Consider the following 136,953-nt stretch of genomic DNA (forward strand, 5'->3'; position numbering starts at 1 on the left):
TTTCTGTCGCTCGTATGGTTCTTGCGGAGTATGTTGCAAATGCATCACTTGATGACGGCGCAATGTATTGTAGAGGAGGGTTCATTGTTCGGCCCCGGTTGCGAGGCATGTCGCAAGTGAGGCGTCGAGTATAGAAAGGTGCAAATTTGTGCGCAGAAGGTGCGCAATCTCCCACGATTCTAGCCCCTGCCTTCATAAAGGAGCACTCAACCGACAGATGCGTCTTGCTTGTGTGCAGCTATCACGAGGACTAACAATGTTACAAACATTTCTGTGTCTGACCTTGCTATTTCGATAGGACAACTTTGCCAAAATTTTTGAAAAAGTAAACTGGGTGGGTAGCATTAAATTGGTGGTAATTAAGGCACATGGCTGCATCGATGACGTGGTTTGAGCCTTAGCCTTTGTCGTCGATAAACCGTGATGAGAATGCACCTTCATGATAACCCCTATGTCATAAGAACTCACCGGGTTTTAAATAGATACAACCATCAGCGGCTTATATACGTGCTGCTATAGTGAACAGTCCCTTGAAATTTGTCTCTGACTGGACATAAGCCGATCCTACAAGTCAATAGAACGGTCTTTTGCCAATATCAACTTTTTCCGCTAAATTCAGGTCAGTACAACAAGAACACCTGCGTAGACAACACTAGTACCATATTATGCCCTAACTTTAGTATTGACACAATGCTATTTTCTCTGTGCCTCATTCATCTTCGGGAATGCACTAAAACTATAGCCATCCCGCTTTCGAAGATTACATGCATGTAAGACATTGTGAGGGTTTGCAAGTTCGCTTGCTTCAATAAATCGTTCATAGAAGTTTCTGGGTTGCTCTTTCGTCGCAGCTTAAAGTAGGGGTTCCAGGCATTCAGGCACAAATGTGACGTCATTACCTGAAATTATTTTGGGGGCCTTTTAAGGTTTACTTTTTTCAAGGCAATTCAATAATATAGAAGTGTAGCGCTACATATTTCGTTATGATGAGGAAACCTACACATTCTTAGCACTAGCGCTCTTGTGCGCTAGAGGGGTACATCTGTCAATAACGTTTTCTCTGTAAAACGATTCGGTGGAGTGGGAAGCCTAGCCTCCTTCAAATTTTGTGCATATTAATGGAAAGAGAAGGAAAGAAGTGAGCGCGGTCGCCTCTTCTGTACACTCTATCACTTGATCAAAGCAGTGTTTTTCGCACGTTTGATTGCACTACATAATTACACTGTCTCGTTTTTTTTTTTTTTGTAATTGAAGCATATTCTCACTGTACGTGACTAAATGTTCCCAGAAATGACCACACCGGCAGTGCACCTTGAAAAGATGTCCTCAAAAACTATCGCTAATTGTTGTGAAACTAGTGTTGATACGTCAAGTGTTACTGCCACTTTTATTGTGTTATGACCTATATTCACAAATAAAACTGCTGTTCCGTACCTTACCAGCTGAATGTTCATGCAAGGCAGGCGCAAGATATGAATCTTGATATTACCTGCAAAAGATAAGTGCTTGCACAGTAGCGGGATGAAATGTACACGTGTTATGGAAGCAAAAAACTCAACGTTGAACTCACGATGAAAATCTAGCAAAACACGAATAAAGGATGGTATCAGGGCGCAAAAATCTGGCATATATGAAATTTTCATATATGGAAGTCGAATTGCTATGGATAACAAAGCAAACTCAAGCAGTGCACTTCAGGAGGGCGTTGTTGCGTGAAGCATAGAGGCCGTGGAGCCCTGACCGCTGTGCCAGAAATTCTGGGGCCATAATTCAGTAATAACCACACCACAGCGCAAGCCGCCACTACGGTATGGTTACAAGACAGAGATATGCGGCGCTGGTGAAAATTGTTGTTATTCTAGGTGCATCAAAAACGATAGGTTTAAGAAGTCTGTCCAGAGAGACGGCTATACCTTGATTAGCGGACTGTAGGCGAAGCTTGGTAGCTGCGTCTTCAGCAGGGCTTGCTGCTGCCAGCGATAGCTCGAAGCGTCAGGCATTGCCTGGCGGAATTGAGCAGAGGGCAAGCGTGAAGCAGTGGCGGCGGGGGAAGGTGTGCACGTCGCCAGTTTACTGCGCGTCGTCGGGCGCAAGAATGGCCAAGGTATCAGTTCGGAGTTCACAGCTGACGTATTGGTAGAGCGAGAGCTGGCCGGACAAATTGTTGCTGTAGAATTAAAGTCCAGTATGCTAACAGGAGAAGATGCTTGGAGCTGAAGGGGTGGTAGGTTTTTGTAGCCGGGGAATTCGGCCGGAAGAAAAAGGCCGCGGCAGGAAGCGAATGACTCGCTGTCTCTACGTGAAGGCTCCTACACACTATCTGTGAACAGCAGGGTGTCAGAATGTGTTGGAGCTGCAAGGGCAAAGACCAGAAAGTGTGCAGAGAGTCCAGTTGCATGCAGAAACCGCGGACGCTACCGATGCTTACAAAACCCACTTCTTAAGACTCCTTCAGAGGATGTGCTCTGGTATTTCGTACAGTTGAGACCCTCGCGCTGCAACAGTAACTCCATAAAAAGAAACTTTCAATGCTCTCTGTTTCACGAACCAAGTAACCCGAACAATGTTACCTCTCACAAACAACTCAGGCTACTATATACACATAGTTTCCCTCGCCCCGGTTCTACATTGCAATGTACTGCACGCAGATGCAAAAATTATTCCAGAAGCAAACTGAGGCAACGGAACGGAGGCGAAAAGCAAAACGCCTGCGTGCTTTGCGATGTAAATGCACGTTAAAGTACCCAGGCGGTCAAAATTTCCATAGCCCTCCACTACGCCGTCTGCTATACTCGTAGTCGCGTTGGTACGTTAAACACATAAACCGAAACCGAGAAGCGATTACGCGGAGAATCGATTGCATTTGAATGCTCTAGTCCTGCAGGACCCAACTGTACTCAGAACATTGAAAAAGGTGCCACATGAGGATAAATGGTTTGGTTTGTGGGGATTAACGTCCCAAAGCGACTCAGGCTATGAGAGATGCCGTAGTGGAGGACTCCAGAAATTTCGACCACCTTGGGTTCTTTAACGTGCACTGACAATGCACTGCACACAAGCGCCTTGCTTTTCGCCTCTATCGAAAAGCGGCTGCCGAGGCCGGGATTCGATCCGGGGTCCATGGGCACAGTAGTCGAGCGCCGTAACCACTGCATCACCCCGGCGCGACACGACGATAAATGAAGATGTGTTCATTTGCTGAAAAGGTATTTTATGAAATAATAATTTTCGTAAAACTCATCACCATCCTCAGCCTGACTGTACCCACTGCAGGACGAAGGCCTTTCCTATAGTCCTCCAATTCACCCGGTCCTGTGCGATCTGCATCCGCTTGACACCTGCGAACTTCTTAACCTCATCCGCCCGCCTAATTTTCTGCCGCCCCCTGCTACGCTTTCCTTCCCTTGGAATCCAGTTCGTTACCCTAAGCGACCATCGGTTATCTTTCTTCGCGCTACATGTTCTGACCGTGCCCATTTCTTCTTGATTTCCACTAGAATGCCAGTGACTTGAGTTATTTCTCTGACCCACTCTGCACGTTTCCTATCTCTTTCCATAGCCCTCTGCGATGTCCTCAACTTAAGTACAACCCTCTTTGTTAGCTTCCTTGTTTCAGCCCTATAGGTAAGTACAGCTAAGATGCAACTGTTGTATACTTTCTTCTTGACTGATACCGCTAAGCTGCTAGTCATAATCTGGGAGTGCTTGCCAAATGCGCTCCATCCTAGTCTTATTCTCCTTATTATTTCCCTTTCATGGTCCGGATCTGCGTAAGAACCAACCGTAATGAATTAAACTGTGCAGTAGATCTCGTCATTTTGAGAGGCCTGACGGATGAACGGCATAAGAAATCGTCTCATTATGTGATAAGTACCTTGCAAGCAATCCAAGCTGCATCAGAGACTGGTCTAAGGATATTGGAATCGAATTTCATTCTCCGTATCCACTCCGGTGCTGGCGTACGCGGCTCGCAGGTACAACCTCTGTTTTCGATCAGAGCCATGCAGCCGCTCTAACGTCGTATAAAAGCCATCCTTCATACTTTCATTCGCAATAATGATTCTGCTGTTAGAAACATTTGGTGCTGAAAGAGTCATTTCAGAAATAGTGGCAAAGGCTAGTACTAGGCAGCAAAATATTTACATGGGTTAAGAAAATAACAGAAGCATGCTGCGCGAACATGGCGTGCGCACCTAGCGGATTTTCTGTAGCGGCTTTTATTGCTACCACTCGAATATTTTTTTGAAGCAGCGCGTTTTGCATGCCATAGACACACCAAACCTTTGTGAAACATGTTTACTGATAGGTCGGCCCTACCGTCCGCATTTAATACTCTCTAGCGTAAGACATCGACACTTAACGCAGACCTGGTGCAAAGTTTAGGAGTGAACAGATAACGGTTGGCGCTTGATTCTCCAACCGTGTGCTTTGTCCAGTCAAATCCGATGTAGAATTCAGCCCATCAGTGCCCTAAATTTTATTCTAAAACAATTTGACCCTAAGGTATACTGAGAGTTATCAGCCTAGTATCATCTTATCGACGAATTGTCATGCGTGAGATCGTGTACTATAATGCTTAGCCAGATTAGGTGAACTGGACACACACGTATTAGGCTGTGAGGCTCATTCAAATTTACAATATTCTATCTCATAAGTGAAGAAGCTGCTGCCAAGATGGCTGCTTGGCCTAGTCAAGCTGTGTTAGCAGCTTTTTGCCTGTTAAGCCATTAGCATTGTACTATCTTTAAGAATAAACTTGATTTGATTTGGTAACAAGCGCCTTACAAAATACATGTTATCGAAGCACTATATTTGCAGTGTTTGAAGACTACAGGTGGTTCATTGCATATGTCGACGCTTACGAAAAAGGTTTGCTCTTAAGAGAAAGAAGCACTTGCAAGTTGTTTGGTTCTTCATTCTATCAGCCCCTTTTATCTCATCTTCCAAATGCAAATAAAGAATTATTGCACGAGGTTCAAAATCCATTTATATTGAACATGGTGATATCGAACGATGGAAATGCTTTTTATTTTGAATCGCAAAAGGAGGCCGTCAATGAGCAGGAGCCTGACTTCACAAACATGAAAATAAACTACGCTCAACAAATAGTCTTACGTTGTGCAGAGCGATGATGTCATGCTGCGGTTGAACTATCAGTCTTGAAAGGAGGAGGGAGGAAGGCTAAGAGATTATTAATGCAAGCACTCAGCACTCCTTCTCAGCGCCCACTCTGAGAATGGCACGTGTTCCGTAGATAGCTCATTGGGTAGAGCGATGGGCATTAGAGGTTCACACACTCTGGACATACGTAGGTCGCTGATTCGAATCCGGCACGATGAATATCGTGATTGGTAATTGTGCATCGAGCTAAGACAGAATGAAGCGGGATATTCACTCTTAATTGTGCCCTCATTTGTGCGTGCTTTACAAACTACATTTTAGGCCACGAAAAACCCAAGCAAATTCATCCACTTATTCTAAGCATTTCTAATAAATATACTGAGAATTTTCCATCATAAGAGTTCATCAGAGCCTCCCCTTTCTCCACACACACACAAAGAAAGAACAAATGGCGTGGAATGTTGCTTGAATCTAATGCCGCAGCTGTGCATAATCATCTCAGAAGCGGTGAATGTAGCTTCGCAGATTGCCAGGTTTACTTTAAATCTCACTAGCGGGCCTGACCCAAAACGATAAAATATGACAGTGGCGAAAAGAGTTAACTGAAAGCGTTTTTCGTTATTTGAAAACAAATAACACGATGAAGGTTACTCGATGCTGTGAGCTTCCTTGCTCAGCATGTAACCTATTGCAGCCTGTTACAAGAATCTGTGTGCGAGCATGACAGCTGCACACCAAAAGATGCCAGAAAGCTGGGTTCTCCACCATGGCTAAGCATTAGACACCTATCGCAGCATATATTCTGAAGACACCAGGCTTCGCTCTGTTCTGCACTGCCTTATGAAATGCTCAGCATTGCAAACATAGCTAGTACATCATCAAATGAGTCAATTTTTTAACCGGATTTAAGTACATCTGTCTTCATAGGTCTCCACACTTTTACACCAGGTAAAATCATTAACCTAATTTGGTGGATATGAACACAAATCAAAACACACACTGTAGTTTAGATCTATGTGTTGGGGAAGAAAAACTGGAGAGAACAATTTATACCACGTTTTAGCCACAAGCACGGTAGCGTTATTCTTTAGAAATGAATATTGAAGTTGTGTATAGCCGATTTTATGTTTTTTGCAGCGGTATTCTTTATCTTATGTACTTATTATTACGTGAATTCTACCTCGGTCAAAGCTATTCTTTTTTCTTTCCACAAACCTGCGTTGCTGGCAGGCTAGGTGTCGTTGGTCAAGGGCCATGTGGTATAAGGTTTAGCAGCATGAATTCAACAGAACATTCGTCTGCAGATGAGAACGGTTACGTAACGTAATGTGTTATTATTCCTTTTCTAAAAATAGTTTTTCTATGGCACTGCTTCACAATGTATTCTAACAATGTCTCTACAGTTTAACTGCACCATTGATTACTTGACGCGGCTATTGTCATCCAAGCATGTGAAACACATGAACACGTGAGCTGTGCGATGCTAGCGCCAAGGTTGTGGATTGCCAGGAGTAAGTATTTTTAATTATTATTTATATTTCCACTACTCCACCGGTCACAGATCGTACCTAACTTCTGGAAATTAGCATACACACAATTGTCGACTATACCATATCCTTCTTACCAAAAGCTCGACTTGCAGTGTCAGTACATGACATTTACCGGTGACTCAATAAAGGATCATACAATTCCATTGAAACGCCAACACTTTGTTCAGGTTTATGCGGTTTCCGCAGTTACAATTAGAAATTTCCGGTGTCCCGGCTCTTGGCTTGGGGGCGTTAACCACATGACTGTGTCTGAGGATGTCGGTCGGTTGTTATACATGCGCGAATTTTAAGGAATCACGCAGCCCGAGGTAAGGCTGGCGGTGATTTTTAACCAATGTTCTGTGTTCGTCACGTATGATTTCTGTTTGCAAAATGAGGTTTTAAATTTGGAAATCTAGAGTAAAAATAGATGTGGCTCGGATGGTAAAGCGCTCGCTTAGCGTGCGACAGGTACCCCGACTTCGCTCTGAACCTGCACACCACATTATTTTTTGTTCATGTTCGCGTGACATTAAAGACTTACGAATTCATCATATATCGTGATTTCTACCGCCGTTAAGGAACAAAACCCTTTTCGCGTTTTTTCTGTGTAAAATGCCATGGCTATACTGCCAACGCACGTAGAGCCATGTGCTCTCTTTCCCCTCAAAGTCATTTGTAATGACAGTAGGGTCATTTACGCTGTGGCCGGCAGCTCTGTGCTCTGATGACCGCTGTACTCATCCCACCACAGCTCAAAACACCTCATTTGATATTAGGTGTAGTTCGGAACACGGTGTTACATCAAGTGTGCTCTCTGTGGTTATACAAGCACTGCACATAAATTCCAACTGTGGCAGATTATCTCCCTGCTATAGTAAGTTCCTTGACACTCTATCGTGAAGCTATGAAAGCGACACGCTCGCCTTGATATTGGAATTTAACACTCGCGCATTACAGGAATAATGCGCGTTGCGCATTTTGAGTGCCTCGTATTCATGCACTATAAATTACACAGCGCTATTCTGAGTTGCCAGAAACATTTTTATGATCTCTTCATTCCTGCCGGCCATAGAACTCAAGGTTGCAAGCCTCATTTACTCCATAGTTTTAAAGAGCCTATTCCAATTATCAGGAATATTGTGCTCAAATCAATTGCCTGCTAATTGACGTGCCTATATAATATGTTGTAATAATTTGGTTTACTCAGTTATGCTTGGTTTACTAATGAAGACAGAGGCTTAGTTTCAGCGCGCACAGCTAACAAGAGCTAAACTATAAAAGATGGCTGTGGTTTACCTCTGGTTTAGCTAACCCTTACGAAAATGCCATATCTGGACTTATAAAAAAATCCAGATCAGGTATATCAGGAATTGGGCAGATATGGTATATTAAAACAGATCTGGGCCAGATAAGGCATATCTGCCCAATTCCTGATTTCGAGTACCAGATAAGGCATATCTGGTCAGATATGCCTTATCTACCCAATTCCTGATTTAAATATCTAGCCCGCATGGCAGGTAGGTTTTGAACTATAGATCTATATAACTGCATATCAACATAACACTTTATTGCAACACACACAAAACAATTTCAGTATTCCAGCTAAACGCACGCTCAATCAAGTTTGCCAAGGGAAACCTGAATTTCCCCTTTTATTTCAAACCTCGCAGGAAAATAGCTTTGAAACCACAGGTTTTCTTTTTTCCCTGCCTATATGGAATTGCTCAAAATCGGTCCTGAATTACGTGTGTATACCGAGGGTAAAAGACATGCTCATCTGTTAGTAAATATTGAGATTCTTCTCATTTATGCGCGATACTATAACAAACTAACGAGATATCTGAACAGAATAATGTCTACACGAGAAGCTAAAGTGAAATACATTAACCTAGTAAATTATATATTACATTTTTATTCTGCTCTTTTACACGCAGAACTTTAACCAGTAAATGCTTTTAGTTTGAGCTGGTTTACTTGCGAAGCTAAATAAAATAAACGGCTATTAATCGAACTAGACTATTAAAATGAACTTTAAAGGTTTGTCGACACCCGGAAAAGGTACCGCTAAACCGTAGGGCGATAAAACACACACTGCTGGGACTGCTGACGATACCTAAACCTTAGCAAAGTACATATAGGCTGTCAGGAAGTACTGGTGTTACCTTAAGCAGAGACTGCAGTGCAAAATGAACGAACGCGCCTAACTCGTGGTTGCTTTTCAAATTAGGAGAGAAAACAAAAAAAAGCATGTCCGATGGCATTTGTCATGACAGCGACAACTCTGCCCCTAAACCAAATCAAGCATGAAGCTACTTAGGTAGTGCAAACAATAATAATAAACAACGAAGGACCCTATCCCCTCACTGAAATTTGTCAAAATTGCTAGAGCGAAGGAAAAATTAGCAACGAAATGTAGGGAAAAATATCACATACTGGCAATTACCATCCAATTTACTGATTGGAAAATTAATTTTCCATCAAAATAATCAAGTGAACAATATCCTGAGGCCGGCAAGTGCTAGTTCCCGACAAGAAGTCTCACGCTCATGGTTTTGGTGATCGGGCGTGAAGATGAGGCGGCACGATGAGGGTGCGATCCGACACAATGGTGAAGATTTGGCCGGGCCACCCAGCGCAGAATCCCCGAAAAGCTCAATCGACCATCAGGTTCGCTGCCAAGGCTGGGGAGGCAGCTTCCATCCGCAGTGGGACACAGTAATTTCCTCCGTGCCGACGGTCAGACTGAAGCTCTTGTAGGTTTGCTGTCGCATTTTTGTTACATGCACACAGCTAATAGCGAACAGGCGCTGGCACACGCACACACACCAGCATACACAACATGCAGCACGCCCGCCAGCCGCACCGAACTCCGATGTCTGCCACCGAAAATGAACGAGATACCAAGTGCTTAGGCGCACGGAGTTGAAAGGAGGAGGGGAAAGAAGCAAGCACAAACAAAACGGAGAGCGCGAGGCCTACGCGGTATAGAGCGTGGCAGCGAGGAGGAGAGATGAAATGCGAGCCAGCGACGCAGGGGCCGCCGCTGTCTGAGAGGGAAGAGGGGAACGCGGGAGATGAGGAGTCAATGTCTAGCCACTGCGGCCCTCGACGAAGCAACCGCCAGCTGTCTCTGAGGGTGAGTCACTGTCTGACAGCGCGGAGGGGGCCGTATACTGAACTTGCATCATTTTCTTGATATTTTGAATCGCTCAACTTAACCGACCATGCTTTTGTGCAGCGGACTGCGGCCGCATTTTAGATGAAAATGCCAGTTAGTAGGCGGAAAGAGGAGCATGTAGCTATAACCCAGCGCCCTCCTGGATTAAGGAACACATGGTGTAATAATTATAGTGCAGCGAAATCTGCAGAATATTTGAAATATAAGTCGTAGCTATTTTCTAAATTGGATACAATTAACACGCAGGCCATGCTGAGTGTAGAAAAATTGAAGCTCGACCACATGATGCCAATATTGGATATTTGCAGAAGGTAGGCGAAGGCCATATATTGCTAATCTACAATAACTATGGCGCTACATAATTAAGGCTACGATGAGGTTATATAAAGTCCTGTTGATGCCAGGCATATGGCCCTAGTCTGTCTATATAAGGTCATGACGATGCCATATATGCCCTTTATCAGGGCACATAAGGTCGCGAGGATAGCATATATGCCCCTGATCAAGCCATATAAGGTCCCGTTAGCCGTTCAGATATGGATTATATGTTGCATGATATGGCCAAATCTGAGCCATATAAGGGCAACATTTTGCACATATATGACCTTATCTGGCCCAGATAAGGACTTATTTGCTGCCTTATATATTTGTATCTGGCAGCATATGTTCCATATCTGAAGCAGATATGGGATTTCCGTAAAGGCCTGAGAAAGCAATACTATGGGCGGATCTTCCTTGGTTTAGCTCGGTTATGTTTGGTTTACCAATGAATACAGAGGCTTAATTTCAGCACGCCTAGCTGCTTCAGTGACTCTTCGTTTCTGTAACAATGCTTCTCGTTCTTCTTCTGTTTCATTGGCCATAGGTTGTCGACTCGTTTGCCTAGGCGCGTCCGGGACCATTAGACCTCGAGCTACTGGCTTCAGAGTCGCTTAGTATAGGCTCCTAATCGGCAGAATTGGTGGTGTGACGGATCAGTGTACACGTAGCGCACCGATATATAGTCCCCCTCCCCCATCGCGAAACCACCTCGGAGCGAGCGCAAGGGTGAGATAGGAGAGAGCTAGCGAACGTCATCGCGTTGCTATGGCAACCGCGTTGCCATGGTGACGGCGCGCCATCTGTTGAGCGTGGCGGTGGCTCAAGGTAAAGCGGCGTGTGGCACCACGGACCAAGGGCTACCCTGAAGAACGGTTCCACATAGCGTAGTATTGCTTTCGCAATAAAAACGCGGTGCATCGCAGCGTGGCGAAAAAAAATCGATTCCTGCCATGAGGTGCATCTTTCTGCTTTTCAGTCATTGCATATAACTAGTTCGTTAGCTTGGATAAACATGCAAAATATTTACTTTTACCTTAAGAGTCTAGAGTTTTTCTACGAACAGTATACGACGTTGATGTTTGCGCAGTTTTGCCCAAGAACGTTTTTTAATTTTCTGTCTTTCATATTTGCTCAAATAAGGCGTACTTTGCGTACGATGCACTTGTTTTACTGTATTATGCACGACACTGTATTGACTTCCGAATGCATTTGTCTGTTTTTTTGCATACGTGCATTCAAACATCTTGTGGCCAGGTTGTTCTTAGTGGGGAAAGTTGATAGCAGCCTCTGCAAAGGCGGCCAATAGCGATCCATCTCAATGCTTTTTCTTTATTTTCTTCAAGACTTCAAGTCACCTTTCCATATTCTTAGTCATTTTCGATTGGAGGCCGTGGTATTTTGTTGACTTCACTTCAGCACCTTTTCGCACGCAACATCTTTTGGCATCAATTGCTTCAGTAACTTTTCATTGTTTTTGTACATATATCCATATTGTATGACAGAAACGTTGAAACTTTTCAGAATTTCTTGTGAGCGAAATTGGAAATTTGAATTCGACAGTGCTCTAATGTTCCAAGAGAATGTTTTTCTACCGTTGTCATTGCTTGAGCGAAACATGTGACATTTTCATCATGCAGTTATACATTGTTTTTTATGCACACTGCGAGAGCACGCAGAACTTCGATTATATCTCCATATTTCTAGCACTCAGAGGCATTACAAGAAACCGTAAATTGCTCCTTTTTATGCTATGCACTATGGCTGTGCAGAAAACAAGGATGTTGCCTGAAAAAAAAAACATTAATACACCTTAGGACATAAGTGCGGGTGTTTCCTCAATAGCATGCCAGTACTTCAATGCGGATATGCAACGACAAAAAGAGGCCTTCGCTCGTACAGTGTTTAAACTCAGAGGTTTATCTCGTGTTACGCAGAGCACAGCGCCGAAGTCTACATTCCCGCAATGATATCCACCTTTCGTTTCATGACTTATATTCTGTTGCTTGCATTGGCACTGCGATGTAGGGTGCAGTACTACGTATTCTGGACAGGTACCTCCCCTAATGCTCGATGTCATGGTTGCTACGAGGCTGTTTTCCGCCAGGCCAGTATTCGTTTATTCTACATCAGACACTCTTGATCTCGGTGCAATGATTCAAAACTGGCCGGTTCCGCTGAAATTTGTTAGAGCATCCCCAAGTCAATCAATACTTTGCGAGTTCCAGATGGCGCAGTTTTCACACCTTTACAGACATTGCGGTGTATCCGCGGATGACGTAAACATGTTTAATGACCAAGCAAGAATTGTTTTCGTGCACAAGTTCTTCAATAGGACAAGAAAAGAGAAATTTTTATTGAGATTACTAATTAAACGTTTGGAAAGGATCCGCTGGTTCATCTTCGTAAGGTCACATCAAAACACTCTGCAACATTTCAGAAACGTGCTTTGCGATTTAGTTACCGTCTCCGAAGTTGATATCAATGCGCCCACAGACACGTATCGGAGATGTGTCGAAAGGCAAATAATTACGCATGCCACGCTGTTAGCTCACGACGAAAGCCCTGACCGTAGCTTTCCCAAGCATGGACAATATGTTGCCATAACGTCCTTTAAAGACGCTCATACTAAAGGCGTGCTGTCGAAGCCGCATGCATTGGCTCTCATCAACGCATACACTGCCTTGAATAACACACTCATCATTTCAAACAGTACAGGCTTGAAAGAGTTTTTTCACAAACGTGTGGACATAGTCCTTGATCCTGTGGGTAACCGTTTCCTGCGGCAGGATGATATTTTTTTGCACGCTCAATATCCACCGGCATCGTTATGTATTTTTGTCCCCACAAAACGGTCAGCCCAGTTTACCTTCATTGACTCAAGCAATTCGACGTTCTGGTTCATGGTGCTTCTCGCGTCCACAGCACTTCTGGTTTCGATATTTTCGGTCGTGAATTCCCACTTCAGTTTGTCGTTCAAAAGGGAGCGTTATCATGTTTCTACTCTAGTCTTCTTCCTTTTCGCCACACTCTTGGGCAGATGTCCTCCCCTTCCTGAAGGCAGTGCCATGGCATGTCGGAACCTTGCCACAGCGTTCTGGGCAATGTGCATGCTATCGCTCGGAATTTACGTTCAATCAAGTGTCACAGCCATTAGAAGTGTGACGACCGCCACTGCTGGGCTCAGGTCATTCATGGACTTGGAGCCTTATTTCGAAAGGCTCGAACTGTGTCCGTGCTTGAACGAGGACTGGGCGCTTTTTCTTGAAACGGCTAAAGACCGAAATATTTTTCCACTTAATATGATACTTCGCACCTTCTTGAGAGATCGAGAAAGATACTGCGTCTTTGAAATTGGGTCAAACTGCTACGAAAGAACGCAGCGAGGGACACACATCGCTTTTTCGACATGCACCAAAGAAGAGGAATCGGAAGCATCGCGTTGGCGGCTTGTTCCGGGCGACCGATTCTCCCTCATGTTGCAGATATCAGCCGTGCACATCCGGAACCCACTCAGGTGCGTAGATATGTTGAAGACGTTTATGATTCAAGTGATCTATCAATACGATACTGTTATTGCCTATTTTGCGAATGGGGTGAAATTGTGAGGGCTTTATTTAATCGTGTGATGGTCATGAAATCTGATGAAAGTAATGTAACTCTTTAACAACGAGCTATTATTAGCAGCGCTAAGCAAAGAAAATATCCAGCGTCCGATACTTGCCGCTCTCGCAGCGCTGTCTTATATTTTTCAGATTCGATGATGTGCTGATTTTCCTTATTACGCCGAAGCATGGCCTTCATTATTTACAGATGCTCCTTTTTTTCTGATTCAGTTACCACATGCAGAATGCGAGACAAAAAGTTTTGAAGCTAATTTGTGTTCAATGTTGTAGATATGTCCTGTATGTAGTAACATAAGACCAAAATATCTCCAAGTGATGAAAAAATGTATTTTTAAGGAATTACATTTGTAAGTTGCAAAATATTTGTAAATTTGCTATGTAGATATATGTGTGCAATGTAAATGTAAAATGCGAATATTAAGTGTTCATTTGTAAAATATCTGTAAATGTTTAATTTAAAATATATGTGAAATTTAATTTGATTGTGTGTTCTGCCCTGTCCATCATGTCGCACAAGTGTGTGAACAGAGTTCGTTTAATGCGCCTTTAGTTTGCCGCTAGAAACGAAGCGCTCAAAATACTGCAGGTTATAAATTGAACATGTAATAAAAACCATTTTAAATGTCTTAAGCTAGGTACTGGAAAGGATCAACAAAATCTGTACACGATGTCACGGGTCAGATTTTTAATTAGTTATAATTCTTTCCGGCAGGAATTATGCAATTTAAAGAACAGCACATTTGGTAACAAGGAGAAACTAATTATATGCATGAAGAATTGATCATTCGTAAATTTATGTGCATTTAAAAACATTGTGCATCGCAGAGAAATAATGCATTAAAACTGCGTTTTTGACGAGTTGGTGCATTTTTAATCTGGGAAACGTTTCAGCACAAAGACATCCAACCGCAAGGTCACAAGAGAACACGACGTGACATCAGCTCTGACGTTCTGCGAAAAGTCAGTTTTTGTGTCCCGTTGTGTTCTCCTGCGTTCTTGCGTTCTCCCGCTTTTGCGTTGATACGTTTACTAGGAAAATGCTAGCATGCTGGAAGGAAGTCAAATATTTTGAACCCGTAATCTCAGCGTTAACCATAATATTTTATAGAAATAACCGCGCCCGTTGGCCGCAATCCTTTAAGCGCTCTTTTGCGTACAAGCTACGAGGTTAACTACTCATCCTTTATTATGAGTCCCTATAACTTCAAAGGCATGTATTGCTATGTATTCGTAAGTTGCCGCACAATAGGCCATCAGAGAGAGAAACAAGGCTCCTCTTTACCCCAACCGTATGATCGTGCCTGCGTGGCCTTGGGGGAATGTTTCTAACTCGAGATCAAAAGCTCCCAGAATGCGCGATTGCAATCTCACCCCCATATTCATTCAAAGCCCCAACCGCGCTGGCAGCGCCTGCCAATTCCTCTAAGCCATACGCCCACTACCAATTCGTGAATGTCCAATTAGTGCCACACAAAGCCGGCACCTGATTTTCTGGAGAAATTGGTATTTAAAGTAGACGCCCTAAATGCCGAACACCCTCTTATGCTGCCCTTCGCATGTTCCTCTGCATAAATTTGGCCTGATGTAAGAAAAGATAAGATGTTTATTGTTATTAGCGGGCAAGTAGGAATTCGTTCCATACGTATCATTTTAAAATCCTAATTTCAGCCTATCAGTTTTGCTTATAGTAAAAGCACGATCACTTTTTCTCATTAAAAGCTTAGCACCATTAAATTTGCGCGTTTCGCGATTCAGGGAAAGATATTCTTGCAGTTGATCTAAGAAAAGGTATAGGCGCTTCCAGAAAGTTTGGTTCTGGAGGGGAGGTGAGGTGAGGGGACTGAAAATAATGGCATTTTGGAACATAATGGGCCTCCTCGCTGTGTAGCCCAGGGTAGTGGAAGTTGAATGCATGTATTGATGTATTCTAGATAAAGGACGCTTGAGCCAGGGTGAGCAGAACAGTAACAGGAGTAACAGGAGTCTAATGTGCGAAGTAGGTAGAGAAGGACAGATATTTGAGAACGTTGGTGTGGGTCATAAAGAACCACCAGCTATAAGATAGGCTTGTGAGGGAGTTAAAACATGCGCTGGATCTGCAATGAAGTACATTTGCCTGAAGAGGGGACGAATACATTGGTCAAGCAACCTTGCAATTTATATAATCCCCCCATCTATACAGCATGTAGTGAGTCGTTGATTACGCTTAACACTCTCCCGATATACTGCGGTTTCTCCACCAACACATGACCGCACACCACAAGACACAGCGAATGAAAGATCATACCGACCCTAGATGCCGGCCAGACGAACCACCGACCCCATACAACGACACACGTGAGGACATCGCTCCTTCCCGCCCCGTTTGATGCATTCCGGGGACTCAGCCGTCAAATACTTGTGACCTGTGCAGCGAAAGTTTACGTCATCGGTCATCATTGCGTCAAGCCGTTACCTTCCTTCTCTTCTTTCTTCCCCCATCCGCACACAATTAGCATCAAGCCATAAATCTGATCAACTTCGACTTCGCGCGGGACGATCGCTCGGTGGTCCCGGGCATTGTTACGGATGAGGAAAAAGGAGCCAGCACTGGCCTGGGCAGGCGCTCTCGCGCTAGGCCCGACAACATTTATTAGGCGTCATCTAGATTTTTTTTTTTTGTACGCAAACTTGCCATAAGGCATATTATATAAACTCATGTAAATGGTTTTCCGTGAGGAACCGGAGCAGGCTCCCGCTCTTAGCGTTGTCGGTGAGCCATTTAGAAAAGTCATCTTCCCTTGTTGTGGTTAGACCCACTTCGCGCAGAATCTTTGTCCTTGATTCCCTTGTCCCTGCACAAGTCCATAGCAGGTGGCGAACATCCACTTCTGCAGCTGGTGTGGAACACTTTGGGCATGTGGTTGGTACGATTTCAGCTTGCGATTCCCATCGGCATTTTACCGAAGGGGTAAGGGCCGCCCCAGCTCTTATCCTTCTAAGGGAAACCTCCTCCAATCTCGTTAAGTTACGAGGGAGTGGGAATGTGCACGGGGGAATGAGGGCACGTGTACTTTTCCTTAAAGAGGATGCTAAAACGGAAACAGCGGAACGGGCATCGAAAGGGAGCCTGGTGGGGGGCGCATTAGTGTGTGGAACTTCGTGTGTGAGGTGGTCAACTTTTCTCTGCTCAGCGTTCTCAGCATTGTCTTGTGTCCAATGTATCTGGATGCTTATCTTTGTTTTTTTATTGAGTGCGTGGATTTCCTGGGTAACAAATAGCGTCTTCGTCACTTTCTTTAGTTGTTTTATGGCGGCTAAGGAGTCTGTATAGATGTGGGCTTCTGTTATCGAATCTATTTTATTCATGGCCTCCATAGCATCGCGGATTGCATAGAGTTCCATCACAAGCGGGTCCGGATATTCTAAAAGATATTCTTTATGTGCCTTTAGTTCGCTGTGTGTTGGACTAGTAGCTGCTGTTCGACCGCCATTTTCTATAATTGATGCGTCCGTATATGCAATTAAGGTACCTTGAAGTGCATCAACCAGAGTTCGAGATGCCAGCGTTTCTTTGCGACGAAGCCGAGTGGTCTTGTTTGTCGTGATAGTAGTGAATTCCCAAGGAGGGGGGTCAGCCATTGGTGGTGTTCGAACTGCCACTTCGTTGTACAAGGATGCTATGGGCGTAACGTACTTTCGCTTCATATCCCTTGTTGCCTCTCGTTGTTCAATTAATTCTGTCAACGTATTTATCTGTGCAAACTCTTGGAGAATAGGGATAGGGGTAAGTTTTGGTAAGGCCGTGATAGTGCGCATTGCGTTTCTATTTATTGTTTCCAATTTTGCCCATTGCCGCCTCGTGAGTCTTTGGAATTGGGCCTGGTATAGTATCCTCGGCTGTAACACTGATTGTACAAGACGTCTTGCCATGTCCGCTCGAGCTCCTCCTCCCCTAGACGAAATGCGTTTTATCAAGTTTAAGGAAGTCGCAGCTACTTTTTTCACCTTATGAAGCCATTGTGTTCCTTTGCCGGATTTGTGAATTTCTAGGCCAAGAACTCTCAACTCGTCCACCTCTTCCAGTGCCTGATTTCCAATCTTTAGGGAGACTCTTTGCGTTGCCAATTGTTTTCTTCCATTCTTGTTGGCAACATGAATGTAACTGGACTTTTGAGGTGATAATTTCAGGCCTGCACTTTGCACGTACTCATCTATGGTATTTAAAGCCTCTTGCAGATGCCGATTCTGTCTGTCAATTTGTTTATGAACAGACCTTTTTTATGAACAGTATCCTTTCTTTATCGGCTCGTAACAAGATGATTGCCTTCATTCTAAACATAGATTATGGCCAACAAGTAGGAAGCCTCATTTGAGCTCGTTTGAGCTAGGTGGAAAATAAGCGTTTTCCCTGTAATACGGGTTTATAAATATATTGCCACGTGCCTAGCGCCGCGCGACAGCCGTGTTTGGTGCCGACGACAACGAAGCGGTGGTTGGCACGAGCGGCGCGCTGGTGCTGGACTCTGTGACTCTGTGTTCGGAACTACAAGCCGACCTTATTCTCGGATCCTCGGCTACGTGTACTTTCACGGCTTCCTCTGACTTCAGTCGTGACAATATAGTCCTGAAGTCCAGGCAAGGGTATCGGGATTACAGTCGAGTACACCTGTTGTATTTATACAGCGTCTTTATTACTGTTCGGCAATGAATACTTCGGGCATTTTTTTAATAATTGATTTCAACAACTTGTCTGTGATTCTACGAAAACCTTGGGATGGTGGTGGCTTGTAATGATTTTTCTTAGTCATACACAGTCAAGCGAAGGAGCTCAAAGTCCGGCCCTCATGAATTATCTCCAGCGGAAAGGTGTGAAATTTATTAATTTGGAGCATACCTTATACATTCCCCAGCTATCAGAATGAGCCTGATGACGCTGAATGTGAAATCCACAACAATATCTTTCAATGTTCACTGCACTCCTTAAATTTCCCTGGGCGTTCCCAAATTATTACTGCAAGAGCCCGATAAATTCTGTTTTTTTTTTTTTTAGTTTTAAATGAGGCTGAATCAGCAATGCTGATCGTAGTGTATGGAGAGAATGTTGGCCAAAACTTATGTTTTTTTATAGTTTCAATGTTTAGAGCATCGCGGTCTTGTTACGCTCAGATCATAGTTCCTGCTGGCGCTAGAGACTAGGCTGGTAACCAATCACTGCTTGGCGGTGAACACTGCCAACTATGATGATGACGCGAAACTGAAGAACACAGGTTAGTAACTAGAGCTCTGAAACTAAGTTGATAGCATGACTATAGACGATATAAAGGTTGCAAAGGACGCGTGTGACCAAAGAGAAACGGGCATGAAACTATTGGATATTTACAAACTTCATCGGGGCAGCCTGCGCAACATTAGAACGCAACGCTGTGTGTGATCCCGTCCGTGAACAATCTTATTTGCGCTTGTTTAGCACGGTGCCGTTATTGACATTTTCCTGGAACCAGATGCTCAATGCTTATTGCAGGTATCAACACCATCGTGTACTACAGGCCATCGCTGAGCATGGATTGGAGGTACCCCACCGAAAACCAGTGGCTCCTGGAAGCATGTACTACGCCGGAGAAACAGAACCGATTCATTTGTACTTTGCAGTGTTACTCATTGGTTATGGCGCATCAAGTGTGGCACTGGGGGGTGAAATCTTTGCACGTTCGCGCTTCCGGATACTGCTTCACTCGAAGTTTAGGTCACTCACACGGTTCTCGTGGAGTATACGGTAAAAGCAGCAGCTGAAGAAGAGGCCGTGTAATTAAGGAGATGGTTAAGTGTTCAGCAGCGCTTGCCAGCCATGGCCGCAATTTTGGCGGCAGTTAGAGAAAAGCGTAAAATCTTGCGGATGAGGTACACAACCTCTCGCGCATCCAGCCACGCCATTTGTAAAAAAGTATTCTACCAACATATTTCCTTCCTATGTGTCCAAATACTATAGACACTAACAATAATACCAATATCACGACTAAGAGTAAAATTTCGGTATTTGACCCCGCTATTCAATAGGATAACTTTGCCTACAAGTTCTGAAAAAGTAAACTAGGTGGATAGTTTTAAATCGGTGGTAATTAAGGCACTTGGCTGCATCGACGGTGTCGTGATGTGAGCCTTAGCTGGGCTTCGAGGGTTCACCGCTACGTCAATAAAATTCACCGGGTTTGAAATAAATACAACCCTCACCGGCTTGTATATGTGCTGCTACCGTGAACAGTCTCTTGAGATTGGTCTCTGACTGGACAAAAGTCGATTCTACATGTCATTCGAACTGTCCTTCGCCAATCTCAAATTTGTCCGCTGAATTCAGCTAGTACATTAAGAACACCTTCGGAGACGACACTTGTATCATGCCATGCTCTAACTTCAGTAATAACCCAATTCTATTATCTCTGCGCCTCATTCGTCTTCAGGAATGCACTAAAACTAGTAACTGACCGTTTTAGAGGTAATAGGCACGTAAGACATTGTGAAGTTTCTAAAGTTGGCTTGCTTAAAGAAATTGTTCCTAGAAATAAAGTTCTTGATTGCTTTTTCGTACACAGCTTGATGTACGGGCTCCAGGTATTGATGCAGAAATGTCACGTCATATACTACAATTCTGTTAGGAGCCTGTTAATGTTTCACTTGTTTCAAGGTGTTTCAGTCATGTAGAAGAGTTGCGCTACATATTTAAATATGATGAGGATACCTTCGTATTCTTCGCAATAGCGCCCTCTTGCGCTAGAGGGGTGCATCTGTGAATAACATTTTCTGTGTTAGAAGATTTGGTATATTGGGAGACCTAGCCTAAGTATAATCCCGCGCATAAAAACCGAAATAGAAAGAGAAAAGTTTGCACGGTCGCCTCTTCTGTCACTCTATCGCTTGGTCAAAGCAGCATTTTTCGCACGTTTGCTTGCGCTACATAATTGCACTGTATTGTACTGTAATTCAAGCATTCTACAAGAAGAACACCGTTGGTCACTAAATGTTCCCAGGCACGACTACACCGGCAGTGCACCTTGAAAAGATGTCTTCAAAACTATCGCTAACTTCTGTGTAACATAGTGTTGATATGCGAACGTGTTGGCGCAGCTTGTATCATGCAATGAGCTATATTGACAAATAAAATTGCTGTTACTTGGATGCAAGGCAGGAGCAAGATACGAATCATGATATCGGCTGCGAAAAATGATTGCTCGCACAGTAGCGGGATGAAGTGTACACATGCTGTTGAAGTTAAAAAACGCAACGTTTAACTCACGATTCGCGAAACACGAATAGAGCACGGTTCTAGGGCAGAAACACCCGGCATCACGGTGGCACTCTATTTGATTTGTGCTTGTAGGTCGCGAGAAACTCGATATTTGCACTGGTAACGTTCCAGAGTCGCGATCGAATGAGTGGCTTTCGTTAGTCATGGACTGCGGAGAATTGCTACTGGGAGGAAGAGAGGCTGAAACCGCTGCCCCTTTCAGCGTAGCAGCGTAGGACTACTGTGGTGATTGTGGAGAGATGTCAGGTTTAACAGGGAAGCTTGGGATGGGCTGCGTGGTCTTGAACAAAGCATAGCGACGGAGATACGTGGCTTTGGCATACGCGTTTTCCTTAAGAATAAGGGTTCACCTGGCAATGAATACACTGCGACGATGGTGGGTGGCTTGGCTTGTGAGGGTGGCAGTGGAAAAAGACGCGTTTAAAATATGCCTAGTGAGGAATGACTGTGCCAGCGAAGGTAAAGATCACGAACTCAGTGGTACCCATCTTGCGAACAGCGAGAATATCCTTCGCGAATGATTCAAAATCTGCATGAATTGAATGGGTGTGAAGTGGCCGCGTAAGATAGAGGTTTGTGGTGAGAGGTAATTAGTTTTCAGGAATATGGTGCTCTGGGGCTGGCTTGGCCTGAATGATGATATTTGCACTTGTCTTAGGTAAGAGTTGGGTGGCGGAGATGATGGCAGGGAGCAAGTCGTACGCACTAAACACAAACTATACTCGAGCCGGGAGAACTGAATGCAGCCACCCGCTTATTACATCTGTGCCATGGGAACAAACGCCAGTTAAAACGGATCACGGAGTTCTGAATCCATAATTCTAACGGTGGAATAAAAGTAACGTATGACACTTGAGATGGAAAAAGGCCGAAGTGGCACTTTTTTCCATGAGCACACACCAGTAGAAAGTATGCTTCACTGCTTATTGGTTTTGTCACTTTCGCATTCGAAGCGGCAAGTTTTGTTTTCGGCAAGAGATACACCCAACAGCAGACGGTGCGAGTAGAGTTACCATAAAGGCTTTGCCAGAGTGGCGCGTATAGGTGCCGCATAAGCAACCAAGTTGTGCAACGAAGCCATACGATTCGAGCATCCATACTTGAAAGAAGTCGAGAAGGAATTACTTTGACTGTCCTAACCGAAAGAAGGAAGTAGACATCGCTACAGCTCTCCCACAGTGCGGCACGCCGCACCGATTACGGATGATGCAATGCAGTCGGGGTGCCCGTCGGTTTGTCTTCACGGTGCTACACGGTTGCTTGGCGGCGAAAGAAACTCTGGCAAAGCCTATATTGTAACTCTAGCTGCGAAGATCGTGTTGCCTCAGCTTGGCGGACTCTGCAACGTTCCGTAGAGGCGTGATTCTGTTTTCTCATGGTAGGGTCCTGCGATCAGTGTCACCTGGAAACAAATAGCGGAACTATTGTCAAAACGAATAGAGCTGATTAAAATTCTTTCACTCCCGTCGTTTCTATGGCCCAATAGATTATCATTACTTAGCACAGAAGCATGTGTTCGCATCCTGTCAGTACAATTTTTCTCTTATTGATTTTTTACAATTTACAACATTCAAATAAATTACTAGCATATTTTCCACCGATGTGTTCCCGTTTGGTTGCATTATGTATTTTTTTATTCTTGATAGCAGCAAACCAGCCATGAACAGAGCCAGGAGGTGACGGTATGGCAATGGTTACACTAGGCAGTTACCTCCACCGTAATCAATTCCTGCATGTTACCTTTAGATTTCGTTCTGAGACACCCCTCAGCAACAATCACTATTTAACTCACTGAAAAACAACCAGTGAGGAGAAATAGGTTGCGCACCCAACCGTTGAGAGAATGGAGTTACGCTCCGTAAAGGTAGGCCTAACCACCCTGACGTTTCGAATAGCGCCGCTGAACGGAGCCCAGCCGGCTAAATGGTTTCACTGCGGCCTCTGTTGAAACGGCAATCATGGCCTGCGCCTTCGCGCTTTCCTGCAGTGAGTTAGATGTGCGACTGGGAGTGCAAAGGCGCCTGCGCTACTGACGCTAAGGATTGTGTTGCACCGATCGAAGCGGACGCTGCGTAAAAGTAGGCCTATCGTTCTCGAATTGCGGCTGCATGGCGAGCTCAAGTAACCATACGGATTCCGTGCAGCCTCTGTTGAAATGGACACGTGAGTGGCACTTTCGCGCCGGCCTCCAACGTTTTTCAAGTGCGACTGGGAATGAAAAGACGTGTGCACCGATACAAGTTATTATGCTTGTTTTGCCGCTCCCCTGACGTACAGAAAATTTCTGCCTTGATATGGCAGCCCTCAAGGATATGCTTGAAAGTCAATCTTGTGTCTGTCTAGGTGGAAAATGTCATCATAAGAGTTGTGCCTTCTGTCTGTGTGGGGGGAAAATGTCATGGTAAATATCTTTCTCTTCTGCGTCATAATAGCGTCAAGCCAGCAATCAAGAGCGTTTTAATGTGCTACAGAACAAAGTGACATATTAAAGCTGGTATACTGTCTTAAATACACGTCGCTCTTTTCATCTGTCATACTGAGGAAAAACCGGCTGAAGTGGGGAGTAACGTCCACTTTGGTCCTCAAATCGGGCGGTTACTCCACAAGAGTAGCAGCTGCGGCGAGAAGCGTGCCGTGTGCAAACTTGGAGGACTAATGTTTAGTCCTGGCCCGAAAAATACTTATTGTAGGAGGGACAGGAAGACTAACTGTTCACGTGATCCCTGGCTCCCTTCCCGCCTCTCTCGTCGCGCGTTTCGGGTGGGGAAACGTGTTTTTGGCTCGATGGACAAAACGTGCATACTGTGTTTGCAGCACGGGAAAGGCAGGGAAGCCCTGGCCTTTTCATGATAACGCACAGTAAAATAGATAATTGGGCTCTGTCGCACCCCTCAACCCGCAAATTGGTGGGGGGGGGGGGGGGGGGACGTACAAGTGCCTATTATTGTACCCTGTGGCGAGAGGTGCACAGGAGCACGATTACGCATTGTATAGTGCGTATCCCTGCATTTGGCAGTGCTGCAAGTCGACTAGGCGCAAGAAAGGCGACAGGGTGGGGGGGGGGGGGGTGCTTTTCACCAGAGATGCTTGTTCAGAGGCGAAAGTGGCTGGTTTTGCCCATCGGAAAAGGACTCGACTGGGCATCCGCGGGATGAGCGGGCGTGAAACCGCTACAGTCCGCTCGCTGCTGGTTGGAATGGTCACATCCCTGCTGCCTTGCTTGCGAAGAAGTTTTAACAGCTGTTCCTTAGCCATTTTGGCACCTTTTTCAGTCGGAGGTTCGCTTATTTGTGTAGCCGCGCTATTTTGTTTAGCGCGTTGGAGAGACGATCTCGAGGCTCGACGCGTCATGGAGCTGCAGCGACTTGAGTTTCGAATCATGCCTACTTGGTATACTTGGTGAGAACTTTCTATGGCCATGTGTTGTGTTATTCAAGCGCATGAGGCGTGCATTGCTTCAAGTGGACGCTCCAACATGTGCGAAGCATTTAACTGTGAAGTGGCTGGCGTGCACTCGTAACGTTAACCACACGGCTGCATAAAGTTTTTTTTTCTGAGATGCGTTCGCGCAATGATGTAGGCACGAAGTTCTGGAATAGAGAACGTGGATGATTTCAGTTGTGTTTCTTTGCAGAGGGATTCAGCCAACACAACTTGTGCGCATGGCGCAAAGACTGCGTGGCTTGTGGCTTGCAAGCAAAAACTGTCACGCACAACGGTGGTCAGCATTTCAATTAGCTTTTTATTCACCATAGCTTGAAGTTGACTCTTTCCTGTGGCAACTTAATTTCTTGAATTACACTTCACTGTAATGAGTGAAAATCACGAATGTCTTTATTTTCTGTCGAACATAATTGCATGTTTATGGCCATACCCCTTCTTCACGCACTTCTAGTTTTCGTGTTGACTAATTGTTTTGGGCCGTTAGGCATTGTTTATTCGCTCTGAAATGCAAGTCAGTCACGGCATAACATTTGGAGAAAAAGATTTAGTTATCGAACAGTTGTTATGACTTACCAAAAGAAAATCACCAAACACTTCATACATTTGTTACCTCATGCCGCTAGTGCATTTGCGCATGAAACTAAGGGACCGTCATATTTTCAGTACGGATTGTGTAACAAAGTTTAGAATGTCATAACATGAGGACTAAAATTTTCGCCACACCTTTTCATGTTTGCGTGTGTTTTCGATCTCTTTTCACTTGAGTTTCTCCATTCTAGTTATTTTACTGTTGTCTGTGCTTTGTACTAAAGATGGTCTGCTTTGAATGGGAGTCAAATGTATCTTTCTGTGCCCAGAAACTTCATGCCGACCACAGACCTGTGATTATTTTTTGCGGTAATCTTTCTTCTACACTTTTTAGGATGGCGTGTTTAAATAAAAGCGCTTTTTAGATGGCTTCCAAGCTACTTCCTCTGTTCATGGTATGGTTTGTGTAGTTTTTTAAAGCCGCGCAGCACACACAGTAGAGAGGGGAAAAATGTTAATATGGAAGGATTTGATGACAGCCATTGCCACTGCTGTTAAGTTTGACAGAATTTCGTAATAACAAACAGTACACTGCTGCCATGAGTGTCGTTTCGTTTCCGCTAAATACTGAGATACGCTGCGCTTGGCAGCAACGTCGTGGGCGTGTTGCATCTAATGTAGCAAAGCCGGCATTCAGAAGCAAGTAAAGGCAGCGATCCAACGCACTTTTCTTTGAGGCTTCTCCCTGTTATTTACAGCACAATTTCTGAAATGTGCAGGTAGAGTATTCGAAGCTGATAGATGAGACCTTGCAAGTTCTTTTGCACTTACACTGCCACCAAATAGCAGTTCCGCCTATATTTGTTACTCGGAGCGAGAACACCAAGAATAAAGGACATTTAACCGCTGCTTTTACCTCTTTCAGAACGTCCATGGGGCGAGATCGTGGTACCGTGCACGTACACGACGCCGCTACCGTGCACAACGTAGCATCAGGAGCACCTTACTCGGCAGCGACAAACCATTACACCTGGCGGCTGTGTGCGCTGTGTAATAGCGAAATTGAATCGAACCTAATAGCCTTGTAAAAGCCGCGGTGAAAACGCCTCATATTAACCGCAAATGGACATATTTTTGAACTGAGCACCTGCTCCCTATATCAACCGTAAATGTTTCATACATTTCAGAGTAAAACTTTACCCTATATCAGCTCTCACTGCATACCGTAGCTACTACGTATTTTCAGACTGAAAATCTACCCCAAGTGAACTCTAGCTGCCACGCGCATATTCACTGCTTTTGTTAGGTTAAAATTTTACCCCTGATATAGCGTTCTAAATCAAACCTTGTTTAAGGAAGGCGCTATAGAGGACAAACCGTTCGCTCCAATTTGGATGGATTCGTGTTAAGTGTGTATAAAGGCAGCTTGGTAGTGAGGGTACCCGGGGTAAGTTTCATGCCAACGGTGATCATCTCAGTGTGGGTTCAGGCGGCCGAAGCAGGTTTACAGCTGGCATCGAAGGGGCTCTAGCCGTTCTGGTCTTCCTCCAGTTATGACATAAGTCGATATCCGCGGATGCAGCGGGAGGAGCATGAGGATCCTGGGTGGTCACATATTTCACAATGGGTAGCATGGTAGAGGCAGATGCTGTAGCAGAAGCTGAGACAAGCGCGGTCAACTGCGATGGGGACGTCGGCCTGTCTGTCGCTGCGTCGCTAGAAGCGGTCAGTGTGGTTGCAGAGGCGCGGCCGTACAAGCGGCGGTGATAAACTCAGCCGGTTGCAATGTGGATAGGTCCGGAACTCATGGCTGCCCTTACTGGTTCAGTACGCTGGGGCGGGAGTTTGCGGCGCCTGTGACGGAGACGAGCGCATTTGGCTGCTCCAGGTTGTCTGAGGCAGTGACGACCGTGAAAGACAGTGTGCATCAACGTGCTAGCGACAACTTCACTAATAATAAAATTTATTAAAAAATTCCCTAGCACGCAAGGTTGTGGTGCGGTCGTTGGAGCTTGATACGCGAAGACAGAAAACGATGTCTGGTAAACATGCCACAAGTCGGCCGGCCGTGTAGGTAGCGGCGATACCGCTGAACGGCCAGAACCACTCTTGCTAAGTAATGGTAGAATTCCGCTAAGGTCTGCTCAAGAAGGGACAGACGTAAGCAATAAAGTGTTTCTTCTCGTTATGAGGACTCAATCATAGAGCACCAGTGATAAAATAATTGTCGTCGGTACCCACCTGCATTGGAGCAGAGGGCTGCAAATTCTCGACATTTGGCCCGATGTAAGGAGGTCGTGCAACTGTCGACAACGAGGAGAGATGGGAGGGCTCGAAAAAAAATTCAGGCAATTTTGCAGAAATATTTCCTTTTTTTTTTTTACCGAGGTGCAGCAAGCAAAGGAAAACATACTGTATGGCGCAGTTACATGTACATGAAAATTTGCGCTAATCAACGAAAATAATTGATGGCTGCTTTTTGATAGGAAACAAGACCGAGCGGATTGGAGAAAGTTATTTTTATTTGCTGGTAATTGGTTCTTGTTGCATAAATTCGATTTAGTTAGGATTTGGTGTAAAGGCTGAAACTACTGAAGCACTTCAGTATGCGGAAATTTTGATTTTACTTTTCTCTCACGCGTTTCATGCCACGCGCGAGACAAAGACAACTTTGTTTTTCTCTGTTTTGTTTTGCACATCAGGAAATGGTGGTACGTAACATTTTATCAGCAAGTTTTAAGTCTGCTGTACATCTCATCACTCTCTAATAGCACAATGCCTTTTATATATGAAAAAAAAAATAATTTCAAAAGAGAACGGAAAGCTTAGGTGCATTTTTAGCATATGGCAAAAATAAATTTTTTTTTGTTTCCTTACAGAAAGACTGCGGCGGCATCAATTACAGACATCCTCTTTTCGCAAAAACTTTCCTTCAGTGTTTGAAAATAATTTATGTGACATCTTTTACGGGAATCTCTGTGAAAGAAGAGTACGGTAAAGAAATATCCAAAGCACGCTCTAGATTTTCGTATGTGTACATGCGAATAGGATAAATATTGTTTTTTTCAGTGACGAATCTTTAAGAAACAGCATCATAAGTATTGAGTGCATACAAAAAGAATAGGAATAAAAAAAAACAAATTTACCATTTACAGACTAAAACAATCTAGAGAAGAAGCAAACACAAGAACATTGCCATGATCCGTGCCGCGTCATTGATTTAGTGGAAAATACGATCAACTTCAAAGTGTTTAATGAATTTCAGAAAAAATGAGCACTACTGACAGTTCCCATGTATTGGCCAGCACGAGCTAAGAATGGGAACATACAATAAAAGGGCCAGCATCTTTTTCTTGCATTGCTTACTTAAGAAAAAAAGCGATAAACTTAAATACCCAACATTTCACAAGAAAAAAAGGAACTGCTGACATCTAAAGATTAGAATATCGCTGAAAGAGGAGAAACATGTGCTCTACTTATTTTAGCCCGCCTGACGTAAAGAGAAACATTGTAACATTTGAACTCCACATTAAAGAAAGCACAAGTAAAAGTATGCGTAGATAAAAACACAAACGGAACATGCGGAAATGTTGCGTGTACTTTTGGTAAAGAAAAAAAGTGCGATAAGCCTCAATTAGTACAACAGCACAAACTGGAATATAAATATTGGATTAACTGCAAAAATATGGCATAGATTGTATTGCACATAAAATTATCTCAGTAAAAAAAATCCCGCTACTGAAAAATATAGGAGACAAAAAAAAAACGCTAAAGAGAGGAGTAGGCCCAACAACAAGGCCACAACTTTGTTCACTCGAACTACTCCGAATCGTTGCTGCTGCGTAGCTTTGGAGCTGCTCATAAAACTTTAATCTTCCAGCTTGACGAATAACTACTCACGTTTCTGTACTCTGTGGTCCTTGAGTCTATTCCTGCTCTTTTTGTATACAACGCAAAATATTGACCAGTTTTGTTCGCACTGGTAAAAACAGATAGCTTCAATGTGGATGCCACCATTTGCAAACATTGCTTTCAGTCCAGCAAGACCTAACGGTTTGAACCGTGAAAGCTGTCATTTATGACGCAGCGCCCCATATATGCGCGAGCAGAACCAGATATTAAAAAAAAAAAATAACGGCTGAATGGAGCTATGCATCTGGAATAATAAACATAATTGTTATTTTTCAAAATTTTCCTAAACTTCCGTGAAAAGCTTGCTTTGTTTTCGTTTCCGTTGTTCTTTTTTCAATTTTCAAAATTTCTGGAAACTTTACGTCCCTAAAAACGAGTGTATTGTTCATGTTTACTTCTTCTGGAGACTTAGCGGAGAAAGCGTATAATCCGCTGAGTGATCTTAGCGAAACGCCTAATAAAGCGGCAATATTGCTTGCATATGCCGTCGAATCTTCGAAGTTTCCTTTACGTTGTGAGTGTTGGAAGAGCTTAAGCAGCCGCCGTCTTCCCGGGGGAAGGCCGGAAACCTTAAAGGTCGACGAAGCAAACTCTGACATGGAGGAAGGAAACAACTTAGGAGAGTCCCTTGCCATTCCCAATGCATTGGAGAAAGTGTGGTGGAAGTGACGTCAAAATTTAGGGTTAGCCAAGTCGGGCCATTAGTAACGGCGATGTTGTTGCTATGAAAACTCGGGCCACTAGCAACAGCGTTGCTAAGGGCCCTAGGTACGTGAGCGTCGCGGAGAAAGAGAATGCGGAGGGTAAAGGAGGAGGATAGACGTTGCAGCGTCCGGTCGCCGCGCGGCCGCGCCGGCTTCAAAAAAAATGACGTCAGGGCCTCTCGTAAGTTCTTTCCATCCTCCATGATCTCTGACGTTCACCGAAGCGACATTTCTTTGTACACAGTTGGAAAATGGCATTTTTCACGCAGTTTAATTTGACAATAAGGCGTTCGCCAAGCCTAGAAGTTTACTTGTCAGCGTTGGAATCAGACAGATGAAAATAACGAGGTTGAGGCCAAGCAATGCTTGGCGTCATCAATCCGGGGAAAGATATTCACGTCTTTCGTTTTTAGAGAATTCAAGCGGTAATCACATCCGTGAAAGCAGCATCAATCATATTTGTTCTCGGCGAAAGTACCAGGAGTGGCCAAAGAACGGTATGACTATTGAACCCCGCCCTTTTGTGTCACTTTGTTAATTTTCTACGATGACCTTTTTTCCTTCTTTTGGCGGCACAGTGTACGGTTTTTGTCGAATTGGGTGCGAAAAGCCTGTACCTGTACGACACCGGGTAGATGCCACGAGAATGTAACGTGAGCTACTAGTCTCCGTAAAGTTAAGCACAGACGAGCACTTGGCTAGCAAGGCCTGTTGGGCAAGTGCTGAGTGCTTTACAGACCATCGAATGCAATTGTGACTCAGCTTCAGCGGCAGCAACTTAAGCCGCCACCACATGACCATCTCTGATAACACGTGGCAGTTTTATTCTTGGCTGATATAATCACAAGTTGTAGGAAGAACTGATTACCCTCAATCGTGATCAGTGCTGAAGCACCGACGCCAGACAACTTGGGGTCCAAAATATTCTCTTTTCGCCATTATAATAGATGCTACCATAGCACCGAAGATATTGAAAACACGAGGACAGTTCGAAACTGATAGGCATACCCGGCAGATCGGAGGAACACTGGTACTGTGGCATATGCTTAACAAAATGTCCCTCGCTGCCGGCTTCCGTGTAAGACTCCCAATGGAAGAAAGGACAGAGTTTCTTCATGGTATTGTTGGCAGTAGCACTACGCATTCGCACCAGTCAATACTAAGAGTAATTTCATGCGTATAGCACCGAAGAACTGAACCTTTCACTGTTAATACTCTCCCACCGCGGAGTTGCGTCGAAAATTGTGCCTAAGCTACAACATTTGCTTCCACATATTATCAGCTGGTGGGGGCTAGATGGTTCTTTGAAGCGAAGCTCACTTTTTGAATTGCAGTTGAAATTAATTTTGACATTGTTTTCATTAGGAGTAAAACTCATACAAAAATCTCAGCATACCTAACACGATGCTGCAATTACCTCATATATAATTCTAGAATAAGTTTATAACAATTCAAACTCTACCGCTAAATTCATGTTGACGCAAGGTAAATGCAACTTTAAAACCTAGAGATGTCCGCGAGCTTTTTTTGCAGCTTGAATTGTGCTAAAAGAACAAATTGAAGCTCTCGGTGTTTTGAAAATTTGGCGGTCGTTGCGACAGAATGGTTCAACGCGAGTGTGGCCTCAATGGAGAAAAAATGCGGGTAATCAGATTGACCACTGCACGATGGTAGCTGTCTCAGTGTATAGGTGTCGTGTGCCCTTCACGGGGCTCATTATAACTGAAGGTGTGCACTTCATCGGACGCTAAACTTGGTTTAGATGCATCTTTTTCAAAAAACAAAAACATTTTCGCTGCCCGACATTCAACACAAGAGCTGCAGTATGCGCTGTCTCTTTTTCTGCCTACACTTACATCCGCTGCGCTGTGTTCAGCGCCACAGAGGAGAACGCGAGAAGTCTGCTTTAAAAACTAAACAATCAAAATGATCCTCTCTATTCTTTCGGAGGCTAAGCGATCAGTTTTACCTATTTATTGGCAACAACCACTTAATTATCTACCATTCCCGTTTAACTAAACCAGTTCTGGGTTCGATCATCTGTTCTTTTACTATTGTCGAGGATTTTAGACGCTTTAAAGCGTCTTTCGAGTTGAATAATATTCAGGCTGTACCGATGACAAATTTGTTGAGAATTTGAAATGATTAAAATTCAAATGCAGGGCAAGACTGTGGCACAGTTAGAACTCTTTGCAACAAAGCTCGTCGGGATTCCGCATTTTTAATAGCCATTTCTTCGCTGTGTATATACGTGACCTTGGTTATATCTGCTGCATGCCAACGAGCATACCTCTGTACAAAGGCAGGGCAATATGTTATAGTGCGCGCGAATATGCATTGCGGCCGTCTTCAACACGAGCTAAGTGGAACCAGAATGCTGCCATGCTAAAACAGCCGTACCAACGCGCGCATGTTTATCCGCTGGCAGGCATGACCTTCAGCACTTAGGAAACTGTTCAGAAATCACGGTAGTAGCCAGCATCGTTCTTCCTCTGTGGTTTACATATATATTTAAATATCAGCGCCATTCCTCGAATTGTTTCCATACTGCTAGTGAGATGTAGTTAATGGCAAAACTGGTGCTGCTTGAACGATGTGTGGCGCACAGAAAAGGAGATTGGTCTCGTTGGGAATTGTTGTAAGTTAACAGCGCGAGGAACGTAACGTGAACACTAGACAAGAGATAAGCACACATCTATATAAAATAATAATAGACCAGCGTAGCATGCAGACGGCTCGCGCCTACAGCACAGCTCATTCGCCTTTCGTAGGTTGAAGGAGAGGCACGAGTTGGCAGCAAGAGCTGCCAACTCGTGCCTCTCCTTTCACTAGGGGGGTGATATAAGAATCAGCCTGCCAAGACCCTTACATTCACGTTATCCCTAGGCCACGCAGGTACGTTCATATGGCACGGTTAAAGCGGAGCTTTATATGTTGGCTGGTAGCTTACGCTATCGCGTCATCGCGAAAGTGGGAGTGAAAACAGAGTGAAAGAGGTACCGTAGTGCAGGGCTCCGCACCACCACGCGATAAAAGAATTCGCCTCATCGCAATCTAGTGATCAAAAGTGTCTCCTAAATGTTTTTCGTCGATCTTAAGCTTAGAAACAAACGTTACTCTTCATGCTAACTTACAAATTACCGTTATGGGAGTCTTCGTTCCTCAGGATGCCATTCCATAAATTATATATTTGTGTACTTATATAGTTCCAATTATTTCCCTCATTTCCCCGTCCAATGAAGTCTACTTTTGTTGTGATGATGATGATGATGATGATGATGATGATAATGATCACCGTGGCTCTACACTTGTTTAGCCGGGAGATGGTGGCGTGCAAATCGTTGTCGAACAAAAAATTAAAATGAAATTGCTGTACCCAAAGTATCAGGCTAAGAAAGTTTCAGAAAGAGTAACATGAGGTTAAACGAGAGGAAGCATCTGCAACGAAGTCCTACTCCGCCGATGTCAGGAGATGGCATTTCATCGATTCATGCGCCTCTGTCCATCTAGAATATCTTCAAAGCCATTCGTAGCTGAAAGAATGTCCGTGCCGACACAAAGTAGAATTGCACCGCGGCCTAACACCAAAAACTATAGTATATTTCCTCTTCGCCGCAAATGCGGTCATTTGTCGTTTGGTTCCCAAAGCAGACCCGGCAAAGTTTTGTCCATAGAGCCCCACAGCGTTCATCCACCAGCACCCCACGTCTTGTTTTGTTTTCGTAGTGGTCTGATTTCGCAATATCTGCTTCCACCTCGCGTACAAAGTGAGGGTGAGGTTTCTCTGGCACCTCTGTCCATTAGGAAGACTCTACTTGCCGCAGGGTTCCCAAAATTTCATGTTTGACGGCTCTTGTGCGCACTGGCACGGCCCTGGTGTGCAAACTGTTGTGATGCCATACCAGTCGCTTAGTATCCTTTCACGCCTATTCTAGTGTGGCCCCGCTCGTGGAGAAGACTCGAAGGTCGAGACTCAAATAGGTACTTTGCCACAGCATCCCGCTCTACGAAGCAGGATCAAACAAATCACCTCCTAAGCCGGCCACCACTGCGTCCTTGGGAAGCCCAGCTCCATGGAGTCAGCGGAAGCGAAACGCGGGCGTGCGAGTGCCGGAGGCCGAATGTAACGGGGATGTGGGAAATGGTTTCACCATCAACACCCTTTACACGGCTGGCGTGACTTCGCAGCATTTGAGTGATCGCAACATGTGGTGGCACAGTAGTGCCTTCCACAGGATTGCCTTCTCTGAGGTGCTTTTATTGTTCGGACAAATAGTTATATCCCCGGCTGATGTTCACACCTAAGTGCGTCTTTCTATCCACTGACCATATGCGTGCATTTTGGCATGCAAAAAGTGATGCCTCAGAAGTTCCGCCTGTTATGACCACTAATTTCTGCTTAAAGAAAAGAGACGGCATGATCGCATGGTCTTGCTACTTATGCCCAATAGGCTTTTCCTCCACTATGTCTCCAAGAGAACAAAATTATCAGCTTACAGTATGGCAGGGATTTCTCGCACAACAGGCTGTTCATCATAATGCTGTAGGGTACAGACAGTCTCATGCGGCTACCAGCGTCTGCGTCATTCATATTACAGCATGTATAGCAGGGGCGACATGTGAACTACCTTGCCATACGTGACAATACATTCTAACTGGCGCCATTGTGTACCACCTCCTTCCTCCGTCCCCGCTACCAGTGCTGCAGTGTCTGAGCGCAGTGCATTGAGTCGGCCGAGTTGATCTTAATGTCTACGTCTGTAGGGATGTTCCACAACTGATAGCACAGTCATAGGCCTTCGAGCTGTTAGGAAGGCCGCATAAAGCGGCGTCCAAAACTGTTCGCGATCACTATTCACTGCGTCAGTACGAACAGGCTGCACTCAATTATGCGTCCGACAAGAGATTCCGTCGGCAGCTGCCCAGGACTGCTTTTCTCAGCCCATCGTTGTACCCAGCCTAGCACCGCTTGAGTAGCCAACTGGAAGAGCTGCAGCGATGAGATCTGACTGTAAATACAGATATCCCTCTCATTTCCTTGTATAAGGGTGCCGCGCTGCTGAGCTTCAACTCTTTTCGTATCATTGTCTCTGCTATCCCATTGCTGATGCACCATCCTGAACTTTGCGCGTGCAAATGAAACAAAATTATTATTTGGGGCTATGGGATTGTCATCACATCTTGGTTGTCTTTCGGCGGCTACTCAATGACGTGGGGTGTACACCAGGCGTGCTTAAGAAAGAACGTACTGTGCAATAAAACGCGAAATATGTTCCGGGGCTTGATAGCGTCGTCCCAGGCGTTGAAGCTAGCCATTCGCTCATTCTCATTCAGGCTGCATATTCTACGGGGGTCCCATTAAAATTTGGGCAGATTTCTGGCTATCGGTCACGTAGATGCTTCTTTCAGAGGTCGAGAGGAGGCAGGTAGCGGCCGGTTTTCAGGTTTAAAGTCTTGATGTAAACGACCTTTCAAATCGCTATTTAGAACCTTACACTGCAATTTAAAAGTTCATTAAAGAACATGAACACACATTTGTAGACAGAAAAGGAAAACGAGACATCAAAGTTCATATATGGCAAATACGGAGGTATTTTCCAAATACGGCTGAGAAAAACAGATAAAACGTCAACGATTTTCTATATTAATGCGATACCAAGCGCTAAAACATCAACTTCACACGGGCACAGCTTTGTGTTTCGGCCTGTGGAAGAAAAAAAAAAACATATTTTAACATTTTGGCCAAATGTCAGCGTGCATATGTGTTTCATTGAAATAACCACGACTGTGCTTAATTTGTTTTCAAAGAATAATGATTGGCCAGAACCACACTCGCGAGGAAGGATCCACTCCCCCTGCTGTGCAAACGTGAGCGCTTATATGAGGAGCGTTGTGTTCTTCTCGTATTGTGTTCACAGATGTTTCAAGGCGCTGATAAATTTGCCGAATCCGTTAGGTTTCCAGGCACTGCAAGTGACGGGACAATTATGATGTGCGCCTGACTTGAGACATTAAGGAAGTGGTGGTTCATCTTGAATGTTAGTCGTGCGGACACATATGGTGGCGTTTTGTTTGGAATTTATCGGTGAGAATATTTGAGAACAAGGAAGCACCTTCACCTGCATTTCAGGAACATGAGTCCAGCTTTGGTGATAGCAACCTGGCTTCGAGCGCTTTTTTTCCTGACTCCATTCGTGATAACAAGTTCGTCAGCATCTGATGTTTACGAAGACGCTATACTGGACCCGGTATGTTCATATACACTCGCCATCTCTATTTCATCTAAATTTATTGGTCTTTTCTTTAGTGGTTTTAACGCATGCATGGATAAATCTGTCGTTTTAGATCCTGCAAGACTGATGTCAGAAATGTGTTGCAACCTTATCTTACGCCTTGCAGAGGGAGGGTGACTTAGGCGCAGAACTAGGTTTCGAATATTGGTGAAGCAACCAAATGTTGAAGCGAGGAAAATAAAAACGATGATCTGAGGTTATGCATGCCGCCGACCTGAAGAAGTGTCAATCTCATAAAAACGCCTGACTTACCCAGATGGCTTTGCTTCCGATGGAGGGGTAGGGGGGGGGGATGTCAATGATCCACTGTTACGGACCAGTCTGATGATAAAGATGGGGGATACAGTATAAAAGGACAAAGTCTGAGGGTGTTGAGATGCCGCCTGGCTCTTGTGCGCCATTCCATAGTGTCAGTAAAGTTACGTTATGTGGTCAAGTCAAGAGGGCTATAATATCATGATGACCATGGTGTAGATAGGATTTGGTTTTATGGATGCATAACCACTACTGTTACAAGCTTCCTGTTTTCAGCACATTCGATGCTTTTTATGTACTATCGTGCTCAGTATGATTCGAAACCGGCGAGTGTCTGGACGCAGCGCTTTCCGGACGCACGGTGGTGCCGAGAAGAGGCGCGGTTGAAAAAGAAATGGAAACGATTACGCTGCTCCAGAAGACACCTGCGTACCTCCCCCATTGTCTGTTCAACGCAGGTGGAAAGCGTATGGCCTTGACCACTTGGAGCGTTTTTTGCATTTCGAAATTACACTGCATGCGAAACGCAAGTTAGCGTTTCTAAACTTCCTTCACCACAGGTGCTAGATGCGGGCGTGATACATATTGAAGATAGTATGCAGGATCAATTGCGCACACGCACCTTGCGTTGTCATACAGACATCGTCACGCAGACGCCGGAAAGCCAGATAATGTTTGCACTACACGGAACACGTTACTGCTAAGAGCAGACGACATAGTGGAGAATGCTGAAATCTGGAGGTAGCGAAATCATTTTCTATTCGTTTTCAAGCAGTCTGCTTGCGCACGAAGCTTCCAGGAAGCGCGGCGGCCATGCTGCTGGGCGTTGCAAGTGATATTGTGCGTGATAGTTCTTTAGATGGTTAGTTTTTACTGCACTGGAAATTGCCTGCTCTTTACGGTCACATAGTTACGTAATAGAGAAGATGTGATTACACCTTACGTGTGGCAATTTCATCGCCATTTTCTATGAATTGGACTTCGAAATTTTCCCCGTAAGTGATACACACCGCAGGAAACAACGTGCTAGACAAAACAGAAGTTTAAAAAATGTATAGAAAGGAAGCGTCCAACCCCTGTACTTTAATTCTTTTTGAGCAATATGGTGTACAGGAGAACTTGCTTTTGCCAGAGGATATGTGAGAAAAATAAAATAACTTGCAATCAGAGGTGAAACGAGGCGCATAAAGCTTTTCATATCATTGCCTTCAACCCAATAAATCTCATGAGAGGAAGCTTTCTTGTGAACCTAAATGCACCCTGTTATTCTTTATAGAAGTTTAGCATATAACTAGGTTTTTTAAAGATTATGAAAGGGAGTAGAAGGAGAGGGAATCATTTTGAAGAAGGCTAAGAATACATATAAAAGGGGTCGTACATGCTACCATTTACCAGTTAATTTCATGTTTACGCGACACTTTATGATGTGGTTGACAGTTTAGGCGTGTCGCAGAATACTCGCAGCTGCCGCTAACAAAAATGTCATATTTAACTGCCTCTTACCACTCCCGATCATATCTGGTACTAGAATGATATGGCATACGCAAACATCACTCAGCGGCACTAAAAGGTATGGCTTCCAACCGAGACACTCATGCCAATTTTGTGGATCCAAATAGAAACGGGATAAAGAAGATGACTTACACGGTATGAATGAACACTGAACAAAGGTAGAGGGGGGAAGCTTCAGTTCGCTGGTCGAGCCAACGTTTCGACAAGTGGACTTGTCAATGAAACTGAGGCTTCCCCCCCCCCCCCCCCTTTATCCTTGTTCAGTGTTCTTTCATACAAATTGGGTGTTCTTTATTATTGACTTGGAAAAAGGAATCGACTCGGTTGCTGCAAAAAAGCAAAGGAACAAATAATTTTGAGTTGCTTTCTACCGACAAGAATTATCTTTTTCAACACAATTGTTTTTATTGTTTCGAATATCAACAGCTAAAAAAGGCTGTATCTCGTCGTCGATGCTCAATGTAAGGATGAAAGGCATTGAAGATATTGCTCGGACTATTCTCCAACAATTCGTAAATGGTCGCTGGTACATTTAAGCGTTGAGGCGCCTCTGTCATCAGCCGTTTTTCGCAGCTGGCATTGGGTTGGAAGCAGCAGCAGTGTTGGTCTCCGCGGTGGTACAGTTCATGCAGGCGGTTGCACTTCGTTTGCAGTATATGCTCTTTGGTGGTCACGTAATCACTACAAGGGCTGTAAGCAGTGCAGCATCACCAGCTCTCTCTTTTACTACTGGGAATTGCAAAGGAAGGTCTCTCGGCGCGTTCTTAAGGTGGCTTAGCCTGTCTGAACGCCACAAACTCATCCCATTTTGGCAGCTTTAGAAAATATGTATGGAGACAACGATATCGAGTGCACAACATATCAGGCTACCAGTTCAGCACCCAGCACGAGATGCTGTTATGCTGCCGGAGCGCGATTACTCAAGTGTCAAGCGAAGCGGGGCCTCAGTGGTACCCTTCACCAATGTAGCACAAAATGGGCTGACAAGAGGGGGCTGAGATGGGTCTAATGTGAGCAGCTCTGATGAGACCCGGTTCGGCCAGTGCAGGTTTTCCAACGGGACCGATGTATGCCTGAAGTAGGCTGGCGATAAACAACTCTATGAATCCTAATTTTCAGATATAGACAGCGCATATGGACCTGACCACATTCCTGCCGCACAGCCAACTGGGGGCATCCAGCCAATTTCCTCCAATAATCGCACTTTAGATAGACATTTGGTTGTTTGCGGGGTTTGACGTCCCAAACCGACCCAGGCTATGAGACGTCATAGTGCAGAGCTCTGGACATTTCGACAGCCCGGATTTCTTCAACATGCACTCGTATATTGCACAGCACATGGGTGCTTTTCGTTTCTCCTGCATGTAAAAGCGGCCGTCACGGCAGGTATTTGCTCCCGCATCCTTTGGCAGAGTAGGCGAGTGTCCTAACCACAGCTCCACTGTGACGGGGTCTAGAAAGATGTGGGCAGCCACTCAAGATGAAGGTTTCGGTTAAGCCGCCCATAAATACATTGACCGGTGCAAGTTATACAGAGGCTAGCCAGATTCGGACTTGCCTACACGTTTTTCATAACAAGCAGAAGTTTATATTTAATCACCAAGCTTCTTTCGAGTTCCCCACTGAAACACTGTGGGCCAACATTATGCACGTATGGTTTACACACCCGTTCTTTCAAATCAGACCATGAATTTTTATAATGATTCTGATATGCTCAATGCGGTCTTGTTAACCATAATACCGGCAAAAACATTAGTTTCCATCGTACAGTTTCTTCCAGATTCAGTGGTCTTAGTCGACGTAAGAGAAGATAAACCGATATTACGCACCGCAGCATTTCACATGATACATGAACGTCAAAATGGCGGCAAGTTGCGGCTTAAGTTATTGAGTTTATGCATACCTAAGCTGTACGCTTCGTGTGTTACAGTATACGCGCATAGATGCTCTAAGACCGAATATCTGGTGCTCGTCCTAAGCTTGTCAAGAAATATTTTAGGAAGCCTTTAACGAAGCTCTGCAACACTATAAACTGTAGTGCATTTAAGCAATTTTATGCTACTGTACGATTTATCAATAGCACTTGCGTATAGAATTCATTTGCGTGGCGGGGGGCAAACCACTAGTTAATCACATTCTTCTGCAGAGAACTAGTTCAAATATAGTGAATTCTAATGGCTCAGATATATAGCACTACCAGAAGATGACGCCGGAGTGTCTTGCTTAGTACTGCAGATTTTTTGTTGCCTTGCTGTGGTGAAGTATGATAGCCATGAGTTTTATTACTGCTGTGGCCGACAAAGACCTCAGCCTCTATTGTAGGAATTAAGTTTCGGCAATGTACCGCTCAATCAAAATTATTTGCAGGATAGTGTCCGTTCAGATATTATTTTACTCCATAAGCGCCTACAATGAAAGTTTACTTTTTCGTTCACTTGAGCCATTCCTTTTTTTTAGTTAAACTTAAAATGGGATGGAACATCCGTATTTTGAGTATTGTCATGTACGTTATCTACGGTACGGTTTATGAACACCACATTTGTTAATTGCAGAAATGAGTATAGCATCAGAAACAGTTGAGTGATAGCGTAACAGCATGCGACAAAAATACTGAGGCTTTATTATTTTTAGGGAAACTGAGTAATGAAACAAAAGCTACGTAACAAAAGAGAATGAATGAATTAAAACGCAATGTTTCGGGCTAGAAACGGATAAATGGTATATTTTATACTACAAAAATCAAGGGAAGTGAAAACAAATTATAACATTTCCAAGCAATCATGTAGGCATAAGTGTCGGGCCACAGGCTCGGTGCTATAGCTGTATAATCACATGGGACATTTAAGTCGCGTGTAGAACTATATAAGCGCCACATGAAGTAGGATCAAAATGTCAAAGCAAGCACTGAGAAAAGGAGTGCTTTTTATAGTCTTCCTCTATAAAACAAAACCACTACTCGGATGATTCATGCATCATTTTTCAATTGAACGTCATGTACAGTAGCAACACGTTAAGCAGATTCCTTTTCCACAGGCTGGTCTAATGCGTAAATTTGGTTACACTGTCGAAGTACACAACGTCACCACTGAGGACGGTTACATCTTGGAAGTGGATCGAATACGTCCGCAAGCACCTGCAAATGACTCCACTAAAAAGAGGACACCGATTCTGCTCGTTCATGGGCTATTCTGCAACGCCGCCACGTGGGTGGCCAATCAACCTTCGCAGAGCCCAGGTAAGTCTTACTTACATCTACAGCTGAAGAACGACGCGGAATTAACAACTGCTCCTGTAGCAGCAGCGCCGACCGACTGGAATAATGCCGTGATGTGTACCTGCTAGCGTGTATCGTCTGGAGTACATACAAGATGACTTATCGCAGATTATTTGCAATAAAAACGATGCAGTACAAGCTGACGACATCATTATTTAGAAAGCCTCAAATGAATGGAATTTCAATACATCTACTTTCTGAGCAGCGTCATACTGCTCGCTGGGATGTTTTTTGCACCACCCGCTTCTAGTCCTCCGCGTAAGATGCATGTGCTCACAACGGGATCTTGGGGGGATCTCGGGCGAAATGCAGCCCAGCAAGAAGCATGTTGGCACCTAGGCATTAAGGATGTTGACAACCATAAGCAATTACAACGTATTTCGCTGCTATTACGGGTGGTAAACCCCTTTCAAGTTAAATTGTTACGAGCGATGAACGCCTTTCAAATTAAATTGTATCCCACTTTTGGTCAAGTACTACATACGCTTTTGTACAGAGGCAAGTGCAACGAAAAAAATTTAACTCCGAGAAACTCTTGATCACTAATAATTAAATTCCGGCATATTGAAGGCGCGTAGGCGTAAAAGGGATAATATATAGCAGATACATTTTGAAAGGATTGGAGTGTAACTATTTCAGAAGTGTGAGCAAAGAAAAAGGTTCGTAATGATGATATATGCATGCTGTAGATGAATAGCAAAAGTTCAACGCTGTACATGCTAGCGCAGTATTACAGCAGTTGTAAAATAAAGGTGAACATAGAGCAGCTTTAGTACATTTATTAGAGCTCTTTTGCTAGGTATCGCCAAGGTTACCAGATAGATCAATTTCACATTGAAGCCAAGATCTTTCAGCTTGGCTTGGCTTGAAATAGGTCGCTTAAAAGTATGTTGACCGATTACCCAAGCGACCTTGGCATTTGATCTGTGGCCTTGCATTTCACCTTCGTCACTGCGTTCACCAGTTACTCAAAAACCTTGAGCTTAGTCTTTTGAGATAGCAACCTAAGCACAGCTAATCAAAACAGAACTCTAGCTCTTTATCTACGTTTAGAAGAGTGAAGCCTTCATAAATTTTTTTTTCTGCGGCATCAAGATGTATAAGGCGTTAAGGCATCTGGGTATGAATCGCCACATAAACGGTCAAAATATTTTACATTTAACTTAATTTCTAATCGATTAAGCCTTCTTGTTCAAAGGTCGAACAATGACTGCAGCATCCGGGCTCCGAATAGCTCGCATTACGACGAAGATATCACTGTATAATAATTGCTTCTGCATTTATGCTTATTCTGGCTATTCAGGTAGCGTCGAATGTTGCGCTGAATTATAACTCATGAAGCAGGTTTGTACAGTGGCAAAATGTTTGATGACAACAGGTTTTCTCACTGCAGTTATGTCCCGTATGAGTCAAAAACTAGCACTAGCAGTTTCTCACGTTTAGTGAGTAAAATGCCTTTTAGGTTGTCTAATTTTGAACCGTTGCCTGAACCATGTGCTGATTCAGGAATACAGCCAATGTTTTTCAGAAACCTGCTACAAAAGTAGAAGTGTCATCTAGTAAACACATGCCCTTTTGAAAACGACGATATGGCAAAGTTTGACCATGTGGTTTTTGTTATTATTTTGAATTGCTGTATAGGTGGCTTGGAAAAGCTTTCGAGGACGTAGAAGATACACAACCAGCAAACATGTTTTATGTGAAGGAATAAAAGATTGTTGAATGCGGGAGCGCTTTACCGCTTTTGAGCTCAGAAACTGGTCACATGTTAGGATTAATTCTATGTCGAAAAAGTACAAGTGATTTCCTCAGGAACGCAATATTTTCGAACGATTACAGTAGCCGAACGTGTTTGCGACGTGAACGATTTTCAACTGTGAATTGTCTCTGTGCACAGAGATGAAAGTTCTATTCAGAATTGGCGCGACTTCCTGCCCTCTTAGACACCGCTTGTTTTGCGCGGCAAGCTTTAAGAAATTCTTTTGTGTACGCGCGCAAGATTTCCGCAAATATCTTCACTGGCAACTAATGGGAATAGCACTTAGTCCTCTTTGTCATTTGCGGTCATTTGTACTTGGGAATAATCTAACAAATGCCAATAGACTAGAAAGTTATTTGAATTCACACTCAATGCTGAAAAGTATTTGGGCTTTTGAAACCGCAAAAGAAAGAATTCAATTTTCAATTTGCTTAGTTTGTCATTACGAACAACTACTAAAGCATGGTTGCCCTGCCCATGCTACCGCCTGATTTGTTGGAACTGATTGTGGAAACTTACTCTATACATGCACGTAGGGTTGCACACGTAGATGTGACGAGAATAAACTGATGGGTGAGATCTACGAGAGAAACGCGCACTTAAATATACCTAAACGTTTCTTCCGTCCTGTTATGGCTGCATGGCACTGATGAAGGTTACTGGAATGCTGGCTAGTCTTTCGAGATCCAGCAGAAAAGGATCTTAGAGCGTTATAGAATTCAATCAGACGCTACAAGACTATATGGATCTGCAAGGGTGGCACTTGAACTGAACTGTCAAACTCGACAAATAACCGTCTCCTAATAAAAGGATTATCACAATGCCCGAAATGTATTTCGTGGAACCTGATAAATAAAGTTTCGAATTAGGGAAGCCGTGTAGTAGACAGCTACGGAATCATTGAGATGATCTCAAGTCATTTTAAGCACCCTGATATCACGCAGCACACAATAGTTTTCTTTCCTGCTTCATATAAAAAAGCGCGCGGTTTGAAGCATCGGTGTCGGTTATGTCTCAAAGTAAATATCGAACCTGACTCTCCTTTCAGGATTTCTCCTTGCGGACGCCGGATTCGATGTCTGGTTAATCAACAGCAGGGGTGTACCGCAATCCAACCGTCACGTGAACCTGTCGACAAATGACCCGAAATTCTGGGCATGGAGGCAAGTTTATTTCTTTGAGTTTCTTTTTTTTTCTTTATAGAGTTGATGTGGTTCAGAAGCCTCGCACCTTCCCCAATATCAATTTAGTTCGTGCCATGGTGTAATGAGTAGTCTACAGTGAAACGTACATGTATTGAAAGTGACCTGAATGTGGTTTTCGCAATTAACTGAGAGCAACCGCCAACTCTTTATAGTTTTGCATTGGCGAGCAAATGTATTTGATGTCGAAGAGTTAAACTTTAATGAATACAAGCACACTGAGCAACCCAAACGAAAGAAATGGCAGGGGGATCATGTTGAGATAGGAAGAAGGCAGAATGGGCCAATGAAGAGTTCTGAGTTGAATACTTCTAAGGGCATACCAAGAAGAACTTGGCGTGTACATACATGGCATTTTATGTAATGGCAAAATAATGGATGGGGTTTATGGTAACGGAATGGATTACTGGTAGGGACAAGAACAGGAGCAAGCAGAAAGGCTGGTGAGCAGATCAGAATAGAAACTTTTCGGATTATACTAGAAGCAGTTAGAAGAGGGCTGCACTAAATGGTGCGATAGCAAAAATACCTTTGCTCTTTACTATAAGGAGTAGTGAAGGTGATGACGGCGTCTCGCTGAAATTATCGGTCCGTAGAGTGTAGCAACAATTGCAATTGCACACCGCAATTGCGAAATGATACGCTGATAGGAAATGCATCTAAAGATCTTCTAATAGGTGAATGTCTAAGAAGCAGAAAAAGAGAAGTTTAAAAACATGGCGGAGCTTGAAGCGTCAAGACATGGATCCTATAGTTGACCTTAAATTTGTATTACTTTGCGGCAATCGTCTTAGATCGATAATATACCGCTAGGAAGAGAATATGTGTGACGGAATTATGCGCGTCTAAATTGAGAAATCAAAATTCATTGCAATATTTCGATCGAGTGAGTCTTTCTTATGATCAGACTAGTATCAATCATCGGTACTTATTTATGGTATTGTAAGTTAGATTTTAACCCAATAGAAACAAGTTGAAGCTTATATGGTGTGATGCTTCCTCAGCAGAATGAAAAATAGAGGGCACTGATGTCATTTAAAATGCTCAATAGGAATAAATCACACACACACACACAAAAAGAAGATATTTGTTCACCTTAACTCCCGCAGTAGTACTCAAATAAAGGAAAGTAAGAAAATCCGGGGCCTAATAATAGCTACCACACGTGAAACAGAAAATAACTGCTTTATGTTAAGAAATACCGCAGGTAATCTCCTAGTTAATATGATGACAGAATTGAAATGATCATTCAAGTTGTATCTCAGACAAGCAGAATTAGTCGAGAATTTCAAGAAAACATAGGAACTCCGGAAAATTTTTACACATGCTTGTTTCATTATAAAGGCTGCAGTCAGAAGTCTGGTAAAGAAGGTAGACAGCTCATTATTTGGCCCATGTGAGCCAGGGACATGCTACAAGCGGCGACACACCTCTGGCCTTTACATTTCTTTTATGAGCTCGGAATGCAACTTACCCGCGAGGAGTGAATGCATGCAACATAATTCGGACTCCCAAGCAACTGATACAGGGATACTCTGATATACTGATACTCCGCAGGGGAGACTATTTTGAAGTAACAGCAAATAGACCTCATGATTAAATAAATGCTTCTGTTTCAGACATTAGAGTTTCTGGTGATAGCTGATTAACAGGAATTGAAAGTCATTAATTTAGGGATGGTTTTCTATAGACGAAGAAATACATAGATTTGCCTGTCAAAGCTCACCAATCATTAACATGCTAACCAAATTGTAGATGACATTGTTAACGAAGAGACCATCACATTTTAACCGTGCAGATAAGCAACCTATTGTTAAGGAAAGAAGGCAATTCATTCAAAAGCTTGCGCCTGGAAGAACGGACACTTGTGGAGAAGTTTGCATTCATATAGTTTCTAAAATGTTTCAATTTTGAGGCATTTTTAGCACCCCTGCTTTCTTTTAAGAGAAACAAACACAGTTCTACTGCATTCGTTGTGGCTTAATTCCGGCAGGTTTCTGGCAAAGTTCATTTAAAGCGCATGCCATTGGTATCTCTAAATGTTTGTGAGATATTAGCTAGCCACCAGCCGCACTTCATTCTTGTCAGATTGCCTAGGTAGAAAAAGACTGTTGCACTGCAGTCCGGCTTTTAAGGGGATGGTTTAAATCTGCTGTTTTCTCTTGAATGGCACGAGGGAGTCTTCTCTTATACACTCATCGTTGTTTTTTTTCTCATTTCGGTACGTAAAACTGACACCGGAAAAGCAATGTTTACTCTTTCAATACACGACGCTGCTAGGATACAGCCTGACCATGCTTGCACCATTAACAGGTTCGTCATTGGCTCAAGCTGCAGTTTTTATTTTCACCTCTCCCCTTATAAATTTATTTATGCTCGCATTTTAGTTTTATTATTTCTCCCCTCGAAAATGAATGCTTCCTTTTTAATTTCGTTGACTCCATCATTTCTGGCAGTAATTTCAGCCATCGATTTCATCGCTGTGGGCCAATACACCTTCCCTGTTTTCAAATATAGACCATTTCTCGTGGCACAACAGCCTATAATGTTAGCTCCAGCTTAGCGCATTACTTAGGTATCCTACCCGTCTCTAAAGGTAAATGACTCTACGTTGTTGATCTCCAAGTTTCTGATCAACAGAAGATGAGGGGATTTACGTTAAGAGCTTTGCTGCGCATACACTGCAAGCTCGGAATTAGTGTGTGAGTAAATACGCTTTCAATGTTTTCTTGCGCAGTTTCGATGAAATCGGCCGGTTCGATCTGCCAGCAGTAGTCGACAAAATGTTGAATGTGACGGGCTCGCCTAATGTGAGCATCCTGGCGACCTCGCGTGGCACCGCGTCATCGCTTGTCTTCTTGTCTTTGCGTCCTGAGTACAACAAAAAGGCAAGTGTCACACTCACAAATAAGTTTAAAAGATGCAAGGAGATATGAGTCTCGCTAATGACTGAGCATTTTCTGTCTGCTTGCTATAATTTTTTTAGTCATCGATGCATCCCTTACTGAAAAAATTGTATGAGGCAATAACCTCACATTTTCTCACACAATCTCACTCAATTCGGATAAGAAGTCACATACAAATCGCATATAATTGCATTATATCTCATAGTTTCTTGTACATTATCATAAATTATGCGAAATATTTTATGATAATTATGCCCACCGTATGAGAGTCTATGCGATTTGGTGAGATTTTGTAAGGTTATTGCTTGGTAGAACTTTTGGTTTTTCAGTAGGGTCATCATCGTAAAATTAAGATTTCCGCGAGTGAAGCGTTGAACATAAAAAAAAAAAATGATTGCCAAACAAAATGTAGCTGCTTTCGCGCCTACTATGTATTAGGCACTCAATAACTCATGAAAAAGTATGTGCTTTTACTTTCGTCAGTTACTTCAGAGAAGAAAAAAGGTTTTGCATTGTTTTAAATTTTTTGTACTTTAGGTTTCCCAAGAAAGGTGAATAATTTGATAGTGCCAACACACTGTCACAGTCAGACCAGTTACCGCCGATGGTTCTGGTTACTCAAGCCCCCCCCCCCCCCCCCCCCCCCACTCCTAGCGGCAAGATTCCCCGGCCAAGGCTCGGAGAGAGACCCCAGCATGGTCACGCTCACTGCGCAAGCGCGAAAGGAAGCCCTCTAATACCGAAACAAGAAGCCACGCTCACGCCTGCCGCTCCTAGCTTCGCAACGTTCACCCCATGGTGGAAGTTGTCTCGTGACAACACCACTTCAGACGACAAGCAGGACATTAAACGCAACCTGTTGGTCCGTTACAGAGTAGTGGAGTGCGGAGAGTATCTCGATTGAGTTTATCGTTTAGTGTATACACCAAAATGACACTCCTCAAACTGTTCTGTCTCCTCGGCCCGGGATTGCAAGTGTTGTAGCTCAATATTCTTCATCAAATCACTCAAACGCCGCCTGTGTTAGCGTCAGTGATAGGTGTATAGCGGGGCTTTAAGTGCGAGGGCTTTTTGTCTGCGATCGGACAGAGGATCCACTGTGAGGAAATGTTGTCTCATGTTTATGCACCTGCTTCAGTCACTGCAACAGGAACTAATGATGCTCCGCATCAAAGTTGCGCAACCTTTATACGTGACACGCACGTCCCGTATGTTTAATGGAGGTCATATACGAAAAGCTTTACGACCAAAGTATGCGACTCAACCCTTCATAGCGGAAGGTCTATTGGTGCTTAGAGTTTCCAGGAATAAGCGAATACTTTGTTGATCTCCCTGCCGTCCCTCCTCCGTCTCCATTTGCTAAGAGCAATGTTTTGTGCATAAAGTAACATTGAAAGTTCACTATATATTCGTATACTGGAGTGATTAAGCAACTGTCTGTCCCCCTTTATATACACACACAAACAAATATATATATATATATATATATATATATATATATATATATATATATATATATATATATATATATATATATATATATAATGAGGTAAGGGCGCACAAACGAAAACGACGAAAACAAGCGGCCGATGTAGCTCAGTTGGAAGAGCACCGGACGCGATATTCGGAGGTCGTGGGTTCGGTTCCCACCATCGGCACGTTGTTTTTTCTTCTACTTTGTGTTTAATTGTCTTTCCCCTAAACAGATTACATTACTAATTTCTGTGATTATACAAGTAAACATTAAAAAAATACATAAAGTACAATCCCCAACGCTTTCCTTGGCCTCGCCGACTGTTGGCTTCTTTCCTTCATGTATTATAACGAGCACCCTCATTTCCTCTTAATTGATCTGTATATATATATATCAGTGGCTTCAGGCGCGTTGTGATCTGCGTGCACATTCGAGGCAAAGCACGGCGTCCCATGGCGAGTGTTGGCGGCGTAATTTAAGGCCTTTTCCGGCGCTTCAATATACTCCCTGCGAGCGCGCTTCTGAAGGTACTGTACCATTTTCCAATGCGTTTATAAACATGTGGTTTATGCCTTCTGCCCCAGTGTGCTTTATACACAGTGTATGCGCCTACGACACGTAACATATGACGACAAGGGATGAGAATCGACAACGCCGTCTGCTGAACAACCCAGCGGACGTTCATGACAGCGCCTAGACTTCTGAAAGGCTATCACATAACTCAGCACGTGAACTACCTCGTGGGCAGACATATGCCATGTACAAGCTATGAAGACGTATACGCAATTTCTAAGATAAAAAACTGGCAGCTTTTGGAGAACTTCCCAGATTTTTTCGAGAGAATGGCAAATTGAACGCCGAAGAAGAGCGCTTCTAATTTTCGTCACTGCAAACAAGATTGCAAAGCGATGAAACAAAAAGGTGTTTCTAAACCTTATCACAGATGCAACGTTAATACCCTAGCGAAAAAACGCTATGAATCAAAATAACCTCATACAGATTTCTCATACTAAACGCATACTAAACTCTTACAAATCTCATATAATCTCACACAAATATCATTCAGCGTATAAGATATATTTGTACCATGTACAGATTTGGAACCAGATCCGCTTCAAACTCTGTTTCCAAAGAAGCCTAAGGAAGCAACCTGTGAATAAATTATTAATACTCTTCGATGGGACAACGCTCCCAAGGTAGGACAATAATAGAACGATAAAAGGTCTGCAAACGAAAAGCGAAACTCTCAGTGTCTTTTTCGTTGAGCTGAAGACGTTGGCTGCTATTTGCAAATTCGTCACGTTTTTGGAAGATTCGCTTCGTCACTGTGTTATAGTGGGATTGTACGACGACGCCATGCATTGCAGACTGCTTGCGATGGTAGATGAGAAGGAGTAGACCTTCGACCAGGCATACACTTTAAGATTTGGAATTTAAGCTGTGCACGACCGAAGCAAGGAATTGCAGCATGTAAACAAACCAGCAGCGACCCCCATCGTCCAGGGAGACGCCAACTGGCAACTACACAGGGCAGAGCGACAAGGTTACACTTACCTTTGCAGCTAGAACTCGAAGAGCGTGCGCAAGAAGTTGTGTGTGTAAACATGCGCACTGGGCTGTTTGGTTTCCGGCGACTTCCATATGGAGTGATAAGTGCGCCTGCGTTGTTCCCGTCCGTGATAGACCAGATACCGCAAAACGTTTCAACAAACCTTTGTTACCTAGGCTACGTGCTGATCAAAGGGAGAAACCGAGAGATGCGAGCTGAAAATACTGCGCAAGTTTCAGAGCGCCTGCGACAGAAAGGAATTCGGGTTAGTAAGGATAACTGCAAGTTCTTCCACACCCTCGGCGGTGCTTGGGATCAAGATAAGAAGTAGAGTGAAGCAGGAAAAAACGAACGCGGTCCTAAGAATTAAAAGGAACTAAGGCCGTACCTCACGTCATGAAAGTTTTGCGCAACGTTTTACCGTGCTTAGTACCCACGCTGAACGCAATGCACCGATCGATTCTTTAGAAAAGAGCGAAGTGGGACTGGGCGCCAGAGTGGAAAGCTTTAATGGCGGAAGACTTTTCGGCTCATGAGTGTGCGTCCGCGTGATCTGCCCACACCTGCTGGCGCTTGAACAGATAAAGACAGGAGAGAAAGAATGATTGTATGCAATAGAGCAGGAAGCAATTAACCAAGCAGATAGATATGATGACTATACACTAATTAATTAAATAATTAGAGCCACGAATGTCAAATGTGCGTCAAAATAGCGCTTGACGTCGATATATTCAGGGGACAGAAAAACAGCTTGACGGCGACACAGTGAAAAAACGTCAAAATTTTGTATTAAACGCCTTGTTTCGTATTCAATTAGAATAAGAAGTGTTTTTAAGTATATTTATTACTTAACATCACCGGAGAGCCTGTAATTCGGGTAAAAAATGAGAAAACATGGTTGATAACGTCACATCAGGCGGAAAGACGTCAAGGCAGTATGAGAACAAAGGAGGCATTCATCATGAGGCAGAATGAGCTACCTTTGAACGGACTATCTATTGCGGAATAGTCCTGCCGTTATTCCAGTGTCCTGAAAAACTAGATGTAAGACATTTTGCACAAAGAACATCCCGGCATTAACACGATGTAAATGTTAACTCGTGGAGTGGTTTGGCTCCCGAACAATGACAAATACCTCGACCTGTTTGTAAAGCGACTCGATATTTGCGGCAGCGTGCGGACGTCTGTATCTGTCACGTCGGTACCAATAGTAGGCAGCGTGTGCACAAAGGCTTTGCTTTGAAGGATCGCAAGATATTCCTTGCTCTAGTGGATTCGCATTTCAAGTGGATCGAATTCCAAAACAACCGCACAATAACGGTAGAAGCCGCCCGCTCACTCTTTGCATCATATCAATCGCCGGCCGATGTGTTTACGGATAATGCCCCCGTTTCCTTATCACGAGGTTCAAGATTTCCTTCTAAGTATTACAGTAAAGCATAGGCTAACACCTCCATACCACTCGTAACCAAATTGGGCCTCTTAACATGATGTTCAGTTGTGAGAAATGCCCTTTGGAAACCTTTGACTGCGGAAAAAGCAAGTTTCAGTCGAAGCATGCAACAAAAAATCGATCATTTTCTGTTTCATATCGCATTGCACCACGTTCATTTGCTCATTTGTCAAGAAGAAGCCTAGCGATCTTTTTCTGGAGACGAATCTGTGAACGCACTTCCCTTTTTTAAAAGCGAACAGATCTTGAACAATAGAAACCAAAATGAAGAGTACACAACACAGTTCTGTTGAGTACCGTGGCATGCTCGCCAGTTATTTATAAGAGAATTTGTGACAGGCGAGAAGATCAAGTAGGTTCGGGGAAGAGTGATCAATGTGGAGTCAAATGTTACTTTTTTTTTGGCATGTAAAAGAGCCAATTAGACTTGCTCATAGATGTCACTCAAGACCTTTTGGCTCTGTATAAGAGCATGTGCAGAAATCAGGTGTTGGGCTATAGTCCGGCAAATGCCGCCTGAACAACTGCAGTCTAAAGATAGACAATCCGAACTGAGAGGTGGTATGTGACAGCCAAATGACAAATTTGAAATAATTTTCTTTATTAAGCTTATGTCGTGCTTAGCAATTAAGGAAAGCTTAGAAAGAGAATTATTAGTTTCGAGAAATATTTTTTTTTGTAATTTGAAATTCTTTGAACACTTCCTGCAGGTTTTGATAAGTGGCAGCGGTAAGCACTTAAAAAGACTGAAAGTTCAAAAAATAATTTCTCGCTGGCAAAAAATAAAACCTTTTCAAAACGTTATTTCTTTAGCGTAGCCTATGATATTTAGAGTTGATCATTTCACATTTTCTTTTGAGTCAACAAGGCAGGTTCTGCTGCTCAAATCTGACGTGTTGACTGCAGGAAACACTCAAAAAGATGAAAATTTTCAAAAATATATTCTGCGACTTAAATAACATTATTTCAAAACCTTTCTTCATTTCTAAGCCGGACTTAAGGTTTCTAAAAGGTATTTATTTCACACTTTTGACTAGGACAGAAAGGGCAGTTCGTAGCTGGCAACTGACATATGTCGCTGTCCAAAGTACCTAAAGGACTAAAATTTCAAAAAATATCATCTCACAAATAGAAATCAACAGCTTTTCGAAACTTTTGTTACGTGTTAACAGGGTCTAAAGATCTTAGAGTAATTAATTTATATATTTTGATTTGCCTACAAAGCATAATGTTTTACTGCTCAGATCAGACGTTTTTACTTAAAGGGGCGATGACAGGGCAATCCATTGCCTTTCCATGCTTCTGTGAATAATATATAAATATGTGATCCTACTCGCAAAGATTTAGTGCCTAGCGCGACACATATTACAAAAAACGGGATAAAAATCGGAATCGGGAAACTGCTCCTACCGAGAGCGACCGCCATATTTAAATGCTCGTGTAATGTCACAAGAGAATAGGTGGCGGAGCGTCTTCTTGCAATGCAGCCTGCAATATCGAAGCACAAGTCTCTTTTCTTTTGTGGACGATTGACAAAGTGGTCGTACCTCTTGGAGAAAAGCTTGATGAAAACATTACTGCACAAAAGTGATTAGAGTAAGGTATGTGTTCTTTAGCATAAGGCGGGCTCAGTCAGTGGACTGCGCGGTTAGTTTACTTAGCTTATAAATGCATTGATCTAGCGCATTACACCGGGGGTGAATACAGCACGACTAACGGTCGCCTATCGCCGTAGTGTGAGGTTTTCGGAGGTTTCCGGACCTCTTAAGTATAACTGGTGAAGTCTAGTGTAGTTTGGCACAGAGTTTGCGCTCTGCGGGGCGGCCATACACTTCAGGAAAATTGTGCTTAAGTGCAGACCGAGATGGCACGTCCGTCTTATGGTTGCAAAACTAGAAGTTCGCCACGTCCATGAGAGAAGATAGCATTGCTTATCATGAATGAGTCGTCCCGCTTCTGATAGCTGTTGACGCGCTAATTTGCCTACAGGCAAGGCGTGGAGCACGCGCCCGTCGATTGCCGTGGTCCTCTCACAAGCGCTCCTGCGCTTCTGCGGGCACGAGAATGTAATCTGTATTAATGAATGGTAATAAAATCATGTATGTATGTATGTATGTATGTATGTATGTATGTATGTATGTATGTATGTATGTATGTATGTATGTATGTATGTATGTATGTATGTATGTATGTATGTATGTATGTATGTATGTATGTATGTATGTATGTATGTATGTATGTATGTATGTATGTATGTATGTATGTATGTATGTATGTATGTATGTATGTATGTATGTATGTATGTATGTATGTATGTATGTATGTATGTATGTACGTACGTACGTATGTATGTATGTATGTATGTATGTATGTATGTATGTATGTATGTATGTATGTATGTATGTATGTATGTATGTATGTATGTATGTATGTATGTATGTATGTATGTATGTATGTAACAATATTTTAGGCGCACGCATCGCGCATTGTGTTGCGTGTGCAGTAAATAGAGGAAACATGAGACAACATCTTTAGTGCATCGTACACCGTCTTATTGTTTAGTTTATCGTGGCGCCGGTCGTGTGATTGTGTGCATGCCGCCAAGTACCGTAGAAGCGTGTCCGACAGACATTTAGCATACCGGTATCCTGTTATCCTGTTACGTACTGGAATTGTTAGCAGCACATATATGCCTTGATGTTTTGCAAAAGGCGGCGATGTCGCTGGCGGCACATTTTTAAAGCAAGCCTGGATACCCGGTTAGAGGGAAAGTTATGGGGTATACTTAAGCTCCGGCTTATTTATTTCATTTATTTCAAGATACTGCAGACCAGTATTCTGGTCCTAGCAGGAGTGGCATACATATATACAGCGCACAAGAGACGCAATAAATCACACGAAGCACCCACAAAACTAACAAACAGAGGCAATGTAATGACATGAAATGTGTTGACCAACAGCCGGAGAGACAAAAAAAAAAAAGGGAAAACATGAAAAACCTTTGTGCGACATCAAAGTAACAATACATGTCCTAAAAAACTCCGACCCTACTGTCAACCAAACAGATGTTGCTGTAGAGCCTGGTCAAAGTCTGGAGACTGAATTAATTCTTTCTGGGAGAGTGTTCCATTCAGAAATTGTCCTTGGATAAAAACTATGCATAAAGGATTTAGATTTTGCATACATTGGCTGCAGTGAGTGACTATGGTGATGACGTGTCCGCCTAGTGTTGGGAACTTTCACACACGGTGGAGGACTGAGGTTTATTTGGTTTAAAATTTTATACAAAAAGAGTAAACGAGTCATTTTCCTGCGAGTTTCTAGGAGCGGAATGTTGTTGGCGGTCATGAAGTTAGTAGGAGAGTCCGTTCTTTGATATTTATTAAAAATGAACCTCACCGCTTTTCTCTGTATTTGTTCAATTCGATAAATGTCGTTTTTAGTGTGAGGGTCCCAGATGATCGAAGCATACTCAAGTTTAGACCTGACGTATGTGGTGTAAGCCAGCAGTTTAAGATTGGATGGAGCATATTTGAGTTTACGTCTTCAAAGCTATGACGCCACAGCGTTGGCTACATCCGACATATACAAGCTCTGTTTGAACCTACCCGTATGAACAGGTCTGCATGGCCTTATGGGTAACGTGTCCGACTCAAAATGTAATGGACATGACAGGATGATTCTGATATATGCCCCCCGTATGAAAGGAGAGGCCACTAGTTGGCAGTTCCCAGGGGCCGAGCGTAACACGAGGCAACACTATGTTCAATCAGTGCGAGGGCACGCCAACTGCCAGCTACTGCCTGCAGCGCCTTACACGTAAGTTTTCCCTCACAACACCGACGCCGGGTTTTCTGGTCAACAGGGCATTTGACGCTATCTCGTTGAAAGAGATCGGATGGTCGTTTTTCTCTATTTGTGCGAAACTAGTACTCCACGATGTAACTCTGAAAAGCAGGAGGTATGCCTTAACTATCAAAATGGCAGGCATTGCCAACTCGAGCATGGCCAGTGACATGGGCGGAAGATCTGAATCCAGCTATCAAGGAGTTTTGGATCCTTGAGGAATAAGGAATGAATGAAAGGAAGGGGTGCATTTATTTACCTGATACGCTGCTCTAATGCACGTTCGCACGGAATTGCTATATAAGTTTCTCCTGTCAACTTGGGCAGCCCCCATCACGGTCTTCCTCGTGGGTCGGCCTCTGGAAGCAGGTAATAGTTACGTGGATGGGCAGCGATTAAGTCAATTGTTCCTGTTACGTCACTTGTCTTAAATTAATTTTGTTCTGCTTTTATTTTCACCACATTTTCACCATAGATTTCGGAAAGGCTTCTTTAGGGTCACCGCACTCACACCCGTACATCAAATATTGCTCGGGCGTTAGACAATTCCGGGCAAATAGACGTCACTATTCTAGATTCTCAGAATGCCTTTGGCATTCTCCGCAGAGTAAACTTATTCATAAAATAGAAACTATTGGTTCCCTTCTTTCATTATTATTAATAAGTGGTCTTCTGCCTATTTAACTAACTAATTTGATGTATGTATTGATGCTTCCTGTTCCAAGAAGCTTCCAGTCAATTCCGTTGCCCCTCAAGACAGTATCTTTGGGCTACTACTATGTCTTATCTATATAATCGGATTACCCACATTGTTACACACCCTGATTAAACTTGGTTCTTTTTCGGTGGTTGTATTTTGTATATTGAAATTTTTGTTCTAGTTGACCAGGTTTTACTAAATTACAACGTACTTAATAATAATGAAGGATATAAAGTGGTATGATTCTAAATGCTCACAAGATGGTATTTATCCTGAAAACGCACAAAAAATACATACAAAAAATTTTTTTCACACAATATTCTCACCCAGCATCTTTCACCAGTCAAATACAAATACTTCGGACCAACATTAACGAATAACCATTGATTGGATAACTATGTGCATACCGCACACCATTCTTCCTTTCGCAGCTCTGGTTTCTGGGATTTAGGTTAACGCAAGCTCCTTATAACGTTAAACAATTGGCGTATATCGCCATGATTGAACCTAAGCATGACTATGTGGGTTCTGTGTGGGATCTCCACACAAAGACTAGCACAAAACGCTAGAAAAAAAAAATGAAACATGCATTCAGCGTCAGCAGTGAGGCATATGTGGATCACGTGGTTTACCCCTATAAAATCGCTTGATTACCATGGCGAATTCTGTCTGCTTAGAAATGGGTAGCAGGCCTGGTCCTTCGCCGCAGGTGTCGGAGGCTAAAATTCACTTTCGCGGAGTGACGGGAACAGCGGGCGAGAAGATAGCGATAACTCCGTCTACATAAGCTATCTATCACGATACACTGCACAAAGTAGTGTTTTGAGGCGTCATACTAGGTTTAGTCATGTTAAAAATCTCTTAGGTGTGCGTTGTGACCTAGATTTTTCATAGCGAAATCATCAACTGCCGCAGTATTCTGCCGCCGCCACGCAAGTGTGGACGCGCAACGTGGTCCTGACATGGCAGGCAAGTCCGCGCCAGGTCGACACCTGGAACAGGAAAAATGCTGGACACGTTTAACCTGAACAGATCTGCGCCAGTTATTCGTGGATCGAACTTCCGCACTGCAAATCTATTTATTGCGCATGCAAAGGACCCTGGTGAATATAACAGCATCTCTTCTATTGAGGCTGGTTGTATGCTAACATTGCATCTATTCTTATCCCGTAGTTTATTGCGTTATCGAAAGAAAAAAAAAATATCTTTAAAGAACAGACGTTGCCAATTCCTGCAGTCATAGAGACTGGGCGATGTGCACGCCAGACGTTGCTGGAACAAAGGTTCATTGCTTTCGTTCTCGCAGTAAATATAGTGTATTTAAAAATATCCATTTAGAAGGCGGTCTAGACACAGGCTAAAAATGGCTGCCATACGCTAAATCTCGTATTACCTTTCAAAGTTTCGTATATGCATCAGCGTGCTGTCTCCTCGCATTGCTGTTTCAGGTGAGCATTCTCGTTAACTATGCTCCTGTAGCAAACGTCACGCACATTACTTCACCGATCAGGCGGCTAATTCCAGTCGCCGAGAAGTTAAAGGTAAGCACCGACTTACGAATGATGTACATTTTATCCGAATCGAGATAATAAAGAAAAATATACAAACAAAAATAAAGAATAAATTCATAATAACCATTGTATTTACCTGATCTAAATATCCACCATATAGTAGTCAACGTGCAATTAACACAGTGACCTAACAAATGTTACCAATTCCACACTGCGCGCAATGTAACTAAATATCTTCGTCAGTCCACCATCAAATAGTTTTCTCTTGAAGTGTATGCTAATTTATGCTGACATGTGCGGAAGCATTAACACCAGCCCATTGAGAAAGAATAATTGCTTAAGTTGCAACAGACGTCTCTCTTACACAGTTCTGGCGTTTACAGCATTGCTCGAGGATATGAAATACAGTTATTATAGCACATGGTTTGAGAATCCTCGCAAAAATGCTACACTTTATATTCCTATGGCATTTTTTACAGGCTAATAAGTTTTGTTTGATTTGAGTTTATATATAGCTACAGCATTGAGGCATGTCGTTGATTGGTTCACATGATGCGTAATACAACCGTGAGGCCACGTTATAGTTATTCAGATATCCAAGATGCAACTAAGAGCCGCAAGGAGGGGGACCCTGGGAGAAATGTGACCTCAACATGCAATGTGTTTTCATTCCATGCATGGCTTCAATTCGTGCAGACTATAAATGATCTCTTCACCCACGGAGGATTTATGGTTCAAAGTCAAGCAAAGAGAAGACGCACTGCCAGAGTGTGCGACAGCCTGCTTCGTAGGGGTTGCTACTTGCCAGTGTCCACCCTGTATGGAATAAACTGGAAACAACACAACAGTGTAAGGATTTTCCGCCAACTTTTTTTTATGTACATTGAGTGCCAAGGGTAGCTGAAGTCGGATAGATTTCATGCCACAAAATCGACCTTATGCATTGCCGCAAAGAAGGTCAGTTAGAGCAGAGCTGTTTGAGTATGTTAATTTACCATTAGAAAGCGGTGGCCGCAGCTTTCGCCTGGAAAAGCTGGCGCAATTTCTTTCTTTTGAATGCCGGGGCAAAGCGTTTTAAGCAGTAGTCGCCAGACTGGGGTAAACGACCGTGTTATGATAAGAAATGGTTCCAATGATATAACTTTGTCGTTCCCTAGAGCCCACAAAAGTTGATTTGTGGGCTCTATAAAACATTTTTCTTTGTCCATGTATTTGAGGTTCCATATTTCCGCAATACATTAAACTGAAAGTCGTTAAACTTGTTTTAAAATTAGGAGCGTGATTAAGCTGTTTCATGTTTTCTCATTAAATTTTATTGGCAAAATTAACTTTCTCCCAAAATAAAATAAAAAAAAACATTGTGAATATATCTTGTCCACAGCAACAAGTGTGACAGATACTGCGCCTTTCTCTTCCTCTGAACCAATTATATTATATATATAAAGAAGGATCCGACCAAATTGTAGGTATATAATGTAAAAGATGTGTCTCATTAAGAGGAAATCGTCATAAAAATGAATGTGAAATACTAAAATCGCAGAAATATTTCATACATGTCGGGAGGTTGCCAGGTCACCACGTGCCAGTTTTGCGAGGATTTTGTTATTTCAGTGTGGGTTGCCAAGACATTTTATTCACGAATATATTGTAGCATTGTGATTAAAGTGACTGAATTTCTCTCCCAGATTTTTTACCACCTTGTTTGTCAACAAAGCGGCAGACCTGGCATAATCACTGTTGTTTGTGGAATGTTTTAACTCACCGAAGTCATACATGATGCTGGGGTTGACCAAAAACCTGAAGTAGTTGTCTTATGCAGAGGTAGATACTTCATCTGTAGTAATGCTTAACTTCTGCTAAACCGCGCAAACATTTCAACTTGTATTCCAGCTAGTACTACGTCCACTCCCGCCTTTTTCACTTATGTATTATGGGCCAAGAGTTGTTGCTTGTGGTTTTTATTTGTAATGAAAAAGGATACGGAATGGACTAGTCTTCACCGAAAGTAACTTTATAAAGCTTGTTCAATTCAAACTTTAGAAAACAAGCTGAAACTTTATTCTTCTATTTGAATGAACCTTCCCAACCCTGCAACCGCCCGAAAGGGGAAAAAGTATTGGAAATAAAGTAACACGTGTTTTCTTCTTCCCTCATCTCAGACCAGGATTCCCGTTTACCTCACAAACTTGCTCGTGGGTTCTTCGAGCCAGGACGTCGTTCATTTCGCTCAGGTAAAGTTGACATTGCCAAAACAAGTATCTAACGAGCACATGCTGGCATATGCGAATGTTTGCCATTTCTAAAATATAATCTTCGGCTTGTATAGAGGGATCAAAATTTTCATTTAATTTATAATGCATATTTTGACAATGGCGGGTAAGAGGTCCTTGAGAATGGTTAATACTAGAGCAGGTTAGAACAAAAGAAGGCGGACACAAGAGAGGAAGACAGGAATCTGTGATGAATTTTATGTGTCGGTTTTGTTTTTCATCGCTAACCAGTTTTTCATCGAAAATGCACCAACTGGCCCAGCGACAAGTTTTACACCAGAACGGCTGATACACACACAAACTTTATTTTAAATTTTGTTTTATACGAAAATTTAAAATAAGAATGGGTGAATGGGTATCGATACATGGTTGATGCCTGAAAGTGCGTTGTGAGCGGTCATGGATGTTTGCATATAATCAATCGCGGAAGGGTAATGTAGTGGTTGTGAACATCTCTGCAAATTATAGGTGATGTGCTCGGTTCGAGAAGCAGCTGAAAGTTTGTATTCCAAAGTGCGTTTGCTCTCCATTTGCAATCGCGAAATGATGCACGAATTATCATCTTAATTGAGGCAATTACGTCCGCAGCAGAACGAAAGCATTTGTTATATCGCGCCATCTAGTTTGGCCCTCCGATGGATAACTTCCACCTAGAGCGATTTAAGTGTTTTTATTGGCTCATCTACCAGACTAGCGGGGAGCATACGCCCTGCTGGACCTCGTTGCTTCACTAGCATGTTGTTTTCACGCTCTTTCACATCACTGGGGAAGTGCGAAGAGTGTGGATTGCTTATACAAGTGGCGCGTACCGGGGCAGTTATTTGTAGGCAGGAGCCTCAGGATAAACCACCGTTTTGTGGATTGTCGGTGTTGTCAGCCATTCTCGCGAAAAATCACATCCCTAGATCTGGCAGGTGAAAGTTGGCAGAGGACACGGGCTGGCACTGATTTAAGGGGAGGTTGTGCAAAATCCAGAGACGATATGGCACGACAGGAGCTTACAACGCGATACTTTGCTTTCAGATGAGCGGTTCATGATACAAATGGAATCTCGTAGTATCCTTTCATTTTTAGACCTGTTATCCCGAGGCCAGCTGGCACGTTCATTTGCCATGGTTAAAGACGGGCTTTGTAGATATCTAATTGGTGGGGCTTTCGCATAACTCTGTATCTAACGAATAAATGTCAATGAACATGAGCGAGATTAATAATGCAGGTCCAAATTCAAGGATGAGAAGTTAAATGAGCAAGAACGTTCATATAATCTGGTGGAGCTCGGCTGAAATGGCTGCTAGGCAACGGCTGTTCAATGCCATTCGTGCCCACCGGCCACCGGCTACGCGACGAGGCGAAACCTGGCGTAATGTTGCTTTCGCAACAAAATTCACAAAATGCCAGAAAGTACACGCGCGAAGACGTTCCACAGAATTCTCTTTATCGCTCGGCCTGACGCATCACCAAGCCGCTTCACCCTTATGCGTCCTTGGTCACGGCCATAAGTTCTCTCTCCAACACTCAGGACAATAGAAATAAAAAATGAATATAAGATCGTCAAAGCACTACAGATCAAGATCTTAGGCTGCGCGCGTGGTCAGAGCACCATAAACTGTTTCCGAATCTGGACTCATAACTAACATCGTGGTATGAATGATGGTCAGACGCACTCTTTACTCAGACTCTGATCTTATCGCGAGTTTTGATTAAGATCAGCACTCAGAACATCACTCCCGCTGAATTGCACTGAGCTAAAGCTTCTGCCTTCATTAATTCACCACATCCGTGCGTATTTATTTGTACGTGAATTCCTTCATTTCTTTCCTTATTGGTACTACGTTCAAGCTTTCATTATTTCGCTCGGTCCCTCCCTCTATCTCTTGTGGCTTTCTTCCTTCCATATCTGCTTTCCTGCTTGTTCGTGCTATTTACTATCAACTTCTATCGTTACTGCATTTGTTTCGTCGTGCCTTACTTTCATGATAATCTTTCCTTCTTCCTTTAGTTTTGCATTCGTTCCTTCCTTCCTTCCTTATAATTTTGTATTTTTTTCAGATGTTCAGACGAAAAAACTTCGTTCGATACGACTACGGCGAAGATGAAAACAGGAACAGGTATAACCAGGTACGTACTACCTCGCCAAGTGTTAGGTAGATAAGACATTCCAGTACAAATCAGGGTATTTTTTTTAGAAGCGAACTTGAGATGTAGCGAACTATGAAGTGAAAACGCAAAATAATGACCACGCCGAAGCATCATATTTCGCGGGCGCGGAGGAGGCAGACCGACGCCGCCGTCTTTGGGAGACTGCTTGTGTCAAAGAAGGAGCGCTACAGGGCGGTTCACGAAAACTGCAAGCAGCGTTATTAAACAATCCTTCTAGTAGTTGTCGTGCGTGAAACGCTTGAAAGTATTGAATCACCAAAGTCTCGCCAACCTTTCACTCCAGATAATGCATACCATTTCCACACCAAAGACACAATAAAGCCACTAATCAGATGTCAATAGACCAAACCTTTCCATGTCCCACTTTCTTTGTGATGAGTTTATGTTGAGCGAGCTATTTTCTTATTTCTTAACTGATTTATTTTTAGTTTGTAATTGCAGGAATACAGTATCAGCAACTCTAGACTAAAATGCCTTTCCTAACGCTGGAGAATTGGGGAATAAGGAGGCTCTAAAGACCGAGAATATACATATTTCAGCCGATCCGAGTACTCTATTCCAATCTTTCTATTGAGATTTTTCTTCGCATCAGATACGAAAACACACACAAAATGGCTTCGAAACATTAACGCGTACGAAATCCCATACATTCGACACTATCGCTGGTATAGCTGAGTTCTTGATTCCAAATGTAAAACGCGCAAGACACAAACTGTTGGATCATAGTTTTGCAGTCGGTATGAAGCTCGTTCCCAACATGCTTGTTTTGATAAGAGCTCTGATTACTAGCTCAGTCCCATAATGGCTATATTGCACTTAGTGACCCTGTTTATTGTAAGTATGCGTGGGCTGTCTTTACTGTTTTGTAAGATTGGCAGTGATGTGGAGTCTATTTTCGTTGTTTTTCAAAAGCGTCCATTGATTGAACACCGCAGCGCAGCTTGTCCGGGGAAGCCGTTCTAATAAGTAATTCATAAGAACGGGGAAGATAGCAACGCGATGACTAATAAATCCAAACTTGAAAACCAGAAATCGAAATTGGTTTCAAAACGATAGCGATAAACCCCCGAAAAATCAGGTTCGTTGTGTTCTTTGTCCTTCAGCACCTCGACGTTTTGATAGTCGAAGTGTAAATCACACACAGAGAGAAGAAGCATGCTGGTCTTTAGGCAGGAGACTAAAAGAAAAAAGTTATTTACACAGGCACACGATAAAGACTACGCTTCATTTCATTTATTTATTTTTCCCTTAAAGGCCCGAGGGCATTACATAAGCAGAGAGACTGATTGAAAATAAAGCGCAGCCCTGCGAGTTGGAACGAAATGATACTTGAGCTCACTGCACTTTACTACTTGAAGCCTGACGTACAGCCAGAAGTGGTGGCGTGGCGCCCTCTCAAATAACCCTGACCGAAACTTACAGAACGGGGAAGGGAGGAAGACAGGGAGAGCAAACAGCAGCATTCGCGAAGCTGTGCTGCTCTCCTAAGACATGCTGGAGGGGGTCGAATTCTGCTGAAGCCATGCACGCGTCATGATCTCAAGGATACGGTGAAAGAGAGGGGGAGGGGGGGGGGAAGAGGGGGCGGGGCGCTCATGGGAGGAGATGCAGAGGGGAGTTCATTTCTTCTCCACCGTACTGGAATGTTCTCGCGGCTCCCGCTGTGATCTCCAGACAGCTTCCCTGTCGTGCCGGCCACATCTTGGTCCTTCCTTCTCTCCGCTTTCTCTAATGATCATGCAGTAAAATTTGTAAAAGGACCACTGCGGCCTTACATCCCGGTTCTGAATAAGCAACTGCCGAAAAATCACAGGCATGGCTCCGGCAGGTGGTGACGGGACCGAAAACTATTCCTCGGTGGTATGTTCAAGTTCAAAAGACCACATGATATTGCAATATTGGGAGGAACTGCGCCAACAGGGTACTCTTTTATGACTAGAGGGGAAAGGAATCAAGCTTTTAGTGCTACTGCGTATCGGGTTAGGCATGTTCCTACCAGCTGTTCAAAGCGAGCAGGGCATCATATATATATATATATATATATATATATATATATATATATATATATATATATATATATATATATATATATTTCATAAAAGTCTTCCAGGATCCAGCAATATGTATAAGATGAGGTAGAGGCGCACAAACGAAAACAAAGGTTTATTTCCGACGTTTCGGCCGGGATGAAATATATATATATATTGGGTCATCGCCTATAATCGGTAGCTGGAGGACGTGGTAGCGCAGGAGTCTAAGCTAATAATTATTAGAGCGTGTGCTATACTAGAACACATTACAGGCCTGTTGTCTAAGCCAACGGAGGCTACGTGTAAACTTCGAGGCGAGCCGTAGGCAGGAAAAGTTTACTGTGTTAGTAAATTTTTTTTGTCTTTTGTTGATTTACGCAAATAATAGCATCTCTCAACTTTAGACCGGAATTGTTCAAAGAAAGACAGCGCAGATCTTTTTTTTGTTTAAAATAAAGAAGCTAAACAGAGTCTTTTTCAGACAACGCCACCGGCTTACCCGCTGGAGAACATTTCTGTCCCAGTCGCACTCTATCAAGGTTGTGCTGACTATCTTGCGGATCCTCTAGACGTCGAAGACTTGTACAAACGACTTCCACGTGTGGTACATAAGTATGTGGTCCCGGATCCCAACTTCGGTCACCTGGACTTCATATTTGGCTACAACGCCACAGAGATTCTCCACAAGAACATGATTGAGCTTGTCTCAAACTACACGAGAGAGGAGGTCAGAATGTGACAAAGTTTAGTTTTATTTCGTCTTTGTAACTACAAGTATTCGAGCTACAGGCTGGAATAAAAATACTTTATGAATATTTATAGGCTTGAATTTCCGAATTACGTGCATCCATAATTCCTTCATTACAGGTCGTTACTGGTAGATCTGATATTACATAGGAAGGGCGCCTATATAAACAAACACAAAATAGGAGTATAGATGCTTTTTTGTGTCTTGATCAATGCGAAATGATAACGTATTCGTGTTTATACCATATCACCAAGAAGACCAACAAATAAACAACCACATCTGCCAGTAACATCTGAACCCGGGACCCCCGCATTTCAGGTCCGGTGCTCTAACGAATCAGCCACGGTGACGGTTTTTGTTCCTTTATTGCATGGGAAAACTTTCGCGGAAGAGAGACTAGAACAGCTCATGTCTCAGATCACCGGGTGGCATAATGCAAACCCGATGTAATCCAGTAATTCTGCACCATAACACATGTGAAAATTCGGGGAGGTAAACGCAAGCATCGAGATGCGGTAGCCAACTAGGCGGCTCTGCCAGGGGTGCACGTACACTCCCCGGACCAAAGCGCACTGCTCTCGAAATAAAGACTTCGATGATTGTACCGGTTCAGCATGACCGTTCATCATTCGCCTTTTTCATAAACAAAACAGACACACCAACATTAACAAATTCTAAGGCACATCACTGTCCTTCCCACCAGGCAAAAAAAAAAAAAAAAAAAAAAAAAAAAAAAACGAACGCTATAGACTTGAATTCTTGCTGGTGAAGTTTTGTTTTTTGTAGCTGGAAATAAGTTACAGAAGACAATACTGAACGAGGTCCCAAAGTGAGGGAGTTTTGACCGGACCCTCCGCAAAGACCATTGAAAAGAGATATGCGATGAGCAGTTGCAAAAATTGCACAGTAATTATCATCAGTGGGTTGCGAAGAGAGAAACACGAAAAATTATTGCAATCATCTTTGTTTAAATGAAAACCAAACTACATCAAATCACACACAAATAACACAAGAACAAATCATAAATTAAATACAAAAATAACACAGTAACAGTGTACCTTGAAAAAGGCTTTTAGGGGGATAATAAAAACTGAAGAATAGTGGATTTAGAGGCGTAAATATTTATTTATATTTAATGAATATTTAACAGTAAGTGGTAACGAATTCCAAAGAGTGGTACCGCAAACTCGAGCTGTTTCTTTTTCGTAGTTAGTGTTTGCCTTAGGCAGTAAGAAATTATTGTTGCGAAATCAGTGATTAGGGAAAGTGAAAGTAGCTCGTTAAAAGATTTACAAATTAGAGCACACAGACTATAGCAGAGTAATTTGAGCGCAGAAAGAATATTCTGGGAGAAGAAAAGACGAAGGGCATTTTCAGCGCGGTGACTTAAAGTAATAATGCGCACAGCTTGATTTCGGATAATTTGAAGGGAAGATAGCTGCGAAGGGTATGTGTTCCCTAAGAGGAGAGGTAATACAGTATGTGGATGTGGATGAACGAGTAATAAAGAGAAATGAGTGTGGGAATATCAAAAAACGGGCAAACTATAATTAGAACTCAAAGTGCATAAGCCATTTTGCGCGAAGTTGAAGTAATGTGAGTCCGAAACTTAGGATGTTTATCAAGTTCCACATTAAGAAAGGATACATGGTCAAAATCAAAGATTGAGTTTGAGGCAATGCTAACAGACAGAGTTTAGCAAATGAATTTGAGTTCAGCTGAAAACTCTAAAAGTGGATTTGGAAACATTAATGGACAGCAAATTATTCCGACACCAGTTCAATACATTCTCTGCATTTAAATTCACTTTTTCTACTAGCTTGATTATATCTGAGCACGAGGCCAAGATGATAGTGTCGTCTGCATAAAGGAAACAGTTGCAATTAATAAACTACGTAGGAAGGTCATTATTATATAATAAAGAATAGAGTGCTAAGGAGAGAACCTTGTGCAACTCTGGTATTTGTAGTCTTTAATTGTGAATATGCCTTTGATATTTTCACGTGGTGGTGACAAGGCCGTAGACATCCAAAGAAGACGCAGGCTTGATGGTACTGAAATAACTTTTTATTGGGCTGACTTGCGCCCACAAAAAAACTAAGCAACTAGGCGGCGGCGATAGCAACAAACGTGCTCGTCGATTGTCGAACAAAGAATGCCCGTCACACTCGTCAACGCTCAATTTAAAGGCTACTGAGAACAATCTAGATAACGTCGCAAACTGCTACTTGTACAACCAGGAACATTGTAGAAAGATACGCAAGTGATCAGAATCTTCGATACAGATTTCGGCGCATCGTTCGCGACAAAGAAAATGATAACGCGTCGTATGGCGACACGAGCACGAACAAACACGGGATACAAAACTGGTACGGGATCCAGAATCAGAGTGACAAGGCCGCATGCTGGCGGCTGTCAAAAAACAACAAACACAGTTTTGAAGGTTTCGCAGCATTATGAATACAGCTTGTTTTCTATCGAATAAATAGTTTTGATTAGTTTACGTTCAGGTGCAGATATTCTGATAAAATTAAGCTTGTTGAATAAATTAACATGATTTACTGAATCAAATGCTTTGGAGAGGTCCGTGAATACAGCACCCCGCATCAATGAGCGATTAAATTTGATCAGTGAGAGCGACCACAGCTAACTGAGTTGAGAATCTCAATCTAAACCCAAACTGGTTTAGAGGTCTCATCAGGAGACATTGGAAGAAGAAAAACGCTGTTGGAGCATCATTGTAATGCTTGACTAGTTGTGGTAATCGTATTACGCGAAGGTAAATCAAATGAAGCAATAAATGCGTCAGCATTGTTATCAAGGTTTATTGTATCCCAAATAGGACGACGTAAGCTATAATGTGGGGGCCCGCGCTGGGCCCAAGTGGGTAGCTCATATTTGCAACTCCTGCTCAGATGGGCCCCGCGTGGGTGGTAAAATTTTGCCATAATCGTTCCCGATTCGTACCCACGTGGGCAGCCCAATAGCGCTGCCCGCATTCGACCGAGATGCCAAATGTGGGCAGCATACCAAAATCCCTAATGGGCCGTACTCTTGTACAGGCGGGTGCCGTTCCATTGATAAAGGTTTTAACAAGGTTGACGACTGGGCAAGTTGGTAAGGGTTCATATTTAACCAGCCAAAGGACAAGACACAGGAAAAAAGAGGACAGGACAAGGCTGGACTAGCAACTGAATGTTTATTGAACGGAAGAAAACAACGAAGACTCCTTCCGAAAAGCACGCGCACAACCCAACCGGTGGAATGGCAGGAAATTAAGAAGAAGATGAAGAAGGAAATTCAAAGCCAATTCAAAGTCAAGGCCTAATTAACGACTTTTCTAATAGAGAAAATTCCTTACAATAAAGGTTAACCGATGCCTTAGCCACACACTTGTCCTCAGCTTTAGCAATGCAATATGCTTCAACCAACTCTACAGAATTGATTACCATTGCTGTAAACTACACCCGTATTACTGAAATCAGGCGCACAAAGGGACGGGTCACGCTCCGACTTACAATCTCGGGATTGCACATGTAGCTCCAGATTAGAACTCGCCTTCCCTCCCAGAGAATAGAGTGCTCCGTCAGGCGCACATCCGCCTGTCTGCCCGTAGTAGCACCGGTCACAATTGAGCGGAATGCGATAAACCACATTCTTTCTGCAGGTGGTGAACCTTTTCTTATGTGACACTGGCGGCAAGGTACGACGTTCATGTTGTATTTACAGCGAGAAACAAGATAGGAGGCTTGTGCACCAGAGTTAGAAAAACGCTCGACCATGTAGCTCGTGATAGTTTTCGTTGTGCAGTGTCACATAAGAAAAGGTTCACTACCTGCAGAAAGAATGTGGTTTATCGCATTCCGCTCAATTGTGGCCGGTGCTACTACGGGCAGACAGGCATATGCCTAAATGTGCGCCTGACGGAGCACTCTAATTCTCTGGGAGGGAAGGCGAGTTCTAATCTGGCGCTACATGTGCAATCCCGAGAGTGTAAGTTGGAGCGTGACCAGTCTCTTTGTGCGCCTGATTTCAGTAATACGGGTGTAGTTTACAGCAATGGTAATCAATTCTGTAGAGAGTTGGTTGAAGCATATTACATTGCTAAAGCTGAGGACAAGTGTGTGGCTAAGGCATCGGTTAGCCTTCATTGTAAGGAATTTGCTCTATTAGAAAAGTCGTTAGTTAGGCCTTGACTTTGAATTGGCTTTGAATTTTCTTTTTCATCTTCTTCTCAATTTCCTGCCATTCCACCAATTGGGAATTGTGCGCGTGCTTTTCGGAAGGAGTCTTCGTTGTTTTCTTCCGTTCATAAACATTCATTTGCTAGTCCAGCCTTGTCCTGTCCTCTTCTTTCCTGTGCCTCGTCCTTTGGCTGGTTAAGTATGAAAGGTTTTAATTTTCATGACCATTAATTCCTACAATAACAGAATACAACCGCCGCGGGCTTTATGGAGGCCAGCCCAATATAGACTGGCCCACGTGTTGCCCTCATGGGTTAAATCTGACATTTTCAGGGCTGCCCAATTTACGCCAACCATCAAGTGTGAAACATTGATCACTATTTCTTTACCTTGTATCCTATACTCAGCAACATCAGACACATTTATTCCCACTACTATAACAATATGGGCTTGCCAACGTTCACCCTAAATGTTGAATTGAAAATTTATTTTGGTGCGGTATCTCAAATAATAATCACGCAGGAAACATTCGGAGGTAGTTTACTACATATTCGTAAAGGAGAGTAGTTACTGCTGCATATTTACTGCCAATACTGCATAATTAACATAGTTCTCAGAGTAGAAACGATAGTTGTTGGTAACGGCATGAATATGCTTTGAACAGTTATGTGAAACCTCCTGAAGATGCAATTAGAGGCTCGTATAATATAAATTACACATATAAAATGGCACCCTTAAAGATGGGATGGAGAGTTTCGGAGTGGTAAATCCACCTACAGCCAATTGGAGGCCCACTGCGGCCTTCCATAAGCAGCCCCAATTAGGCTTATCTGGGCAGCCGTTCGTGGTTAGTTCCCTGAATATCAAGCGTTTTTCGTTTGCTTGGTCCTGTTCTGTGGTGCGATGTGTTACCACTCTTTGTAATAAGGCCTTCACAACTGACGTTTTACGGCTTGTCGGGTTGTCCGAAGTGAAGTGCAGATATCGGTAGACTTATAATCGCAGACAGTTGTTTTATCGGGTCACCAGAACGTCCAACAACGGCAGTGCGCCTCGCTTCTCCATTTCTAGGGTGATCTGAATCTCCGGTTGTATGGAATTTAGATGAGAGAGGAAATTTTGGGCTTAACATTTCTTAAAAATTCTCATTCTACCAAAACCCCACCCACACACCCAGCCCCGCGTCATGCACCCTTGAACTCTAGAAGAAGGAGCTGAGCCGGCTCGGAAACGCCGGGTTTTGTAAAATAAAAAAGTGTTGGTTGGAGAAATTTGAGTTTCACTTAGAGTATATCGTCGTCGGTTTTGTAACGGATTCCCTTTTTTTATAAATCTACTCCTCCTTTCCTTTGGTATGAAACGTGATTCACATTGCGGACGAAAATTTCTCTAGGATTGTTATTATGAGTTTTCATGATATGATTTCAGTTCTTTCTCAAAGTTCCAAAATGAAACACCCACTATGTGTGTTTCATTGTTTTCTAAACGCCCAATTTATCAGGTTAATATCTGATAAATTGGGTGTTTAGAAAACAAGTCACATTCGGTATGGGCGCGCAGGAATGCGAGGCATGCCCTGCGTGCGTCTATGTTTGTAGAAAAAAGTTGATGATTTTTATAAACTGGGTGTACACCGTCTCGAACATGAGAGCACATCCTGGAACGGATCTCACTGTTCTAACCATGCGTAGACTGCCCCATTCTTATTGTCCTTCAAACCTCTCATGTACACCGAAACGAACACCACAAACATCAATGCAGAAACTTTCTTTCACTGATATAGACGGATACATCATCAAAAAAATATAAATAAATGCTTAACAAATAATTTTCACCCAATAAAAATATGGAGGTGCTGGGTATCGATCCCAGTACCTCTCGCATGCTAAGCGAGTGCTCTACCATCTGAGCTACACCCCCTTTTTTTTCTTTATTTCCGAAGTATACATGAACAACAAATGGTCAGACTTAATAGAACACTTCAGCTGCCCTTGAGCTGACGCGTGTGAGGTTAAAATTTCTTCAATTTTACCAGGTCATCCAGAACTTCTGCCCACTGTGGTGGGTCAGGGAGCGCGCAGATACATTCCCGTAGATAAACAGCACTTTCAACAAAATTTTCACGTACACTGCGAATGTTAATATCTTCATGACTTACTTGCATTCGTGTTTTCCACAAGCTGTGGAGGCCCAAAAGCATTATTAAATCATAGGGTACGTCTTCGTTCTCCACCGGTAAAAACCGGATGCCATAAGGGTTTAGTGGCAGCTCTTTTTTAATTGTTCTTTGTAGCACGTCCCAATGAAATACTGCATCCCAGCAGTCTAAGAATATGTGTTCGATTGTCTCTGGCTTCTTGCAAAGCTGGCAGTTTGTCGTCCAAGGGACATAGACTCCTTTTTCGTGAAGCCAGGTTTTGACGGGTAGAGTGTTCGAGTGCAACCTAAAAAAGAACGTTTTGGCAGCCGGTCGAACTGGCATCCTCTTCACTCGTTTTAAAATATCCTGCCCTGGGCCTCCACGGTAAGGCTCCCGATACAAAGGTGCCGGCAGCATGATTTCCACTAGGTCCTTATACAGCTTTTTCTTGCCAACACTGTACAAATATTCAAGGGAAAAACGCACTTCTAACAACTTGTAAGAGAGAACTACCTCGCGCAAATATCCTGTGACAGCACCACGCATGTTTTCACTTGAGGAGACAACAAATCCGGGTAACAGCCTTTGCAGCCGCACTTGCATGACTGTTCTTAAAAAGGTGTCATTTTGGTCGAGAAGAAAAAAAAAACGCGATACCACTTGGCGCAGAAACAAATGAATCAAACCGACTCCTCCGCTTTTTAAAGAAAGAAATAAATTCGTTCGCCTCGTCTTTTCCCAGGTCGAAGTCCAAAGAAAAACCGCAAACACACGATGAATTTTTTGAATGGCAGTTCGTGACGCACATAGAACATACATTCCATACCATATCTTTGAAATCAAAAACACACCCCCAACGGAAATGGGCCGTAAAGAATGGTCGTATTATACGGGGAGGATTGCGCAAACAATCTAGGGCACACCTACCGAATCCAAACGAAAAGTGGAATTGTCTTTCACTCTCCCTACCCGCTCTGTAACTCGCTCTCTTCTTTCTTCGTAGGAGCCTCACAATCTTTGTTTGTGATCAGTGTCACGTAGCCACTGTGCCCGCACACATGGCTCCGTTTTTCTCATTCAAGTTTTCACCACACTTATACATCGCGAAGAAGCGTGTATGACTCGAGATTCAAGGGTCCTGGCTGGTGCGTTCTATTACCACCCCAGAAGTGCTACCCAGGTTCGTGGCTTCTGCATATTTGGCTACGACATGGGGCCTCGTGATATGAAACAGATCACCGTTACAGACACGAGCTTGCCGCCTGGGGGCTGTTACTTTGCGAGCCTGGATGATTTCGACATCGGACAACTGGTAAATAGGAAAGTGGTCCATTTAGCGCAGAAACACTAAACAATAAATGAACCGATAACCTTTACTTGAATTACAGAGGAACTACGATCGGTACGTACGTCCTCCAACGTTTAACTTTAGCTGAGAAGCTATTTTGCCTTTTGTGGTTTCATGAAGCGATAGCAGCAATAACTTTATTTCTGAGACGGGGTGGCTTATCATGTTCAATGCCGACGTGTAATTTCTTGAAAAACGAATTTGAGTGTCCACAGTGATATAAGACTTCAACACTTCAACACCTTACTTGTAATGACTGCCTAAGAAGTTTAACGTTGTTTAACCATGGCTGCTTAGCACTATGTTACGTCGCGCATTCAAGCTCTCCTTTCGGGGCCTCAGTTCACCAGATGCGGAAAATGCGCCAAATGGGTTTCAATCTAGCCAGCATTGAAGACAAGGAGCCGGAAAAAATCCCATCGCTCTCAAGAAAGTACATTTATTTTCATAAAAGTGTGGAAATGAATATGCGCATTTATTTATGCTGTTACTCCTTGAAATGTTTGCGTTCTTGAGAGAGCGAGTGACCTCTACAGTGAACTTCAGTTTTCCTTTTAGTACTCGTACAACTAACCGCACTGAAATAACGGGACGTTGAATGGCCGCAATACAGCGTTTCTTACTACCTCGCGGTACGGGTTCATTCGGTTGTGACATAGCTTTTTGTCTCGTGTTTGCATTTAGGCACTGAATTCACAGAACACCGAAGCTTGACAAAACAAAGTTGTTGGATGAGTATAAAGGCTGTTTTTCATAACTATCGCGTAACAGTTTTCCCAGTTTCACGCTGATAAAGGATGCATGTCCAGAATCATTGACAGAAGTTGAGCCAACGTTAGCAGACAAATCTTCGCAAATGATCGTGCATTGCGAGCCTAAAATTACCAAAAGAATTTGCACGTATAATTAATAGGAGATTATTCCGGAAATAGGTAAATCTGTTCGCGACGTTAGCATTAAGTATATCGTACCGTTCGCGCACGTTTAAGACCTAGGATAAAAAAAATTGCGCCGCCTGGACTAACAAAAACATTTTGAAATACTGAGGCTGGCCTCAATGTGCAAGCAAACATTTCGTCAGACAGACGGAGAGAACAAACTAAATTAGTAGAAGTTTCAGCCATTGTTTATTGCCTATAATATGATCAATGGAATAAAAATGTATGAAGAGGTCTATGAATAGTGAAACATTGAATTAACGCCATCGAAGTTCAAACTAATTTTATTAAAAATAATAATAGTGCACTTTCTTCCGAACCCTAGTTAGGGTTCGGAAGAAAGTGCACTATTATTATTTTCACCTCACCTGATTAGTTAATCAGGTGAGGCGTCAAACTTTAAATAGCTTTTTAATCGAAACGCAGTGACATTTTTAGTGAGTTTGTGTAAGACTGACAAAATGGCGTTTGGGCGGCGATTAGGTATGTGATTTTGCTTTTAGACATTTATTAGCTCGCATTTTCAGTTGCACTTAAACACAGCGTTGCGGCCTTTACATTCGAGATTAGGAGGCTGAAAAGTCGTTGAAACAACAATTTATTTATTTGATACCTCTAAGGCCCCTGGTATGGGGCCTTTGAGGTATCAAATGAGAGATGGACATGAGAGTTAAACAACAATGGTCTTGATAGCGTTCTTAAAAATTGAGAGCGAGTTAGAGAACACTGTGTGTGTGCGATACTTGTACACGGTGTCAAATGGTATTATCAAATCTCGCTTTTCCCTTCCTTTGGGCCTTAAATCTCATGTGGTTATTGCATTATAGAGGGAAACGTGTCCGCTACTGTTCATTATACTTAGTTCTCGTTGAGCCACTGATACCATGCATGGCATAACCGCCCGTTTCGAGTTTACTCTTTACTATCAAAAAGCGATTTGGTGTCATGAACTTATGCGCGCAATGTAGGCACTTAGCGCTCTACCGCTTGGTATGCTCAAGGAACCTCGCAGGTGGATTGATTATTGCGAAGAAAGAAGAGGCTCTGATGGGCTAGGCTGCGCATTTGAAGCAAGCAAGTAAAACTCAAAAGAAAAAAAGAAACAGCGAAAAGAAGACGTATCACCAGTAGGAGACCCACACACAAGTGAAACTGCGCGAAATACGGGACCGTAGGAACACACACACTTTGTGCCTATGTGTTCCTTCAGCCCCGTCTTTCGCGCAGTTTTACTCTTTTGCCTAGAAGGGCTGGACGGCGTATGCAGGATGCCTGTCTCGACAAGGGATGGCAGAATAGGCGAAGCATAATAATACACCATTAAAAAAAAAAAAAAAAAACAGCACACATGACGGTTTAGTTCCTTCAAAGTAAGTTGAACGTCTTTGTACACAGTTAATTCTTAGCCCCGCTGCAGTGACATAGTTGTGCGCTCGACGTGAATCCAAGGAGGTAGGATCGAATTCCATCCGCGGCGGCCACTTTTTTCGGGGGCGAAAAGCAAGGCGCCGCGGTGCAGTATGCGATGAAGGTGCGCGTTAAAGATCTTCAGTTGGTCAGAAGTTCTAAAGCCATGCACACTGCACCCTTTAAAGTCTGAGGAGCTTTGGGACATTATGCCCTATCCCGAGCTACTTATTTTTTAAGTATTAAATGAACAGAACAAAAAAAAATGTGTGGAGGTGCTGGGTATCGATCCCAGTACCTCTCGCATGCTAAGCGAGCGCTCTACCATCTGAGCTACACCCCCGACACAGCATTACGGCTTAACGGTACCAAACTATATACAATCAATTCGCAAGCCCTTATTGCTGCAGGAAGCGAAAAAAAAAACAGTGGAGGTGCTGGGTATCGATCCCAGTACCTCTCGCATGCTAAGCGAGCGCTCTACCATCTGAGCTACACCCCCGACACAGCATTACGGCTTAACGGTACCAAACTATATACAATCAATTCGCAAGCCCTTATTGCTGCAGGAAGCGAAAAAAAAAAACAGTGGAGGTGCTGGGTATCGATCCCAGTACCTCTCGCATGCTAAGCGAGCGCTCTACCATCTGAGCTACACCCCCGACACAGCATTACGGCTTAACGGTACCAAACTATATACAATCAATTCGCAAGCCCTTATTGCTGCAGGAAGCGAAAAAAAAAAACAGTGGAGGTGCTGGGTATCGATCCCAGTACCTCTCGCATGCTAAGCGAGCGCTCTACCATCTGAGCTACACCCCCCGACACGCTCGGTAGGGTAACGGGATTAAGCCGAGAACCAGGAAGAAAATATCTAGGTCAAACGGCAGGAAGCCTGTAGAAACCGGTCGTCACTAGAATTCTGAGCATCCTTCCAGCACAGTTCCAGAACCATTTATTCTCTCATAGGCAGGTGCCGCAACTGACGCCACAAGACGAGTTATTAGAACATTGCATGATGAGTAGAGATTTACGTCCAGGAGTGATGCACAATCGTTGAGAAACGGGGTGATGAAGCGCTCAACAATTTAGACAACCTAGATTAATGGGTCGTTAAACATTGCGGCAACATAACGCAGCACATGCGTAGTCACGCACCTCAGCGGATCGGTTTTGGAGTAGCCACGGCCAGGAAGCAACGGTGCAGTTAGAATTGTAGAGGCATTGTGAAGCAGTGGTACGTGAGAAAAAACTTAGAAAATGATTAGGTGAACATCGGACATTGGGCTACTCATCTCTTGTGTGTACTTCACGCACTTGCTTTGAACACTTGCTTTGAAAGCTGTTACCTTGCAGCTGCCTTCTGTGGACTGAAAACAAAATAACCCGGTAGCACGATTTATTAAAGAACAGTACCAGCAGATCATGAAAGCTCGTTGTTCCCCAATCAAGTGTGAACGTTTTCCTGTTATCTCCAGTGCATGCCGTAACCTTGCAAATTATGGCACTAGAAAGAGGTAAAGCTTGGTAATTCTGCATATTTTTCTTTTTTATAATAAAAGGTCGCAGAATGCTATCTGAGAAGGTGTTAGCGATGTTAGCGAAAATTCAGAATATTCTTCGCGCTCCCCGTCGGCGCCGTGGCTTAGTTGGTTAAAGCACCTGTCTAGTAAACAGGAGACCATGAATTCGAATCTCGCCGGTGCTTTTTTGCTTTTTGTACCTGATCGTTAACTGCATTCAGCTCCTCGACTGCTCGTGAAACGAACGGATAGTACTACGGGTGTCGTATTATTACCAACAGCCGTCCTCGCGGCCTCTGTTTCGTCATATTTTGAGGCCATTGATTATTGTAAACGAAGGGGCAGTCCTGGTAAATATATTTCTACTTATAATGTTTCCAATAATTCTCCATCATAGCCTATTATTAAAATTCCCGAAGGCGCACACAAGCATTAAGATGCGGTAGCGTTCTAGGCGTGTCTTCCAGGGCAGCAAAATCCTCGCATCGAACCGTGCTGCTGTCAGAACAAACATTTCCATGATCCTGGTGATCCATCAATCAAATTTTTCACGTAATAAATAGTCCGATCAACATAAGGAAATCATGAGGCTCATCAACGTTTTTCCGAATAGGCAAAAAGCGAATAGTATAAGGCGTTATTTCGTTGTCCTTCTTTAGCGTCCTTACCGTACAAATACCTAGGTGTCCACCTCACTCCAAATCTTTGTTGGGCAGATCATATAGCAACCATTTCTGCTCATGCTTCCAGCTCATTAGGATTTCTTCGGCGCAACCTACAAAACACTACATCTCATGTCCATAGATTAGCCTACATAACTTTTGTTCGTCCGCTCCTAGAGTACGCTTCCTCTATTTGGTCACCTCATCAGCAATATTTATTAGAGAAGTTAGAAGCAATACAAAACAGGGCTTGTCGTTTCATCTCGCGTAATTATAATTTCCATTTCAGCGTAACTCATCTCAAGCTTGAACTTTCACTTCATCCGTTAAAAGTCCGTCGTGATATCGCCCTCTATTTCTTTTTCGTAAATACGCCCATGGCACTCAGTCATTCCTAAGTCATCTACAACGTCCCTTTTACCTATCGCATAGATTGCATAACGACTACAGCTATGCTCGCATTTACGGCAGTTCTAACGCTTTTAACTTCTCATCACTCCCGCGCGCCATCCGTCTGTGGAATGATCTTCCGAATAGCATTGCATCGCTCCACAATCACGAAGCGTTTCGCGAAGATATGCTGAAGCACTTCATTGATAACGCTTAGCATATCATGTATGTTCCCGTCATTTATGCCACTATTCCTTGAAGGGGCTTTTTTGATGCGCAGTAGTTTTGTGGCATAGTTCAATCTACATTTGTTTTTGTTTTTGGATCTTCTCGCTTGCCTTATATGATTTGTGCTTAGTAGTTCTTATAACTCCCTCTGCATTGCGATATATTTTTTTATAGATTTGTATAATTACCACTGTTTTCCTGTACTTGCGATTGTGATTTTGTTTTTTACCCACTTTGCGGATATCTTTGTATTTGTCCCCCTTACACAATGCCTCTCTGGAGGCCTGTAAGGTATATGTAAATAAATAAATAAATAAATAAATGAATAAATAAATAAATAAATAAATAAATAAATAAATAAATAAATAAATAAATAAATAAATAAATAAATAAATAAATAAATAAATAAATAAATAAATCACAGAAAAGCACATCACGGCACTGAGTAAAGCAGTGGTCAGTGGTATCTGGCATATTACACAGGCCGCAATTCACCGGCCCCGGAGCAAACATCTTCCTTGAGTGAAGCCATACTTTAAGAGGCAGCGCTTAGTGTACAATGTAAAAAAAAGAAAAAAGAAAAAGAATATTTTTACAGCAGGCTGAATGCACATGCCCTTAACACATTTTAAATCTCTAGTCCCGATAAGTTTGTCATTACAAAGATATGGGGAACTAAGACTCAGTAAGAACCCTGGTTATATGCCTTCCAGATAGCCTCTACAGGTAATCTAAAGAAAAGCATGCAAAGATGAAATTGAAGGTGTCGGCAACCTACTTAAGGAATCCCATAGCGTCTCTTCATGCGCCTGCGAAGTAATCTGCCAGCCGCACGCGCGCGTGATTGTTTGAAAAGTACATTGGAGTATGGGAGGGCCGAACTCTCGTCTCGCCGGGTGTCGTACAGGGCTCGACCATCTTCTTGCTCCTATCGCTGGCAGCGATCGTAATTGCCGAGGAGCCGGTCCCTGAACGCCTGGGATGCGCCGTGCTGCCTCTCCCCTCCTCGCTCGATCGCCACCACGCCAAGGGATGAGGCCCCTTGCAACTGTCAAGTAAGAGTCAATAGATAAGGCAAGTGAGAAATGATACGCCTAATAAGGACTGATACTAAATAGAGATGGTTTGCCAATTTGAAAAAGAACTAGGCGAAACTAGTTGATCTAAGAACAAGTGCACGCGAACTAATCCGTTTCGATGGAGGCGAAAAGCTAAGCGCCCGTGTGCTGTGCGATGTCAGTGCACGTTAAAGAACCCCAGGTGGTCGAAATTTCCGGAGTCCTCCACTACGGCGTCTCTCATAGCCTGAGTCGCTTTGGGACGTTAAACCCCAAAACCAAACCAAACCAAACTATTGGAAAAATCAGGTTGCCATGGCGCATGGGTCCCCACTGACAGCATCGCACGAATGTTGTGGATGTTTTGTGTATTGACTGCACCCTCTTTCTCGCAAACTGTAAAATTTGCAGAGCGTAGCCAAGCTTTGCAAACAAGAAAGCTTTGCAGATTTCCGCGCTAGGAAACACCGAAAGTTACTCCTTCATCCACGCATAGGAGTTTGCCGCCTACTAGCTACGAGTTCCGAATCCCAATATTCTCCGCTGTTATGAGCCTGATGCAGGGGAACCCCTAGGTAGTTCAGGGTGCGACAACCACTGTTTATGCCCCCAAAATACTCGGCCTCCTACCACACTGATCCAGCCAAAATATCCCGAAGTTATCTAAATTACCCGCCCCATCTGGTACCGCCCAAAACTGTTCAGGTAAGTGCGAAGCGTGGAGTACACTATTTTTGTCAGAACAGGAAAGGGCGACGTCATCAGGATAGGCAAAAATCTCGATTAGACATTCACAGGCATAGCTGCATAGAACGTGCTATACATAGAGCACTGATAAAATAGTAAGACGAGAAAAAGGACTCAGATACTTTTTGAAAAATGCGTTTTTACTATACATTTCTTCAAAATTTTTCAAATATACGCCGGAAGTTGATTACGTTATCATGACGTAGGAGAGTATAGTTTGAACTGCGAATATACTTTCTGAGTGAGTACTTTAAGCAGTGTAATGTATTCTACTGCCCCGGCGTCTGCCTCCCAAATCAGAAAACTATTATGGAGTGTCACTGCAATAACTAAATGCGAAAAAAAGCCTCCGTCGAGCCGGATTCGAACCAGCGACCTATGGATGACCGTATTCCCAATGCCTCTACAGTCCACCGCTCTACCAACTGAGCTATCGACAGGACGAGGTTGCCCTTGCAACCACTTGAAAACGTTCAGTAGGCAAGAACAAAAGCTACTAAAAAAGGAGGTACGAAACACAGCAGATGCTAAGACGGTCACAGCGTACTGGCGTTGGAGAAAGTACACGACAGATGCGAGGTCACAGAGCCCAGGAACTTGACTCTCATCACTTCCTTCATCCGTGACAAGATTTTGCTACTAATGAATACGATTTTTCCACTAATGAATACCGGCTGTATACTGTCTACGTGACACTGATGAAGAAGAAGATTCTGCCTGCGAGACGCTTACGACGAAAGGGAGGAGAGGCAACTGAAAGCTGGAAGAGAGTGAAATGCGATTCCGTTTCTCGTTCCGGTTTTCTCGGGTCTGGCCTAGATTCTTAGCGCTACTCTTCCAGCATAATAAGACGCCTTGTTCTAGTGCTCCTTCGTCGGGGGTGTAGCTCAGATGGTAGAGCGCTCGCTTAGCATGCGAGAGGTACTGGGATCGATACCCAGCACCTCCACATTTTTTTATTCAATGCGGTTTTTTCTTCAGCAAATGGTGGTACACAACACTGTCTAGGAGCTGATCCCGACACATAAGACAGCACAGCTACAAAAATTTACCAACTCTAAAGCAGGCAGACAAATTCTGAACCACATGGGAATCAATGCCAAACCACTAGCCAACCACCCAGGCCTACTGCTAAGAGGACTGCGCGACAAAATTATCACCAAGCCTGTGCCTAAAAACATGCATCCATCCTTTCTTGAAGGCATGAGGAAAGCTGGGGCCCTAAACAGAAAATATCTCAATCACAATTGGGGAGGCGTACGCCGATGCCTCGGTCTACATTACGGCGGAAGGTGCCTTTGCCATCTATGTAATAAACAGTCCAGTAACCTCACGAAATCCGTACCAGCCGCTTCCGTCAAAGCCCGTTGCTCGGACCAACCAGAAGAAGCCGCAACCGCTTTAGCCATCGCTGCAACAGATGCGGACATAATTTTCAGCGATTCAAAAACAGCGATAAGTAACTTCTTGCGTGGCAGACTATCAACTACTGCCAGAAATATCCTTGCGGACATAAGAATAGACAAAGAGATAGAACTCCTATGAACACCAGCATATTCAGGGACCCGCGAAAATGAGGCTGCTCATCTACACGCTCGAGGTTTTGTCGGCAGAGCCACCGACCTAATGCAGAGGAAATCAAGATAGAAGGATTGATGACATATAGCGGCCTTACTTTACACTTCAAACTCTCTAGGAGAGTATACCCAGCACCACACAAATCGCTAACAAGACGACAACAAATTGTCAGGAGGAAACTACAAACCAACTCCTTCCCCAAACCTGCGGTAACGCACACATATTTCCCGACAGCATACGCTTTTCCTAGGTGCGGAGAAAAAGCCGACCTTAATCATATCTTATACGATTTCTCAGAAGACCCGCCTCCCAAGGCTCTCATAGACGCTCCCTCAGTTGAATCCCGGGAGGAAGTGCTGCGCAACGCAAACCTCAATATACAATTCAGCGGTGTAAACTGCGCTAGATAACGGCACACTTGGTTCTTCCTCTAAGACCCAGTAATTCTACTCCCGATTCTCCCAACAATAAATCTTTCTGTCTCTCTCTCTTTGTCTCTCCATTAAGTTCATCGGAGCGCCCATTGCAAGCAGGTGACGACACGCGCCCGCTTTTCTGCGTCGTCATCTGTCGGCAGACAGTGGGATTGCGAGACATATCGGGCAACATTGGAAGCGCAGTACAAGCGGCGCGGTTGGTAAACCTCACTTTTGTTGTTGTCTTCTTAACTGATGGCATCCAAACAGGGCGATCGGACAAGAACTGAGGTGCAGAGAGATTATTCTTACACCGTTGCATCGGCATATCATGCGTTGGGTCTCGTCTTCGTCATTGTGGCAATCACGGAAGTCATCATCAGTGCTACCCGAGCTCGAGGAGTTTCGACAGAAGAAGAAGAAGCCCAAGCTTGCTGCCTCGCCAGTTCGCGACGTCTTCATGAACCCCGCCTTGCCTCCCGCGGCCCCAAGTCCTCATGCAGACGACAAGAAGCCTTCGAAGAAAAAGAAGCACTCAAAGCAGCGTGGTAAGAGAAGCAGCAGCTTCTGCTTTCGGGTTACTCCTTTTTAATGTTTATCGCACCGGCTTCAAAAACATTTTCTGTTTTGAATCTGTTCTGTTCAGAGTAGTGCTTATTCTGTCGCTGTGACATTGAGTTTGATGGTGGACTTTGTAATTTGTAAGACGTCACAAAGGCCGCCCAGTCAGCGCAGAGCAAGCATTCAACTCTGGAGAACACTTTCTTGCCACAAGTGTTGCCCTAATATTCTGCCAGAAAAACGATAACGTTTAGATTAAAACTATATATGAGTAACGGTTAAACAGAAAAAAAACTTATAGGGCGGGAGGCAGCAACTTCTTGTAATTTGCGCTTTAGCGGCTTCTTAGCTGGATAACATAGGTAAAACACCCTGCATGAGTTCATCAACCCCATGAAAATACAAAACAATAGTTTCACTACTGAACAGTAGAAGTGTGTAGTCAGACACCGATTATATTACGACAAAATACAGTGTGTTACAATGAACTTGGACTAAGCTTTCAAAGATGCAATTACCTCTAGAAAGACTCAGATAACGCCGGTTGACCTTTGGCTTCTTCACCAGTCCCTATATTCACTTCTATATATCGAGGCTGCTTTTTCTTTCAATTCAACAATTACGATGCTAATAATGCAGATCATAACACACTGAGTGATTCCCCGGGTAAAATCCGAGGGCAGAATTCTACCTAAACATTAGTTTGGACTCTTAGGAGACGCTGTCTAGCTCGGACTCAGCGGTGTAAGTGTGGACTGTTGACGAAGGTTTGGAGGTCGCTAAGAGTCAAGGACTCTTATCCACCTAACACGGTCAAGAAGCATCCCATTGATTTCGAGCATTTTTGTTTACCTCATGAAAATGAAATGTTTTTCTATCTCTCTATTTCTGCCTCGCACGAGTTACTGAGTACATGGGCAGCGTAGTAACCGCCGTCGTCATCTCGTTACGGAGGGCTCAGCGAGTGGGACAGGAAGTAGCCTGCCAATTGTGCAGTTGCCATGATGACAATCTCATGCGACGGAGCACCCGGTGTGGAAAAAAAAAGAGAAAAACGTGTGGGCAGGTGGAGGTAAATAGTGTAGGCTACAGGCTTGTCCCGACGGCAGTGGAGAGGTAGAGCTAGCGCAATGGTTGTATGAGGTGCAGAACATCACATCGCTTAGGCACACAAGAGCTCAATTTACCTGCAAAATTTCCTGAATCAAGATATCATTCCTGGAGTCATATAAACATTCATAATTCTATTCATAAACAGGTAAAAATGCTGAAGGTAATTACAATTTTTCCTTAATTAGCAAAGATATGTCATCATTCTGGCTTGGTTGATGAATGGAAATGCGATATTTCTAGTGGAGTATACCATTCCAATCGAGTAATTCATTTTAGAATGAAACACATTTCATAGTTATGCCTTGAAGAAACGTAATTTCAGTACTTACAAGAGTATATAACCGGGCAATTTGAACAGCTACGACAACATAGTTATTCCTTTTTCCAGCCAGTGGTGCAAAAACCGGTAAGTACTCTCGCAATGTTTCCAGTAGAGCATGCCGTTTCTAGCGAGTAATTTATTTTAGAATGGGTGTCAGTTTTATAATTGTAGTAAAGAGAAGTAATTCCTGTGCTCATAGGCATAGATGAAAGAGAAATTCTAATAATTACGATAATGTGGGTTTTTTTTCAGCCAATGGGGGAAGAACACCTAATTGCCTCTCAAACTGGGACTGATTTTGTTGCTGAGATGTAAGAGTTGACACCGGAAAGTGCTACTCCAAAAAAAAATGTGTATGATATCGCCCAAAAACCCGCGAAAAAGCGACTCAGCGGGAACGGTAGCAGCATGAAAATAACGTCACCGTATTTTAAGGCGATAGCCTTTAATAGAGAGATTTAGCACACCGTGATCCGCGATCCGCTACCATGATTCGCTGCGACGCGTTCCACTGCGCATGCCCAGATCACTTTGATGCCGATAGATGGCGCCACATACCTGATGTCGGCACATTGACCTGCTGCATCGGAACCAATCAGCTTGTGCGCCCCGCCCACGAGGGGTAGAGGGTCACGGTGGCGGATCGCGGATCATGGTATGCTAAATCTCTCTAATGGCTCATGCTAGCGGATCATGTCCGTCCGTAACGCTTTCGGTACGTGGGAAGCGGTAGATGGCAGCTGACATGGCCGAGCACTAACTGTACGTCGGGCTTCCTGAAATTACGCCAGGAGCTGCCAACTCGGGTCTCTTCTTTCATATGGGAGCATGATATCAGAATCAGCGTGCCAAAACCTTTGCATTCATGTTATCCCTAGGCCACGCAGGCACGTTCATATGGCTCGGTTAAAATGGGGATTTATATGTGGGCTGGTAGCTTACACTATCGCATCATCTCGAAGGTGGGAGTGATAACAGAGAGAAACAGGTGCCGTAGTGGAGGGATTCGGACCACCTCGCGATAGAGGCTTTCGCCTCATCGCAGTTTAGTCATGCGAAGTGCCCCCTAGAAATTTTAAACAATAAGCGTTCAGTTTGAGAACAGTAGTAGATATTGAAATCAGGGGCATCGAATGCTGGCTCTCTTATTTGCAAACTCCGACTAGAATTTAAAAGAAAATAGGTCGCAATTTCTAAAACAAAAACTTTCTTTGCGCTATTTAATACCCATTGCTTACTGTGTTGAAGCGAAGTAGTACGACGGTGCATAAACGGGCAGTTTCATTAAGTGTGAAAATGTTATTCCATTTTTTTTTTCAGCCACTGAGGCAAAAAATGGTAAGTATGTTTCAGAATTCCGTTTAATTTCGTTGCAGAAGGACGAATGGTTGTCCCAAAATGTGTCGCGAAAAAAGAGAATTGGCAGGGCTAAGCAGTGCCGTTTAGTGCATATGAGTCAGCTCAAACAAAACATTAGAATCCCTTAAATATATTCCCTCTGCGCCATAACTAGTCAGGAAAACAATCCCATATATCGTTGATTTTAGTTGTTTTTTTTTTTCATAGCACGTGTACCTTCTTACCTGCCGCATTTATATAAGGTGCATGTGTTTTTCCAAGCATGGTTCCTTTTTGTCACTTCTACGTTGTTTGGCTATTGTACCCTCTTCTTCAGGACATGGCAGGCGGGGTTCACTTTATACTTTATTTGTCTGTTTCCATGCCCTTCTCTCCTCCATGCCGAAAGCATTTGAGAACTGTTCCTCTGCAACATTATACTTGATTAGGACCCGTTGGAACGCCTGTCCCCCTTCTAGAAAGGTTTGTCAGCATAGAACCTGCTTTTGGTGCTGACTCATCAACCACCTCGCATTGTAGTTGTTTCTGCTGCTGCAGTTTTTTTGTTTACGTTTTTAGGCCACAGGGTCAACAGTTCCAGGCTGAGAAATACATACCGAAGGAACTTTTCTCACTTCTTGACTTACTTCTTTCTCCCCACTCTATCTTTTCTTCCTGGGAAGCAAAAATATACCTACACCTCTACCTGTGATGTTCGCGCTGACCAGATGAAGACCAGTCTAATTTCCGAAACTTTGGCTAGGCTTGCGAACTGAGGCTCCCCCTCAACCATTCTTCAGTGCTCTTTCATACTGTGTAGCCATCATCTTTCTCTCGTTCCATCTTGGATAACTAAGCGAGAGATATTGTTCGATCTTAATATGAGCATTTGTGCAAATAATAAATAAAAAAAATTATTTTATTACTTATCAATTATACCGTAAACTTCCTAATTAATCCCTTATTGAACAGTTACATGTGGGCTTGAGAGTTCGAGACCGTATCACTTTTCTAAAGGAAGAAAAATTCATGCCCTCTATCCTTTTAGTACGAGGAAATTCGTAGCATTTTTTTCTCACCAGAGCCCAACAAATGCAGAGGAAAATGGTGCTGACACTACGTTTCCTGATAACGTTTTGCATCACGTACTGTTTCATGTTTCAACTACATGCGCTATCGCCCCTTTTGACGTTAGTTTCCTGGCTTCGCAGTTTAATGCAAGGAAAATGGTCCCTCTTATTTGCTAACTCATTGCTTGCTATTTCGTACAGCAACGGAAAAGGACGTGCATGAGACAGCTCAATAGAACACGCAGTTCGAATTTGGCGATGTTGTCACTGCAACACGTAATCATCGCACGTCCCGTTTCCACCAAGCTTACTGCATGTCTGATGCGCTTAAGTTCGCTTTTATGCAAAAAAAAAAAAAAAACGCGGCAGCTTTCCTCCTACTCTGACGCTTTATATATGACTCTTCCTTCTGTTGAAAAAATGATATGATCTCGTGTTCTTCAAGGCACTCAATCTTTCTTTTTCGCTAACCTCAGAATTCGGCTCTATGGAACGTTAATTACTGAACAAAATATTTCCATTGTGTTATGAGGATAAAATGAAACTGTTCTTTTGTCTATTTAGACGTCTCTATATTGTAGAATGTGTCGCTACAGCAGTCGATGTGACATGGTTCTTTGGGTAACTCGTGAGACACAAAGCCGTATACGCGAAACAATCATGCGGTGACTTCTTTTACCTGGTCTAGACATTGTACTTGCAGGACGTAATTTTCAATAATAAAGATTTGAAGCAACGATTTATTTTCGTACGAGTTTAGCTTGCCATTAACCTATATATGCTGCCTTCTTATGTAAGCATAAACATGGGGACACACAATAATTGCAAAATATTGTTTTTGTTCCAGCTGAAACCGATGTCGCAGAAACTCGTAAGTCTTTTCAATTTTAAAATAACAAAATCTAGAGGGCACTTTGGACCCCTATGTTGTTGTTGTGGCTGTAAGAAGAAGGATAAGAAAATGCACGGGCCTGCTATTGGCTCTGTAGCTGAGCTACCTCCGCTTCGATAAAAAATGTAAAATTGAACTCAATTCCGGCGTTATAATGCAACATAGTTCAAGATTACGTGCTTACTCAGCACAAGAAAGACTTGGCTACTTTCTCGAAACGCCTTCATATCTTTGCCTTCTCGTCCCTGTGAACGGCAGAAAATTTTGTAAATAAATTCGAACATTGGGCAATACCGCACGTTTCAGATAAGATAAGCCAAAGATTAAAAAAAAATTATTTAAACAACGCAGGCTTGTGGAAGTAGTCGCATATAACTAGCCGCCATCTTGCGCGCGAGAAGTAGCTTTAGTTTGGGTTGGTTTGGTTCGTGCGGTTTAACGTTCCAAAGCGACCCGAGCTATGAAACACGTCGTAGTTGAGGTGTCCTGAAACTTACACTAACTGGGGTCCTTTAACAACCAATGAAATCTTACTGCACCTGCACGCCTTGCTGACTGCCTCCACTGAAAAGCGGCCGCCGCGGCCAGTATTCTATCCTGTGTCCGTGGGCACAGCATTCGATCATACAGTACCGCTGTAGGACTATATACTGCCTAAAATTGATATTTAGTTAACTCTTTCCCTACCATCGGCAAAATGGCCGTTTTCTGTAGGTTTCAGTAGATTTTTTTTTTGTAAAAACTATCATGTCTACAATTTTATACAATACACAAAAAATAAAGCTAAATAGATTCGGTTTTTAGGCATATAACTTTGAATTATGAAGTTGTGGGTGGTAACACTTAATATAATTTCCCAAAAACCAGATTTTAGAAAAAGAGAGAACAAAACTGGAGGAAATGCACTTGTAAATGAAACAACAAAAATTTGAAAATATTTTCGAGATATACAAAATGCGGAGCATTATATGGGCCGCTCCCTATGAAAAAATAAAAGTGCAGTATTGAATAGTGTTCTTGATTAATATTGAGCCATCAACGAGGGCCGCTGGTTGGCCAAACGGTTGCCCGGTTCCCTTCTTGGGCAGAACGCCCCTCCCTGTTTTGTGGGAGGCAAGATATCGTGCCCAAATGATGATGACACCCTGGGAATGAGGTAAATGACACCAACAACACTAACAAAACATCCAAAGTGGTCCCAGACGCATGAAAAACAGGCCAACAAAGTGTGGCCGCCATGTTCCGGACTGGTTTCCATCGTAATCGGAGTCGGAACTCAATTCTGACGATAAGGTAGCCTCTTCAGAGTCACTGTTGCTTGCGTCAGCGATAAAATAGATCATACACAGTGCAAAATTGTGAGATTTGCGACATTTAGAAGCCTGCGTCATCGATACGGATGCCGCGTCGTCGATGTAGATGCCGCCATTATCGCATGCGACTCCGACGCTGCCGCGTGTTTGGAGCGCGTCCAAAAATAGCCACTTCACTGGAAAAATTGTAAACAGCATTAAAATTAGGCTTTAGTTACCCGAATACATGCTAGATGGCGTAGCGTGTCTGTGAGCGACGCGGAAAGGTTCAAAATTTGCTCGCGAAGTCATTATTAGCGGACCGGAGTGCTGCAGTTCGTGTTTCGAGTTGGTTTCCGTCGTCAGCAGGGTCGGAAATGAATTCTGACGATGATAGGCAGCATCTTCAGAGTCGCTTCTGCTTGGATCATCGATAAACGCGATCGTAGATAGCACGTAGTCTTCATATTTGCAACGTTTCGAAGCCCGCGTCGTCGACGCGGATGTGACCATTCTCGCATGCGACTGAGACGCTTCCGCGTGTTCTGAGCGCGCTCAAAAATAGCCGCTTCTCGCGGGAAAAATGTAAACAGTATCAAAACCGAAACTTCAGTTATCCGACTACACACTAGATATAATAGTCTGGCAGTGAGCGACGCGGAGGGGTTAAAAATCTGCGCGCGAAGTCATCGTTAGCGGGCTAACGAATGCTCAATGAGCGCGGAAGGGAAAGAGTTAATTAGCTAATAAGTTCATAAATAATTGCAAAACAGAAATTCGCTTGTGTTGCGCAACCTGGTTGCCAGCAATAGGCAACAGGGTTCCACCACATACGTGCCTCTAATATATAAAATTACTTTTTAACATTTGGCTAGAATTGTCCGGGACGCCAGGCGTATCTAAAATAGAAGAATGAGACTTGCGGGCTTCGGGTAGTGGGTTCTGAGAAAACGTTTAAATTACAAAAACTTTTACATATGTATAAAATAACTTTACGCATCGCAATGGAGTTCGCGAGGAATAGATGTTTTAAAAGCAATACCTGCTGCTCTGATAATAACTCGTAAACCATGGTTTTTCTTACAGATCAACCAGAAGTATCAAGGACTCGTAAGTGCCTTAATATATAAGCATGTTTTTTTCAAATTTACTTTGCGCGACATTTTAAGCTAAATTAAAATTCCAGTTATTATGCAAATTCACACCTATTAAACGTACGGACAGAATCATTGAACACTAAAATATTTGTTTAATGTCTTTTATTCAAGCAGACGGAGCATAAAAGCCACAAGAACTTCCACATTCCATCCTATCTTAAGTAGTTGGTGTGCGCCTTTAAAAGAATATTGGACATACTATATGCATGCATTGCAGATGACATTTTGCTGATGATTACAGTTTCCTCAATGCAAAAATTGAGAGCAACGTTCACTAATTTGGGGTTTACTGTATGCTGCGGAGAACATGAGTGAGGCATGAATATACCGACTCAATTATTTAAATAAAGTGTAGATTTCTAAGCTAAACCGCAACAGGAATTCGCATTAGCCTGCTCAGGTCCCTGGTGCAGCATGGTGGCCATCATGTGCATTATATAGTTAATGATTCCAGCAATAATCAAGTAGAATTGACTAATAAACATTTTCATCATTTAAAGGGCCGCCGAAGAGCTATTTCAGTAGGTATCCCATTAGTCCTCGTTGTAAAAGCAGAAATGTGTTAGCTAGTGCCACGAGCTTCGTTACCTATCGGCGATCAAGAATAACGCTCCTCTTCTTCGCCTGAATTCAACGCACACCAGTGTGCAAGAATCAAATAAAGCAAACAAGCTGCGTCGGCGCACCGCAACATCCCGTTCCGCCCGCTCACTGGGGAGCGTCCAATCACTGGGCCCGCCCTACATGCCCCGATGACGTCGTATGGGAGGCTTGCGCGCGGGAATGTGTCACTCTAATTGGTTGCGAGTGGTCATGAAGAGCACCTTTTAGAAGTACTTCGTAAATTGTGAGCTCTACGACAAGCTTTCGACTCGAATGCTCGCAAAGATCCTCTCTATGATTTTCTTGCATCAGAATAGTGCCGCAAGTAATGTTTCAGGGGTCCTTTATTAGCACAAAATTGTAGTGCGAAATTGAAAGACGTCAATTTCAATGTCAGTGCTCTCTTTAAAGCTTTAATAAGCAATGCGATTTTAAGTATCGAAATCAGAAATTCGCCTTGGAACCTCGTTATGTGGCTTTCTCCAGCACACGGCTGCTTTGCAAGAATGCATGTGACGTGATATAAATAGGAGCATAGGAGATGTCACATACGGTGGAGAAAGAATATACATAATCGCCTCACAATCGTGAATCGTGAATGTTTACGCTGTAACATCCATTTAACGGCTACCTTGGTATGGAATCCACGGATGCAGATAGCTGGATAACAGGTATTACTTGTTTTTAATCAAAAAGATATAAGCAGATAAAATCACTTATATCGCTTTATAAGATCTAGCCCTGCGAAGCAAGCTCGAGGGCTCCAAATACTTCCGACCACTCGCGTGGCTCTTTATCGTGCACTGAAATCGCACCGCACACGGACGCCTTGAATTTAATCTCCATCGAAAGGAAGCCGTTGAGGCTAAGATGAAATCAGGGTCGCATGCATATATATAATCTGCTGCAGCCTATTCTGCATTTTACCACGCACAACCATTCATTAACTCACACCCCTTCCTTCCCAGTTGTTGATCGCTGTAAATGAAGTATATACGCATGATACCAGCTGACTGTGGGGAAGGGTAAATGTGGGGAAGGGTGACTGTGTGGATGCTAAGAGAAGTCAGACTAAGTACGAAGCAGTTACAGACATTTAGGTGCGTGGATGAGATAAGGAAGTTTGTGGGGATCAGCTGGCGCTGAGTAGGGACTATGAGAGAGATATCTGGGAAATGATTTTGCCCTTCAGTGGAGTATGATGTTAATGAAAAACATCAAGTCATCATAGATCATATCGATAACTTTCATTCTGGTGTCGACAGTTTAAGTAACCATTTGTTCTTTAAACCCTTGAGCTTATCCTGAAGGAAATTATAGGCATTATTTTGCCGATTTTGAGGTAATATGTAAGTGGAGCAGCCTTGTTCAAACCAGCATGTCAGCCATCACATACTCACCCACGTTCGGAGAAAGCGTTAGCAGTGGCTTCCGTTGTTTTAGAAATTGATCACCGTAAATTTGGCATCCCGCAGCTTGTAAAATGTTGAAATGAAAAAACAAATTCACGACCACCGCTCATAACGTGCGCCCCAGTGTGGTGGAAGACTTGTTTATCTTCAGTCTGTGGTATTTTTTCTTGCTTTAGCCGGAGAGGAAAAAATTCGTAAGTACCACCGAATGTTCCTCTCAGATGGAAAGTAGTTCGGGGAAGTGGGAACGGTAAGCTTGAAGCACCAAGTTTACACATTTCTTGGAAGTTTGGAGTTTCTTTTTTTACCTAAAATGACTCATAATTTTTTAAATATTAAGAACTATATGGATACGATTTTGGCAACTACTTGACCCATTCATTGACCTTCCGTGCCGTCCAAGCCAACGAAAAAAAAAAAAGCCAACTGCTAACGTTGTGCGTTCGTTTTATTCAGCCAGATAAATAAAACTACGGCTGAGAACAAGACACACGATTCGTATAGCTTTATTACTCTCTATAAACATATAGTCTATAGAGAAGAAAGGCATTTTTACATGCATTTAAAAATTTGTGGAGTGCAGGTCTTTCAAATTATTCCCAAAAGTAATCTTAATTCTTGCTCATTCCTGGTAAGAACAAAGATATATAATTCAAGCCTCTAAATTTCGGACTTATGCCTTCATTCCTGTAAGAAGATTACTGTGCATGGGTAGATAGTCTGATGATCTTAAGTTAGACTGTGTATGTACAATTTCGTACTAATAAAAAAACTACAAGAAAAGTATAATTTTCTTTCTTGTATGAACAGCGAAGTAAGTGTCCTTATACCGCAGTGCGTGTTCTTATTTCGGGGTCAAAGAATTAGGACTTCAAAAGCTTACTTTATATTATGAAGATGAAGAAACAGTCGCCTTTAATCTAGTCAAGCGCCTAAACTATTGGCGCCTACGTTTGACTTTAATATTTATTTTTATTCTCAACAGCTCACAAGCTCAAGCGAAGTGATGCAATAAAGGGAACGATATGTACAAACTGTTAATCCACCAATGTGTGAGATTAGGCAAGAGTGTATCATTCCAGTCGGCGTGTAGTGCGGGTAAAAATGAAAACTTAAACACATCTGTCCGTGAAAATAAGCTGTTTGTGAATATAGATTAGTCGAATATGCCCATAGCATTGAACAAATATGATTCAGAGTTCTAGATTTTTATTAATAAACACGCAAAGTAACCGCAATTATAAGTTTCACCTTAGCTGTTCAGTACGTTCAATGTCATTGCATTGTATTATTTGCGACGGAGTGTCATATCGGGGGAATTTTGAACGTATATATGAGGCGAGTATGAGTCTAGTGAATTAACTACTTGTGCCACTTGCTGTGCAACTGCTCAATACCCCTTTTTTTAATTCACGCTAAAAATTTGACACACCGGAGTGGTTATTTGAAAGTTTGTTCATCGCATTGGCAGCGGTAAGTTCAATTAGTTTACAACAGGATGATGTCATATATATTGAAGGGAAATATTCTGACGATGCACGGTAGCCTTTCTTGAACACGACGCACATTCAGTTCAAGCATATTTTCATGCAGCTTGACTAAACACTCAGGCAGAGCACCAGGAGGTGCGTAAATTGCGTCTAAAGAAAATTGTGGTTCCAACGCCTGAATTTTGGGCGTAGTTAATCAGGACTGAGATCACAACAGTTTACGAGTAATCCACCAAAACCTACATTTTTTAAAAGCAGTTGGCTATACGTAGACAAGAAGGTACACGCACTATTCGTGAGCCTCATATTATTCCGACAACCTGCAGTTTATCCAGCTCACTCATTTCCCCCATTGCACAGGCTGTTACGACCAAGCATCCGCATTTGCGCGCTCTATTGTTCGCCTGTGGGCATGGATAAGTGCTGTGAATATGTGGTGATGGTCCAATGGCTCTAAGTGAGCCTGTTTCCAGGAATCCTGTTTTGTAAGCCTGTTTTGCTTTGTGGACACTCTGCAAATGCCAAATTGACCCTGCCAAGAGAACGTCTGGAAAAACACAAAGAAACGTCCCCCTGCGGGAAATGCAGGAAGTGCTTTCTTTCTTTTGTTCACCCTTCCAGTCGATAAGCCCTATCGTCCAGTGAGGAATGCCTACTTTCCAAAGGAGACGACAGAGTGACATGTCCGCTGACGTGCAGGACAAGAAAGGAGCATGACGCATACAGCCATTAAGTGATTTCCCAGGAATGCAGGAAAGATTTGCAATTGTCGAAAACGGACAATGCTGGGAGCGGATGCGGCGCCACGTGCACTCGGGTTTCTGAGAAGTAAAACCACTTGTCAGAACCAGGCTGTGGTTTCTTTGCTGAAGAATAGAAATGTACCTCCTCTCCTCGCCGTTCCCAAGCTTTTCCCGCCAACAAGTGATCACGCCCAACGAATGAATGCCGGACCAGTCAGTGCTTCAGACCATCAGTGCAGTGATGTGTTCGATTGGATGCCGATACCTGAGGGGCGTGCCCTGGATTTGGTTGGTCAGCATCTTCAGAGAGGGGCTGGACATAGGGGGTTTTAAGGACGCTGCAGAGCACGAAATGTCGCTCTGGGCCCTGGGTAAACGGCTCATCCAGTCGCTTCTCGCTATGAACTCTTAACGCTTGCCATTTTGCTGATGTACCCTTCTTTTTCGTGTAAATAATCTTGTAAATAAGTTTCTCAAAGTGCCATTAAACCTGCTTGTACATATTTCACCAACTTCGAAGATTCAATCCTACTTCAACCCCGAGTCTCTGCACGCTACCAAGTGAAGGCCGGGTCGACGTAGCCCCAGCGTCACGACAACTGGTGACCAGCGTTGGGATCTGAATCTACAAGCCACAACATCTGATGACTGGAGGTGGGATCTGGATCTACAAGCTACAACATCTGGTGATTCGAGGTGGATCAGAATCTACAAGCCACATCTTGTGATCGGAGGTGGCATCTCAAGCAACAAGCAGGCGCAACAATCGGCCAACAAGAGAGCAGCTCGGAACATCGATCGCATGTGTGGGTGAGTGCTTGGCTTTTCTTCTGATGTGGACCAGGTTCTAGAACAGGGTTAGATTTTAGAACTGGTAAAAAGTGTTGAAACGCCTTTAGGTTTGGTAGTTTGCACTGTTGTTTTGGAAGTAGCCGACACTCGGAGCGATCATGGACCTACAAAAGCTGCAGAAACCGGAACTGTTGCAATTGTGTGAGGAATTGGGAATTGATACAAGAGGTTTGGCACGAAAACCTTTGATTATAAAGGCAATCACAGATTTGGGAGCCGATGATGAGGAGCTCAGTGAAGCATGGAACCTCATCGCCCAAAAAAAGGAGGAGCAGCTCAGACAGCAGAAAGAGCGGGAAAAAGAGGAAAAGAGGCGTGAGCGTGAACTTGAGAGGGAAAAAGAGGAAAGGGAGCGCGAACGTCAGAGGGAAAAAGAGGAAAGGGAGCGCGAACGTCAGAGGGAAAAAGAGGAAAGGGAGCACGAACGTGAGAAGCTTGAAAGAGAAGCAAAAAAGCTGGACCAAGAAATTGAGCTCCGGAAATTAGAACTAGAGTTGAGCAAGAGGTCGGGCGATTGTCCCCAGCTAGCGGTACCTCATCTCAACAAGGAGGCAGATTTCAAGATGTCAAAGTACATGCAGCCATATGTGATAACAGGGGATATCGGTCTGTATCTGGCTAACTTTGAGCGAACCTGCGAAAAACTGTCCTTCCAGCGAGACACTTGGTCTCAGAGATTATTGACGGTTCTGCCCAGCGAGGCAGCGGAGGTTGTCGCGCGGCTAAGCAAGGAGGACGCGGACAACTACGAGAAGGTCAAAGCTTGCCTTCTGAGAAAGTATAGGCTTAGCGCCGAGGCGTTCAGACAACGTTTTCGGAACGCTACTAAGTCCAGGGACGAGAGTTACCCTGAATTCCTGTACAATTTAAGAGTAAATTTGGGCGAGTGGCTAAAGAGCACAGATTCCTACAGTGATAGGGACGCTGTAGTCGAGCGAATTCTTTTGGAGCAGTTTTATAACTGCCTCCCAGAAAAAGAAAGAAATTGGTTACAGGACCGAGGCGAAATTAAGTCGGCAACTGAAGCTGCCGAACTTATTGAGGAGTATGCTTCGCGCCGACAATTCAGCAACCCAGCAGTGGATAGGCCCCGCAATCCCAAGTTCAGTGTGAAAAACCGTCAGGAAAGGCACTTTGCTAGAGTTGGAAACGAAGAAATGAAGGTTTCTTCAGGCAAATTCCCTAGAAAGGACGGCAGTGAGAAAAGTGGGGAAGTGACCAACGTGCAGAACACAAAGAATAAGCTTGAGGCTAGGAAGCCGCTCACATGCTTTAGGTGTAATGAGAAGGGTCACATTGCCGTCAACTGCCGGAAAGAAAAGATTGCTTTCTCGTATGTCAGGGACTGCGATGAAAATATGCAGCTTTTAGAACCCTACCTGCATGACCTAGTAGTCAACGGGAAGCCTTGCAAGGTACTGCGCGATTCGGCCGCAACGATGGATGTTGTCCATCCGGCGTATGTATCGCCTTCCGACTATACAGGACAGTGTGCATGGATCCGACAGGTAGTTGAGGAACAGAGTGTGTGCTTGCCGATCGCGAACGTGGTCATCGAGGGCCCTTTCGGCGAATTAACAACCGAGGCTGCCGTTTCAGGAAAGCTTCCTAAGTGCTATCCGTATTTGTTCTCCAACAAATCGGACATGCTGCTGCGAAAGAGGGGCATCCTTTTCGGAGACAGAGTTGTGCAAGCCTTAACACGTTCAAAGGCGCGAGAACTAGCTACACTGCTCATTCCAGAAAAATCCACAGCGGAGGAAACGGCAGTTAAAACAGTGGTAAATGCGGAAGATAGCAGGTCAGAAAACTTTGAGAGCGAGGCATCTCAGATATGTCAACTTGAAAGGGAGCTTGATGAGACGCGGAATGAGGACGTTCTTGAGAGTAACCTCTTGCCGCCAGTGTCTAGTAATCTCACGAGACTTTTAAGTGGAACCCGAGAGGACTTAGCTATAGAGCAAGCCAATGATCCCAAGATACAGGAGATAAGGGAGCGCCACCGCGCCACTAAGACAGCAAACAATATTTCTTTCGAGATGAGAAAGGGAGTGCTGTATCGCTTATTCAAGGATAAGCGCGGAGTAGAGCGGGACCAATTAGTCGTTCCCCAAAAGTACCGCGGAGACTTACTGCGACTTTCCCATGGCAGCTCGTGGTCATGTCACCTTGGAATAAAGAAAACAAAGCAGAGGCTGTTGCAAGAATACTATTGGCCTGGATGTTTTAAGGACACGGAAAATTTTGTACGGTCATGCGACACGTGCCAGCGGGTTGGAAAGGCGCAAGATAAGTGGAAAGCTCCGATGGTGTTAGTACCAATCATTACCGAGCCGTTTCACCGGTTAGTAATAGATGTAGTTGGGCCACTTCCTGTGACAGAGTCAGGGTACCGTTATATCCTCACTATGTTATGCCCAGCCACAAAGTTTCCAGAGGCTGTTCCGCTGCGCGAGGTGACGTCCGAGAGTGTAGTGGATTCGCTGCTGTCAGTGTTTGCACGAGTTGGATTCCCTTCCGAGGTCCAAAGTGATCAGGGTAGCGTTTTCACGAGTGTCCTCACCACCTCATTTCTCGAGCGATGCGGCATTAAGGTAGTGCATAGCTCGATCCATCATCCGCAGAGCAACAGCGTAGAAAGATGGCACTCTGTTCTCAAACGAGTCCTGAGGGGACTGTGCTATGAAAACAAGCGCGAATGGGATACCTGCCTGCCTGCAGCGCTTTTCGCTTTGCGGTCAGTGCCGCACGAATCCACTGGATTTAGCCCAGCCGAGTTGGTGTACGGAAGGTCACTGCGCTCACCTTTGCGAATGGTGCGCGAAGCCTGGGAGGGGCGCGGAGAAGACCCAACAGTAGTAGAATTCATTCTGAACCTCTTGAATCGCTTACATAACACTAAGGAACTCGTTGAGGCCAGCATGAAGTCAGCCCAGGCTCGTTCCAAGGTGTACTATGATAAGACAGCCCGTCAAAGGACGTTTTGTATCGGGGACCAGGTGATGTTGCTGAGAAGTTCAAGGCAGAATAAGCTCGAAGTACAGTGGGAAGGACCGGCTGAAGTCGTTGCAAAGCTTTCTAACACTAACTACGCAGTGAAAATTCCCGGTAGGCGTAAAGAAGTGCGCATTTATCATTGCAATCTTATGAAGCCTTATGTGCAGAGGGAAGCCGTGGTAAATCTAACGTTAAACCTTCCCGAGGAGATGGGGGACAACTTGATTTGCCTCAGCGGAAAGGGAAGCAACGCTCAGGAGCTTCTCAAAAAGACGGAGCAGAGAGGAGAACTAAAGAAATCCCAGCTGTCCGATCTGGGCGAGATAATAACAGAGTTTGAGGCCTGCTTCGTGGACAGGCCAGGCAGAACTGATTTGACTGAGCACGATATTGAGCTGACTTCAGACGTGCCAGTGCGATCAAGGTGCTACCGATTTTCTCCAAGGCAAAGAGAAATTCTGGATAGGGAAGTAACTCGCATGCTGGAATTGGGAGTAATAAAACCCTCGGAAAGCGATTATGCTTCGCCTATGATCTTAGTAGAAGCTCCAGGTAAAGACCCTAGGCCTGTGGTAGACTACCGAAAGCTAAATTCTCTCACCAGGGATCAAGTGTATCCTATTCCGAATATTGAGGAGAGAGTAGAACAGGTCAGTAGAGCGGCATATGTGACTACGCTGGACCTTACTCGAGGATACAGGCAAGTACCGCTCACTGAACGCGCCAGCAGATACGCGGCTTTCGTCACTCCGACGGGCAGCTACCAGCCAACAATGATGAGTTTCGGGCTCAAAAATGCTCCATTTTGTTTTTCCCGACTCATGGATAGGGTTTTAAAGGGGTGTGAAACATTCGCGGTGCCTTATTTAGACGACATTGCGGTTTTTTCCGACTCATGGGCGGACCATATGGTACATCTAAGAGCTGTACTGAGCCTTTTGCGTGAAGCTGGACTAACCGTAAAGGCCGAGAAATGTTGCCTGGCAAGGGCGACCGTGGACTACTTGGGTCACAATGTAGGTCAGGGTTTCAGGAAACCCAGCGAGATTAAGATTTCTGCGGTAGCAGACTATCCGCGGCCGAGCACGAAGACGGAAATTCGAGCATTCCTGGGTCTGACAGGGTACTACAATCACTACATCCCTAACTATTCAGCTTTGGCTAGCCCTCTGACCGACGCTCTCCGCAAGACAGAACCGACAAATGTAGTCTGGGACGAACAAAAGGAAGCCTCCTTCGTAAACCTGAAGGCTGTGCTGATTAGCCGTCCGGTATTGCGAGCTCCAGACTATGGCCGAGAATTCACGGTCCAGTGTGATGCCAGTGATCGAGGGTTAGGTGCTGTTCTCTGCCAGAGAGATGACGACGGTAATGAGCACCCCGTGCTCTACTTGAGCAGAAAACTGAGTACTAGAGAGAGGGCTTATTGCGCGTCAGAGAAAGAATGCGCTTGCATTGTATGGGCCATTCAAAAATTGCAGTGCTATCTTGGAGGGGCCAAATTCACCGTAGAGACGGACCATTGTCCCCTGGCTTGGCTGCAAACTGCGACATCGAAGAAAAGTCGCCTTCTTAGGTGGAGCTTGATTTTACAGCAGTACAATTTTGAAATAAGATACAAAAAGGGGAAGTTAAATGGGAATGCGGACGCGCTTAGCCGCTCTTTCTAAGCGGTCCGAGATGTTCCTCACCATGTATCCAAATTGATAATCAGGTTTTTTTTTTTTTTTCGTGCGCTTGTATATGTGTGGCTATGTAAAGCAGCACGTTTGGTTTTCTAGGAATACGTGGGTCCTGAACGTCTTGAGAGTGGGCTTTTCTCGAACAACAATGGCAGTTTTCTTTTAACCTGGTCTCTTCAGACGGGAGCCGAGTGCTTGCTTCGACATGTGGTTGAGTTTCAGACAGCTCGAGCAATTTGGCCTACAACAATCAAGACAACGCGACAAGCAACAGCGAGCTTCAAGCGTTCACGTGCAGGCCATTAAGTCGTCTCTTCATGCAGCAGCTGGGACTGCTGCCCTCCGAGACTCTTCTGGCGGGGGAGGAGGCTGTTACGACCAAGCATCCGCATTTGCGCGCTCTATTGTTCGCCTGTGGGCATGGATAAGTGCTGTGAATATGTGGTGATGGTCCAATGGCTCTAAGTGAGCCTGTTTCCAGGAATCCTGTTTTGTAAGCCTGTTTTGCTTTGTGGACACTCTGCAAATGCCAAATTGACCCTGCCAAGAGAACGTCTGGAAAAACACAAAGAAACGTCCCCCTGCGGGAAATGCAGGAAGTGCTTTCTTTCTTTTGTTCACCCTTCCAGTCGATAAGCCCTATCGTCCAGTGAGGAATGCCTACTTTCCAAAGGAGACGACAGAGTGACATGTCCGCTGACGTGCAGGACAAGAAAGGAGCATGACGCATACAGCCATTAAGTGATTTCCCAGGAATGCAGGAAAGATTTGCAATTGTCGAAAACGGACAATGCTGGGAGCGGATGCGGCGCCACGTGCACTCGGGTTTCTGAGAAGTAAAACCACTTGTCAGAACCAGCCTGTGGTTTCTTTGCTGAAGAATAGAAATGTACCTCCTCTCCTCGCCGTTCCCAAGCTTTTCCCGCCAACAAGTGATCACGCCCAACGAATGAATGCCGGACCAGTCAGTGCTTCAGACCATCAGTGCAGTGATGTGTTCGATTGGATGCCGATACCTGAGGGGCGTGCCCTGGATTTGGTTGGTCAGCATCTTCAGAGAGGGGCTGGACATAGGGGGTTTTAAGGACGCTGCAGAGCACTAAATGTCGCTCTGGGCCCTGGGTAAACGGCTCATCCAGTCGCTTCTCGCTATGAACTCTTAACGCTTGCCATTTTGCTGATGTACCCTTCTTTTTCGTGTAAATAATCTTGTAAATAAGTTTCTCAAAGTGCCATTAAACCTGCTTGTACATATTTCACCAACTTCGAAGATTCAATCCTACTTCAACCCCGAGTCTCTGCACGCTACCAAGTGAAGGCCGGGTCGACGTAGCCCCAGCGTCACGACAAGGCCTTTGTTTTTGAATTCTCGATCACCACTCCGGCGCTTTGTCAGAGATTGTAGCCCAAACTCGTCACCCTCTAGCCTCTCCTCAATCGCGACAGGTTTGTAGATTGATTGCAATATAGCTCATAATCATAGCAGACAGGCCACACTGCTTCCACTTTCCCTGCAAAATAATTATTCAAGCACGAATGATAGCGTACTAAACACAAAGTACTTGGCCAGTCAATATTTGTAGTACGCCCACTATTTCTCACATAATACAGCTGATTTTGCAATTCGTCTATGTATGCGGGGCCTGATATCTCGTAACGATTTGGCCTATTAGCAGCGCAGTCATTAAAGGTTATATCTTCGACCACTTTGGTTTCTTAGGCGTGAACTGACATTACACATAAGACGGATGCCTTGCGTCTCATCTGAACCGAAACGCAGCCGTCACGGTCGTGATTGAACTCATTTCCTCTGGCTAACGAATCAAGCTCCCTATAATCCATTCAATTAACAATATAGCGTTACGTGCGTCTATAAATAAGCATGCCTCTTAGCGGCACCTATAGGTCTTCTGCCGAGATTTTTAGTTTAAAATTTGGCTATGTGGTAGAAAGACAGTGTTTTACAGTAACCAGTTGATTTTCTTACGCTTGCAGCACCGACTCAAAGTAAGTGTTTATGTTTCCCCTCTTCGAATTTGCTGTAGCGCGTTTCATTTTGCGAAGTGTAAACCTGTAGCATTCGCCAAAACTTATTCTAAAGATAACGTGCACTACGTCACTACATTTTCTTTGTAAATCTGGTATAAAATGAATCGTCGTGGGAGAACATCAAGGTTTCCTTTTTAAATCCGTTTCAATAAGACTAACATTGCCACAAAGTAGTATAACGGCATTAACATGGCGTGAATTTCTGAATCGTGGCAGGTACAGCATTGCGCAGTCGTGAGGTTTTCTCGTAGCAGCTCAATCGAAAGCTAAAAGTGCATGATACACCACTAAAGAAGTGTGTGTAATTAAATACAATAAAACGCTGCGTAATTACAATATTTATTTCTGCGTTATTAACACTTATTAGCTTCTCTTACGACGGAAGATCTCAAAGCAGCATAGGCTGTAATGGGCGACGAGGGCTATGACTAGGAGTTAATTTCGACCACTTCAGGTTCATTAACGTGCATTTGCGTCAAAAAGTAAATGAGTGCCTTGCGTCTCTTCTTCTGAAAGTGGCCACCAAATCCGGGGCATTAATCATAAGCGCTTAAACATAAGAAAGCGCTCATAAGTGTAGCTTTTAAAACATTTTAGCCAAAATACCACATCTGTAGGAACTAAAGATTCCGTTCACAGTGCAGTGCCTCGGCAAATAGATAGAATTGTCTCTCTGATTGGGTTTGTAAGTGAAACTTGACAATTCTCCTTAACATATTTTTTTTTTTTTTAGTGCTATCCGATATTTCGGAGGCGAGCCGACTCGTAGACGTCGGGTTTCTCTGAAACAAAAACAGATGCCTGAAAAACTTTCGATTTTTACTAAAATATTTGAGCGCTACTTATGCATGAGAAAGTGCACATGTTAAACCCTACCAACATCATGTGCACATGATGTTGGGAGGGTTGGTCCTGTCCTTTTTTTCTGTCTATATACCGTCTTTCTTGCTGATATTTGTTTGGCGCATTGTCCTCTGTGCTTTATTCTTGTTGCTCTCTTTCCAGGACGTGAAGACATCGAAAAAGCCATTGCGATCCGCCCATTAACCAATGCTGATGCAGCGGACTATGTGGATTGTAAGGACAGAGCTAACACTTTTAGTGCAGCAGTGTGTCTTGTGAGCCTACGGCTACCAAATGCGTAGTATATGTCTCTGTCGAATTGGCGAGGCTGTTTAAAGCGCACTAGGCTATCCTGCCCAAACGACAGTTGATATTGCGATTCGCCATTCATTCCACAGAAAAGATTAGGATGAACGATTTAGGCCTACGTTTAAAGAGTCAAAAGAAATGTTTCATTAAGAAAACAAGCGGGAAAAAAGTTTTGATTCTCAATACTCTTTACTCATTATTTGTTTTAGTTACGTTCCCTAGGGTCAGGCACAATGTTCTTCCGCATATTCCAGTAATTATTGTTCGAAATGGGATTCTTGTAGTGCTTATGGAAGTTATCGTCATTTCCAGTGCCGAAAATAGCTCCGATAACGCCACCTGTAACACCAGGTCGGGCAAGGTCTCCAAAGGCAATGGAGTCACCAAGCAAAGCAGCGCCTCCAGGTAAGAACAGGATATCTTTCACCTGTGCATATCGCTCTTATACCGGAAGGCGTGTTACGGGCCGATCATTCATGAGCCCTGCTGTGTGCAGCTACTGCCTCTGACATCAGATAGACCAGTTGTCGACTGTACTTCAACTACTTATGGCTCGTAAATTTATTCTGTACCATCTCTGCTGAGCGGACGAATAGCGTGTGGGATAGAATGTGTTCACACTTGCAGTCGCTTCTAAAATGGTGAATTATGGGACGACTGGGGCGATTTCTCAACTTTTCTTTGTTAATGATTGTCCCGTTCCTAATAACCTCATTATGTGCGCAACCCAAACACAACCCCAAGCTAATTTCAACATTTCAATAACGAAAATCACAAGACCAAACCGTAAAACCTTATCTCCGTGGTCTCCATGGTGTGACAAGGTTTGTGACGTCATCGGGTGATTCGCCAAGCTGCGCAGGCCTTTATGTTTTATCTCATGATTGCCGGGAGCCGTGCTATGCACCTTTGGCAACTATGCGAAGAGCAGAAATCAATTCCCCAGATACCAGTGCTGAAAGAGATTCATTAACAAATTTTGACCGAATGAGACGCCCTTATTGTCCGACCCGCTGCCACGGCAATCACTGGAGGAGCACAGCGGGCGTTGTCCTTTGAGAGATAGCTGCTGCCTGTTAAATGCCGAGGAGTGCGTACACATTTATTTTTATGCAGAAACTAACATTCATTTTTTGGTGGATGGAAAAAGAAAAACGAATTTAGGCTCTTTGATCATTACGGACTTTCTGGAAAAGTGGCGTAAACTTTCCCATAAAATCGAGTGAAAATTGTTGTTCACAAAAAAAAAAGAAAACAAATGTCTGTGGCAATTTGGACCACTGAAGTACGATGAGGCGAAAGCCTTTGTTTGAAACGCCCCTGATTCCTGCTTTACTGCGTCTGCTTGTTTATGCTGTGGTGCGACGTTCGTGTAAGCGCCAAATGAAACGTGCAGCATTAGACTTCCGATGGGGTTAGGTTCATATAGACGTGAATTGCGTGGTGATGCCATCGATCATGACCCGATGTGACGTTCCTCTCTGTTTTGGTCTTTTCTGCCAGTCCTAGCCTGAAATAAGAGATGAGGCAGGCTTTTCGCGTGATGACAAAAGCAAGAAACATTTCAGTGTAAATCTTTCTCTGACTCTGTCTTTTGTTGGGTATTCGGCTGCTGGTCATTTTAATTTTCAACTTAAGTGTTTATTGCCTCACACATCTTTTGCGAGATACCGCGAGATTGTGACGTCATCATCTGTGATGTCATCGGTCATGACCGTGTATGACGTCACGATGACGTCACATACGGTCATGACAGATAACGTCACTGGTGACGAGTTCACTCTTTCTCGGTATCTCGCGAAGAAGTGTCACTTCTCCCGGACGGACACTGACGAGACTATTAGGGTTTTCACCTCAAGAAGAAAAACGGACGACAGCGCATGTCACACTAAATACACAGGGCGCGTTCATTATGTGGAGCAGATTATGTCCCAGCAACCACTTAAGACATGAATACAGCATGAATGTTTCAAGCTGGGAATTGTGCCGAGATCCTTTACGATCATACATATTGTGATTGATGGGAATCGTCGTAATGTACTTCGGCATGTCCCGCCGGCTGTCCATAATATGTAAACTTTCAGATGCCTTCTTGAGGTTTTTTTTCCTGTGTTTCTCCTTGCTCAGCAAGACTTGCCGACAATTCTTTTGAATTTGCCTTAATCGGAACAGGCAGAGCTGGCGGAACATTATCGCCATCGCTCTTTTCATTGTTTCCAAGCACAAAAGCATCTTCCTCTTCAGAAATAACGTAGTACTCATCGGCTCTGTAGTTAGAATTGTCCAGTAAATTAAACTAAAACTACAAGGTGTCCTATGAAATCACATATTTTCTTCCTTTCTTCCACGTACGCAGAAAAGGCTGCGCTTTCTTATACACAACGGGGGGGGGGGGGGGGGGGGGGGGGGGGGTTCTCAGGCTAGCTTGCGTCAGCGTGAGCGTATGGCGCCTTCAAAAAAAAACATTTATAATAATGAAAACATTGAATTGTTGCCGTATAAGATACCCCTTTTGGGCTGGCACTCTATTCGAGCTTTTCTCTGCCTTTACCGAAACCCATTTCTCCTTTAGGGCCACACTTTGGTGGGCTGACGTTTCGATGAGTCGTTGTACTCGAAAAACGTTTGTACAGAACCTGCATTAAAGTGCTACTGAGCGCAGCTTTATCAATTTCAAAAGTTTCTAGAAGGTACATGTAACCTTCATAACATTCTACTGCTAAGTGCTCCAAGCAAGCACACGCAAAGTTTTTCATTGTTGGTGCGCCGAATGGCGTATACCATTCGGAAAAGTTGTTTTGACCAGGATGCTTACGGTATATTACGCCCGTTGTCGTCGTTGGGCAACGTCTGAGCACGAGTTTTTCATCACATCGCTCTTGGTGCATACACCACATCGCGCTCAAAAGAATAAACTATTATGTGATTCCGCTAAGATGTAGCGAACCCACTCTCGAATCACGTTCTTCGAGGGCGCCCGACGAGCCCATGGTGTCATAAGTATAGGAAGCCCTGTACGGACAACTGTATTGCGGACGAAGTACGGTGCATTCAGGTAAGGCACGTCACTTCGATGTTAAGAACCTCATGAAGAATATAAGTTTTGAAATTTGGTTTCGATGTGTGAACACAAACAATCTGCGGAGTTTCCTTTAACGCAATGTACACTATTATTGCAAAGTCTTCGAACCATATCAAAGCATTGGCAATGGTCTCGCAAGGCTTCTCGTAGAGCGAAATAAGTCGGCACTGGTGACGGCATAAGTTTTACTCTCCAGCCAGCGGTCTAAACTAAGTGTGTCTACTAAGACTGGCTTGAAGGGAAAGTCTGAGCCTTGAAGACTTCACAGCTAGGTTCCCTATGTCACCTGATTACTCCCAGAATGCGCAAACTTTCTAAAGGTAGCGTTCTTTCGTTCGGTCATCTGCCAGGTTTCCAGATGGGTTGCACCGCAGAAGCCAGCTAAATCGATAATTGTATACATCTGTCGCAGTGCGCTGTAATATTGAGGTACTTGCGGTGCCTTACGAAGGCAGTGAAGTAGCGGTCTGTTACGAATCCATTGCTCATGAATAGAAGTTAATGAAAACAGCGACATGCAGTCCACAACGGGGGAGAGAGGCAATCGCATATTGCTTTCGTGCGGTGGCCACAGCCAGGCTGCGCCATCTTGGTATCGAAATCAAGCCGCTGAACAGTAGGGGTAATGCTCATTTTATTTCCTTTAAGGTCAGAAAAATACATATAACCACAGACAACGTGTTTCCTGAACTGAGCTACCACTCTGAATGTGACTATCATGCCCCTGGCAGGTGGTATTTGGCAGGTGTAGCGCATAAAAAAGTGATTGAGGCAATCTTTAATGTGCCGGAGGTTTCTTTGTGGCGATGAAAGCGCAATATAAGGCATGCTATAAAAACGCAACACCCAAATGTATATGCCGCAAGAATCGTACTTGTCGTATGTGAAGTTTCGGCACTTGTTATTCAATTCTTTGCATTTCAATTAGCAATTATTCACAACACTGGCGGTTTGTAGTACTCTCTATGGGCTTTTTTGACGGCCTAAACACTGCAATAATCACAAAGAAGATATGTGCAACTGCGCAATATTTCTGGTATGATGTTTTTTTATATTAGTGAGGCGAAGTCGGGGAAACAACTGTTTGGCTCTTGAGCATGCGTGTGCTGTAATCCCAAAAACTTGCAGTCGGATCCTTTTGGCGGAAGGTGGCTCTGATTGGTGCAACCGTGCTCGCCATTGCCGCAGCGGCTACCGTCTTCGCCGTTTGGGGCCCCATTGAAATTTTCAAGGTGGACTACGAGTGCACAACGGCCAAGTGTAGAGAGGTGAGTACGACTGAAGTTCAGCGCATTGACTTGGTTAGGCGGCTTTATGCGCAAAAGTGCTCGTACGCTCAATGCTACTTGCGAAGAAAATTGCCAGATATCGTTTGTGTCATCGCTCCGATTGGCAAATCTGTTTCCTCAGGTCACAACCACGTAGCTTCGCATGGGCAAATCAAACTTAGTTCCGTATAGCGGCTCCTATGCGCCAGGCTCCCCAATGGCATTTCATGTTCGCCAGTACACAAAGACAGTTAGAACATTAATGCCTGGTGACAGATTATGGCCTTGTAGTGTTTTTTTTTTCGTGCTTTCACACTAACATTATCATCGTAGTGAGATTGAACTGGTTAAGTTATAACACGGGCAGGCGCACTAGCCGAGCGATTTAACTGAGTTTACGGAGGTTTAAACATCCGTAGTATGATATGGTGGCTCCCAGGTGGCGCCACAAGTAGGGTTAAAACTAAGGAGTTTGTCTATACCTGAGGATCTGAGATTGAACGTACCATTTCACCAGAGGTGATTGCAGAGGTCACGATTAGACCTCCGCCATTTGACGGCGTAGCTTCCAGGTGGCCCCCAAGTACACCTGACACTGCAGCTAATTAGGCACATAGCCACAAAACATTTGTCTCATCGTGCAGAAAAGAGCAATTATACCTTCTTAAATAATATTACACTATAGTGCCAAAGCATGGAGTTTTTTTCGGGTTTCATGGTATAAATAGGTGTAAATGCTCTCTTTTACACCACTATAGTGCCAAAGCACAAGCTTTTTTACCATTATCTCTGTTAAATAATTATACATAATCGGTTTAACAGAATTAACACCGGCCAATCTTTGAAACAAATAATGTGAGTCAACTTCGAGATTATTATCCTACTCACTTCACCATTTAACCTAATGTTACTGAAGCCAAAGCGTCAACACGCAGAACCAGTACCCACTTGAACACTCCTACGTTGTTTTGCTCATTCGTTTTACGCTGAGGTTCTCATCATCACCCATCTGCCGCTTCTGAGCGATTTAGAAGTTGTGCGAGAACGACATTTCTTCAAGCGTACGAAATGCATAAGCTCAGTTTGTGCCGAATTCGCTCAACGTCGCTCACTGACCGTATAAGTCGCACAATCTCTCAGTTCAGTTTGCCGAGTCATCCGAGGATCATCATATAGGTAACATAGCATCCCAGCATTTTCTGCTGTAAGCCGGCCCTTTTCAAAGGCTTCCGAAACAAGACTAATTCGCCGGGAAGTTAGGTAATGCGGCGAGGGTGGTCGTCACAGCGAGATTTCTGTCGGTGTTCTGATGCCAAAGTGCTCAGTCGGGGAATCCGCTGCATTTTTCAGAAGAAGTTTCCGCTAAGCATGGATCATTGTCAATAAAAAATGGGGGGTGTCGAGGATGTGTCGAGGGTGGCGGGCGTAAAGCTATTTTCAACAGCATCATATTGTATCTTGCTTCCTCTTGTATTTGCCTTTGTTTTGTTTCCCTGCCCCCCTCTTTGATGCGAACATCCTTAGGGTGAAATAAATAATTCGAATGATATTAAAAACAAATTTTAGCCTGTGCTTTAATGCCTATCAGCATGGAATGCTTTCTTCCGGCACAGTTGTTCGAGGAACCTCTTAGTTGCGATGATGCACTTTATTCCGAAACACAATTAAAAACGATGGTGACACGTATATTGCGCTTCATCAATCTTTTGCAACTCGTTTTGCAGGCCGTCTGCCATTACTTCAGTTAGATATTTCTAAATTGTCGATTTTGAAATATGGGCTTTTGTTTCGTGCGCTCGTATCTCATGCTTACAAGGTACTGATGGGAAATCTCTCTTTCTGTTTGTTGTCGTGTATTTGTGAGATTAAATTCAGTTCAGTTCAGTTCAGTCGTTCAGTCGTGTCCGACTCTTCGTGACCCTTTGGACCATATCACGCCACGCTTTCCGGTCTCTCACTATTTTCCTAACATCACATAACTTCATATGCAGCGCCTCGAAGATGCCATCTAACCATCGCGTTTGCTGCCTACCCCTTCTCTGGTGACCCTCAACCTTTCCCAACATCAAATCTTTCTCCAGCGACTCCTCTCTTCTCATCAGACGACCAAGTAGCTGAGCTTTAACTTTAAAATTTGACCCTCCAATGAGCAAGTCAGGGTTTATGGTCGACAACATCGACTGATTTCATCTTCTGGCAGTCCAAGGAACTCTCAAGAGTCTCCGCCAGCACCTTTCTTCACAGTCCAACTCTCGCATCCATACATCACAACTAGAATGACCACAGCATGAGTTATACGGATCTTGGTTGGCAGATTAATGTCGATCTGCTCTTTACTATGGCTCTCTGTCCCAGAAGCAGGCGTCTCCTAATTTAATGGCTGCAGTCTCCTTCCGGGGTAATCTTGGAGCCCAAGCAGAGAAAATCTGTCACAGCTTCCACTTCTTGTCCCTTGATGCTCCAGGACTTGATAGGGCAATACGCCATGATCTTTGTATTTTTAATGTTCAGTTTAAGCCCAAACTTCTCACTCTCTTCTTGTACGCGCATCAGAAGTCTCTTGAGTTCCACTTCACTTTCTGCCATTAAAGTGGTATCATCCGCATATCTAAGATTGTTGATACGTTTTCCAGCAATCTTCACTCCAGCTGAACACTCGTCCAGACCAGCCTTCCTCATGATGCACTCAGCATATAGGTTAAATAGGCAGGGCGACAGTATGCAGACTTCTCTCACTGCTTTCTCAATCGGAAACCAATCAGTAAGACCATGCCCAGTTCTGACTGTGACCTCTTTCCCTTCATACAGGTTTCTGAGGAGACAGATGAGGTGAATTGGAACTCCCATCTCTTGGAGCGATTAAATTAGGCCTGCATATAATCCCACAGCATGGTTGCTGTGTTATTTTTTAACTGACGTAGACAGTCTCAATTCAGTAACAGAAATGAGCAACGCAGGTTTATCATTAGTTTGGGTTTTGTCTTTCATTGTTTTTCTTTATTGCTGAACCTATTTCCGAACTCTTAATACGACCTTCTTGTTATAGTCTGCGCATTTTCCTTTTACTTGCCTTATTATGTGGACAGATAATATAATCGTATAGCCTTTAAAAAAGCGGCTATGGCGAATTGGATTAGCTTTGATCAAATTGTGCTCATTGTACTTGCGATTATGTTAGCGAACACTGTTTGGATCCGATGGTAAACTGACTGGTCCGTAACTTTTAGGCTCGTAGGTGTGCTGTCTCGTATGCAATAGGACGATTTTTGGTGTCCTTTGACAGCTGTACGTAAACAAATATAGAGCGTAGCAAATATATTTGCCTTAATATCACTATGGTTTTTTAATAGACTGCATGGCTTCATTTAGGTTACTGGCACATCGCGCAGTCAGTCTGCACTGCTACCTCAGTTATTATCACCCTCATTGCATTCATTTTGATCAGCAGCGCAAACTCAATCAGGAAAAAGATACAGATAGAACAAACTGGTGACAGTGCTATCTTCATCTTTTTTTTTCCCGATTGTGGTCGCGTTGCGATACAAATGAATCGCAATCAACTAGCCACGCAGATCGCGTCTGATCACTTTGACTACTCAACATCTTTAGCTATCGTATTCATTATTATAATTACCTAGACACGTCTCTAAACTCAGATGTGTAATTTTTGCTAAATACAGTTCTGTCTCGGCCACTTTCAGGCTCCTACCTTTATTTATAGCATGCTCTATCCTATCAACAATATCGTTCCTCTGGCCGGTACGCCTGAAGCGCAATAACTAACCTCGATAGTTCTGTGAGCTTTCATCGCACTGTCGGATGAAATGTTTCCCTGCTTCGAAGTTTTTATTCATAACCTTCGGTCTAATATGAACTCCGTAATGATATCCGTTTTGTACCGTTCAATGCTTGAACACTGAGGTTGTCGTCCTTAGTTGAATGCGAGTATTCGTTGTGCACTGATTAGTTGGAATCCTTTGTTTTGAACCTAACCACGCGGATATTATTTTACACTAGCTTTTTTTTTATTTCTTCTTGAAGTCCAGGTTCATTCAACACTTTAGCATCTTATCCTAACTACACTTTCCAGCCATTACCTTAGTGCCCAGCATGATCACAGGTAACCGCACAGTATGCAGCCTAATTCATTATCAATCTCGCCTTTTAGACGCTTCCAAGTTTATTTGGTGGTTGCCCTGTTAGCTGAAAATTGTGTTCCTGATGAGGAAATAATTTCTTTTTGCCAATTCTACTACGATGTGCCCCCTGCGGTTATCAGAACTGGGGAGTCACCCAGTGTGCCGTTACAAGCCTGCCTCTCTCAGAACATAGCATTTAAGTCGCCACCGATGAGCGCTAAAGGCGTTTAATGATTAAGCGTTATGTATGTTCTGCTGACAAATAGGGCTAGCACGCTCTGCTTGCCTCTTGCATGACCCAGGTGAGCAGGTTACTCAAGGGCTACGCTGACCCCGCGGTGAATCCATGCGACGACTTCTACTCTCACGTCTGCGGGCACTGGCTCCACGAAAAGCGCCACCCTTCGACGTTTATGCGAGACTCCGCCGACATTTTCCTGGAAAGGCGACATCGGGTGCTGTCGGTTGGCACTGATGTAAGCGATCCAAACAGTCAAGTGATCGAGACGGCGCGGGCGTACTACGTGTCCTGTGTGAAGTTCTTGAAATCGCCGGTAGACATCAAGAAGGTAGCGCATGAAGTGGTCACGGTGAGTATGTTTTCAAGAAAAGTATTTACGCTGGTGAACTAATAATCAGGTGCACCATTTTGCTTTGCTTTTGACATGGTACTTGTCAACATGAGCAGTAGTTACAATTTGGAAAGAGTAGTTCAGAAGGCTCGGAACTAAGAACAGACTTAATGATTTTGACCTTCTTCAGCTGTAAATACTCAGGGTTCTACGTCTTCTATTAAAAGGGGAGGGTTTAACTTAAGCACCGACTACCAAGGTTACCTCGCCCCATTCGTGCGTCAACATGCCGACATGTTAACACGATAGGGTTAAAGACCCCATGCACCAGAACATCCGGCCTGATTGTCGGGGTTGGTGTTGTGAGGGAGATAGCTGACATCACTGTGCACTGACTGGATGTAGGCTTACCTAACGTTACCTTTGGCAAGAGCTGCCAACGCATGCTCTTCCTTTCATTTAAGAGAGTGACATCGGAATCAGCCTGCCAGGACCCTTCCATTCTGAGTCACACACATTACCCATAGGCCAAGCACGTACGTTAACACTTTGGTGAATGTGGGGCTTTATATGTCTAGCAGTAGCCTGCACTATCGTGTCATACGCTTAAAGGTGGAGCTTAAATATCCCACTTTATTTTTAGCATGGCATCGCTAAGGCTTTTGATTAGCGGAAATCACGGTGGCACCAGATCCTCGGGAAATTATGTATGGGTTGCAAATGGCTTAACGTCAAAAGGGGGCGGCACAACTGAAACAAATAATTACGCTGAAAAGCAGATATACCGAGGCATCGCCTCCTCTAGAAAGATGCCTGCGGCATCGCTCGCTTACCCATTGAAGTCAGTGTGCCTTCAGTTGCGCTCGTTCGTCGAAAGATGGCGCCAGGTGCACCCCTGTCTTTGCAAAGGAGGTTGGGGTGGTGCGGTGTCGAAGCGGGAACGGCTGACCGGAAAGCGCATGCGCAAATGTGTGTTGCCTGCGGGCACCGCAAGGATCGCTAGATACCACCTCATGTGGAAAGGAGAAAAAAGGAAAGGTAAGAGCAGCAGGTTTCTGGCACATATAGCAGGCATCTTTCTTCAGGAGGCGATGACCGAGGATAAGTTGTGATTCGAATCCGGAACCACTGGATCGTCATTCAGGCAAGCTAACATTAGGCCACGCTGCCTCATTCGTGTGGCGTGATGAAAGGGTGCTTCATATCTGTTCTGTGGTCTGCCACATAATGATGTAGCCTGCAATTCTACGGTAATACGTGTGTGCCGGATTAGAGAGGCAACAATTAGGCCAATAAGCGCCATCTGCCAGGTATACGCTAAACCAATAAATTGTGGGAGGATGGAACGAACAGCTTATATAATCACTTGGTATTCTTGGAAGCGTGGTGCGGGGGAATTTAGGAAGGGTCGGTGTATTCGAGAACTGCATAATCCGCAAGAGGGACTACCGATCAGAACTAGTAATGGGTCAACGTTATGCCCTTGAAGGTGGCGTTTAATTTGTCCCCATATATTCAGCCTTCGCGGTGTGTGTTCGACTCGGTATGCCATTAAACATGTTTCAATGGTGGTTAACAGCGCTTACACATTGGCCCGGAACAGAACGCACAAATACACAGGTTCTGGAACGTTAACTTTATCCCAAATGTGTGCTGAACCACTGCTTATATACCGTCGAGACAAACTCCTTCTAACGTTAAGAAATATAGCTAACATAATGGCCGTCGTTGACATGGGGAATGCGAAACGTAAAAACATTGAAGATATTTCTGGGATCCTGCACAGAATTGGACTTCAAAAAAAGCTCACTTAGCATTAAAAAAAAAAAACCGCAGGGAGCAGCGTTACAGGGTGATAAATTTTATTTATTTATTCGATACTGTTAATCCCATCAGGGATCGTAACAGGAAGGGCATAAAAATACAGAGGTACAAAATATAGTAATGGCAATTAATCAAGTACATGAAAGAATATGATACCAAAATTATGCATAACAAATTATACTACACTAACAAATGTACTACATAGTAAAATCTTCTTTCAGAGGCAAAATCTAACACGGTGAAAAATGCCTTGATAGCAAGTTCCTAAAGCAGGACCGACATACTGAAATAAAATAAGAACGTGTAGCTTAGAATGACACAAACGCTTAAAACATGATGAATGCAATGAAGGGTATGAATATAATGACCAGATGCATAAACAAAAAACAAAAATCAACAGACCACGTGCATTGGTAACTATCGAAGGTGAAGTGAACAATTAACATTGCTAAAAGGAAAAGATGAGGCGCAATAGGCACAAAAGTGATGAGGAATGCTTATGCACGTGGGCAAGTGAGAAAGTTGTAAAGGCTTATGGTAAAAATATTGAGCGGTACAATAACTTAGCACAGTCATAATCAAAATCGGGCATGATTAAACAGGAAGGTACTCTCTCTATCCGAGAGTTAAGCGAGATTGTGTTTCCTCTTTCATCCTTGAGTCTTTAAACTTCGATGGCTTTAACTATTTTGTGTGTCACCTTAGTAGGCGCAGTGATGAAAAATTTGCCGTGGCTTAGATTAGCTAGGCCAGGATATATGTAGCGAGGGCATATGTGCCTAGCTCTGTGCTGCCTACTCCTTTCAAAACCAATTTAATGCAGATTAGCTAGGCCAGGATATATGTAGCGAGGGCATATGTGCCTAGCTCTGTGCTGCCTACTCCTTTCAAAACCAATTTAATGCCATAAAATCCTGAGTAATTCGATCTAGTTCAGTCTAATGTAATCCAATCAAAACCAAGTCTAATAAAATCCAGTCCAATCAAGAACAGTTCATTCCAGTCCAATCTAATCTTGTCTAATCCAATCCTGTCCAATTCTGAGTAAACGCTCGCCCGAAATGCGCAGATGAATAACCTATCATCATCGCACCTATCATCGTTGCGCTAGAGAATAGTTAAGATGCGCTACTCACTATGTCTAGCTATGTTGTAGCATTAAAGACGAGACATCTTCTGGTTGCTCCTTGATTGCCAAATGGCGCGGCTAGTGGGCGGCGTCTGCCAACTGCGGCGGTTGGTAGGCAACGGCTCGGTGCCGCCCATATGCAAAACTCGTTTGCAGCCAATGTGGGTTTCGTTACAAAAAAAGCTTGGCATGCGGTTTGATATCGCTTAGGACCCCGGAACCATTTTTTATGTTTTGTTGTTTCACTTTTGTGTCTCACACCTTTGCACCCAAGTGTGTTCAATTTGTTAACTTTCGCGGGCGTTTGTCTCAGGTGTACATATGAAGTGGTTCAGTGGCCTTCTGTCTTAAAGTTGGGATTATTAGCCAGTGTTGACGCCTTTTATGTGCTGTCCGGTCATTTAAGCGCCGTTCACCATTGTCATGCAGCACAAACTAGCCCGACAGCTTTCCTTAATCTAATGTATTTTTTTAAACCTGAGGCTTATCTGCATAAAAAACGTTTACGTGTCTTCCTGCAGGAATTGAATATACCTCTCGGGAGGTGGCTGGAGAAAAACTCTTGGGAGGAACTGTTCGCGTACTGCTTCAGATTGTCATACCTCAACAACTTCCACAACTATTTCAAGATTAGTGTCCGCAGTACCCCATCTGAGGGCTCGCACGTCTCCATCCTGAGGGGCCGCAGCTTTCATAAGCAGATGGGTTATGATGATCCGTCTAAAGATACAACAGACTACCTACGTCGGGTCCTCTCTAACATCAGTAAACCCAGCCCTAGTGAGGAAGTCATCTCTGAAATCTTGGCCATCGACGAAGCGTGGAAGGGTCGGAAAGGCCTTGTAGGAGCACCTCTTACACCGAGCAAGATCGCAGATCTTTCGTGCGGGCCATTCACAGCTGCTGTCTGGACAAAACACTTCGTCGAGCACGGCGCCAGTGCTGTGGCAAAGGTGAAAGTAAAGGAATTCAACAAGATCTGCGCGGATTTGATGGCAACACTGGTGAAAGCGACACAGGCAGCGAGGCCCGTCTACTTGCTATCTCTGCTTCTATCCCACGTGCTGGTTAACGACTTCAAACTCAGGGACTCACGAAACAATGACACAGTCCAAGTAGCGTGCTTTAGTTCTGGGATGACCGTCTTCAAGGAAATGTGGTTAAGTGCGATATCTATGATGTTTTCTATCAAAAGACCAGTACTTGACAAGGTCAAGATCTATACCGATTTCCAGACCAGGCTGATGCGCATCATTACTTCCCGCACCTGGATGAGCCCTGAGGATATGGAAGCGTGCCAGCGCAATGTTCGTAATTTTACCGTCGTCCTGTTTCCGAGCAGTGTGATGAACTTGCAGGAGCTCAAGTGCAGCCGCTTTGGAGCAGCCCGCCTACTCATGTCTAGCAGCTTCGTCACAAACTATGTTGATATTTACAAGCTCGAAGCTGCGCCGTCTTGCGCACGCACTAAATTAAGCTCGTCAACATTGAACGTCTTCATAGGCACAGACATTTTCGTTGACCAGCAGAATAAGGCTATTGTGATTCCGCAATTCTTGGGTGCAGAGCCAATATACTATGCGTCGGTCACTGAGGAATTTATCAACATCGCCACGGTTTTCACACTGGTGTTCAGAAGAGCTGCGCGCCTGGCCAATGCTCGGTACGAAAGCCTCCCTGACCAAAATGACACTTCTTCTGTGTGGAGCGAAAAGACGGCCGCAAAATACGCGGAAATCGCTGCCTGCCTCACCGACCGATACGACATCCCGGGCGGTCGTCTCAGCGAGGAGCAGTTTGACGATGCTTTCTCCGTGATGGACGCTATAGAGGCAGCCCGGGACACGAAGATCGAGCGTGACATGGAGGACGTCAAGAAGGACGTTAGGCGGTCTATAGCAACCGATGGACTGTTTTTCAGACGTGCCTGTCTGCCACTTTGCGGCTCAGTTGACGCAGTACCGGGTCCCAATGACCTGAGCCACTCCGCCGCACACGCGGGTTGCAACTATGGCGTCGCCAAGCTCCCAGAATTTCGCCGTGCATTTTCATGCACCAAACGCCATCGAATGTGGTCGCTAATGGAGTGTGTTAGGTGAATGTCGGGATCGACATGTTATTTCGTTCTATTCCTTGTGAATTCTTCGTTGTTGCGTATTTTTGCTATTTACCGAGTATTCTAAAGTCAATTTCATGGTTAGACTATTCTAAGTGCAAGCAATTGACGCAGGAAATATCGTAAATATTGTGCTAATTGAATGCATATATTGTGCGTGTCAAGCGAGCAGCATTGCTTTAACGCCTCGCTCCCTTTTTATTAATGTAATGGCTCCTATATACAGTGCCTTATCTAATATTGGTCTAAACAATGTGTTTTCGTAAGTTCAGTGAATTATCCTGACAAACACGATATGTGCGGTACACATCATTTTCGACCAAAATGAACATGCTTCCTGCTCTTTGGCCAGCCTAAGTGTATTGAGCGCAAATGCTGCGACACGAGGGGGGTGCTTTTGTGTACATCGTATATCCCCCCTCTTTGTTGGAAATTCCATTATGCCACATTAGGCACTTCTAATAGAAACATCTATCGCAGTAGGTCACGCTGACAAATGTTTTCTTTTATTTTGCCGAAAAACTGCAGTGCACTGCAATAAAAATTCCATCCAATATTTGTTATAGTCATTATTACTATTCTGTTTTAATGAATGAATGCCTGTACGCCCCAAGAACAACGCGTTGCTTTTTAATGGGTTGGATCAGAAGAAAAATTTTAACCAATCCATTCTAGAAAAGCAATCTCCAGGCCTGGCGAACTCAATTAGCAGTTATGCATATGACTAGCTTGTTTCCCCTGATGCATTACTTCAAAAATCTTTCCTTACTTATCCTTTCTTACCGGTGGAATGTCCAATTGTTCTGCGCTATTCTCGTTTTCAGTATTGGCCTGATTACTTTGGCTACTGTGACAATCAGTAAACTTCGAAGCTACTTTAACTGCCTTAACTATGTTTATAATAACATAACTCTCCTTGTTTCTCAAGAGAATGCATGTGATTTTACCTCTTATATTTTGATCACATGCTAACAAATATGGCAGAGAAGGGGGGGGGGGGCGCAGTTCAAATATTTGTGCAGTAAAGACGCCGATACAGAGTGGAAAATTGTTATTTGTTTGAAGTTATATTTTGATTTTGGCTGAAGTTCAAACTTTAGATCATTATTTCCACCAAGCGGCCTACAAGAGAAGCCTTCGAATCATTGTTGGAGTTTTAATACATGTCAGATATCTGTTAATTGCGGTTTATGCAATATGGCACCTCTGAATTTGACGCCTCCTAATGCCGGTATTGCAGATGAAAAAAACGAAACTGAAAATATTCGTCCGCGCTCTGTTTATGTTGACTCCCTGCAAAGACGCTGAGCGTAATTTACGTAATTTAATCACAACCCAAAAGCAGCACATGGCAAACACCTAATTCAATTATTGGTCGAAAACTTTTGTATTACATAAAAGCGACTCGTTATATCCGAATTTGGTCATTGAATTTAACTTAGGGCAGGTTCTTCCCAGGCAAGCAAGAACTTTCCTCATAAAAACTGGTTTAATGTCTCATAATCTTTTTGTGACCATTGTTCTGTTTTCTAAGAGCACATTCTCTGAAAGCTGAACTTTCTATCATGCTTGTGGTATTATCCACTGCTGTTGCCATTGACGGATGTTACCTTCGACAGGTTAGCCACGACGCTAACGCTTCAGTGTGCCGAAGCAGCTGATTTTGCTTTGCTTTTTCGGTGATCGCAAAGATATGGTCAATCAGCGGAGGCACAACATGATCAGGGTAAATGAGTATCAGCTCAAAACGACTTCTCAGCATTTTTTGTTTATTTTCTTCTGTTTATTGTACTACATAGCATAAAAATTCCTGATATATCTATATACGTACCACTCACTTCTGAGAGCACTTTACCCTTCAAATGCTGAGATGCAGCTGCCAAAATGCATTTACGGCACTTCTGGAGGTATAAACTGGTCCGTGGACCTGTAGGGCGCTATTCAGTTGACACTCTTAACGCGAGAGGTTTATAATGCTGCTCAGGTGGTTAAGACATTAATTTAGCGAACTCTATCCAAACTAAACCGCAGAGCAACTTTCATGTATCAGTGATTGTGTGCTGCACTTTTGGAAAGGCCGGCAGCACGTGAGAAATTCAATTTGACTAGAGGTTAAGTAATGAAGCATTCTATTTTGATTGAGATCTCGTGCGGCTCACGATGGTGATGATTTCGGCGCATCATTGTTATGGTTCTTCGGTCCGACAGAGATTAGGTGGTTTGACACACTAATCCGCTTGTTTTTAAACCAAACACTTCCGTTCAACAGTAAGTATTAACCGGAAATCTAAATACTGCATAAAGCGAAAGAACAGCCATGTCCCTGAATTGGGCGGCCATCTCTGCTTTTATAGGGTGATATCTGGACGTTACTGCTTCGACTTGCCCGTAAGTGAGACAGTTATCGCCAGAATTTCCGGCTGTTGCTGTATCGGCTCTCGCGCTCTCTTTGCCCTGTCAGTATAGGGATATAGCGCCCCCGCTACGGCCGCTTCTCAGCTTGTATTGTGCCATCCTAATTTTTAAATTATGCTTCCAAGCCACAAGCTCTGAGGTGCCGTGATAGTGTGATGTTAATGCTTTTAGCAAATTAAAAAGCAGTTTTCTTCATGAGATTATGGCTTAAACATTTTACTAATGTCTGTGCCGGCGGACGTCAGGAAACAAGAGAACATGCGGCACGCATTACATGGTGAACCGCCTTTCTGAAATTTGTATTTTTTTCATCATTGCTTTCAGTCATATAATTATTAATCATCAAAGATTTGTAGCTGCAGTTTTGCAATAATAATGCTAGCCTTCCATGCCTGGTACAAAAGGAAACTGGCTTTCCAGTCGTGTTTCCAGGTCTCGGAAACGCATGTAGCAACACCCGCTAACGCATGTAATACAGCGGAGTAATGCCTAAAGGCCCCGTGCAGAAACCCAGGGGGCAGCACTCGCGGCGAACAGGCAGCGCCACGAGTGAGCGCCGGAACAGTTTGGTAGGGAGACGCGCGGCCGCCTGGGTAGGGCGCGCGCTTGAAAAAGGCGGCCTGCGCAACGAAATGGTAGCAGTTTCAGCCAGCTCGAGCGACGTAGCGAAGCACAAACAATGCGAGAGCTACACGACACAAGACGCAGAGACAGGGACGAGCTCTGGCCGCCCGTTAGGCGTTTCTTTCTAGGCTAGAAACACGCTAAACGGAAGACGACAGGAGAAGCGCGCGCAGTTGGAGAAGGCCGAGCAAAAAACGAAGGTGGTAGGAGGGTGGGGGGCGTAAAAAACACGGTAAAAATGTAGAAAAATATAAAAAAAAAACATTTGTGGCGAACGCCCCTCCTCCCAAGTGTGGTACAGCTTCACAAGGGCCAGCTCGAATGCCCCGAGCGGGGGCGGGTGAGAGAAAAAAAAAAAAGCTGCGGGGAATTGAGCTGCCGAGAAGGACGGAACGAGTATGGGAGAAGAATAGGAATGAATGAAGCTGTAGTCTGAGAAGAGAAAAAAGCCTAAAAAATAAAAAGCGACAAGCCTGAAAACTCTAGAACGCGATTACGGGGGCCTGAAAATGCCGCAGGCACTTATATTACGCAGACGGATTTTGAAGAGCTTTAGCTGTTTTCTGGTGAGGCGGTTGCCACTTTTCTCGACGATAAAGGAAAGGATGGCAGATAGCACGCGGTCGCTGATACAGCGACACAGCTATGAGAATGAAAACTCCCTTACAGCCCTGCACAAACGCTCTACAGTTTCCAATACACATGCATGTCTTCCTCTCTGTCACATGTCAGAATTGTAGCATGCTTAATTTTCTTTTTCGTCGAAAGAACGTCCTGCCTCATCCCAACTTGAATGCTAGTTTTCTTTCTTTCGTTTGTTTTTTTTTTTTTTTTTAACGATCCTTAATGCCTCTTTAACGGTACTTTCAAGTCCTCTGCCACAAAATTAAGTTTTGACAGGGGAAGGTAACAGGTGGCAGTCAGCCGCTCGACAACTTGTTTGGAGCAGGATGGCATGTAATGAATGCCAGATCTGTTCAGAGCGTCCACAAATAAGTAAAAAAAATAACATTCATTTTTTTTACTTATTTACTACTACAGTCTCGATTGAGCAGTATCGCATGAGAAACAGCTTATCATTCGAGGTTCAACAGCTCAGTAGAAATCGAAATGTCATTAACACAACTAAATGAATAAAGCGTATGGAATGACATCTCCTGAATCACATCTACAGAGGAGGACGAAGCGGACAGTGAAGGAAAAGAAAAAAAGGAACGAGCTGAGAGGGAGGAAAAAAAGAATGAAAGCAAGCAAGCAAGCAAAAAAAAAGTTGGCAAGGTAAATTCGCGAAACTAATGCTCAAGACATAGTAAATGCGCCATTAAAACGCTCCATTCCTGTTGATTGCTCTCTGCATTGTACTGGTGCTTATGCAAGCTATCGTAGACAGGGAAATATAGACCACAGGACAGCATACATAAAAATTATGCAATGAACAACTGCATTCACGAGCGCGGCCCACTGGGCGTGCACGGCGGTCCCAGTAGCACTGATGCGAGTTGCCCAATTCCTTTAAATATTATTTTTTTTGCAGGTTGGGAAAGGATGCTAATGCAGGTGAAGGCATAGTGTGTCCTCTTTCGAAAAAAATGCTTCGCGGTAAATCTGGACGCGGCAATACCCTGGCATGATTGCCAGCTCACTGCTCCTTGGAAGGCAGAGATTCGCACTTAGCGTCTCTTCGGGTCGTAAAGCTTATTCGGTGACGCAAAAAATATTTTATCAGGCCAGTGAAAATGTGTGCAACCGCAGCAATGCATGGACTGCAACCTAGCAATTCATTTGTAACCATAGAATGCCGCGAATCGAAAGAACGAATGGCAAATGCGCCCCACGCACAGCAGATCCGCCGCGTCTCCGCTGCACGGCCGGGCGCACGTCTCCCTACCAAACTGTTCTTCCCGCCGCGAGGGGCGCGCGCGTCGCACCGCGAGTTAATCCTGCACGGTGCCTATATGAGCATATTCCAGTCGCTCCGATGTATACCGATTGTGCTGTACTGTCCTACTGGTGCTGAAACGAAGTGGAGATAGGTACCTGACAAACAACCCTTTAATGCTGCTCATGTCTTCGTCGTCGACGAAACGTATCCCGTGCCTCGGGATTCTAAACAGGAACAAATGTCCATCTTGAATGTACCGGCATGCCGCATTTGGCGAAAATATAAACCTGACTTGAAAAGATGCTAGCTTAACGCTTGGACAGTGTAAGGCCGCGGTGGTCCTTTCTTTAATGTTTCGGCGCGGGCGCCGCAGAAAACGGCGATGGAATGTTCTCCAAGCTACGAGAAAGCGACGCGACCGATTACGTCATCTCGGCCACCGCGCTGCGCCTCCTCGCCCTCGTCGCCATGCGCGGAGTCAAGCGTGCATTCCCCCGCACGGTCCCGGCCCTCCTCCTCGCTTCGTCTCCAAGCTACGAGAAAGCGACGCGACCGATTACGCCATCTCGGCCACCGCGCTGCGCCTCCTCGCCCTCGTCGCCATGCGCGGAGTCAAGCGTGCATTCCCCGCACGGTCCCGGCCCTCCTCCTCGCTTCGCGCGGGAGGGCCGCGCGTGCTGACCATGTTCGAGAAAGTTCGACGCCTCTCCAGAAGGCCAAGGGGGGAAGGCATAGCTTTGGCAGCGCTAAGCTGTTTTCCGTTCCTCCTCCGCGTCTAGAAGGTTCTGCGCTGGCTATTTAAGAGCGCGCCGCGCAGTTGCTGACGGTTCTGGTTCTGATTCTCGCTCAGAGAGGACAGTGTAGCAGGCAGGCCCCGACTGAGAAGTCGTAAAAAGAGCAATGCGCTCGTTTTGCCGTTAGTTATTCGCTCAATCTCTTTTGTAAAGTGTGACGCCCCTCTGTCTCGTGCAAATAAGCTTTCTGTACCCTGTGCTTCGTGTTCTTGTAATATAAAGTTAATGTTCGTTTTGTTACGGCAAGTTCGTCGTCCTGCGTCTCATTGTGTGGTTGTGTGTGAACTGCACGTCACCTGCCGAATCGAGGAGCAGCTTGGAGAGGTGTGGAAGATTTGAAGAAGACAAGGAGAACCTCTGACGTTTACTGGCGCAGTCGACAGTACGATTCGGCAACTGCAGCACTCCGCAAGCCCAGCCCGTTACTCGAGCCGTCGCAACGCTATCGGCGCTCACTGAAGTCTGCCGGCCGTTCAAGGTGGAAGAGCTTCGCGGCGTGCAAGGACCTAGGGACCCAAGAGGAGACGGTCAGAGGCAGCGGCGAATAGGAGCGCCCACCAGAGAGGAGCGGCGCGGCAAGGAGGGAGCAACCGTTGCTGAGGTGCTGAGATTTCCCGGTCGTTCGGGGTAGGAACTTCATCGACGCGTGCAAGGACCCAGGGACCCCCAGCGGTGACGGTCAAAGGCAGCGACGATCGGAAGTGTCCCACAGCGAGGAGCGACGCGGCGAGGAAGGCGCTACCGTTGCTCAGGTGAGCGGGATTTCTTGCGTCCGTTGGTGTGCGTGGCTCAGGCATTAGGAGCGGGAGGTGCGCGGTGTCGACGTGTAGTTAGTTGGATTAGGAAACATGAACACCAGAAAGTCAGCGTTTTCCGGATGGACCAGTGTGTCCATAAGGGTCCCCGTAGCCTCACTGAGACGGAAGGATTGCGTAGCAAAGACGAAAAGTAAGGACGTGGTGAAGCGTCGAGAGACAGAGGCGAAAATAAAGACTGAATTAGCAATCAGAAAAATGGAGATAGCAGCTAAGTTGGAAATCGCAAGGATGGAGACGGAATTGAGAAAGTACGAACTAGAAACTCAAATAGTGATAGCGGAGGCAGAAGCTCGAAAGGTACGAGCAGAGGTCCAAGTATTGGAAAGAACACGAATGCCTCGTGGTTTCCAAATTGAAGCAAGTAAAGTAGAAGAAACTAAATAGAACCCTTCGAAAGACCGGCCCCGAACAGTACTTGTAGGGAGCGTGTCGGGTGACGAAGCGGCCTTGCCGGCCGACACTGTCGCGAGCACTACGCCGGTGGAGACAACCTTCGCCGGAGCGAGCGATGCTGTCGGCGTGCGCGGTGCGTGGCCGGCCAGCGAAGTAAACAACTCCAAAACATCGGCTGTAGTCTTCCCAATAGAAGTGCCCACGCGCGATCAAATTACCGAGTGCGTCAGCGTCCCGTCAGGTGCACCGGAAGGCGCGTGGCAGCAGAAGACCGAACTCAAACCAGCTGTAGACGAGGTAATCGAAGAACGTAAAGCTGCAGCGCGTTTACAAGCTGATCCTGACGCGTTAAATCTAGCAAATGCGGTTGAAACAGCGGCACCGGGCGTGAGCGCTTATCAAGAACAGAGCGCCACAGTTGATTCAGTGACAGCGGTCGCGAGCGATGGGATCGGCGAGATCCGCGATCTTACGTTGACTGCTGCAGGTGCTGTTTGTAGGGCAGAAGTATCAGCAGCTGCAGCAACCAACAAAGTCAGCACCACAATAGGCGCGAAATTAGCCACCGCTCGCAACTGCGAACCAAAGACACTCCAGGATGTAGCGAGCACCGCGCTCGAGGATGATCTTACAGGGGGTAGCATAAGCGAACATCCAAGAGAGTCACGGGATACGTCCCATCCCTCTGGCTCTAAAGAACAGGGCGTCATCGCTGGAGGTTTATCGACAGCAAAACCGCAAGTTGAGACCTCCGCGAAGAAACACGACGCGCCGGCTACGAACATGTTGACCGCAGAAGATGCGGTATGTAGGAGAGCGATCTCATCAGTGGCCGTAAATATCAAGGTCAGTGCCATGACAGGCGCTGAATCGACCGCCACTTTCACTCGTGAACCTGAGACGCTCAGTGAAGCGATGAGTCCCCCATTCGAAGGCGAGTGTTTAGCATGCTGCATTTTTGCAGACCAACACGAGCCGCATGATGCCACGCCCCTCCCTAGCTCTAAAGAGTGTCGAGATGAAACAAATTCTCCACTTGAGCCTGAGCAGCGTTGCGCCGGCGGGCGTGAGCGGTCCTGCTCGCCTGTGCATGAAAGTGTGTGCGCTCGCGAGCACGGAGTGACAAGCGAAGCGCGCGAAGAACACTTGCCGGACTTGACCACATATGATGTGTGTGGACTGTCGTGACGCTGGGGCTACGTCGTCCCGGCCTTCACTTGGTAGCGTGCAGAGACTCGGGGTTGATGAAGGATTGAATCTTCGAAGTAGGTAAAATATTTACAAGCAGGTTTAATGGCACTTTGAGAAACTTATTTACAAGATTATTTACACGAAGAAGAAGGGTACATCAGCAAAATGGCAAGCGTTAAGAGTTCATAGCTAGAAGCGACTGGATGAGCCGTTTACCCAGGGCCCAGAGCGACATTTCGTGCTCTGCAGCGTCCTTAAAACCCCCTATGTCCAGCCCCTCTCTGAAGATGCTGGCCAACCAAATCCAGGGCACGCCCCTCAGGTATCGGCATCCAATCGAACACATCACTGCACTGATGGTCTGAAGCACTGACTGGTCCGGCATTCATTCGTTGGGCGTGATCACTTGTTGGCGGGAAAAGCTTGGGAACGGCGAGGAGAGGAGGTACATTTCTATTCTTCAGCAAAGAAACCACAGGCTGGTTCTGACAAGTGGTTTTACTTCTCAGAAACACGAGTGCACGTGGCGCCGCATCCGCTCCCAGCATTGTCCGTTTTCGACAATTGCAAATCTTTCCTGCATTCCTGGGAAATCACTTAATGGCTGTATGCGTCATGCTCCTTTCTTGTCCTGCACGTCAGCGGACATGTCACTCTGTCGTCTCCTTTGGAAAGTAGGCATTCCTCACTGGACGATAGGGCTTATCGACTGGAAGGGTGAACAAAAGAAAGAAAGCACTTCCTGCATTTCCCGCAGGGGGACGTTTCTTTGTGTTTTTCCAGACGTTCTCTTGGCAGGGTCAATTTGGCATTTGCAGAGTGTCCACAAAGCAAAACAGGCTTACAAAACAGGATTCCTGGAAACAGGCTCACTTAGAGCCATTGGACCATCACCACATATTCACAGCACTTATCCATGCCCACAGGCGAACAATAGAGCGCGCAAATGCGGATGCTTGGTCGTAACAGCCTCCTCCCCCGCCAGAAGAGTCTCGGAGGGCAGCAGTCCCAGCTGCTGCATGAAGAGACGACTTAATGGCCTGCACGTGAACGCTTGAAGCTCGCTGTTGCTTGTCGCGTTGTCTTGATTGTTGTAGGCCAAATTGCTCGAGCTGTCTGAAACTCAACCACATGTCGAAGCAAGCACTCGGCTCCGGTCTGAAGAGACCAGGTTAAAAGAAAACTGCCATTGTTGTTCGAGAAAAGCCCACTCTCAAGACGTTCAGGACCCACGTATTCCTAGAAAACCAAACGTGCTGCTTTACATAGCCACACATATACAAGCGCACGAAAAAAAAAAAAAAACCTGATTATCAATTTGGATACATGGTGAGGAACATCTCGGACCGCTTAGAAAGAGCGGCTAAGCGCGTCCGCATTCCCATTTAACTTCCCCTTTTTGTATCTTATTTCAAAATTGTACTGCTGTAAAATCAAGCTCCACCTAAGAAGGCGACTGTTCTTCGATGTCGCAGTTTGCAGCCAAGCCAGGGGACAATGGTCCGTCTCTACGGTGAATTTGGCCCCTCCAAGATAGCACTGCAATTTTTGAATGGCCCATACAATGCAAGCGCATTCTTTCTCTGACGCGCAATAAGCCCTCTCTCTAGAACTCAGTTTTCTGCTCAAGTAGAGCACGGGGTGCTCATTACCGTCGTCATCTCTCTGGCAGAGAACAGCACCTAACCCTCGATCACTGGCATCACACTGGACCGTGAATTCTCGGCCATAGTCTGGAGCTCGCAATACCGGACGGCTAATCAGCACAGCCTTCAGGTTTACGAAGGAGGCTTCCTTTTGTTCGTCCCAGACTACATTTGTCGGTTCTGTCTTGCGGAGAGCGTCGGTCAGAGGGCTAGCCAAAGCTGAATAGTTAGGGATGTAGTGATTGTAGTACCCAGTCAGACCCAGGAATGCTCGAATTTCCGTCTTCGTGCTCGGCCGCGGGTAGTCTGCTACCGCAGAAATCTTAATCTCGCTGGGTTTCCTGAAACCTTGACCTACATTGTGACCCAAGTAGTCCACGGTCGCCCTTGCCAGGCAACATTTCTCGGCCTTTACGGTTAGTCCAGCTTGACGCAAAAGGCTCAGTACAGCTCTTAGATGTACCATATGGTCCGCCCATGAGTCGGAAAAAACCGCAATGTCATCTAAGTAAGGCACTGCGAATGTTTCACACCCCTTTAAAACCCTATCCATGAGTCGGGAAAAACAAAATGGAGCATTTTTGAGCCCGAAACTCATCATTGTTGGCTGGTAGCTGCCCGTCGGAGTGACGAAAGCCGCGTATCTGCTGGCGCGTTCAGTGAGCGGTACTTGCCAGTATCCTCGAGTAAGGTCCAGCGTAGTCACATATGCCGCTCTACTGACCTGTTCTACTCTCTCCTCAATATTCGGAATAGGATACACTTGATCCCTGGTGAGAGAATTTAGCTTTCGGTAGTCTACCACAGGCCTAGGGTCTTTACCTGGAGCTTCTACTAAGATCATAGGCGAAGCATAATCGCTTTCCGAGGGTTTTATTACTCCCAATTCCAGCATGCGAGTTACTTCCCTATCCAGAATTTCTCTTTGCCTTGGAGAAAATCGGTAGCACCTTGATCGCACTGGCACGTCTGAAGTCAGCTCAATATCGTGCTCAGTCAAATCAGTTCTGCCTGGCCTGTCCACGAAGCAGGCCTCAAACTCTGTTATTATCTCGCCCAGATCGGACAGCTGGGATTTCTTTAGTTCTCCTCTCTGCTCCGTCTTTTTGAGAAGCTCCTGAGCGTTGCTTCCCTTTCCGCTGAGGCAAATCAAGTTGTCCCCCATCTCCTCGGGAAGGTTTAACGTTAGATTTACCACGGCTTCCCTCTGCACATAAGGCTTCATAAGATTGCAATGATAAATGCGCACTTCTTTACGCCTACCGGGAATTTTCACTGCGTAGTTAGTGTTAGAAAGCTTTGCAACGACTTCAGCCGGTCCTTCCCACTGTACTTCGAGCTTATTCTGCCTTGAACTTCTCAGCAACATCACCTGGTCCCCGATACAAAACGTCCTTTGACGGGCTGTCTTATCATAGTACACCTTGGAACGAGCCTGGGCTGACTTCATGCTGGCCTCAACGAGTTCCTTAGTGTTATGTAAGCGATTCAAGAGGTTCAGAATGAATTCTACTACTGTTGGGTCTTCTCCGCGCCCCTCCCAGGCTTCGCGCACCATTCGCAAAGGTGAGCGCAGTGACCTTCCGTACACCAACTCGGCTGGGCTAAATCCAGTGGATTCGTGCGGCACTGACCGCAAAGCGAAAAGCGCTGCAGGCAGGCAGGTATCCCATTCGCGCTTGTTTTCATAGCACAGTCCCCTCAGGACTCGTTTGAGAACAGAGTGCCATCTTTCTACGCTGTTGCTCTGCGGATGATGGATCGAGCTATGCACTACCTTAATGCCGCATCGCCCGAGAAATGAGGTGGTGAGGACACTCGTGAAAACGCTACCCTGATCACTTTGGACCTCGGAAGGGAATCCAACTCGTGCAAACACTGACAGCAGCGAATCCACTACACTCTCGGACGTCACCTCGCGCAGCGGAACAGCCTCTGGAAACTTTGTGGCTGGGCATAACATAGTGAGGATATAACGGTACCCTGACTCTGTCACAGGAAGTGGCCCAACTACATCTATTACTAACCGGTGAAACGGCTCGGTAATGATTGGTACTAACACCATCGGAGCTTTCCACTTATCTTGCGCCTTTCCAACCCGCTGGCACGTGTCGCATGACCGTACAAAATTTTCCGTGTCCTTAAAACATCCAGGCCAATAGTATTCTTGCAACAGCCTCTGCTTTGTTTTCTTTATTCCAAGGTGACATGACCACGAGCTGCCATGGGAAAGTCGCAGTAAGTCTCCGCGATACTTTTGGGGAACGACTAATTGGTCCCGCTCTACTCCGCGCTTATCCTTGAATAAGCGATACAGCACTCCCTTTCTCATCTCGAAAGAAATATTGTTTGCTGTCTTAGTGGCGCGGTGGCGCTCCCTTATCTCCTGTATCTTGGGATCATTGGCTTGCTCTATAGCTAAGTCCTCTCGGGTTCCACTTAAAAGTCTCGTGAGATTACTAGACACTGGCGGCAAGAGGTTACTCTCAAGAACGTCCTCATTCCGCGTCTCATCAAGCTCCCTTTCAAGTTGACATATCTGAGATGCCTCGCTCTCAAAGTTTTCTGACCTGCTATCTTCCGCATTTACCACTGTTTTAACTGCCGTTTCCTCCGCTGTGGATTTTTCTGGAATGAGCAGTGTAGCTAGTTCTCGCGCCTTTGAACGTGTTAAGGCTTGCACAACTCTGTCTCCGAAAAGGATGCCCCTCTTTCGCAGCAGCATGTCCGATTTGTTGGAGAACAAATACGGATAGCACTTAGGAAGCTTTCCTGAAACGGCAGCCTCGGTTGTTAATTCGCCGAAAGGGCCCTCGATGACCACGTTCGCGATCGGCAAGCACACACTCTGTTCCTCAACTACCTGTCGGATCCATGCACACTGTCCTGTATAGTCGGAAGGCGATACATACGCCGGATGGACAACATCCATCGTTGCGGCCGAATCGCGCAGTACCTTGCAAGGCTTCCCGTTGACTACTAGGTCATGCAGGTAGGGTTCTAAAAGCTGCATATTTTCATCGCAGTCCCTGACATACGAGAAAGCAATCTTTTCTTTCCGGCAGTTGACGGCAATGTGACCCTGCTCATTACACCTAAAGCATGTGAGCGGCTTCCTAGCCTCAAGCTTATTCTTTGTGTTCTGCACGTTGGTCACTTCCCCACTTTTCTCACTGCCGTCCTTTCTAGGGAATTTGCCTGAAGAAACCTTCATTTCTTCGTTTCCAACTCTAGCAAAGTGCCTTTCCTGACGGTTTTTCACACTGAACTTGGGATTGCGGGGCCTATCCACTGCTGGGTTGCTGAATTGTCGGCGCGAAGCATACTCCTCAATAAGTTCGGCAGCTTCAGTTGCCGACTTAATTTCACCTCGGTCCTGTAACCAATTTCTTTCTTTTTCTGGGAGGCAGTTATAAAACTGCTCCAAAAGAATTCGCTCGACTACAGCGTCCCTATCACTGTAGGAATCTGTGCTCTTTAGCCACTCGCCCAAATTTACTCTTAAATTGTACAGGAATTCAGGGTAACTCTCGTCCCTGGACTTAGTAGCGTTCCGAAAACGTTGTCTGAACGCCTCGGCGCTAAGCCTATACTTTCTCAGAAGGCAAGCTTTGACCTTCTCGTAGTTGTCCGCGTCCTCCTTGCTTAGCCGCGCGACAACCTCCGCTGCCTCGCTGGGCAGAACCGTCAATAATCTCTGAGACCAAGTGTCTCGCTGGAAGGACAGTTTTTCGCAGGTTCGCTCAAAGTTAGCCAGATACAGACCGATATCCCCTGATATCACATATGGCTGCATGTACTTTGACATCTTGAAATCTGCCTCCTTGTTGAGACGAGGTACCGCTAGCTGGGGACAATCGCCCGACCTCTTGCTCAACTCTAGTTCTAATTTCCGGAGCTCAATTTCTTGGTCCAGCTTTTTTGCTTCTCTTTCAAGCTTCTCACGTTCGTGCTCCCTTTCCTCTTTTTCCCTCTCAAGTTCACGCTCCCTTTCCTCTTTTTCCCTCTGACGTTCGCGCTCCCTTTCCTCTTTTTCCCGCTCTTTCTGCTGTCTGAGCTGTTCCTTTTTTTGCCCGATGAGGTTCCATGCTTCACTGAGCTCCTCATCATCGGTTCCCAGATCAGTGATTGCCTTTATAATCAAGGGTTTTCGTGCCAAACCACTTGTATCAATTCCCAATTCCTCACACAATAGCAACAGGTCCGGTTTCTGCAGCTTTTGTAGGTCCATGATCGCTCCGAGTGTCGGCTACTTCCAAAACAACTGTGCAAACTACCAAACCTAAAGGCGTTTCCACACTCTCTTTACCAGTTCTAAAATCTAACCCTGTTCTAGAACCTGGTCCACATCAGAAGAAAAGCCAAGCACTCACCCACACATGCGATCGATGTTCCGAGCTGCTTTCTTGTTAGCCGATTGTTGCTCCTGCTTGTTGCTTGAGATGCCACCTCCGATCACCAGATGTGGCTTGTAGATTCTGATCCACCTCGAATCACCAGATGTTGTAGCTTGTAGATCCAGATCCCACCTCCAGTCATCAGATGTTGTGGCTTGTAGATTCAGATCCTACCGCTGCCACCAGTTGTCGTGACGCTGGGGCTACGTCGTCCCGGCCTTCACTTGGTAGCGTGCAGAGACTCGGGGTTGATGAAGGATTGAATCTTCGAAGTAGGTAAAATATTTACAAGCAGGTTTAATGGCACTTTGAGAAACTTATTTACAAGATTATTTACACGAAGAAGAAGGGTACATCAGGAAAATGGCAAGCGTTAAGAGTTCATAGCGAGAAGCGACTGGATGAGCCGTTTACCCAGGGCCCAGAGCGACATTTCGTGCTCTGCAGCGTCCTTAAAACCCCCTATGTCCAGCCCCTCTCTGAAGATGCTGACCAACCAAATCCAGGGCACGCCCCTCAGGTATCGGCATCCAATCGAACACATCACTGCACTGATGGTCTGAAGCACTGACTGGTCCGGCATTCATTCGTTGGGCGTGATCACTTGTTGGCGGGAAAAGCTTGGGAACGGCGAGGAGAGGAGGTACATTTCTATTCTTCAGCAAAGAAACCACAGGCTGGTTCTGACAAGTGGTTTTACTTCTCAGAAACCCGAGTGCACGTGGCGCCGCATCCGCTCCCAGCATTGTCCGTTTTCGACAATTGCAAATCTTTCCTGCATTCCTGGGAAATCACTTAATGGCTGTATGCGTCATGCTCCTTTCTTGTCCTGCAGGTCAGCGGACATGTCACTCTGTCGTCTCCTTTGGAAAGTAGGCATTCCTCACTGGACGATAGGGCTTATCGACTGGAAGGGTGAACAAAAGAAAGAAAGCACTTCCTGCATTTCCCGCAGGGGGACGTTTCTTTGTGTTTTTCCAGACGTTCTCTTGGCAGGGTCAATTTGGCATTTGCAGAGTGTCCACAAAGCAAAACAGGCTTACAAAACAGGATTCCTGGAAACAGGCTCACTTAGAGCCATTGGACCATCACCACATATTCACAGCACTTATCCATGCCCACAGGCGAACAATAGAGCGCGCAAATGCGGATGCTTGGTCGTAACAGGACCTCCAGGATCTGGGACCTATCGTGAACGCTTTGCACGCTGTGCAGTGACTGTGCGCGAGAGAAGTGCTTTTGAACTTCGTGCTTGTAAACTTTGTGCGCCAGGAACGGTGACCAGCTTTGAATGTCATTCGTGCCACCTTGAGACTGTGAGCAAAAGGAACTGTGCATATAGACCATGTGCCAGCGGACGAAGGGCCGCGGCCTTTAGTATGTATTCGGTTTGGCTGGGCAAAAAAGCCCAGCAATCCTCTTATGGTGGGGCGTGTAAGGCCGCGGTGGTCCTTTCTTTAATGTTTCGGCGCGCGCGCCGCAGAAAACGGCGATGGAATGTTCTCCAAGCTACGAGAAAGCGACGCGACCGATTACGTCATCTCGGCCACCGCGCTGCGCCTCCTCGCCCTCGTCGCCATGCGCGGAGTCAAGCGTGCATTCCCCCGCACGGTCCCGGCCCTCCTCCTCGCTTCGCGCGGGAGGGCCGCGCGTGCTGACCATGTTCGAGAAAATTCGAGGCCTCTCCAGAAGGCCAAGGGGGGAAGGCATAGCTTTGGCAGCGCTAAGCTGTTTTGCGTTCCTCCTCCGCGCCTAGAAGGTTCGGCGCTGGCTATTTAAGAGCGCGCCGCGCAGTTACTGACGGTTCTTGTTCTGATTCGATTTTCGCTCAGAGAGGACAGCATAGCAGGCAGGCCCCGACTGAGAAGTCGTAAAAAGAGCAATGCGCTCGTTTTGCCGTTAGGTATTCGCTCAATCTCTTTTGTAAAGTGTGACGCCCCTCTGTCTCGTGTAAATAAGTTTTCTGTACCCTGTGCTTCGTGTTCTTGTAATATAAAGTTAATGTTCGTTTTGTTACGGCAAGTTCATCGTCCTGCGTCTCATTGTGTGGTTGTGTGTGAACTGCACGTCGCCTGCCGAATCGAGGAGCAGCTTGGAGAGGTGTGGAAGATTTGAAGAAGACAAGAACCTCTGACGTTTACTGACAGCTTGCAAAGGTCGGCCCGATTAATATTTTGCTGCTCCTTTTCTGTGGAGGCGCGAAAACCGTGCGGAGACCCGGTGTTTAAAATTTCCGAAGCACTCCGCTATCGTGGCCCTCATAGCCTGAGTCATCTTGAGACGTGAAACCTCATAAAACTTAAAAAAAAAGGGTTTTACCACTACTGTTGTCGTGAAAAGCCATACTTTAATGTGGTCGAGGTGTTAGCTTTCAAGAATTGCAAGAATTATTTCCGACCCATAGGTTTCCATGCTGGAAACAAAAAAAACTCGAGTCAAATATATTTTTAATGCGTCGTGCTTTTTTGTATTCAAGTAAGAACATTCTAAACGAGATATTCAAAGAGAGCTGAAGTGGACGAATTGATAGAATCCATCACTATAAGGGTAACAAAACACTTTCCCCGTAAAGAGTATTTATGATATTGAGTTTTACAGTTCGCTGAGGTCCGCTTGCTTAAGACAACAGCGAGCCGATTGTACAAATCAGAGAAGAAATGAAAAGCAGTGTTACCGTCACTGAGAGATTTCCTAGGCGGACTGCGTACATCGGCACCGAACGTCTTACGAGGACCTACCTGTATACAGGGGATAAACATTTATCGATTACAATATTTTGGTAAAGTTATCGTTATCCCCTCTTAAATTAACAACAGCCTGAATTTGGCAACTTTTCAGAACGCAGAGATCGAAAGGAGAGAAAAACTTTATGGGGTTAGCAAAGTTAAGGTTCGACGTGTTATTTTGTTCTTGCTTCTGCACCCCGCTTCTTCTCGATGTTCCCCGCTAATTTGCCTGGTGACTTGTATTTGACACGAAAAGACGGATTATTAACGAGAAGCAGCAGATGAAACAAACTTACGAACAGTGACAAGAAAACAGTAGACGTATTTACAAAATAGATATGGGTACACTTCTGTAACACACTGACTGAAATCCAGGCGCAGCTCCAAGAGCTGGCTCGCGGTTCGTCAATGAAGACTCCCAAAATCTGGCGCCTGCTTGATACCGCTGTCAGAACCTCATTCATAACCGGCAGTGGGAGGCCGGCACGTCTAAATAGACGTGTCAAGGAACATGCGCGCAGAGCGGGAGCGCGAACACCGCAGAAGTCGCGAAAATACGCTAGTCTTCTCCTTCAGCGCGCTGGAGGGTCCTCCAATTTCCCGAAGCCTCGGGAGCTGTAAAGTTGCCAGAATGAGCTTCGTTTCCTACAACCGTGCCTTCTCCTACTTTACCGGCTTAGGTCTTGTCCAAGCGCGTTACACTTCTCCCGTAGCTGACAAATTCCTCTGGGAGAGTCAGATATCTGAGCATGTCTGAAAGGATATCCAACGCACGAAGGAGTGAGTTCACTACTCGCTGAATGACGGCCACTCCTGCTGACGCACACTGGTCCAATGCCTGGAGTTGTAGCGGTGTCGCGGGTGTTCAAGCTGCCGAACACTCTAAACCTGCTCATCGCCAAGGCAAAGTTCCGCAGTTCGCCTTATTTTACTCGGTTGTGAATCCGAATGTATGGTGGCTTTATTGAGGGAACCCGCCACGTGGGATTCAATCCTGGCTGCGGCCGCCGCTTTTCGATGGAGACAAAAAGCAAGGCGCCCGTGTGCCGTACGATGTCCGTGCATAATAAAAAACTCTATGTGGTTAAAATTTCGGAAACTCTTCACTACAACGTCTCTCATAGCCTGAGTCGATTTGAGACGTTAAACTTCATAAACTAAACAAAATAAAGAAAGCCTGCTTTCTTGAAGGCATTCTGAAAGACTTTCGCGGAATTACCTTAATTAGAATCAGAGATTTACTGCATGGGTGCACCCAGCCTTGAGCACTGCCCTCTCCTTGCAATCTCACCACGTGGTACAATGCAAACGTCCCAATGTCAATGTGAGAATGTAAAACCATACTTGAGCACGTCCCACTACTCAGAGAGAAGTCATTCATCTTGAGTTACTAAACTAGCAACACATGGATTTGGATCATGCCGGCGGAATGCAGTCGTTTTTTCTTCTTTTTCTGATTAGTATTGCAGATTACTGTATTGATTCGCATCGATCAGTAAGTACAAAATAATCTCCTATGCTTTCGTTTGCGTCTGTGGCTGTTCTTTATCGTCTTACGTAACAGTAGCTATAAAATCGCCAGTACTATGGTACTGCGGCAAGATCTGCCACCGCTGGCATTCTGAGCTCACCTCTAACCTCATAGAAAGATACAACAAAGGAAACACCTAATTGACAAGTGCAAAGGATTTATATTTGCATATTATTTTTACTACAAACTCAAGGTCCAATTCTTCTAGCTACAGTGATATGTTGTCGTCTTCATGCCCCGTCGGAACTGTAATTTGGCACAAGGTCAATCATGTCCCGGTGTAGAATATCTGTGGCGTTGATGCCGAATAAGAAGTCCAGGTGACCGAAATCGGGATCTGGGACAACGTATCGACGCACGAGCACTCTTTGAAGTCGTTTACAGTAGTCTTCGACGTCTTAAGGATCCGCGAGGATGTCAGCAAGGCCTTGATAAACTGCGACTGGTGCATGAATCTTCTCCAGGGGATAAGCGGGTGGCGTGGCCTGAAAAGAAGTCGCTTTAGCGATTTTTTTTAAACAAGGGAAGCTGTCACTGTAGTTACAGAGCCCGAGCTAAGGATGTATGCTTGCTACTATTACTTAGTGGAAATAGCACAAGACAGGTTAAAATACACTGCCAATGTTCAATTTCCGTGTGGTTCTCCGTTCGCGTACACGGTGTCTCTGATGGTGTAGTTAACATACACTTATAATGTGCCTCTAGTATATCACATTATCTTACTGGCATACAGTTCGATGCTATTAAGTCATCGGTCGTAGGCGACCACCCTATATAGATATAAAATTCTGGTTTGACGAAACCTTATGAATATGCCTGCGTAGCGTAGTATTAGCTTGCCTGACTCGATATCCAGGAGTTCAAGAAGCCTGATTCCCATTCCTATTCCCACAGCTGATGGAGAACCGCAGTCGGCAATTTATCCCAACCGTGTTATATTGTCTCGTGCAATAGAACAAAGCACCAAGGAATCAGTGTTCGGCCGTGCAACTTGCGAACTATCACCTGCCACAGTAATGCCCGTGATATTTTATCTCACAGTGCCAGATTTTGTGCACAACGGGACATTTAACTGTATCGCCTTACCCACAGTTTACATTTCTGGTTCTCGATTCATTAGTTCGCCTTGCTCTCTTCTCCGCCCTTATGAGATATTCTTTAGAACTGCTATCTCAGAAAGGCGAAGGTACGGTGTTTATTCCCTGGACTAGTAAGGGTTCCTCTTCGATTGCGAAGCCTCAGTAAAAGGTGTAGCCGAATGGCGGTGCTTAGGTTATTTTTATGCAGTTGATACCTCCTTAATCTTTGCACTTCTTGTTGCATGGCCATCGTTAATCGTCCTTCCTTATTTAACTCGGCGCCGATTTTTATTGCAACAGTATACAAACCAATAGAATTTAAAAGACGTCTGGCTATGGATGCTTATAGCATACACAATAAGTGCTGCTTATAATTTGTAAAACAAATAATAATAGACTCAAAATATCTGCCAATCTTGTGAATTTGGAAGGGCATTATACGTATACTTACAATGGGCAAAGTTACTAAGAGCAATCCAGCCCTTATCGTTACTTGCTTAAGAATGGACGCTGTAACAAAACAAATATGTCCACAAACTGCCCCATTTTGCCAAAAAAAATTATTCGACAGCGAGCGTGTGTATGTGTCTGTTTCATCAGGGTCAGGGCAGATAACAAAAAGCGTGAGGAGGATGTTGGACTAGACCCACGACCATCTTTTATTATAGAGCAGCGGGGGATATTAGAAAAGTGCAAAATTTCACAGAACGCAGGAGAGGGGAGACATTCCACAACTATCGTGTTCGGACGCCCGATGCATCGCCAAACCGCCGTTCCCTCAGACGTCCTTCATTACAGCCATGGGATTCTCGTCTGCTGTCTGCGAAGCATGCATCAGTGATTGAGTCTGCACGCGTACTCGAGGACTCATATAATAGATGAGTTGTGTGCAAGTCCGGAATCATGTACAAAACGACATCGTGGTTTGAATGTCAGTCCGGACGAAAGGCCGGTAGTCAGGACAATGATCCAAATGATGAGCCCTGACTGATAACGGCACTCGGGAGCATGAGTATTAAGTTGGGGCATTGATGAGTCCGATAAGTTGATGGCCTATGGGTTGTTCTGTCTTAAAGCTCTTGGCTCCTTGACAGCTGACAACCCGTCTTTATTAGTTTGGAATTAACTCATTCGTGTCTGTCCTATGGGTGAGTTCTATCGCTGATACTTTCGGTTGATTTTCCCTTTGTTTGCCTTTCCGCATCCTCTTGAGCTCCTCCCTTCTATATGTTTTATTTTGCTTGCTCGTTGGTTGTTTCATCTGAATCTCTATCATTCTTGTCATTTGTTCGCTGCCTTATTTAAATCACAATCGTCCCGCCTTCCTTTGGTCTATCTTTTCGTTTGTGCTTTTCTTAATGCTTTATGCATCTCTTACAGATATAGCAGGCGAAAA

At 44.4% G+C, this 136,953-nt stretch overlaps 2 protein-coding genes and 7 non-coding genes across 9 annotated transcripts; 3 read left to right on the forward strand and 6 right to left on the reverse strand.

The window, feature by feature from the left end:
* The first annotated feature begins 40,747 nt into the window (after nt 1-40,747).
* LOC146173588 (lysosomal acid lipase/cholesteryl ester hydrolase-like) lies at nt 40,748-64,657 on the forward strand. Its single transcript, XM_084584983.1, has 8 exons — nt 40,748-40,940; nt 43,787-43,901; nt 46,678-46,828; nt 57,317-57,409; nt 58,076-58,228; nt 59,539-59,610; nt 61,699-61,767; nt 64,321-64,657. Exons 1-8 carry the CDS (start codon nt 40,748-40,750, stop codon nt 64,576-64,578), a joined length of 1,104 nt encoding a protein of 367 aa, XP_084441109.1. The 3' UTR covers nt 64,579-64,657.
* Nucleotides 64,658-70,618: 5,961 nt separating this feature from the next.
* Nucleotides 70,619-70,691, reverse strand: TRNAA-AGC (transfer RNA alanine (anticodon AGC)). Its single transcript has one exon. It is a non-coding gene; the product is annotated as a tRNA-Ala (tRNA).
* Nucleotides 70,692-74,874: 4,183 nt separating this feature from the next.
* Nucleotides 74,875-74,947, reverse strand: TRNAA-AGC (transfer RNA alanine (anticodon AGC)). The gene has a single exon. It is a non-coding gene; the product is annotated as a tRNA-Ala (tRNA).
* Nucleotides 74,948-75,033: 86 nt separating this feature from the next.
* Nucleotides 75,034-75,106, reverse strand: TRNAA-AGC (transfer RNA alanine (anticodon AGC)). The gene has a single exon. It is a non-coding gene; the product is annotated as a tRNA-Ala (tRNA).
* Nucleotides 75,107-75,193: 87 nt separating this feature from the next.
* On the reverse strand, nt 75,194-75,266 carry TRNAA-AGC (transfer RNA alanine (anticodon AGC)). Its single transcript has one exon. It is a non-coding gene; the product is annotated as a tRNA-Ala (tRNA).
* Nucleotides 75,267-75,353: 87 nt separating this feature from the next.
* Nucleotides 75,354-75,426, reverse strand: TRNAA-AGC (transfer RNA alanine (anticodon AGC)). Its single transcript has one exon. It is a non-coding gene; the product is annotated as a tRNA-Ala (tRNA).
* A 4,134-nt stretch (nt 75,427-79,560) lies between these two features.
* On the reverse strand, nt 79,561-79,652 carry TRNAY-GUA (transfer RNA tyrosine (anticodon GUA)). The gene is given in 2 exon segments: nt 79,561-79,596; nt 79,616-79,652. It is a non-coding gene; the product is annotated as a tRNA-Tyr (tRNA).
* Nucleotides 79,653-80,088: 436 nt separating this feature from the next.
* On the forward strand, nt 80,089-80,161 carry TRNAA-AGC (transfer RNA alanine (anticodon AGC)). The gene has a single exon. It is a non-coding gene; the product is annotated as a tRNA-Ala (tRNA).
* Nucleotides 80,162-81,537: 1,376 nt separating this feature from the next.
* Nucleotides 81,538-116,044, forward strand: LOC146173596 (uncharacterized). The gene is made up of 6 exons (XM_084585227.1): nt 81,538-81,754; nt 84,523-84,540; nt 101,785-101,856; nt 106,142-106,281; nt 110,723-111,010; nt 114,467-116,044. Exons 1-6 carry the CDS (start codon nt 81,538-81,540, stop codon nt 116,042-116,044), a joined length of 2,313 nt encoding a protein of 770 aa, XP_084441353.1.
* The last annotated feature ends 20,909 nt before the right edge of the window (nt 116,045-136,953 follow it).

This window comes from Amblyomma maculatum, chromosome 11 (genome assembly GCF_055883805.1).
Source record: "Amblyomma maculatum isolate TAMU_Amacu chromosome 11, ASM5588380v1, whole genome shotgun sequence".
Taxonomy (NCBI): Eukaryota; Metazoa; Arthropoda; class Arachnida; order Ixodida; family Ixodidae; genus Amblyomma; species Amblyomma maculatum.

Coding starts and splice junctions, on each gene's coding strand:
- LOC146173596 (XM_084585227.1), top strand. CDS start 81,538: ATGCGTTGGGTCTCGTCTTCGTCATTGTGGCAATCACGGAAGTCATCA. Junction 106,282..110,722: donor CAACGGCCAAGTGTAGAGAG/GTGAGTACGACT, acceptor TGCATGACCCAG/GTGAGCAGGTTACTCAAGGG. Junction 111,011..114,466: donor TAGCGCATGAAGTGGTCACG/GTGAGTATGTTT, acceptor GTCTTCCTGCAG/GAATTGAATATACCTCTCGG.
- LOC146173588 (XM_084584983.1), top strand. CDS start 40,748: ATGCGTAAATTTGGTTACACTGTCGAAGTACACAACGTCACCACTGAG. Junction 58,229..59,538: donor ACTGGAAACAACACAACAGT/GTAAGGATTTTC, acceptor CCCTCATCTCAG/ACCAGGATTCCCGTTTACCT. Junction 59,611..61,698: donor ACGTCGTTCATTTCGCTCAG/GTAAAGTTGACA, acceptor TATTTTTTTCAG/ATGTTCAGACGAAAAAACTT.